At 40.7% G+C, this 144,179-nt stretch overlaps 4 protein-coding genes across 10 annotated transcripts; 3 read left to right on the top strand and 1 right to left on the bottom strand.

Moving 5' to 3' along the window:
* Positions 1 to 25,147: 25,147 nt before the first annotated feature.
* LOC114099210 (mitotic-spindle organizing protein 1) lies at positions 25,148 to 25,740 on the bottom strand. The gene has a single exon (XM_027943473.2). It carries the CDS (start codon positions 25,731 to 25,733, stop codon positions 25,488 to 25,490), a length of 246 nt encoding a protein of 81 aa, XP_027799274.1. The 5' UTR covers positions 25,734 to 25,740; the 3' UTR covers positions 25,148 to 25,487.
* A 9,746-nt stretch (positions 25,741 to 35,486) lies between these two features.
* Positions 35,487 to 82,904, top strand: Tcaf1 (TRPM8 channel associated factor 1). Of its 6 annotated transcripts, none has more exons than XM_071611322.1 (9): positions 35,487 to 35,585; positions 61,800 to 62,433; positions 72,469 to 73,463; positions 73,745 to 73,842; positions 74,872 to 75,085; positions 75,386 to 75,625; positions 76,440 to 76,777; positions 78,167 to 78,417; positions 81,067 to 82,904. In XM_071611322.1, the coding sequence occupies exons 2-9, from the start codon at positions 61,814 to 61,816 to the stop codon at positions 81,074 to 81,076; spliced, it is 2,766 nt and encodes a 921-aa protein (XP_071467423.1). In that variant the 5' UTR covers positions 35,487 to 35,585; positions 61,800 to 61,813; the 3' UTR covers positions 81,077 to 82,904. The 6 variants fall into 6 exon arrangements, with proteins under 6 accessions (XP_071467423.1, XP_071467417.1, XP_071467429.1 ...); XM_071611316.1 differs by lacking the exon at positions 35,487 to 35,585 and adding an exon at positions 54,139 to 54,297; XM_071611328.1 differs by lacking the exon at positions 35,487 to 35,585 and adding an exon at positions 55,914 to 56,082 and having other exon boundaries at positions 78,167 to 78,443.
* Positions 82,905 to 97,555: 14,651 nt separating this feature from the next.
* LOC114099170 (TRPM8 channel-associated factor 2) lies at positions 97,556 to 119,581 on the top strand. Of its 2 annotated transcripts, none has more exons than XM_071611341.1 (8): positions 97,556 to 98,415; positions 100,542 to 101,178; positions 111,633 to 112,624; positions 112,895 to 112,992; positions 113,985 to 114,198; positions 114,540 to 114,779; positions 115,616 to 115,953; positions 118,508 to 119,581. In XM_071611341.1, the coding sequence occupies exons 2-8, from the start codon at positions 100,556 to 100,558 to the stop codon at positions 118,760 to 118,762; spliced, it is 2,760 nt and encodes a 919-aa protein (XP_071467442.1). In that variant the 5' UTR covers positions 97,556 to 98,415; positions 100,542 to 100,555; the 3' UTR covers positions 118,763 to 119,581. The 2 variants fall into 2 exon arrangements, with proteins under 2 accessions (XP_071467442.1, XP_071467448.1); XM_071611347.1 differs by having other exon boundaries at positions 100,545 to 101,178.
* Positions 119,582 to 127,652: 8,071 nt separating this feature from the next.
* Positions 127,653 to 142,319, top strand: LOC139702886 (TRPM8 channel-associated factor 2-like). The gene is made up of 5 exons (XM_071605440.1): positions 127,653 to 127,758; positions 127,839 to 128,472; positions 135,703 to 135,782; positions 138,684 to 138,859; positions 141,966 to 142,319. The coding sequence occupies exons 2-5, from the start codon at positions 127,850 to 127,852 to the stop codon at positions 142,317 to 142,319; spliced, it is 1,233 nt and encodes a 410-aa protein (XP_071461541.1). The 5' UTR covers positions 127,653 to 127,758; positions 127,839 to 127,849.
* The last annotated feature ends 1,860 nt before the right edge of the window (positions 142,320 to 144,179 follow it).

Consider the following 144,179-nt stretch of genomic DNA (forward strand, 5'->3'; position numbering starts at 1 on the left):
CTCTTCCTGCTTAGAATTTATTTAGCTATTCTGGGTCTCTTATTTTTCCAGATGAATGCTTTTTCTATTTTTATGAGTAATGCCATTGGGATTTTGATCGGAATCACATTGAATCTGTATAGTATTTTTGGTAATATGGTCATTTTAATAATATTAATTCTGCCTATCCATGAGCAAGGTAGATCTTTCCATCTTCCAAGATCATTTTCTATTTCTCTCTTTTGGGTTCTGTAGTTTTCATTGTATAGATCTTTTACCTCTTTTGTTAAGTTGATTCCCAAGTATTTTATTTTATTTTTTTGAGGGTATTGTGAATGGGATAGTTTTTCCTCATTTCCCTTTCAGAGGATTTGTCACTGATATACAGAAATGCCTTTGATTTATGAGTGTTGATTTTATATCCTGCCACTTTGCTGAATTCATTTACTAGTTCTAGAAGTTTCCTGGTGGAGTTTTTTTGATCTTCTAGGTATAGAATCATATCATCAGCAGATAGGGATAGTTTAAGTTCTTCTTTTCCTATAGTTATTCCTTTAATTTCTTTCGTCTGTCTGATTGGTCTGGCCAGTGTTTCAAGAACTATGTTGAATAGAAGTGGTGAGAGAGGGCATCCCTGTCTTGTTCCAGATTTTAGAGGGAATGCCTTCAGTTTTTCTCCGTTTAGAATGATGTTGGCCTGAGACTTAGCATAGATAGCCTTTACAATGCTGAGATAAGTTTCTGATATCCCTAGTTTTTCTAGTGTTTTGAACATAAAGGGGTGCTGTATTTTGTAAAATGCTTTTTCTGCATCTATCAAGATGATCATATGGTTCTTATCTTTAAGTCTATTGATGTGATGAATTACATTTATTGATTTCCATATGTTGAACCAACCTTGCATCCCTGGGATGAATCCCACTTGATCATGGGCACAATCTTTTTGATATGTTTTTGTATTCAATTTGCCAGAATTTTATTGAGGATTTTTGCATCTATATTCATTAGAGATATTGGTCTAAAGCTTTCTTTCTTTGATGTGTCTTTGTCTGGTTTTGGAATCAGGGTGATATTGGCCTCCTAGAATGAATTTGGAAGTTCTCCCTCTTTTTCTATTTCCTGAAATTAATTGAAGAGTATTGGTATTAGTTATTCTTTAAAGTTCTTGTAAAACTCAGCTGTATATCTGTCCAGTCCTGGGTTTTTCTTGATTGGTAATCTTTTGATGGCTTCTTCTATTTCTTCACTTGATATTGGTCTGTTTAAGTTGTGTATATCTTCCTGACTCAATCTGGGCAGGTCATATGACTCTAGGAATTTATCGATGCCTTCACTATCTTCTATTTTATTGGAGTATAAGGTTTTAAAGTAATTTCTAATTATCTTCTGTATTCTGTAGCATCTGTTGTGATATTGCCTTTTTCATCCTGTATGCTAATAATTTGGGTTCTCTCTCTTCTTCTCTTCGTTAGCATGGCTAAAGGTCTGTCAAAACAGACAGATCTGCCAGATCTTAAACTATACTACAGAGCAATAGTAACAAAAACAGCATGGTACTGGCACCAAAACAGGCTGTTTAGACCAATGGTACAAAATAGAGGACACAGAGACTAACCCACAAAGTTACAACTATCTCATATTAGACAAAGGTGCCAAAAACATGCACTAGAGAAAGGATAGCATCTTCCACAAATGGTGCTGGAAAACTAGAAATCCATATGCAACAAAATGAAAATTTTTGTCTCTCACGATGCACAAAAGTTAACTCAAAATGGATCAAGGATCTAGGAATTAAACCAGAGACTTTGCGTCTAATAGAAGAAAAAGTAAGCCCTAATCTTCATCATGTGGGGCTAGGCTCCAACTTCCTTAGTAAGATGCCTATAGCACAAGAATTAAAACCAAGAATCAACAAATGGGATGGATTCAAAATAAAAAGTTTTTTTCTCAACAAAAGAAATAATCTGTGAGGTGAACAGGGAGCCTACATCTGGGAACAAATTTTTACCCCTCACACATCAGATAGAGCTCTAATCTTTAGGGTATACAAAGAGCTCAACAAGATAAGTACCAAAAAAAAAATAACAATAATCCAATCAATAAATGGGCCAAGGACCTGAACAGACACTTCTAAGAAGAGGATATATAATCAATCAACAAATACATGAAAACATGCTCCTCATGTCTAGCAATCAGAGAAATGCAAATCAAAACTACTCTAAGATACCATCTCACTCCAGTAAGAATGGCAGCCATTATGAAGACAAACAACAACAAGTGTTGGAGAGGATGTGGAGGAAAAAGGAACACTCATACACTGCTGGTGGGACTGCAAACTAGTGCAGCCAATTTGGAAAGCAGTATGGAGATTCTTTGAAAAGCTGGGAATGGAACCACCATTTGACCCAGCTATTCCTCTTCTTGGACTATACCCAAAGGACCTAAAAACAGCATACTACAGAGACACAGCCACATCAATGTTTATAACAGCATAATTCACAATAGCTAAACTGTGGAGCCAACCTAGATGTTCTTCAGCGGATGAATGGATAAAAAAATATACATATGGCATTTATACACAATGGAATATTACTCAGCAATAAAAAAGAATAATATTATGGCATTTGCAGGGAAATGGATGGCATTAGAGAAGATTATGCTAAGTGAAGTTAGCCAATCCCCCAAAACACAAATGTTGGATGTTTTATCTGATATAAGGGAGGTGACTCAAAGTGTGGTAGGGAGGGAGAGCAGGGGAGGAAGATTACCTCTAGATAGGGAATAGGGGTGGGAGGGAAAGGGAGAGAGAAGGGGAATAGCAGGATGGTGGAAGGAAACAGTCATCATTATACAAAATACATGTATGAAGATGTGAATTTGGTGTCAACATACCTTATATACAAACAGAGATATGATAAATTGTGGTATAAAGGTGTATTAAGAATTGTAATGCAAAAAAAATCAATAAGAGAGCTCATGTATAATGGCATAATTTGGAATGAACATACTTTATATACAGAGTTATGAAATATTGTGCTGTGAATGGATAATTATGAATGTAATGCACTCCACTATTGTCATGTGTGAAAGAAATAAATTTTTAAAAAAATTTAAAAAAAGAAGAGACATGGGGAAGAAAGTACTTTGATAACTTCAAAGGAAAAATCCAAGTATTATTAACATTATTTCTCCTCTTTCACCTTCCTTATCCTTTAATATTTCCTCAATTTCTTTTGCATTACTTTGGCCTTTCATAAAAGGTAAGACCCACTCACAAGCCTCAAACACTAGGCTTACAAAGGTTGATTAGGGCATGAAGTGTGGTATGAAGATAATGGAAGAAATCCTTAGTGTGGAGACTTGAGAATTTCTCATGCACAACTGACAAACCTATCCTGATTACCCCAAATCCATAGTAAAACTGTATTTATCTTTCAGTGACTTTGGCAGTTTTCCTAACTGAAGCCTACCCTGCAGCCCTGCCCAAATGCAGATTACAGCTAGTGGAATTTCCCTCCAGGGATGTGAAGTCTAACAGTAGCACTGAAAACCCACAAAGCAAAACAATCCTTTCTTAGATTAACCATGTCATCAATACTTTATACATTAACTTGTATTTTGTGTGCTGATACTGTTTGAAAGGGAAGGAGCTTATGATTTTTTTTAGAAATTAGAAAGTTGTGCCACTATTAGTTTTTAATTGACTATATATATGGGGTAGGTGTGATATTTGTACATGTACATGGCACCCATCACAAATAACATAAAATTAATTTCAGACTGAGTATTGTGAAGTATTGACTAAAACTTAGCTTTTCCAGGGGTAGTAATAACCTTTGATAACATCCCTATAAGGATAAGACGTGACCTCCATCCTCTGCTTATTACCTTTGAGTGCTTATTACAGCCCTCAAAGCCATTATATCCACATTTAGTAGATCCTGAACAAAAACATTTTAATCAGGCCTGATGAGATTACTCTTCTCAGAACGTTGACTCACACAATTACTGCCTGAGGCTGCATTCACCAAACACTATTTTATATTTTAAATGAGTCTTCAAATGTGAAAACACATTTTGTTTCCGATGAAAACACCAAAAACATTTTAAAATGTAGGTGAGGTTACAAATCAATTACTATTAGCCATAGGATAGAAATTGAATACGGAGGTAAGTTCTATAACACAGTGCTTAACTCCGTTGAACACACTCCTATGACATAAAAATACTCCCACATCCCACACAATTCAGCCCACCACATAACATCATGTGCATGTTATGTCATCTGCTTTCTGGTTGCCAGGAGACTGTAACTGATGCCTGTCACATCAAGTTGGGTGGGGAGCACTGAAGCCAAGTTCTTTTCTCCAGTGGTGCTAATGAGTCATACAGTTGCCAGTCTTGATGTTAACCCAAAGAACCAGCAATAGTCAGCTAGCCTCCCTAGTATTCCAAGATATTTCCCAAGAAGCCTATTCTAGTATAACCCTATAGAGAGGACTGAGGCAACAGCCTAACTAGATCACCCAAGTTTAGGTAGAAATAAAGGAGTGACCAGCATGTAGATATTGGTGGTCCCCTTGTATTCCTACTAGCTGTGTCACCCGATCAGAGATGCCAACTAACTTCATATCCTATCTGCAAAGCTCAGTTGTTTGCCTTCAAAGCACAACGTGAGGTTTAACTTAGCATGAATCCATGGACAACTAGTGTCCATGAACAGCCTCAAAGCTCATCACAAAGATGCTTCTAAGGCTGCGAAATACTCTCCTCCACCCACGTCAGAGAATTGTAGGGGCTACATCTCGTGATACTCAAGTCTAGCAGCAGCACCACTCAGCCAAAACCCACAAATGACACTGCCTAGGCAGGGAGATTTCCACCTCCTCCCATTTCAGAAGAGGGTAGGAACTAAATTTTCTTGATCCATGAAGGCAAATAGTTTCTGAAATTGGAAAAGGCCTACCCCTACAGCTTCACCCTGACAGGCTGTCAGTGTTCAATCATGCAGTTCTAAGGAGCAAAGCCTCTTGTCCCGTCCACATGGAGCAGCAGTTTTCTGAACTGAAGCTTAGCCCGCAGTCCTGCCCAGATGCAGATTGTGACCAGTGGGAATTGCCCACCAGGGCATCCTGCCACTCCCTGTGTCCAGTCATAACTCTACCTAGTCAGTAGCTCCACTGGGTAGCAGAACAAGGGCAGCATCTCAAATTACTAGAGAACTCACAATAAGTTATTCCTACCTAGGATCATAACAAGTTGGGCCTTCTAGAACTAAGTAATGAGGCCCACTCCTGACAAAGAACATTTGTAAAACCCAGAGAGGTGACATTTCCTCAAATGCACAGATATCAATGAAAGGATAAAAAAAATACAGATTCTTTTTTTTTTTAACTGATCTTGGATGACATCTGTAATTGTTAAGCCATTTGATATATAGTATCTCAACTCTGATGTTTCTTTGTTGATTTTTTTTTAATCTGGACGATCTATTGGTGAGAAAGGATGTTGAAGTCACCCACTATTATTGATTTTAACCTCATTTCTTTACATCTAGTAGTGCTTGTTTTGTAAGAGTGCCTACTCTTGTGTTTGGATGTTGTTTTTGTCAGCTTTTCAACACTGTGACCAAAAGACCAACAAGAAAATCTAGAGGAAGAAAAGTTTATTTGGGAGCTCATGGTTTTAGAAGCCTCAGTCTATAGGTGGCTGACTCCACTGATCTGGTCCCAAGATGGGGCAGAACATCATGGCAGATGAGTGTGGTGGAGTAAAGCAGCTCTGGAGATCACAACAGGAAGGAGAGAGAGAGAGAGAGAGAGATTCCACACACCAAGTACAAAGCATACACCCCAAAGGTATGCCCCCAATGACCCACTTCCTCCAGCCACAGCACACCACACCTCCAGCCTACAGTTACCACCGAGGTAGTCCCTATCAGGAGATTAATGCACTGGTTAGCTTAAAACTCTCCTAACACTATCATTTTAATCCAAATTTTCTTGCATTGCCTCACATATGAACTTTAGGGGGACACCTCATATCTAAACCATAACATTATAAATTTATCATTACTGTATCTTCTTGGTGAACTGTTCTCATGATCAATATGTAGCGACCTTCTTTATCACTTCTAACTGATGTTGCTTAAAATCTATTTTGTGGTTATAAGTGTAGCTACTCCTTATTGCTTCAGGGTTCTGTTTACTTAAAATATCGTTTTCCCTCCTTTTGCTTTCACTCTGTGTACATCTTTGCAGGTGAGGTAAGTTTTTTGCAGGCAGCTATTGCTGGATCTTGTTTTTTAGTTCAATTTGCTAATATGTGTTTTTAATTAGATGATTCAGAACATTTACTTTCAAGGTTCTTATTGAAAGGTACAGAATTTTTCTTGTTATTTTGTTGATTTTTCTTCATGTTGTTTTGAATATTCATATCTTCATGTCTTATTCATCTTGGATGTTTTATGGTTTAATACTATTAATATTTTGATTCTTTCCTATTTCTCATTTTTGTCTATTTTTCCAGTGAGATTAATTCTTTCCCATGATCTTATGATTGTGTTAATATTTTTTCCCTTTTGAATATACATTTCCCTTAAATATCTTCTGTAATGTTTGTCTAGAGATAATAGATTCCTTATATTTTTGCTTATCTTGGAAATTCTTTATTTCATCTTTGATCCTGAAGGCTAATATTGCTGGGTATAAAAATCTTGGCCAGAAGTTATTTCCCTTTGGAATCTGAAATACATAATCCCATGCCTTCCTGGATTTTAGAGGGTTTGCTTAGAAATCTGTTGTTTTGATGAGTTTGCCTAAATATTACTTGATGCTTAACTCTTGCAGCTTTTACTATTCTTTGTTTTGTATGTTAAGGAATTTTTCTATCATGGAGAAATTCTTTTGTGGTTATGTCTATTTGAGGTTGCAAATGCCTCCTATAACTGGATGTATATGTCTTTCAAACCAAGGAGAGGAAAATAATAATATAGAATAAAATAAAATGTCAAAGAATAATAAAAAGAAAATTAAAGAAAAAAGTAGCAGGAAAAAAGTTGAAAAAGGAGAAGTGGGGAAAAAAGTTAAAGACAGAAAAAAAACTTTAAAAAAAAGAGACAAAAACAAACACAAAACAGAAATGAAAAAAAAGAAAAAATAAAAACATATTACTAAAAAATAAAAATTTCCACCAGGTGTTTGAATGAGAAAGAGTGGAAATTCGCAGCCTGTGCTGGTCGGAGCTGCTCTCCAGGCCTCCTTAGGTTGTGCATACCTGAACAGAGCAAAGGCTGGAGGTTATTCACCTCTTCTTTTATTCATGGTGCTCATTAAGTGACTACCAGGAGTGACTGCTGGCTGGAGTCCATTAGCATACCTCTCAGCTGCCTTGTATACTGGGACAAGCTGAAGCAGAACGCAGAGCTCCCCAGAAACAAATTCTCTCCTGAGCTATTTGGGTTGCACACTCCAAGAGCTGTGTTAATGAGACACCAACGTTGCTGCATTAGAGCTAACACAGAGCAGGAAACTCACCAAAGCTTCTCTCCAGAGCTGTGCACTCAGATGGTGGAGGTAACACTAACTCTATGTCATGTTCCCACACACCCCTGAGAATGGAGGGGGCTATGGACTCTCAGACATCTGTGCTGGGAAGTGATGCTCTCCCCTCCTCTACCTCCACCAATGGAGGATGACTGCTCCCTCTATCACACTGGCATGCCATTGGTGCTGGGGCGTTCTGCTTCACTCTCTTCCAATAACCAATGTCTCTGGTTCTTCCAGGTCTGGGTCTGTCTGCTGTTGAACTCAAATATTCTCCATGGTCCCCCACCTCAGTGAGCAGCTGCATTCCAGTTTGAAGTCTATATCATGGAGATGCAAGTGAGCGCACGCTGCCTCTAGTTTTGTCATCTTCAAAAGCAAACTAACCTTGTGTTTACCAAAAAGACAAAAAACTGAAAGAGCAGGAATGTAAAACAATATCCCACATAAATAAAAACCATTTTTTATGTGAGAGCAGGGGTGGCTATATTTACATAAGATCAAATAGACTTTAAGTCAAAAACTGTAAAAAGAGAAAAAAGAAGAACCTTATATAATTATTCAGGGGTCAATTCATCAAGGTAATATAACAACTATAACTATATGTTATATATTTGATATATATGTATATATCCAACATCGACACACATAAGTATATTAAATGCATATTAAAAGATCTGAAGGAAGAGGTTATAATCCAATAAGAGTAGGGACCTCAGTATCCCATGTTAAACCAGGGATAAATCATCCCAGAAAGCATATTAGTAAGGAAGCATTGGACTTGACAATGCTTTGGACCAAAATGCACCTATCAGACATAGATCATTTCAACAGCCACAGGGTATGCATTCTTCTCAAGCATACACAGAACATTCTGTATGATGGTATCCAGGCCAGGAAAGATGCAAGGTAAAACGTTACACAGTAATGATGATCATTGTCCAAAGCTTAAGCACTACCCTATATATGTCTGCTACCCAAATATGATTAAATATATAAATAAAAGACAAAAAAAATTAAGTAGCAGATATAGTAACAACAAGACTTATCTTACGGAAAGAATGGGAATCAGAATACCTGATATGAATCCTGTTATTGAAGTTACCAAATATGTGATTTGGGTTAAAGAGTTAATCTTTTATACACAAAATTAGATAATATTGCATAACTCACATGTATATTTAACCTCAAATATATATAACTTAAAAGGTACTGGAGTGTTGGTAGCAAGACTATAGTAGTACTGGTGTTAGCTGTAATACAACCTCTACCCTGTGGGTACAGAAAGTAACAAGTCCACCTCCACAAGTCCAGACATTAAGAAGTGTCAGGAAAGCCTTTAATGGATTGGAAATCCAGGGGTAGCTTGTATGAGCTGCACTTCTGGGAACACTGGATCTTGAGAATTAGGTCCCTCTGTCCTTGGTGGGAGAGGGATGGAAGTGCTAATTTTATCCTGCATATTTTAATTTTCTACTATTCTGTTTACTTATTCTTCTTGCTCTTTTTATTTTTTTTATTTTTCTAAGATCGTAGCTTTTGCGTATGTTCTCATTAAAAAGATAGAGTAAGAAAATAGTGGCTTCAGCTTTATAGCAGAAAATAATAAAACCCAATCTGTTAACCTTTGTTGAATACACAGCTGATCTGCATCCAAAGTAGGCATTTCACTTTCCATTACTTTGGCAAACATCTCTGAAGTGTCATCATTGCTGGAAGCCAGGATTTCAGTGAGAATATCGCACTTTTCTGTACTTTAAAAGTAAGTGAAGGAAAAGAAGCAGAAGAGATCCTTGTCACATCTCTAGTTTATCTGCTGTCTGAAGAAGCAAGACCATGATTCATTGTGCTCCTCTTGCATACCTGAATATTACTGCCACATCCCTGTCTCTTTAGAAATGCCTGACAGTATCACCCCAGAAAAAAGTGCAAGGGCCAAAGCCCAACAGCTCTTGCTTTGAATCCACCCCTCTTCTGCTTCCTGAGCCGTGGAGCAAGCTATTCAGTGTCTTCGAGCTTCATATCCTTTCATCTATAAAATACAAATAGCATTGTCCTCCTGAAGGGGTTGCTGGTGAAATCAAATGCATTGAAGATCTGATTGAGCCAGGTCAGCTGCTGATCCTCTAGTGATGGTGCTTGGTTGACCTTTAACCTCACATTCTTGATCACTTTCAGGATCTTATTCCTTCACTGATTGCCCCCTCTTTATCATTCTTTTGACTCCTGTTTCCTTATTATAAAAATATAGAGAGATTTATTTTAGAGAGAGAAAACTTTCATATACCAATATATTCGAAATCTCTCATTCTCTCATATCCAGAGGTCATGATTGATATACACCCGCTGGGTTTATCTTCTCATAACATGCATTCTGTAGGACATGGAAATCTGGTTTCCACCTTCTGTGACCTACAGAAATTGCAGTCTTTTTTTTTCAAAGAAACATAAATTCATTTAGGAGAACAAATACATTTTCAAGGGAGAACACAGGCCATTTCAAGAATGAAACACTTTAGAGTAAAGCGAGGAATACACATTAAAGGAAGAAGTGGACCATCTCCAGAGGGGAGAGGCAGCTCAGAAATCAAGTGACTCTTAAGGGTCACTTGTGGCTTTCTGGAAATCACGTAGAGACTTTTATTCGCTTGTTTATTATTTACCTCTTTTTGCCAATTTGTGTTTTTTTCTTAAAATTATCGATTCTATGATACTTTTCTAACGTGAGTTTCTCCAAACCAATTTCCTCCGTATTCTTGGATAATTATCTCCTGTTGTATGGCTATAGGCATTTTCTAAGGTTCTGTGCTTAGGACGTGCACTCTTCCTTCTCTGAGAAGTATCAGTCTACATATTCAATGTCAATTCTACCTGGACCTCTTAGGTTTCTAGCTAAACATGTCTTAGTGTATTGACTCAACCCATCCCTCTACAACCTGTGTTCCCTCCTGACTCCTGTATTTTTATCAACGGATCTAAAATTTCCCACTCTCCCCAGTGTCGTGTTTAATTTTTCCTCTGTCACCCTCCATAGAGTACATCGACTTCCTTCACTCTTCTGTGGTACATATTGCACCTTCTCCCTTAGCCCTTCTCCATACTGGTAAGTTCTAGCACGTGTTTGTCACCTCCTGACCGATGAAGTGCAACTACCCCCCAGAAGAATCTCACTGATTTGGCCTGTGCCCACTCCAAAATGCCCTACGCTCTACCCCTAGACTGATTATCCTAAAATATAATCATACCACTTTCATGTTCGAACTTATCTTGGGATGTCTAACTGCTGAAAAATTAAGTACAACCTGGGAAGGGGAGTGTCCAAATTCCTGTTAAAATGGCCTTTTATGAATGTGGTTTGTCCCCTAGGAGCTCATGGCTGGAGGTTTGGTCATTAACATGGCAGGATTAAGTGATGGAGCCTTTAAGACATGGGGCCTCCTGAAAGGTCATGAGGTCATGGGGACCCTGCACTCAGGAGTGACTAATGCTGTCTCACAGAGCAAGTCAACTCTCAAGAGTTGCAAAGACCACACTCTCAGCTCCTTCTGCATGCAGCCAGTTCCCTTTCTGCTCGTCTACCATGTGGTGATGCAGCCAGAGGGGTCCTCCCCACAAGTCCCACAGATGGGACCACCCAATTTTGGACTTCTAGTCACCCAAAACTTTGAGCTAAATAAATATCTTGATTCATAAAATGCCCAGGCTCCAGTATTTTGTTATAGCAACAGAAAGCACATTAATAAAAATCATTCTCTTTTATTTTATTAATTGTAGCATTTATCATGCGTGTGTTTTAGAGCAAAACATTTTGTTGAAATGTACTGCCTATACTTAAATACCTTCCATCAGTATATCTGCTAATTATCTTAATACATCAAAGTGCATTTATCATTGGTTTGATTTTAAAATAACTTCAATCTTAGATAATTAATATTCCTGTTGTATACTTCACTGAGTCCCCTTCTAAGATTCATGGTAGATAAAGTAGAAACGGTTTCTGCATTTTAAAACGCAAATGAAGGCGGAAACATGTGTGTTGGCAGGGATTTTTAACACATTTGCCATTAATAACATCTCCACATTAGCTTGGACTCAGCTTTCAGATAAGTAGAGCCAAGGTCATGGTCTGTCTTCAGGGTAGAGAAGAAAATAAATGCTCGACAGTGTGCTGCATAGCCAAAAGGCTGGAATCAAAAACCTGAAGTCCTCTCAGCAATGGCTTCATGGGATCTAATTATCAACATCAGTGAAAGACAACATCAAAAGGCAGACATTTGAAGACATTTGTTACATTTTTCTCTGTACAAATGAGCTTTCAAAACCTATTAGCGGAGAGCTGGGAACTCAGCTCCTGTTCAAAAGCCCGTGTAGGACATCAGACACACATGTGAGTCAGTCCTGTTTGACCTTCTGCCTGTTCAGGCCTGTGTTTGTATTCTTTCCTCAGCATCCATCATAACTCCACTGTTTTATCTTTCTGCTGGTAACTCCTTATTTTTCTTTAATAGCTAATATACCTTTCTTGCATATACTTTGTGTTGAATTATTATTATGCTGAATATTTTAGTTAGCTTTTCATCATTGTGATCAAAATATCTGACAATACCAACTTAAAGGAGAAAAACATCATTTGGGGCTCATGGTTCCAGCCCACGGTTGGTTGGCCCCAAGGCAGTAACATCACAGTGGATGGGCACGGTGGAGGGAAGCTATTCAGCTCATAGAGGCCAGGAAACAGAGGAATCACACATGGGTCAGAAGGTGGCCACAGCTATGATTAGATTGCCAAGAGCATGTCCCCCGTGCCTATTTCTTTCAGCATGCCCCATATGTGTATAGATTCCACCTCCTCCCAGAGGTCCCTTCAAATTAATCACCAGTGAATGAGGTTAGAGCCCTCATGATCCAATACTCCCCCAAAGCCCCATCTCTGTATATCGTTGCACTGGGGATGAAATCTCAGGCATATAAGCTTTTAGGGGACATTCCAAATCTAAACCATAACACTGAACAAACCTCAAACCTCCTTTACCTATATATGTTTCAATTTTCGTTGTCTATTCAAAGAATGTGGTCTGTTCCGAACATAACACTAAAAAATAACATAACTCTGTGGTTCATCCCTTTAGACAAGAGCATCAGGAAGCAAAGTCTTCTCACACCCACATCTTATGAATTGTGGTGCATATAGAGCAATAATGTGACCATAGTAAATAAAACACAATATAGGATATCACAAGAAAGGTGACATGGAAATATCCCATTACAAATTATTATTCCATTACAACTTAATAACAGAGCATTAATGCTTTTCAATGCTTGAAATTCTGCTATTATGTACTTTCCCCTTAATGTTGAGATTCTTTATTAATTTTTTGTTAATTTTTCAGAGTAATCAGTCTAGGTGGTATTTTTAAGATATAAATTACCTGATCTTATCATGACCCTTTATATCAGATGATACAAGAATAGAATACTGAGACACTTACAAATATAAGAGGGAGACACAATGACCCCGAGACTATAGGGGAAGTTGGTTCAGGGCAACGGATGACAAAGACCAAGGCCCCATTGTCAAAATATCATTTTTGTCAACACTGATTAAAAGCATCTCCAAGTGCCTTCTCCCATGGTCCAGTTATTAATAGCTACAGCCAACAGAACCACAATTTCTTCTATGACAAAAAAAAAGTTTTCCAATATAAAACTTTTCATGTAACTTAATACAGATAATTTAAAAATTTAATTTTATTCAGTTATGATTTTTGTTTAAATTTTTATAAAGTCTATCCATTTAGCCTATTGGGCTCAACTTTGTCAGTTGGGACAAGTGGAAGTTGAAGTCATAAATAAGGAAACAGAGCACAGGAAGGCAAATGTTTCTTTTATGCCAGTCAAAATAACTGGAAGGGGAGGGACAAATCCATGTTTGTAGTTGAAAGCTTCATTGTTCTCTCTCAGCAACTGGTAGAAGGGGCCTGCAGGAACTGTGAGGATGCAGGATACTAGGCCTCCTGCTGTCCAGTGAATGACAGTCTCAACAGAAGAACATGTTATTCTCAAGTGCACCTAGAACATTCACCCAAGCAGAATATATTCTACACCATAAAATAAACCTTGACAAGTTTAAGACATCCAAAGTATGTTCTTTGACAATAGGAAAGCTGAAGTACAAATTACTAACAGAACATGATACATAAAATATCCAGATGTTGGAAAAGTGAGTAACCTGCTCCTACATAATGCATAAGTCACAGAGGAAATTTAAAAAGACGTTTAAAAATGTGTTGAATTGAATGAAAAGGAAAATAAATATGTCTGCATTCTAGAGAACATGAAAACGGTCCTTAGGGGGAAGTTGAGAGCATTATATTAACCTACATTAGAAAAGAAGACAGGTCCCAAATCAGTAATTGTACCTTCTAACTGAGGATATAAGACAAAGAGCAAATTAAATCCAAACAAGCAGAAGGAAGGAAGAACAATTTAACCAAACAAAGAAGAACAAGGAACATAACAGAAGAACAGAGAACATTAGCAAACTGATTTTATGAAGCACTCATTACTGTGACATGAAAAGCCAAAATTACGTTGTAAGAAGAAAAATTCTAAACCAGAATCCTGAGTGAATACAGATACAAAACTCTTAACAAAATGTTGATGAATTAAATTGTGGATTATATTAAAAAAGTGGAGTTTATCTGGGGAATGTGAAGCTAAATGAACATTTGAAAATTAATCAATTTAATCCCTAATACATATTTTAAAATCATGAGTGGCTCAATGGATGCATAGAAAATACTTAACATTATTCAACATGCATTCATAATAAATATTCTCCTTCAATAATTTATTAGGGGAACTTTGTCAACTAACAAGTATCATCTATAATTTATCGACTATTGAGTGATTTTCCCTGATTAGGCCACATTTAGGCCAATATGTTAGTGCAAACCTGCACAACTTAAGAAGGATGTTAAAACTATACAGGCCCCATAGAAGATGGCCCAAATAGTACAACATTTGGGAATCATGCCAATGAGCAAAAATCAAAAGAGCACTGTGTCTGATTAGCTGAACCTCCGTGCAACTGTGACTTTGGCAAAGTGTCAACCACATGTATATCCATGATTTCTCATCACTAAGCCTTGACCAGTAATGATTCTGTCAAGTAAAAAATCCTTCCCTCCTAAATCTCTTTAAGTGTAATAAGTCTACGTATAAACCAATGAAACAGAAAAGAGAGGCCAATAATAAACCCACATATATACAGCCGACCAACCTTTTACAAAGACACCAGGAATATACAATGGAGAAAGGGTAGTCTCTACAATAAATGATATTGAAAAACTGGAAAACCACATGCAGGGAAGATGAAATCTGATCCTTACCTTACACCATGCATGAAAAGCAACACTATGTTCACATTCCATCTTCATACTCAACGAATCTTACTCAGCCTCGTGTTCATGCTACAACACAAATAAACCTGGAAGACATTACACTAAGAAAAGGAGGCCAGTGGATAAAGTGGCATATGGTATCAGGGAATCTGAGTGATAAGAGGGCAGATCCCAAGAGAATCTAGGTTAGGAGGATGGATCACAAATACCTGGAACTTCAGACTAATGAGCAGAGTGATCATACAAGTTTGTACTTACACAGAGGTAGAGACTACAACTTGATGCCTGAGGGGCATCCTATGTTCATTTCTTCTTATTTTCTCTCCCTTCAACTGCCAGTCTTTGTTTGTTAATAGTCTTCCTACACTGACTTCCAATGCATTTTTTCCAATTACCTTCCTGGGTAAACCCACATCAGCTATTATTTTTCAACTTTGTTGATAAACATGCTATTTCCTAAATAGCCAAGGTATGTATCTATTTAATAAAGGTTTTGTGCTTCTTTTGTGAGAGAGAGAGAGAGAGAGAGAGAGAGAGAAAGAAGAGGCCAGAACCAAAAAACACTGCATAATCTCACATATATGTAGCATCTTCAAAAACACTGAGACTCATGTAAAAGTACAGAATGGTGACTACCAGGCACTGGATGTGAGGAAAGGGGGAGGTAGTGGTCACAAGCACAGACTTTCCATTCTAAGATAAATAAATTCTTCAGGCCTTGATAGCATGGTGACTCTTGTTAACAATAAGATATTGTGTGCTTGAACTTTGCTAAGAGTGAATCTCAAGTATTCGCATCACCAAATAAAAGGAAGCTAAGTAAGATGATAGATATGTAATTGCCTGATTGTGATAAGTATTTCACAATATGTACATATATCAAAACATCATAAATTGGCATGGTGGCATACACCTGTAATTCTAGTGGCTCTGAAAGCTGAGGCAAGAGGATTGCAAGTTCAAAGCCAGCTTCAGCAACTTAGCGAGGTCCTAAGCAAATTAGCAAGTCTCTGTCTCAAAATAAAAAAAAAAATAAAGGACTGCAGATGGCTCAGTGGGTAAGCACCCCTAGGTTCAATCCCTGATACCAAAAAAAAAAAAAAAAAAGCAAAGGAAAAATTATGTTTCACATCTCAACTATGTAGCATTTTTATTTATCAGTCAAACTTCAAAAAAGCTGTGGAAAAAAGAAAGAAGGGAGAGAAGAAGGAAGGAAGACTTGTCATGAGTTGGTTCTTGCTAAAACTGTGATGTACCTATGGAGATTCACTATTAGTCCATTTCTTTTGTAAACTCAATTTTATACTAGGAGTGTTCTTTGAAGTTTTATCAAGAGCTAATCATTTTAATGTAAAAAATAATGAGGCAGCTTTACATTATTCTCTATATAATAATGACATTAAGTGGATTCCATGGGCCAAAGTTGAGAAACTGCTCTAATCTGTGACTGACACATGGTTGGGTTTCTTCCAGAGTCAGATAAAGTTCTAAAGTTTCTAAAGGGTAACTTCGAGAAGAGAATTTTTCACTGTTACACACGTCTTATCAAAATTCACTCCAATGTATCATTTTATGATTAGAAATCTACCCAAGTCTTTTACCTTCATATGGTAGAGAAAATAGATAAATCAAGATATGTTTGATTTACAAAAAGACATTACTGTTCATAGATGTTCTAAACTGACACACTGACATACTTTGATGTCAGTATCACAATCCGTAGTGACTAACTATCCTAAAAACCTATGGAGAATAAAAGAGAGGCACATCAACCATTGAAGACCTAGCATCCCCAATGGACTTGAGTTTAAAACTTCAAAAAATGTCTTTATGACTATTAAATAATAAATCAGATCTTTATTCTCTAATATTTTTCAATATCCAACTTTTCAAAACAAGTTTCTTCTTACTGACTTTGTAGGTTAGAATTTCAGCTTTACTTGCCTTAATCAACAACTCTCCCCCTTTCTATAGGTCCAGAATGTCTTCCGTAGACACCTACTAATTAGGAATGCCTATGGTCTCAAAGTGGGCCACAAGAATTTAATTTATCTGTACTGGCTGAGAAAATTCCATAATGACAAAAAAATATACAAGAGTAGGATTTTAACACATTCACAACCAGACACGTGGTGTTCATTTCTACATGCCTAATACCAGAACTCAACATTTCTGCTTCTTTGGAATTCAGATTTGCAAAACCCTTTAAGTGGAGACCCAAGCAAATCGGGGAGCTGTTGAGAACAAAGGGATCACAAGATGGGTGGTAGAGGAAAGTCCTAAACAGTGACCACGTGAACAGCAGCAGAAATGAGGATAGAGCATCTTTACACTTTACCTCCTCCATAAGTCATGTGTATATCTGTATTTTTGATTAATTTTTTTTATTTCAGCTCCTTTCTTTTTTTTATTTAGGACTGCTTATGAGGGTGTGTGGTCCAGATGTGTCCACATGTTACAGGATATCCAGGAAGGATTTCAACATTCCAGAGGAGGAATGGCATCCAGTCTTGGAGATGTGATGGACGGATCTCTGAGACCCTTGGAGAAGACAGCTAGTGCTATCCACTAGTGGTTCATTTTAGAAGAGAGATATTTAAACAGAAGTTCTTAAGGTAGCAAAAGGCAAATATGTAGATTTGAAGTAGACAAAGGGATAAAATGTAAATGACATCTGGATGATATTTTTTTTCTGCTCAGCTTCTGCATGTCCCTTTATGTTTGAGCCATCTACTCTTAGGAGATCCTGGAATGTTCTTAGTGGCCCTTGCCACAGGGGCACAGGCTGGAGACCCAGTCTCTGACACTCAGGTGTTTTCCTGACAGAATTTGGCAAGAAGGCTAGTGATGCAGATGGAGAGTGTGGTCACTAGTGTAATTCATTTCTCTCTCTTGTTTTTCCCCCCTTTCCCCTCACTTCCTCTTATATGTAATTTTGTATAACAATGAGGGTCTCCTTCCTTTACCATGCAATACAGTAGATGGGGTAGAGAGAGAAGATGGGAGGGAAGGGGAGGGGGAGGGAGGGGGATAGTAGAGGATAGGAAGGGCAGCAGAATACAACATACACTAGTATGGCAGTATGTAAAAAAGTGGATGTGTAACCGATGTGATTCTGCAATCTGTAGATGGGGTAAAAATGGGAGTTCATAATCCACTTGAATCAAATGTATGAAATATGATGTGTCAAGAGCTTTGTAATGTTTTGAACAACCAATAATAATAATAAAAAGAAATCAGAAAAAAAAAAAAGAGAGAGAGAGTGTGGTCACTAGATGCAAGGCTGCCACTAGAGGCAGTATGGAGCTCAGTTTCCAGAATCAGTGTTCTAACCTGGAGGAAGATCTAGGGCACTCAGGACCACCATCATGCACTGCACTGTCTGGGCCCAGAAGAGACTACATGGAGGTGTTCCTGGCATCTTTCAATACCTGTCAACTCCAAGCCTGATTCTAAGATATTAGGTGGGCTACTTAGAATCCCTTAATAAAAGTATTTTCTGTGTAAATTAGCCAAATTTTGCATCTGTTGCTTACAACTGTGAATATTGGATGATAGTTATGATTCGTGGAAACTTGGAAAATAAAGAAGCAGTAGAATAATCATTTCTTTTTTTTCTTTTCCCTCTTAGGTTTTGCTTCATAACAGAAGGAAGAAAAAAACATGTTTCATTTTGTGTGTGTGTTTGTTCATTTGAGTTTTTTTTTTTTTTTCCCTTTGAAAAGCTTAGACAGGGCTATAACAACAAGGAGAATACCGCCAAAGATTGATTGCAGACATTGACCCATCATGAAACTTCCAGGCATCGGCCTCAGCTCCTCTGTGGTCGTGTGCTGGTTTGCACCAGCTTTGTCCTGCAAAAGAATGACTCATCACAGATAAACAAGGCAAGGACTTTCAGGCTGTCAGCAATTGCCTCTCTGGACAGTTTCCAAAACTAGTCCTCTGTCCTTGTCAATCATAGCCTAAGCACTTAGCACTAATTTAATTTATGTATTCAGGGTGCCTTTCTAGAAAGCTACCTTTATTCTCTGGGAACATCCTTGATACGTCCCCTTCTCTCTCAATCCCATGGGTCTTCTTGCCTCACCTCCTGATCCCAAAAAGAAGCATGGATTAGTGGAGGCATGTAAAGCAGCTGCCTCGTTCTTTCCTGTCCTAGAAGCCTTTGGGTTTTCTTCCTGTTGCTTTTTTAGAAAAATGAGATGCAATTAATTCCTTTCCTTTCATCATACGGCTTTTCTTCTGACATGATGAAAAAAAACTCCTTGGCGTTTAATAATAGTACATCTCAAAAGTATTTTGTAACCAATGACTTTTGAAGATTCTTTGTAATATCACTTCTATAAGATCTACCTAAAATTTTGGGTCTTTCAGTAATCACACATTTTAACCTAATATTCAGATGCAATTTTAAAATAAGCCCATTCAACTTTATTTCCTTAGTTTATCCCAAAACAGAAATTCCTAAAGTGTCTGTGTGTATACACTTATATATGTATGTATGTATGTATGTATGCATGTATGTATGTATGCATGTATGTATGTATGTATGTATATCTTATATCAATGATCTACCACAATTATAGCCATAACAGGCAAACTGCTATGTCCACTTGATGGGCATCAGGGATGTTCTTCCTAAAATATGGACCTGTGATCTAAAATATGAGCAGTCATCAATTTGATGTATGTGGGATGGGACTCTGGGGAGTGAAGGAGTAATGAAGAGCTTGATTTCTGGGAAAGGGTACTAGTGCCTCTTTAAGGCCATGTTGTGAGAGACATTACTGAAGTGTGCACTACCACATGAGCCTGGATAGGAAGATTAAATCAGAACTTGTAAACTGTTTAGTTTCTAATAACCAAAAAGGAAGGGTCATAGTGCCAGCCTGGAAGACGGACTCTTGGGTGCAGGAGTGAATGTGGGTATCCCCAAGTAGAAGGTGTGATGGTCTATGAGGACAGTGGACAGATTGAACTATGGTGTGGAAAGAAGTACAAGAAATTTAAAAATGAAATTGATGTTGATTTGCATCCTTGAAGACGTTTGTGAATTCCCTTATTGAGTTCCTGGATTTTATCTTAGATGGTTATGTGTACTCTTCCTCACCCCAGTTGTTTGGCCTCATCTCCTATCACCCTCCTTGTACTCCCTAGGTCTTGCTATTTTGGGTTGTGGCTGGCATCTTTCACCTCATGATCTTTGCACTGGCTGTTCTCTGTACTGGTACCGTCTTCCACAGAAACCCATGTGGTTTGTTCTACATCTCTTTCAAAATTTTGGCCAAACATGATCATCTCAGTGCAACAAATTCCAATTCTCCTAATTTCAATTACTATTTTCTATAGATTTTTATCATCTATCACACCTTAGAATGACATACACTTTAATCAATATTGTGCTTATCTGTCTCTTCCCAACAAAATGCAAGCGCCATGAGAAAAAGATTTTAGTTTGCTTTACTTACTGATCTAACCTTAGTCCCCAGAAAGTGCATAACCTACATAAGTGCACAATAAGTGTTCATGAAGGAATGAAGGAATGAAGAAATAATTTCTTGGAAATGAAACCTGTTGAATATTAAAAAACTTTCTTCACTGTTGTCTCTCATCTGAACTGTGTTTGCTAGACATGTTTGCTTCCATATTCCAGATTTCATACATGTCAGAGATGAGTGCCTCACTCATACATTGCTAGTGGGACTGCAAATTGGTGCTGCCAATCTGGAGAGCAGTATGGAGATTCCTTGGAAAACTTTGAATGGAACTACCATTTGATCCAGCTATCCCACTCCTCGGTTTATATCCAAGGGACTTAAAAACAGCTTACTACAGGGATACAGCCACATCAATGTTTGTAGCAGCACAATTCACAATAGCTAAATTGTGGGACCAACCCAGATGCCCTTCAGTAGATGAATGAATAGGGAAAATGTGGTATATATATACAATGGAATATTACTCAGCATTGAAAGAGAACAAAATCATGCATTTGCAGGTAAATGGATGGAGTTAGAGAATATTATGCTAAGTAAGCCAATCCCCCAAAAACAAATGCCGAATGTTTTCTCTGATATGAGGATGCTAACTCATAATAGGGATGGGGGTGGGGAGAATGGGAGGAATAGAGGAACTTTCGATAGAGCAAAGGGGAGGAAGGAAAAGGGAAGGGGTATGGGGGTAAGAAAGACAGTGGAATGAGATGGTCATCATTACCCAAAGTACATGTATGAAGACACTAATGGTGTGAATCTACTTTGTGTACAACCAGAGATGTGAAAAATTGTGCTCTATATGTGTAATATGAATTGAATTGCATTCTGCCGTCATATTAACAAATTAAAATAAACAAATAATTTCAAAATTACAAAATATGTTTTAAAAAAAGATGAGTGTCTACAGTTTCTGAACTGGGAAAAAAATCAAATTTTGTGGCATCTTTCACTTCAATCCACATATTAAGGGACTTAGTAATAAAGAACATCTTAAACCTTAAAAAGTAAGTTGAGGTCAAACTTCAAGTTCATTCATAAGTACCCTCATGAGATCACATTTTAAACGTGCCCGTGCTGTACACAGCAGAGTGGCAGCTGCAGCATCTTCAGTCACCAAAGAAGAGGGTTGCCTTGTAGCACCTTTGAAAGATGAATCAGACTGAAATCTAGAGTAAATATGGAACAAATAACTAATCTGTTGCTTATAAATGCTTATTTTTAACTTTTAACCTGATGTGTATTAGTAGCTTGAGGATTAATTTTACCTCTATATTTTCCTTCACTACTCAGAACTTTTTTAAAAAATGAGCTGGTTTGCATACAATAGGATATATGGCTCTGGGTCTGACGTGGTATAGACCCACGTTATCTCCACCTCTGAAAAATTCAGTTTCAGAGACTCCCTTAGTGCCCTAGGCTCATGTCAAGTCAATAGATTCCATAGACAGACACTTTCTAGGTTTTATCACAATAGATGTCTTCCTAGTCTTATTGTTTATAGAAGTGGACACTGTGATGTATATATTCTCTTTCTTAGTGAAAAAAAAAAGGAATACAAGATTTTAAAGAATCATTTATGTTGTTTTATAGGAACAAATTTGTTCTTCTTCATTGTCATGGAAAATTTTATTTTAGAAACATACCATATATTATTTGTCTTTTTCCTGTTGATGGCTATATAAATAAAGCAGCTATAAACATTCTTGTTTGACTATTTTAGTAGGCATATGCTTTATTATTTTGTGTAAATATTAAGAGTAGAATTGCTGGTTCCTAGAACATATGTGTGTTGTCCGTGTACACAAATATGCATTTAGAAATGAGACATAAGTTGATTTATAAGAACCTGCTAAACTACATCCATCAGACTTGAGCAATTTAACTCCCCCACTAGGAGTACACACAGGTTATTACAGTTGTTCTATGTACTAGAAACACATGATGTTGGCTGTCTTTTCATATTCTAGTAAGTGGAAGTTGCATTTCATTGTGATGTTAATTTGCATTTCCTAGATAACTAATGGCGTTGAATATCTTTTCTTGTGTGTTCTTGGTCATTTTCCCATCTTCTCTCAGAAAATGTTTTTAAGCTTTCTATTTTTAAATTTTCATTGATTTTTCTCCTTTTCCATTTATTTGTTAGTGTTTTATCTATTTTCTAGATATGCTTTCATTTGATGATCAGAAATAAATAGGCATAGATAAATACATACATAATAAATATCTCTCTTCCACCATAAATTGCTATTTCTTTTAACAATATATTGTAATCGGCAGAAATTTTACATTTTAATTGTCAATTTAGTAGTTTCTCTTTTGTAATTAGCATTTCAAGTATCCCTTTAAAAAGTCTTGATTACCCCCAAAATCTTAAAGATATCCTCCCATGTTTTCTTACAGAAATGTCATAACTTTAGCTTTGCATTTAGATCTATGATCAAATATCAATTATTTCTTGGATATGGTATCAAAAAACTATTTGTTTAAAAGAATTTGCTTTCCCATTAAATTGCTTTGAAAACTGTATAAAATTTATTGTTCAAATTAATATACAAGTGTCTATACACCTTAAAAGCACTGTCTTTTTTCATTATGGTAACTTTACAGAAAGATTAAAAAGCAAATAGTATAAATCCTCTTAATTTGTAATTCTCTTTTCAAGTGACTTTTGACTGTTAAAAACTCTTGTAAAATACTTGAGGCCAGAAAAGAAACACCTAAAAGCCTTGGCATTTAAAACACCAACCCTTGGCATCTGCAAGGGATTAGACCCACCATCTACCAAAATCTACTGATGCTCAAGTCCCTTGTACAAAATGACATGGTAATTACACATAACCTATGCATGTCCTCTTGTGCACTTTAAATCATCTCTAGATCACTTATAATATCTAATAAAATATAAATGTTATAGTTGTTATGACATTGTTTAGGGGAAAAAATCTGAAGAGATGAATTTTTTTCTATTTTTTATTGGTGTATTATGATTATACATAACAGTGGGATTCATGGTACCATATTTATACATGCACATAATTTGACCAATATCATTCCATAGTACTTCTACTTTTCCTTCACTGGTATCTATTCTATTATTATTATTATTATTTTTTACTACCAATATGGTTTTATTTTTGTCATTGTCAACATGTACAGCATTGGAATTGTATCATTTTATTTTATTTCTTAAATATTACTGAAGTATGCATTAAAAAGATACTAATACATTTAAAGCCAGCAGCAGTGACACACACCTAATCCCAACTATCTGGGAGGCTGAGGCAAGAAGATCACAAGTTCAAGGTCAGCCTGAACAATATCACCAGACCCAGTCTCAAATAAATATATATAAATAAAAAGGGTTGGGGATGTGATTTAGTGGAATGCATCAGGGTTCAATCCCCATTATCACCAAAAAACATTTAAGAAATATGACACATAAGAAGGCCTCTGTAAACATAATCCTTTCTCAATATTTTTTCTTATTTTGCTTCATAAGTAAATAACTGAATCTATATTATCAACTCTTATGGCCTAGAACTGCATACACATTTTGGAGTTGAGAATAAATGTTCTCTTTGATTTATAAATAACATGCAGTATTTGTAGTGTTTAGTTTCATTCAAATGCTTATCACAAATTCTTATTGTCTCCCAACTTGTTCTGCTAATAGACCTTTTCAGTTTACTGGTAAAGATGCCATGAATTAAAAGTCATAATGGTCAAATAAATATATAAAAAAAAAAGCAGAGAAAGTGGCTACCTAAATATCACTAAATCTTATAAAAACCACTTCAGCTTGTATGAACAATAAAAAACATTAGTGAAGAATGAATACCATTCATTTAAAAGGTATCTAACAAAAATCTAAAATTTAGTCAACAATGAAATTAAATTCATATTAGCCTTGCAAAAAAATTCCACTGAGATTCTGTTACAGAAACAGAACCAATAACATCCTAAATTTTCTAAAATTTATTTTTGAATTATCATTTTGATGAGTTAAAACTTTAAGGGTAAATAATGACACACAAAATGATTTTAGAAAGGCAAACTTATAATTCCTGATACACATTTCATTAGTTTTTGTTTAATGACTAGAAATCCTTATTTCTTCAGAAAATATTACATATTCATTGAAACACACCACTTATCTAGTGATTTATTATATATCTACATCATATTTATTAGATAAGAATTCCAATTACTTTTATGTAATAAAAGTAAAAAGGAATTTTGCATGTTGGCTATGTTTCACTTTATACATTATTTTTAGGCCTTTATAGGATATAAAACTTAGAAAAACATTCAACTAATATTCTTATTTGATGTAAATGACTCAAACTACAAACAATACTAAGCTAAGCACTGTTATTACTTTTAAAATCTAAGTTTCTAGAAGTTTTATTTTTCAGTAAATACAAAATGATCTAATTCACACTATTAACTGCCCAAAACCTGTTTAAAAAAACTAAATATTCTTTGTTAAAGAGAAGATTACAAGAAATGTTTTCTATGTTCTCATTTTAAAAAACAAGATTCTGGTATACACGGGGAATTTAAATACAAATTCTTACATGGTGGCTAAAATCTTGTCAACTTTCAGCCTGATACAACATAAATCAACAGTTATTATGCATAAACAATTCAAAATTAAAGTTTATAATGGAAATGTTAACAAGTCATAACTACGACACATCAATCCTGATGGGTTCCACTATACTTCCACCAGGCACAGCAGATGTACACATCTGATAGACAGACTGCTTAGAAAATTAAAGCTATCAGAGCTATAAATAAGGAATACATAAATATAAACATAGCAATGCCAAAACATTAGGGCCATTAAAAAAAAAAAAAGATGCGATGCAAACATATTTGATAGTTCTCTCTGTAAGCCACTTTCCACTGATTTATAAAGCTATGGTTTTATAATTCTTTTTAAAAGGAAAATTTTTCTACACTGCTGCATGCAGTAATTTCACTGTACATTCTTGACTAAAATGCAATCTTCAAATCCTCTTGAGGAATTTGACATATCTCATCAGGATCTCTCCAGAAAGTCAGCTTGTCATATTTTCAGCAGCCTTTAGTGCTTCAGTAGCCTTGCGGAGTTCCTTAATAACAGATGATAAAGCTTCTGGGTTAATTCCTTGTTCACAAAGCCGTACACAAATAGACAGTGTTTCCATATCTAAGCCAGTATTCAAAATTCTTGAAATCTCAAGCAGAACATCCATGGTCTCCCTCACCGCATTCAGATTCGCCGCCGCGGTGGCCGACGACCCGGCGCCACTGCCACTCGCCATGGCGGAGGCTGAGGGAGGCCTCTATTATTATTTTTAATTAGTGGATTATACATACATATATGTATACACACACACACACACACACACATGATTCTTTGTGGTATAATCATACATGGATATAGTGCAATTCTGTAGATTTTATTCCCTAGTATTTCTTCAACCCCCTCTTCCCTCCTGCTCCATTGCTGTTTTTATTTTCAATACCATGGATTGAACTCAGGGACACTTGACCACTGAGCCTCATCCCCAGCCCTATTTTGTATTTTATTTAGAGACAGGGTCTCACTGAGTTGCTTGGCACCTTGCCGTTGCTGAGGCTGGCTTTGAACTCGCGATCCTCCTGCCTCAGCCTTCCAAGCCGCTGGGATTACAGGTTTGTACCACCATGCCCTGGGATTCCTTTTTTCTACTCTGTTGGTGTATCACTCTCTCTTTTCCACGTAAGAGAAAAAACAGTCATACTTTAACTTTTTGAGTCTGAGTGCTACGGTTTGAATGTGAGATGACCCCCAAAAGCTCATGTGTAAGACAATGCAAGAACACTCAGAGGTGACATGATTGGGTTATAGAGCCTTAACCCAATCAGTGAATTATCCCCTGATGGGATTTACTGAGTGATATCTTCAGGCAGGTAGGTATAGGGGAGGAGGTGGGCATTCGGGGTGTGATTTGGGGGTATATATTTTGTACCTGGCAGGTGAGTCCCTCTCTGCTTCCTGATCATCAGATGAGATGCTTCCCTCACCACACTCTTCTGCCCTCATGTTCTGCCTCACCTCGTGCCCCAGGAATGGAGCCAGCTCTCTATGGACTGAGACCTGTGAAATCATGAGTCCCCAAACAAACTTTTCCTCCTCTGAAATTGTTCCTGTCAGGTCTTTTAGTCACAGCAATGAAAGAAAAAAAAAAACTGGCTAAAACACTGGTTTATTTCCCTTAGCATAATGTTCTTCAATTCCATCCATTTGTCCAAAAATGAAGTAAATTTTATTCTTCTTTATGGTTGAATAAAACTCCATTGTGTACATATACCACATTTTCTTTATTTGTTGATCTGTTAACAGACACTTAGGCTGGATCTATAACTTGGCTATTGTAAAATGCAAGTATCACTATAGTATGCTGATGTTTGTTCTTTTGGATAAACACTGAGAAGTGGGATTGCAGGATCATATTGTATGGTTGTTCCATTCCTAGCCTTTTGAGAAATCTGTGTACTGCTTTCCAAAGTGCTGTACTAATTTGCACTCCTACAATAATATATAATATACCTTTTCCCCGCATTCTTTTCAAAATTTATTTGTATTCTTGACAACTGCCATTCTAACTGGAGTAAGATGAAATCACAGTAAGTTTTGATTTGCATTTTCCTGATTACTAAATATGTTGAACATTTTTTCATATATTTATTGGCCATTTGTATTTATTCTTTTCAAAAATGTCTGTTTACATTATTTGCCCATTTATGGATTGGGTTATATGATTTTCTGCTGTAAAATGTTTTGTGTTCTTCGTATATTTTGGATATTAAACTCCTGTCGGAAGAGTAGCTAGCAAAGATTTTCTGCCTTTTTGTAGGCTCCGTCTTCACACTCTTTGCTTCTTTTGTCATTAAGCCTTTTAATTTGAAGCCACCCTACTTATTGATTCTTGGTTTTATATCTAGAGCTTTAGGGAGGGCTCTTATTATGGAAATCGACACCTGTGACAATATGTTGGAGTGTTGACCTTATGTTTTCTTCTAGCAGTTGCATAGTTTGGGTCAAATTTCTAATTTCCAAATATTTTCAATCTGCATAATTTGAAATCTATGGGTTATGAAAGCCGGAAGATATAGAAATGACCGCACTGCAAAAGAGCAGAAGCTGTGCCTGTTCTTATCAATCAGTCCAGAAAAAAAGCTCTTACTTAATTCATGAGCCACTGGATGCAGTACTTAGAGCATCTTGCCTTTGTAGTGGTGAATAATTAGCCCTAGACCACATGCTGCTTTGGTCTTGCCTAACACATCTGAAAAGCAAGACCCCAAAGAATCAAACTAATTCTAAGTATTTGAACTACATCTCAGAACACAGTTCATGACTATGTAGAGGAATTAAAAAATATCCAGCACTCAAAACAACAAAATTCATCATGGCAATACTGAGGAGCAGGAAAATACAACCAACTTTAAGAAGAAATAAAGGGAAAGCTAATAAACATAATGGAACACACAGAATAATACTACGAGCTCTGTTTTAACCCACAGAGAGTGTTTCTAAAGCATCACTTTGCTAAGCTTGTGTCTTGAGTATCCACTAAAAAATAAGAATAAATTAATGTTAAAAAATTAAAATTAATGCTTTAAATGTGGGGTACTTCTGTTATGATGTTTTAAAAATGTCATAAACTTGCACACATCACTTGTTCATTTTGTAGCCTTAAATAAACAACTCAATCTCTATAAACTTTATTTTATTCATATATAAAATATAGATAAGGTTCTTCCTCATCAGATTATGTGAGGAAAAACAACTCTCTCCCCCAGCCCAGTGCCTAAATCTACAAGATGGTCAACAAAGAGTATTAGTTTTACAAGATTTATTTTGATCTGTAGCACTCATCACCTGATATTTATGTCATACTATTAATTTTTAAATTTTTATTTTCTGTCTCTTCTCAAAGAGCAGGGACTTTTGTTTGCTCAGTGATAAATTCCTATTACCTAGAACTGTGCCTGGTCCATGGTGTACAAAAATTATGTTTTCAAGTGGATGAGGAATAAACAGTTCTGAAACTTCTGAAACTTTTTCTTTTTATTTTTCTTCTTCTTTTTTTTGTTAAGATGTGTGGCTATGTTGCTCAGGCTGACAACCCTCCTGCCTCAGCCTCCTGAGAAGCTGAAATGGCATGCATGTACCACTGGCCCGGGGCACAGTTCTGTGTCTCTATTGTGGTGGTTACATAAGTCTACACACATGATAAAACAACACAAAAACTATGCATCCATAAATACAAATGAAAGCATACAAAACTGTTGAAATCTGAATAAGCTCTGTGGATCGTACCAATGTCTGTTTAGTATTTGTGATAATTCAGTAAAATAAAACCAAACCATTGAGGAAAAGTAGAAGAAGGGTACACAGAACATCCCAATATATTTTGATACTTCCTGTGAATCCATAATTATTTCAAAATAAAAGTTATTAAAAATCGTTTAGTTAATTAGTAAGGTACTATTTGCATTCGTTTTTAAAAATAGAAATTTAAAAGAGATATTAATATTTGATAGTATTAAGAGTAGTTTCTTTGGGTCTTACAAAGAGAGATTTTTTTTTTTAATCTTTCCCCCTTTCTGTTTAAATTCTTAATAGAAAAACAATTTAACATTAGGCCATAATTTTTGGTTCGTTCTTTTATTTTTCCTATAGCTACTCATCCAGACTCCGACCACAGGAAGAGGCCTTCAAACAATCCTGGACATTTAAAGGCATCGACTCTCCTTCCATCCCAGCCCCCTAAACCAAGCCCCTAACTTGCTAAGGTGGAAGAATGTCCATGGAGCACAGTGAACCACATACAAGCATTAGATACAAGCATCCCCTCTTGAAAAAAAACCTTTCTAAACTGCTTGCCTCGCTTCTGCTTTTGTCATAGTCTGTTTGCTGCCTCGCTCAGCATTTGAAGCTCATTGAATCAGATTTGGTTTGTTTTTTAGCTACTTTGCCTAAAGGAAATATTTTCTCCTCCCCCAACCATCTGAAACAGTGAGTTGCTCCGTGGGCATGTCACAGCCTGGGTTCCTAATGCTGTTGCAAAACCCAGGCCTATGACTAATTATTTCCATTCTTGTAAGGAAGCTCTGATTTTAAATTATATTTATGTATTTTAATGCAAAACAACCTCCTTCCTTTTCCTTTGTACTTCTTTACCTGGTGGCCACTTGATGATAATTTTCATCAGCCAGTTGAGACTAGCAACTTCAAAGGATGTGTCTCTGACAGTATTTTGGCAAGAAGGCTGTCAAAACTAATGCCTAAAAAAGAATTTGGGTTGGGGGAGAGCACATTTTAAAGACACCAAAAGATTACAAGACATTTTTGAAATTTCTCTTCACAGGTGTATGAATTTCCATAGAAGCCCCACAAGCTGTGTCTATAAACCTCATTGAATCAAGAGCAGTTCCTCTGCAAGCTCCCCCGCTTCTGACCTCCTCCAATGAGATTCAGGAACATTGCAGGTTTAGCTTCACAGGTGGCAGGATGAGGGGCCGAGGAACAGTCCTTGGGTGGGGCCCGTGTGGTCACATTACTGAGAATGTGTGGAATGCCAGGAGGTAGGTACACCCAGGGTTCGGGGTTTTCTTTGGGTGCCACAGTGGTTAGTGATTTTCTTGATTCCTTTTTCTGTTTTCCTCATCTGGGAATTTCACGGTCCTGTCCTATTTGTTTTCTTTTGCTGTGTTGAAAAGATATCCTCTCTTCATTTCCCCTCAGCAAAGCAGAGAGCCCAAGAAGAAAAAGGGTTGCTCGGCATCACACTGGAGATAATGACAGAGCGCCCAGATAATGACACATCTCTTCCAACGTGTTCCTTCCATTACATAAGCCCTAGAACTGAGCACACTAACCCACAGCTCCCATGCTGGGGGACAGGAGGCCATAGCCCCCCACCTAGCATTTGCTCTTGGCACACATACCTGGGTACAGACTCAACAACTGATGGCTGAGGACATGGTCCTGTCTTGCAGATCTGTTCTTCCCCTCCCACCTTCTCCTGACCCTCTCTGCTTTTACTTTTGAACAACAAAATTGCATTTTGTTATTTGATTTTCCAACAACCTACTATTTCAACAAATAATTGTAGTGTATGAGCGTGTGTGTGTGTATGTGTGTGTGTGTGTGTGTGATTTTGTTTTTATACAGAATAAAAGGATTTCACTGATTTGACTACCACACAGTTTTGTACAAGTCTGATAAAATAAACTCTGTACATTAATGCATATGTTAAATGTGATCTGTAGGAAATCAACAACAGTGCATTGTTTCTACATATAACTTAGGGAAAAATGACACTGCATAGCAAAGAAAAGTTCTAATAATCAAACTAAGAAGAGTAATAGAACACAAATAGGCCAAGGTAGTGGCATTGGTGTTACCATTGCCACCACATTTGGAAAAAGTGTGTTCATGGGCCTCTAAATTAAAAGAGAACTGGAGACTGTGTTATAGGAGAGAGAATGAGATTTTTTTTTCCTAAAGAAATACCTTCTGGTCAACTGCTGGGCACACACTACCTTAATCAAGCACTGAGCATGATTATCATTAGGACTGGGATAAGGGAAGGTCAGACCTCAGAGGGGATGGCTGGACCCCAGGGAAAGACTGTTTTGATGGGGTTTTCTGTTAACAGCAGGATAGACTATCAGTGTCAGAATTCAGTTGGCTTAATAAAAACAAAGCATTTTTGTTTTATGTATGGGATGTTTTCAACTGAGAATGATGCATATGACATAAGATAACAGAAAGATGTTTTCAAATTCACCTACAGTAGAAGTCACAAAGGAGTAGCTCAGGCACTAGGTTTGGTTCCCAGAAGTGTGTTTAGGGTGCTTGGATAATGGTCTAATCCTTTTAATTTTAAAATGTTTAATAAATCAGGTTTTACACAAGGATCCAGACTCCCAGCTTCTCTTGAATAATCTGAAAATAGAACAAGGGCCTGCATTCTCATGCACAATAGTCTAGGGCTCCCTTTAGAAGAGTTTGTGTTTGTCATACTTTGCATGACCTCCTAACATCACACCAGGCCTACGTCTCTCATTTACAGTGCTCTCTGGCCTTTGTAGCATTGGGTTCATGATCCTGTCCTAAGTGTTCCACTGTACATATTCCCCTGGGTGGGCAGGGGGGAATTCCCGTGGTGTGGCAACTTGAATTAGAAAAATAAATGCAGAGTCACAAGGACACCTGAAAGACCTTTAAATCTCCCCCCCCCAAAAAAAAAAAAAAAGTTAAAGGATGAGGCACCGTATGGCTCTTGAGCCATTACCATCGAGGTCCTCCTTAACAAGGGCTACTAGTCTTCAATTCTAGGTGACATAGGAAAAGCAGGTGCTTAGCTGGAGCTCACCAGACATTGTGAATTTCAAGACTGTCTCCTGGTGGCAAACTCTGAAGGGCCTCCCCCCTCACAACACTGTCTCAGCTTGTTTAAAACACTATTTAGCAGTTCTTGGTTTTACTAAGACCTGACTCCTTCAGGATGCTTGGCAAGAGCAGCTACATAATTTGTGAATCTGGTGCCAAATGACAATGCAGAGCCTCTCATGCAAAATATATGAGAAATTTTCCAGATGGCAACAGCAGAGCATTAAACCAAGCATAGGACTTCCTGATTATCAGGCCTCCTAAGCACAGGGGGCTTCCTGAGTGTAGTGCTCTGTGTAACACCTATGAGGTTGCCCTGACACTTTGCTTTCTGCATTGATAAACTCACCGAGGCAAGGAATGATAAGTCTTAGCTACCAAACTGAGATGTGGGGGAGAGGATGCAAAATAAGCAGCATTGAAAAACTTAGTTACACAGCTGAAGAAACTTCTCTCCCATATTTTCGAGAGTGGGTACTGGTTTATATTTCCAAAACTATAGACAAAACTTGGGACTACAATTTGCATAAAACTGAAAAGAGATTTGCAGGCCACATAGGCCAAGTCGACAAGGGCAGGTTCTATTCAGCACCAACTCTCTTCTCACCCATCCTAGCTTCCAGTCTAGCAAGGGGGAAGGCATCCAGTAGGCCTCTGATTCTCCCTCTATTCCTCTCCCCACCCCTTCCACCTCCATGTCATGGTAGCATTCTACAAAGTGCATCTATCTGGGGGCACCAAACCCAGAGCCCCCCATCCCAGTCTAACAGGCAGCGAAGGGATTCTGAGGGACAACTGCAGTTCCCCTCCCTGTACCTCTTTTACTCTTTACCTCCTGGTGCCCTGGGTCCTCTCCTCACTCTCCTGTGAGTCTAAGCTTCCTCACAACTACTCTGCCAGCCTCTTGGGGAGGGGGGGCAGAATGGAAGCTTGCCTCTCAGAGGTTTTTGGAAGAGAACTAGTGGCTACCAGCACAAAGCGGGTTTCTGACTACCATGGGGAGAGGCTCCCGGTGCCTGGCGTGTTTGTGCAGCTGAACAGGGTTTCGGAGGGGCCTCTGAAGGCAAAAGAGTGTTTGGGGACTGTGGGCTGCTTCCAAAGGACCAGAGTTCCTTGCAACTGAGCTCTCTCTTCCTCATTCTCTCTGCGGAGACAGCTGCATTTCTCTGTTGCCATACCCCTCCTCCTGGCAGATGCTGACAGCCAGCAGGACATGCCTGAGTGTCGCCCTCCCTTCCCAGATACACACACGCACAGAGCCCACCATTTTTAGCTGGTGTTGTTTTTGCTGTGCAGTTGATCAGAGTTTGACAACTAACACATCTCTTCGGATCTGCTGTATCAAGAAAGGACCACGGAGATGCAGTCAGCGGAAAGGGTTCGCACAGGTCGAGATGCAACAGGACCTTGAAATTCAGGTGCCAGGGCTCTTTCAAAACAAAATCCCTTGCCACGGGGAGACAGTCCTCTGGGCGCCTCCTGTGTGTGTGTGTGTGTGTGTGTGTGTGTGTGTTCGTTCCAGGCGTACCCCACCCCCTCCAGCACCAAGCTGTAGGAGAGGTTCAGGCCAAGCCAGCGCAGCTTTTCCACCCTCCTCCTCCAGACTCCCCCGGCCCAGCCCAGCCCCCTCCGCTCCTCTGACGTCACCTACACGCTCTCTGCCGACTGGCTTTGCGCCAGGGAGCCAAGGAGTGGAGCAGGGAGCCCGCGCCAGACTCCCGGCTTAGTCGTGACTGCCCTAGGAGTTAGGCACGACCTTTCTCACACATTATCTTTTGTGTTAACAATCCTGAAAAGCGGTGGACTTTTCAGTGGCTAGTAAGCGGCGGTAAGAGGATAAGGCAAGTTTACTGGTTTTCTACCCACTACGCTTTCTACCTCTAAGGAACTTAATTAACTGGAGGAAGAGAGAAGAGTGAGCTGAATGCCCCAAAGAACATGAGCATCAAAAGGGATGAAGGACTTGGAGTTGAGGGATGCAGACCAGAACAGGGAGAATCCACACTCTCTCAGGAGAGAGTGGGAAGGGTTTACTGTTGGGAGGGGGCCAGCAGCAGAGGTGAAAGGACCCACAAGGCAGGAGAAGTGTCTTGCTTTGTAAACTGAAGTCACTGGCCATTTGTAATGCAAAGACTCATGGAAAGAGTCCCCAAGGATCCCTTCATCTCTGTGGTCATAATGGACATTCACATAGTTGGCCATGTGCCAGGTACCACTTTAAGGGCTTTACCTGCATTGACTTATCCCAATTGTGATCCTGTGAGATAGAGATGATCACCAGACCCACTGTCACAGATGAGGACAGAGCTAGAAATCAATCAACCCTCTGTGGTAGACACAAAAATGACCCTGAAAAGGACCAGACACTAACTCCCAGAACCTGGGAATGTGCAGTGGTACCTAGCAAGAACTCATGGTTTGTGAACATGAGTCTACAGATAAAATTAAGATGCATAGGTGACTGACTGAGGGATGGGAGGTTATCCTGGATCACTTAGAGAGGCCCAGTGTAATCACAAGTGTTCTGTAATAGAGAGTGTCTGGAGACTCCAAAGAAGTGTGGCAATGAACACCAAAGTCCAAGTGATGAGATTGTTGCCAGAGAATTGAAGGCAGAGGCTTGGAAGATGGAAAGGTTGAAGAAAATGAATTCTCTTCCACATCCTCCTAAAAGAATGTAACTCTGCCTACACCTCGGTAATAAGCCAGGGAGACCTGTGCCAGACTTCTGACTTTCAGCACTGTAGGATAATAAATTTATGTTGTGTTAAAGCCACTAAGTGTGTGATAATTTACTATAGTAGCTACAGAAACATATGTCCTCCCCAGCTTGCAAGTAGGGCCGGGGGAAGCTTCAGAGTCCAGGATTTTGCTTTTGATGTGTTTTTGTCTGTTACACCTTATTAACACCTGACTACTTTGCTAAACCTATAAAACAAGGCCTGTGCTATTTTAGAACAAATCAGTGGTTGTGAACATGGTCAATAGCAGATTTTTTCACTATTAGCCCCACCCCTTATATAAGCACACAGAGAATATTTTCTTTCTTTTTAAAAAAAAAACCAAAAAACACGTTTACTTATTTATGTATCTTGTGGCTCAGTGATAGTGTGCTCGCCTGGCATGCATGAGGCACTGGGTTCGGTCCTCAGCACCACATAAAAACAAAATAATGTGAGAATATTCTCTTATATGAATGGAATCATACTCTCCGTTTTACTGCAATTTGAGATTTTAAATTAAAAATCCCTAGCATCCATATATTTAAATAGTAGTAAAATAGCTGCATATTAGTTCATGTAAAGACGATCATTGCTTAGTTGTTCATAAATAGTCTTATGGGCTTAAAAAAAAAAAAAAAAAAAAGTTTTAACAAACTGGCCCACTGTTCGCCCAGGGCAGGCGCCTGGGTCTCCAACCCCGGTTTGGGGGCCGCATCTTGGGGTAGAAACTGACACAAAGCGGGGCCTCGGCTGGGTCTGGGGGTGGGGTTGGGGTGGGCTTCGGGGCCTAGCTCCACCCACACCCGGTGGAGGCCAATCAGCTCCCGAGGACGCCCCCCTCCTCGCTCCCCCTTCCAAGCCTGCGACATTCCACGTCCCCCAGCTAGCGTCCACCCTTCTCGCTGGAGGATCTCCTTTCCTTTCGGAACAACTGCTGCCTCCTCCCAGCTCGTCCTTTCTGCCGGATCCCGCTCTGCAGGGAATAAATAGCAGGGCAGAGGGTGAGTGGGGCAGCGTGGGTGTGGACCAGGAGAGGCCTGCAGTGGCCACAGGCCCAGGGCTGTGTACCCCTTCGGGGAGAGGGAGAGAGGGGTTGAGGCGGCGAATGCCCGGGAGAGGTGTGGACTGGTGTGGGGGCTCCGTGTGCATGCCCCAGGGTGGCAGAGGTGTTCCACAGAGGTCTTTCCTTCCTCTCTGGGCCTTCTTAGAATTTTCTCTGCAGCTCAAAACCCGTTTCCTGCTCGCTCCATTGTTATTCCCTCTGCTTGCCCGGAGGCGGAGGACCCCCTATTTTCGAGTTATTTGGTTTGTGTTCCAAAAGGAGCTTTTGAGATTTGTTCAAAGGACCCTTGAAAGTGATGTTGTCTCACGCGCCGGAGGCTCGATATTGAATTCCTCTGGGCTAGCTGGTCTCTGCTTAACCCCCCAAGGTTAAAGTCCTCAGCTCCCCAGTGCTGCAGGGGCCCAGGGCTCTGGGTTTGTTTGTACTGGAGGAGGGAGGTGGGGGGGGGGGGGGTGGCGAGCGTGGGTGCGGGGATTGCGGAAAATGTTAGCCTGGAATGCACTGGGCCTAACGCAGCCAGTGCTGGATCCCACAGTTCCTAGAAAAACAGCCCCCAGCTGGCCGCTGAGTTGGCCCAACCTGAAAAGGAGGGAGAAGGCCTTAAGCACAGTGTAGGGGGAAAATCTTTGCCAATTGGATAATCATGGAAACTTTCCTGGAAGAAGTAGAGCTCTAACTAGACATAAAGAACAGAATGTCTCTGCCTAGCTGACCAGCCAACCATCTGTCCATCCTTTCATCCTCCAAACTGTTTATTTGTACATTAATTGCATTTCAATAATTTGCTTTCTTTTTTGTTTCGCTTCACTTTATAAAAAAAAAAAAAATGTTTGGGTATAAAGAATGCACAATAACTAAAAGCAATCTAAAGGATAATAAATGAATACTGACAATCTTCTAGGCTAAGAAATAGTGCAACACAGTACCTTAGATGCCATATTGGGGGGTGGGGGAGCTCTTCTCTCCCCCTGCCTTCTTGGAGACATGGCATCTGTCATGATTTTCGTCTTAATCATTCCCTTATATTCTTTATAGCTTTACCACATTTATGTGTGTGTTCCAAAAGCATATAAGTGTTGGTTTCCCCATTTTTAGCTTTCATATTAAGGAATATCACCCTGTACATACATATTCTTCAGTCTGTAAGACTCACCCTGTTGACGCTTCTTCCAGTTTCATTGTTCATGGTTTAATAGACTCTAATTTGTCCATTCTTCTGCTGGGGGACATTTGGGTTGTTTCTAGTTTGGGAGAAGTATTAGCTATCTATAACTAGGTGGCAAATTACCCCAACACCTAGCAGCTTAAAGCCAAAAAATCCAAACCAAACCAAACAAACCCTATTATCTCCCTGTTATCTCGGACTCTGTGGGTGGGGAATCCAAGGTGGCTGAGTTGGGAGTCTCTGACTCAAGGTCTCTCATAGGCTGCAGTCAAGGAATCAAGGTGTTGGCTGGAGCTACAGCCCTCTCAAGGATAGGAGTGGGCCAGGGGACCTCCTTCCAGCTGACTCACTGGACTGCAGCAAGGCTTTCCGCCCACCTGACTCTGGCTGTACACATTAGTTCTTTGTCACTTGGGCCTCTGCATAAAGGTCAGCCACTTTCCCAACGTAAAGGGGGCTTCCGTAGAGAAAGGAAGAAAGAAGAATCTTTTTGTCATTTAACCTCAAAAATAGCGTACATAATTTTTGCTATTTTCTATCCATTAGACATAAATGACTAGATCCAGCCCACTAAGGGAAGGGATTTCACAAGGGCATGAAAACCTGGAAGAAGGGCTGGGAGGGCCTTTTCAAATGCTGCCCACTGCAGGGTATATTAACAGAAAATGGATCTTCTAACACATTGCAGGAGCTTCTCTAGAGTACACACCTCCGAGTAGAGTCGCTGGGTTATTAGATTTGTGTATGTTCAACCTCATCAGGTTATTTACAAGCTGTTTCCAAAGTGCTGAACCAGTTTGCATTCCCTTTAGCAATGCATGGAGTTCTTGTTGCTCCACATACTTGTCATAACCTGGTCTTGTCAAATTTCATTTTTACCCAATCAGACAGAGAGGGCATAGCATTTCACCTGCTTTCAGTTAGCATTGCCCAATAACTAATGAGACTACTATCTTTTTATATGTTGATTAGGTATTGTGCTTTCTGTGAGTGAAATTCTAGTTCCTGTCCTGTGCTCCTTTTCATATTGGGTTGTGTGTCTTTCTCTTGGAGTGCTTTCATTATATAATCTGCATGCTAATCAATCCTTTGTAGCAATATATGCTGCCAATGCCTGCTTTCAGTTTGCTTCTGAGGTTTTCTTTCTTTCTCTGTATCTCTGACTCTCTCAATGAAAATAATCTTTGAATTTTTATTTCAAGATACTTTTATTGATATTGCAGTCAACAATTAGTCTTATTCCACTTGGAAACAGATTTTTTACATTTTTAAAAATTTTGTATGGATAATTAGTTGTCCCAGCACTGATGTTCTGCATTAATTAAGTTTTCCATATATGCACAAACTTGTTTTAAGCTCTTTACTCTTTTTATCTAACTCAGGAACAATACTATATAATTTTTAAATACTATAGTTTTTATAATGAGTCCTCAAATCTGATAGGAAAATGTGCTCCCATCTGTTTAGTCTCCTACTTTAACAGTGTTTTAACTGTTCTTGGACCTTTGACCTGCCATATAAATATTTAAATAAACTTGTCATGTTCTCCAAAACTAAAAAGTAGGCAAACAAGCAAGCCTGTTGGGATCTTGATTGATAGTACATTAACTTTGTGACTTAGTCTGGTTTTGTGTTGCTGTTAGAATAGTGATACTGGGTAACTTATAAGGAATAGAAATTTTTGGTTTAGTTCTAGGAGGATGAGATATCTAAGATCAAGGGAACTGCATCTGGCAAGTCCTTTATTGTGTCATCATCTCATAGTGGAAGGGAAAAGAAAGGGTGACAGAGAGTAAAAGGTCTCTGAACACCTTATTTTATAACAAACCAACTCTCAAAATAATGGTATTAATTCATTCATTATATTCCATAGCCCAATTACCTTTCATTAGGTCCATTTCTCAAAACTTCAGTATCAGGGATTAAATTTTCATCACATGGTTTTGGGGTAATACATTCAAATATCCTGGTACATGAGGCTGCTTATTTAAGTTATCTCTAACAGTTTGTGCTACTATTCCCTATATTTCTTTTGCTTAATTTTTGTTGAATTTACTTTTAAGTACATTGTATCTTTTACTGCTATTGTAAATGTTTTCTTTCATACAAGTTATATTCTGTAGCTTATTCTTGTTAGCCCATGCAAATCCAGTTGCTGTTTTTATATGCTATTATTTGTCAATTGAATTTGATAGAATGAATTAATTTAAATTTACCTGTAGAGTCTTTCAGATTGGCTATATAGTCATTTCATTGGAAAATAATGACAATTTTGTTTCTTCCTGTCTAATTGTTATACCTTTAATTTCTTTTCCTTGTCTTATTGCATTGGCTAGGCCTTCCAAAATAATGTTGAATAAAAGAAGAAAAGGACATCTTGTTTTGTCTTTAAAATAATAAAGAGAAAGACTTTATTATATCAGCTTTAAACCATGCATTGTTTTGTATATAATATTGTTCCCACAATAAGGAAGGTTATTTCGTCTTCTTTTTATTTATTTGAATTAGGTATATATGACAGCAGAATGCATTTTGATTCATTGTACACAATTGGAGCACAACTTTACATTTCTATGGTTGTACATGATGTAGAGTCACACCATATGTGCAGTCGTACATGTAATGGTTCATCTCATTGCACCATCCTTCTATTTCTTCTTTTGATGAGCACTTTTATTATAAGTGGATGATTCATCACATGCTTTTTCTATAGCTATTGAAAGTATCATATAATTTTTTGCTTTAAATATATTGATGTAAATCATAGTTTTAAAGCTATAATATTAAATTCATTTTGTATTTCAAAAATAAAGCTAATTTGAGATATATATCAACTATATATATATATATATGTATATATAGTAGACATATATCTCATATATATACATATATAAACTTTATATATACATATATAAAGACAAACATTATATATTTCCATCTACTAGTGTGAATTGATATTGATTTGTAATTATCCCTTTTTATACTATCCTTGTCTGGTTTTGGTATTATCACAAAAAATGGGTAGTGTTTTTTCTTTTTGTTACTTTATGGAAGAATTTGTGTAAGATTAAAGTTTTTTTTTAATAAATTATTTAGCCTAAATAACTAATATTGTATTCAGATAATTATGATATCAATTCCATTGAATTTATTGAAACTGACCTTTTTGCCTAGTCAGTTTTCTTTATTTGCTTGAAAAAAATGTGTTCTCTAATTTTATAGTGTTCAATGTGTACCTTTAGAATAAGTGTGTGAATTATGAATCTGATTTTACATATCCTTACCAAAATTATATCTGCTTGAATTGTGAATTATAGAAATTGTTAAGTTTTCCATATATGATCATGAATTTGGCAACTTGTCATTGTAGATCTATATCTTTTTATTTATATATTGAAGTTATTTTATTACTGAATTGTGATAAGTTTAATGCAGAATGTAAGGATCCTACATTAGGAGTACCTAGTAATACTTTTTGTTTTATAATCTTAGTTTATAAAAACATAAAATCAAGTCTTGATTTCCATTTTCATAATTTACCTGTCTTTCATCCTTTGATATTAAATCATTTTGAATGTTTGCTTTAAATATATATGTAGTAATTTAATTTTAAATTAAATTAATTTAATTTTAAATTTAAATCCTGGGTTTAAACATACATACTTATTTAAATACTTTTAAATAAACATATATAATAAATATGTAACAAATAAATATTTACTATTTATCTGATAGTTTATAACTTACTGAACAATTTAGTTTATTATATTTATTATAATTAATGATACACTATATTTCCACCATGTTATTCTTTGCTTTTTATTTTCCTTTCCATTTTTGTCTTATTCTTCTCCTCCTTTTCTTTTTCCTTTTTTGTTTTCCCATTTTTTTCTTCCTCTTATTTGAAAATTAGAGGTGTTGAATATAATGTTTTAGGAATTTTCTTGGTTTATTACACATTTGACAGATTCAAGATATTCTTAGCTTTAACATGTTTAGCTACATTTAATTTAGCACATTTAAATTAAATAGTATTGATTGTCAGTACATGTCACATGTTTACTATTATTATTACTGAATAAAAGCAGTGTTCAGTTTATCAATATACTTGCTTAAAGAATTTACTTCTAATAAAATATTTAGTTATAACTTATATAAAGTTCACTATATGCATATACTGTGAGGTCAGGGTACCAAAGGTTTTCAGTACCGCAGAAGACTCCTTTCCCTATCCCAGTCAATTCTCATTCTTAAAGATAAGCTTGTTCAGAAGTCTATCATCGCATATTGGTGTCATCTTGATCTTCACATAAATTGTATCATACAGAAGTATTCTTTGTGCTTGATTTGTTTCTTATAACATAGGTATATGAGAATCATCCATTCAGTAGCACATACCATTATGATATTCTTTTTTTTTTTTTACTTAGTAGTAGTAATATATTGTGTAAGTACATCATAAACATTTGTCCATTCTACTGTTGGTGGACATTTCCCCCCCCCTTTTTTTTCTTTTGCTTTGGATACTTAAAAGATAGCAGACTTGAATATATTTTTTAGTAGGTAAAAATACTCATTTCTTACCTTTTAATTGAACATACATCTAATCAACCTGAATAGATCATTGCAGCTTTGCAAAATGGCTATAGCAGTTTACCCTTCCATCAGAAATATATGTTAGTTCTAGTAGCTCTAGATCCTTGTCACCATTCAATGTTGTTGTCACAGTTGTTTTTAGCCATACAGGATGTCTCTAGGTAGCTTATGGTTTTACTCCATAAGTAATCAGTGCATTGCTCTGATTACTAATTATATTAAACATCTTTTCATTTTTTATTGGCCATTTGAATATCATCTTTTCTAAAGTGCTTGTTCATATTTTTCTAATTAATTTTGCGAGGCCATTTAGCTGTATTCTGGATATGCATATGCATTCTTTGTTGTATTGGTGAGTTGCACATAACCTCTTACTATCTGTGGCTTGCCTTTTCACTTGAAAATGATGTCTTCTAATAAAAGAACTTTTAAGTGTACTTCATTTTAATAATATCTAATTTTTATAGTTAACACATGTGTACTTAACAATTGTTCTACTAATGAATTTTTTCTCTCCCTTAATCACAAAAAATTTACTCTATGCTTAACTGTTTTATCATTTTCATTTTGACCTACAATTCATCTCATATTACCGTGTGTGGGCATGCATGTGTGCGTGTGTGTGTATGGTATGGCATGAGGTGTGGGTCAGGGTTCATTTTTCCACATAGATATGTAATCAGTAAAGAACTATTGAAAAAAACATCTGGACACCGTTGGATTATATTATTGTAAAACAGGCAACTGTACACATGTGAGTATATTTTAGACTCTATTCATATATATATATATATATATATATATATATATATATATATATATATAATTGAACTTGAATATTTTCTTGCTTATATGTTGATTAGGATTTTTGAATCTATGTTATTGAGTGGTACTAGACTCCTATATTTTGTTCTTGAAGTGCACTTACCAGATTTGGTATCAGAGTTATGCTGAGAATTATTTTTGCAAATAATATTTAATAGAATTACATTTTTCTAAATGTTTAGGAAAACTTATCACAGAAACCCTTATAGATCTAAAGTTCTTTTGGGAGAAATGTTTTTAATTTTGATTTTTGACTTAATTACCACAATGGATAAGATTATATTTTCTATTTCTTCTTGTGTCATTCTAGATAAATTAGGATTTGAAGGAATTTGAAAATTCACATAGATTTTGTCAGATTTATGGTTATTCATATTGTTACTTTGTTATTTTTAATGTGATTTTTGGACTATAATAGTATTACCGTTTTATTTCTGATCATCTTATATATTTTCTCATCCCTTCTCTCTCTATTGATCAATCTTACTTTGGCTAATTAAAAACAATCTTTAGTTTTTTTGTGAATTTCTCCACCTTTTTGTTAATTTGATTCCTGCTTGTGTTTATTATCTCCTGCCATCTACCTCCTTTAGCTTTAATTTGTTATTTTTTTTCCTAATACCTTAAGGTACAAGTTTAGATATTTTTCTTTCAACCTTTCTTCTTTTACTAATGTATACATTTAAAGCTATAATTTCTCTCTAGTAGTTGATTTTGCTGCCTCCCACAAATTTTTATACATTGCATTTTAATGATTACTGAGTTAAAAACATTTCCTAATCTCCATTTTTTTTCTTCTCTGAGGGTTGTGTTCTTTAATTTCAAATCATGGTAATTTTCTAATTTATTTTTGATTACTGATTTCTATTTTAATCCCAATTATTATCAGAGAATATTATTATACATAATATATTCTATATGCTGAGTTTTTGAGACTTGCTTTATGCTCAATATAAAGGTACTTTTTTTAATGTTTAACATGTACTTAAAATCATGTATATTCTCACTTGTTGGGGATATATCTATACTATACAAGTTAATAAGGTCAAATTTGTTATTTATGATATTCAAATCATGTGTCTCCTTACTGATTTTTATGCACTTGTTTAAGAAGATTATTCAGAAACAGGGATGAGAGGTGGGAGGGAAAGGGAGAGAGAAGGGAAATTGCATGGAAATGGAAGGAGACCCTCAGAGTTATACAAAAGTACATACAAGAGGAAGTGAGGGGAAAGGGAAAAATAATACAAGGGGGACAAATGAATGTCAGTAGAGGGGGCAGAGAGAGAAGAGGCGAGGGGAGGGGAGGGGAGGGGGGATAGTAGAGGATAGGAAAGGCAGCAGAACACAACAGACACTAGTATGGCAATATGTAAATCAATGGATGTGTAACTGATGTGATTCTGCAATCTGTATATGGGGTAAAAATGGGAGCTCATAACCCACTTGAATCAAAGTGTGAAATATGATATATCAAGAATTATGTAATGTTTTGAACAGCCAACAATAAAAAATTTAAAAAAAAAAGAAGATTATTCAGAAAGATGCACTTAAATCTTCAACTGTTGATTCAGGGCTTGTGACAGGGCCATACATAATGGCAGATAGAACATGGCAGAGGAGACCTGCTCACCTCAGAGCCAGGATGAAAAAGAGAAAAAGATGAGTGGACCAGGCTCCCAGCATCCTCTTCCAGGGCACATCCCAGTGACCAGAAGACCTCCCACTAGGCCCCGCCTCTTAGTGTCCACAGCCTCCTAACAGCCCCCTCTGAGGAATGAGCATTTAACAAATGTGCCTTTGATGTCGAAGATCCAAACTGTAGGAGCTTCTGTGTGCACTCACATCTAAAGTATCTCTCTTTTAAATACTTTGTCTTCTAATTGGATTTGTAATTCATTTACATTTTAAAAGATTATTGATTAGTGTTTTGGTTTAGGCTGCCATATCAAAAGTGCCCTAGACAGGGTGTCTTAAACAACAGACTTTATTCCTAGCAGTTCTAGAGGCTGGGAGTTCTAAAATAAAGATGCCAGCAATGTCCTGTGGTGAGGGCTGGCTTCATAGACAGCCCCTTTCTCACTGTGTCTCCAAATGGCCCAGAGAAGCAGCTTCCGTCTCTTTCTCTTCTTATGAGGACACTGCTGTAATCATGGGTGCTCATAGTCATGACCTAATTTTTTTTTTTTTTAAAGACACACACACACAGAGAGAGAGAGAGAGAGAGAGAGAGAGAATTTTTTAATATTTATTTTTTAGTTATTGGCGGACACAACATCTTTGTTTGTATGTGGTGCTGAGGATCGAACCCGGGCCGCACGCATGCCAGGCAAGAGCGCTACCACTTGAGCCACATCCCCAGCCCCATCATGACCTAATTTTAATGTAAACACATCACAAAGGTTCTACTTGGTAGCATTCGCTGAAGAGGTTAGGGTTTCAACATAGGAATTTTGGAAGGATGCATATATGCAGTCCATAACAATTGGGTTAAAGTCTTCCAAGTTGTACATTCTTTTCTTTTCTTGCTTTCTTTCGAATTAGATACTTTTAAAATTTTCCCTTCTATATTATTTATGAATTATTAAAATTTTGTTACTTTTAATAATTACTATACATATTCTAATCTGCCTTGCTGACTTACTACAATCTACCTTTATCATTACTTTTACCTATTCTAAAATAACAAAAAACATTAAAATAGTTTATCTCTATTAACCCCCACCTTGCAGTTGTGCTATTGTTGAATATTTCATTTTTTCATGTTTTATATTTCACAAGACATTGTATTTGTTGACTTGAACAGCCAATATTCACTTACGTTTGTTTATTTATTTACTCTTTCCAGGGTACTCTATTCCTTCCTGTAGTTCTGTGCTCCTATCTGGAATAATATTACAAAATTCTGAAAAATTCCTTTCATTAGTTCTTACACTGTGTTTGCCACTCAACAATTCCCTTAGTTTTGTGTATCTAAATTTGTTTTTACTTTGTCTTTATTTTTGAGTGATACTTTGTTATGCAAAGATGTCTTGGTTATCAGATGATGATGATGCTGATGATGATGATTTTGGAATTCCATCATGTTCTTGCTTTCATCATTTCCTTTGAAAAGTCAGCTATATTTTGTTTCTTTGAATGGAAAGTATCCTTTATCTTTGACTATTATTAAGTCTTATCTATAAATTCACCAGTTTGTCTGTAAAATGCCTGAGCATAGATTTCTCTGTATTGGTTCTGTTTGAAGACTGTTTTTTCAATGTGTGGTTTTCATCTCTTTTTGGCAATGTTCAGTCATTCATTGTTAACATATTTCTTCTGTTTGATTTCTACTTTGCCTTATAAAATTTTGATGATGCATATGTCATAACTTCACCATTTCTCATAATTATTATGTTCTTTCTACATTTTTAATCTTCTAAGCATCATATTTTCTTCCCTCTGTGTTATTTTCATATATTTTTTCTCTTTTTTGTTGTTGTTTATGAGGGTTTATTTTATTTTGAGTTTCTATGAATTCTTTTTTAAAAATTTGTTCTAATTAGTTATACATAATAGTAGAATGTATTTTGACACATTGTACACAAATGGAGCACAACTTTTCCTTCCTCTGGCAGTACATGGTACAGAGTCACACCAGTATGTAATCATACATGTAATAATGTCCATTTCATTCCACCATCCTTCCCATTCCCTCACCCCTCCCCTCACTCCTCTCTAAACAATTCAAAGTTCCTATATTCTTCCCCATCCAGCCCCATTATAGATTAGCATCCACTAACAAAAAAAAAAAATATTTTGCCTTTGGTTTTCTGGGTTTGACTTATTTTGCTTAGCATGATATTTTCCACCTCCATCCATTTAGCTGCAAATTCCATAATTTCATTCTTCTTTAAGGCAATAACATTCCATTGTGTATATGTATCACATTTTCTTTATCCATTTATCTGTTGAAGGTCATCTAGATTGGTTCCATAGTTTAGCTATTGTGAATTGAGCTGCTCTAAATATTGATATCACTGCATGACTGTAGTATGGTGATTTTAAGTCCTAATGATCTTTGTTATACTTTGCCAATTATTGGATTTTTGTGTCTCAAATACTGTTAATGCCATCTATTAAATTATAAATCTCAATCTTTTTATTTTTTGAATTTACATTTTACTCTTTTATAGTTTAGTTCCATGCTGAAATTCTCCAATCTTGTTTTTATAATTTTCTTTGAATATATTATTCACAGCTTTTTTTTAAATTTCCTGGTTTAAGAATTCAAATATCTGAACCATTGGTTATTCTATTTTTATTGTCTGTTGTTTCTCTTAGGTTTTGGCAATTTATCCTGCTTTTTAACCTCCCTTTTAATTTTTGGTTTAATTCTAGATGTAGTGGAGAACAACTATAAGAATTCTGGTAGATGTTATTGTTTTTCAAGAAGATTGGGAATGAATGGGTGTAGATAAAGTACCAACAGATAATTTCCATACTACCAAAGGTTAGTTTTAGGTTTTGATAGGATTGATTCACTTCAGGTTTACCCTTTCTCCAAAAGTATAATCCTTACTCTTAAGGAGTGGTTCTCTTAAAAAAAAAGGAGAAGAAGAAGATGAATTATTTTTTAATTAGTTATACATGATAACAGAATGCATTTTGATTCATTGTACACAAATGGAGTACAACTTTTCATTTCTCTTGTTGTGCATGATGTAGAGTTACACCGAATCTGCAGTCATACATGTGCCTACAGTAATGATGTTAATCTCATTCCATCAGTTTTCCTACCCCCTCCCTCCAGCCCCTTTACCCAAAGTTCCTCCATTCTTCCCACGCACCCCTCCTTCACTATGGGACAGCATCCACTTCTCAGAGAGAACATTCTGCCTCTTTTGGAGGAGATTGGCTTACTTTACTTAGCATGACATTCTCTAACTCTGTACATTTACCTGCAAGTGCCATAATTTTATTCTCTTTTAATGCTGAGTAATATCCTATTGTGTTTATGTACCACAGTTTCTTTATACATTCATCTGTTGAAGGGCATCTAGGATGGTTCCACAGTATAGCTATTGTGAATTGTGCTGCTATGAATATTGAGGTGGCTGTGTCACTACAGTATGCTGATTTTAAGTCCTTTGGGTACAGACCAAGGAATGGGATAGCTGGATCAAATGGTAGTTCCATTCTAAGTTTTCTAAGGAATCTAGATACTGCTTTCCATAGTGGTTGAACGAATTTGCAGTGCCACCAGCAATGTATGGGTATACCTTTTTCTCTACATCCTCATCAACACCTATCATTGCTTGTATTCTTGATAACTACCATTCTGACTGGAGTGAGATGATATCTTAGAGTAGTTTTGATTTGCATTTCTCTAATTACTAGAGAATTTGAACATTTTTTCCATATATTTGTTGATCAATTGTATATCTTCTTCTGAGAAGTGTCTGTTCAATTTTTTGTTTATTTTTTGGTGTTTTTTTTTTTTTTTTTTTTTTTTTGTCCTTTGTATGTCCTGGAGATTAGTGCTTTTCTTTGTTCTCCCACTCTGTGGACACTCTCTTCACATTATTGATAGTTTCCTTTGTTGAGAAGAACTTTCTAGTTTGAAACCATCCCATTTATTGATTCTTGATTTTGAGGGGCTTCATCTACAAAGCAATCCTAGATTAATCTGAGTGCTGGGGGGGTCAATGATGAGGCAAATTTTATCCTAGTACACCTATGCTAGGAAGGAAATTCCCTTCTTAAGGACATTGAGAAACATAGGGCCATAAATCCTAACTATACAATGATTCCAGGATACCCTATCAGGAGTTAGCCTCATTGATCTTCCCTTCTTAGCATAGTTCTTAATTGGCTCCCTTTGTCTCTGTCTCTTTATTCTCAGGGTTAGTACACCTGTTGTTTTCTGCAGGTTATTTAATTATTCATTAAATGAAATTTAAATAAACCCCACGACCCTACTATGTTATTGGTTTATATTCCACTCCCCATTATTATTGTCTAAAAAATAGAGAATATCCAAAAGGAAAAAAACACAAGGAAGGTGGAGCTCATGTCCTTCATTTTCTGTCCCTCGAGGATTGTATCTCTTCCAGTCCTCTTCCAAAGACCTCAGTTGATTTCTTATCAGAGTATTGCTTATTTATCAGTTACTTTCTGTATTTTTTCCAGCTGTTATTACTGTTGTTCCAAAGAGATTCTGTAAATACCAGAACTGGAAGTCTCTCAGCATTTTGTTTTATACCTCAAATCATTTTCCTTTTTCTTTTTTAAAATTATATTGGTTCTCCTTAGTTATACATAATAGTAGAGTCCATTTTGGTAAAATTACACAAGCATGAATATATTTTATTCTAATGAGGACCCCATTCTTGTACTGGCAGATGTCATAAAGTCATTCTTCTTTATCACTGGGTAATATTCCATTATATCTATATATCTCTCACAATTTCTTTATCCACTCATCTGTGGATGGGCATGCAAATAGCTTAACTATTGTAAATTGTGCTGCTATAAACATTGATGTGGCTATGTCACTGTAGTATTCTGATTTTAAATCCTTTGAATGTATGCTAAGGAGTGGGAAAATTGGGTCAAATGGTGGTTGCACTCTTAATTTTTTGAGGATTCTCCATACTGCTTTCCAGAAGGATTGTACCAATTTGCAGCCCATCAACAATGTACCACATTCTCTTTTCCCCATATCCTTGCCAATATCTGTTGTTACTTGAATTCTTTACAACTGCCACTGTGACTGGAGTGAGATGAAATCTCAGTGAAGTTTTAATTTGTATTCCTCTACTTGCTAGAGATATTGAACATTTTTTTTCAATACATTTGTTGATCATTCATATTTCTTCTTTTGAGAAGTGTCTGTTCAGTTCCTTTGCCCATTTATTGATTTGGTTATTTGTTTTTTGGAGGGTTATTTTGGTTTTGGTCTTTTTGTTTTGTTTTTTTGTTTTTGATGGTTATAAGCTTTTTTAGTTATTTATATATCCTGGGTATTAACACCTTATCTGAGAAGCAAGGTGGCAAAGATTTTCTCCCATTCTGTAGGCTCTCTCTTCATGCTCTTAATTGCTTCATTTTCTGTGAAGAAGCTTTTTAGTTTGATACCATCTCATGTATTGATTTTTTATTTTATTTCTTTTGCTTTAAAAGTCTTGTTCAAGAAGTCAGTTCCTGTACCAATATGTTGAAGTATTGGTTGGCCCTACCTTTCTTCTAATCAGTGCAGGGTATCTTAGGTATCTTAGGTCTTTGATCCCCTTAGAGCTGAGTTTTGTGCAGGGTGAGAGATAGGTGTTAACTTTCATTCTATTACATATGGATTTCCAATTTTCCTAGCACCGTTTGTTGAAGAGGCTATCTTTTCTTCAGTGTTTTTGGTGCCTTTGTCTAGTATGAGGTAACTGTATGTGGGTTTGTATGTGAGTCTTGTTCCATTGGTCTTCTTGCCTAATTTTTTCCTTTTTCTTAATGTACATCTTTTATCTGGGAGTGGTGATGCACACCTCTAATCCCAGCTACTCTGGAGGCTGAGACAGGAGGACTGTAAATTCCAGGCTAGGCTGGGCAATTTAGCAAGACCCTTTTTCAAAATACAAAATAAAAAAGGCTCAGTGTGTAACTCAGTAGTAGTACATCCTTGGGTTCAATCCCCAGTACCCACTCCCCAAAAAAATCTTTTAGAATTTTTTTATGTAGATCTTTTGATAAATTCTCAGCATTTGTCAGTTTGAAAATGGCACTTCTTAAGACAGTAGTTGAATATCATTTGCAGGATGTAGAATTCTATATTGTTTATTTCCTCACTGTATGTTGAAAATATTTTCTTTCTTTCTTTCTTTCTTTTTTTTTTTTCTACTCAGAAGACAGGAGTTTAAACATCAGTTATTTACATGATCTGTTCCAGTGTTTTTCTCCTTTGGAATACTTTTATTTATTTTTCCCCTTTAAAATCCTCTGTTCTTCATTTTTCTATGATATATCTAAATGAGTATTTTTCTTTGTATTTATCTTGTTTGAATTCATTAGGTTTCCAGGGCCAGAGGACTGGAGTCATTTAACATCTCTGGAAAATATGTTAACAATTTTTTCCAATAATAACTCATCTGTAATTTTTCTATTTTATCCATTTGGAGATCAGATCAAGTGTATGTCAGCTCTTCTTACTCTACTCTCCATATCTTCTATACTTATTAACATTTTCTATCTTTTTTATAGATTTTTGCCTGAATTGTGATTAATTTTCTCTGTTTTAGATCCAGTTCAATAATTTTTCTTCAATTTTATTTAATCTTCCATCTCTTCAATGAATTTTTATTTTGAACTATTCTCTTTCAGCTATTATATTTTTCATTTCCAGTTCTGTTTGGGTTGCTTTAAAAATATACTTATTTTCTGTTAAAGTTACCAAGCTTCTCTTTCATTTTTAAAATTTTTAACATACTATGGTTATTTTGTATTTTATGTCCATTAATTCTAATATCTGAAGTCTGCCAGAGTCTGATATTTCTGGTGTGTTATGGCTGTCTTTCATGGTACTTTGTTTCCTTGATTGTTATGTGATTTTTGTGCTCTTTTGTGTGTGGAATTTTTTTTTCTCTAGAAATTCTTTATAGATGCATTGAAGTTAAGTTTTCCAGAAATGATCTGCATTTACTTCTACCAACCAGAAACACTGCCAAAATGTGACCACTTCAAATTATATTATTTGCTTAGGGCTCTTCAACCCACAGAAGCAGCATGAACTCAATTGCAAATCTATGTGGTTAAATCTTGTGGTTAGTTACTGATTCTCAGGGATTCCCCCCCCCCACACACACACACACACACTCTCCAGTAGGGTTAAAACAAGCAGGTTGCATTGATTTCTTCTGTGTTAGGCAATTGTTTTTCTCATTTACTTTTACCCTATAGAAGTACCCCTATGGTGTCTGAGCTTTGTCAGGGGTCACCTTTTAAATTAAACCCTTTATATGGGAGTACGTTTCAATATTCTAGACTGGAAACTTCACATAGTCACTCCTCATACATTCTCTAGGGTTTTGCAGAAAAATCATGGTGAAAGACAGCTTTTCTGCTTGCTTCCCTCTATATTTCCTGGTTTTAGTTTTGTTTTCAGTTTTGTGGATTACTTGTTTTCATGTCATTTCATTGATGCATTAATAATATTTTGTATATACAGCTTCATCAGTAGTTTGATTCAAGATATCTAATCAACTAAATTTCTAGAATCAAAATGCTATGTTGACATCTTATTAACATATGACACTTACATGGAAACATATATCGGTATAGCATAAATATATAGCTTTATGAATTTTTTATGAATTTAATACATCCTTGGACCAATATTTAAATTCACTGAGAAAACACCAACAATATTAAAAAAGCTCTCTTGGGCCAGTCACTAGTTTTCCAAGGGTCAATATTATTGTGAGTTTTAATTTCAATGGTTAGTTTTCTGTGTTTTTTTTTTTTTTTAATTTAAGTAACTATAATCCTTCTGTATGTAATCTGTTTCTAGTTTCTTTCGTTCTCTAACACATTGGTGAGATTCAACCATATTGTGTACAATGTAATTAATTTATTTATTCTCATTGCTGTACAGTATTTCATTAAATATATCAGAATTTATTTAAACATTCTACTGCTGATTCTACCAAGATGACAGAGACCAGGGTGGCACCTGGAATGAAGAAACAAGAACAGTAATATTTAGTGGCTTCCAGTTGTAAACTGTTTGGATGGTGCTGGTGAGAAAATTCTAGTATGAATCTTTTAGCTAACATTTCCATTGGGTATAGACCTAAGAGTGGTAAATAGACTTTAATTTAAAAATACACATGTAACATTTTTTAAAGGCAAAGTGTCTAAGGAAAAAAATTACAGGTCAATTCCTCAATGTACAAGTTGAACTAATTCTTTTTAAAGAACAGCATAATGTTTCATAGGGTGAATTTTTAATAAATTGTTCATTCATTCTTATCTCAATATCTATTTCAATGCTTTCAGGGTTTCATGGCAGACTACCTTAGGGCCACTCAGAAGAGAAACCTAGAAGAAAATCAAACTCAAGGAAAAGTAGAAATAAAAATGACAAGGGAGTTAAAGACAGAGCTAATAGTATGGCATTTGATCAGAGAGAGTAGGTAGAATCAACTCATGTTTTGAGGAAAGCATTGGGAATTATAGAAAGTAAACAAAAACTTATGGGGTAAAATCAAAAGAAAAGAGCATATAGAAAACTTGCAACACAGGAAACTTGAGATTTGATCAGTTTTTTTTTTTTTTTTTTTTTTTGTCAAGCTGTTGAGAAATGATCCTAGGGACTTCCTTTCTTCCCCTCATTTGCCTTTCCTGTCCATCCATCCAGTGGGCATTATGGAGCACCTGATTGTGACCTAGTGAAATGGAGAATTGAAAGAATAAAGCACAGTTTGGAGCCTATGCATCCTCTACTTTGGGGAATTGCAATGAAACCCTTAAATACTACAAGAAGTATTCTGTCCCCTTCACTACTGAATCCACCCTCTCCTGGAAGGTAGTGTGGGTGCTGTTTTATAATAGGGGAACAAATCTTTACAATGGTGCCCTCCTACAGCCAATTTGGGCTGGAGACACCTTCTCCTTGGGTACTTAGCAAATAGGGACAAGGGCAAATAGAGGGATGGTGAAGCTGGGGAATTCATGGGGGCCACACAAGTGTCCTCCCGGCCTTTGGGACCAGCCATAAAAAGGCTCAGGTGGCTTTCTCCAGGTTATATTCTTGAGCTCACCAAGCTAGACACAAATGAGATTCAAGACAAGACCTAGTCAGGCATGAAGCCAGGTCATGGCTCCAAGGTCAGACGTTGAATCACACCCTTGGTTAAAATGGGTCAGAACTAGGACCAGTCCAAGAAACTCCCACATAGAAAGAAATTCTATTTAGAGCAAAGTCAACCAACTATTTATGATTTTTATTTAGTTTTTTAGTTGATTAAATTACAAAATAGTATATGTAACTATCAAAATGATAATAAGGTATATGAAGAAAAATACTTCAAACTAAACCATCTACAAGGAATACTTCAGATAAATACTTATAAATAATCCATTTATTATCTAAAGTAACTGATTCTAATACTTTGGTATGTAATTTAAAATATTAGAATATATTTTAGTATTAGAATCTACATAATTTTTGTCTTTATACAAGCATATAAAATAATTTAAAATTGTATAAAAATGCATACTCTTACTATAACATTAAGTTAAGTATAATGATATATAAGTATGTAACATTTTATATTTAATATACATATATACGCATATATATATATATATATATATATATATATATATATATATGTAATGGGAAAGAACACACACCTAACATATATATGTATATATTTGTACATTTATACATATATACTTACATAAATATATGAGTACATATGTATATGTGTATGTATAACGTGTATATGTGCATTCTTCTATGAACCTTTATTTCTTTTTCCTTATAGTACATATGTATATGTGAATGTATAACGTGTATGTGTGCATGTGTATGTATACATACGTATACACGTGTATACATACACATGCACACATACACGTTATACATACACATATACATATATATGCATATAATTAATCCTTCCTTGGAAATAGTTTATTATTCTATATAAAGATCTATTCTCACCGATTTTTTTTTTTTTTTTTTTTTTTGGTTAGAAATTTCCCCACTGCACTGCTAAGGCGGGTGCCAGAGTCTCTATAGAGGGTTTGGGACCGCATATTGGGGCAGAAACACACAAAGCAGGACCTTTGCATCCAGGGGTTGCAGGCCAAGCTCCGCCCCTAGCGTGCGGCTGCCAATCAGCTCCCGGGACGGCCCTCTCCTCTCCCCGTCTGCGGCGCTGCCCGCCTCCCCGCTGCAGGCCTCCCACCACTCTTTCCACCGCTAATTTTCGAGTCCCCGGGCCGTCTGCCCCCTCTCCTGGCCCCATCCGCTACGGAAAACGCCCTCCCTCCTCTCAAATAGTCGGGTGTGGAAATTGCTGGACCAACGGTGAGTCTTGTGCAAAGATGGTTTCTGGAACGGGAGCAGGCCCGAGCGCACCCATCGAATTAGGGGCAGCTCGGGGCGCAGGTCACGGCGGCCCTGGTGGGAGAGAGGCACCGGGCCGAGTCCCGGGCGCAGCGGCCGGGCGCCCGCGGAGCTGCGAGGGTGGGCGGGTTCCAGGACCGGGAGCGCCGGGCCCAGCAGGCAGGGGTCTTTCAAGAAGGGTGCCTTGAGGCTTTCCACCTGTGCTCTTCCTGCTCTTTTCTGCCATTCTGGCTCTTAGTTATTTCGTGCTGAACTTCTTTCCTCCCGGACCCAACCACCAAGAGACTAATACATCTCGCCCCTTTTTAGACATCTTCTTTTTTTCATTTTAAAGCTGCGTACAGAAAATAATATATCAGATGCCAACATTTTTACCACATTTCTTCAGCACTCCGCCCTCCCCTCCCTAAATAAGCAGTTAAAACCCTTTTTCTAACCCTTTTTCCGGCGCCAGCCTCAGAGGTTAAGTTGGATTGTATCTTTCCAGGGTACATTTTTGTCCTTTGTTATTTTTATGTAATGTCTGCACCTTTATTCTGAATTTAGTATTTCTTTCATGAAACTCATCGCGAGGTTTTAACCTGCCCTACTATTAGTCCTGACATTTCAGATCCGGAAGGGACTTGGCATGTCCACAGCCCTTCTCATTTAGCTGAGAAACCTGAAGCCTGGAGAAGGTAAAGGACAAGCCTACTGAATTGAAGCCCTAAAATAAATCTATAATATAGATCTTAGTTTTATCCCCATTTTGCAGAGAATCAAACTGAGGCACAATGGAATTAGGTAGCTTGTTCAGTCACACAGCTGGTGGCACTGAGATTTGAATCCAGTCCATCATCTGACATTCTGAGTATCTAACCATTATACAATCCCATATTTCACATGCTAGAGCTGGCACCTGTAACAGAGGTGAAGTCACCACATAGACAGGTGTGGTCTGCCAGAACAAGCAATTCAAAGAGGGGAGAGCAACTGTCAAATGATTTATCAGAGAGGAAAGAACTGTACATTAATATGTTTTAGCTACCCATTGTTTGACAAACGGATTTTGACAATAGGTATTTTTTATGCGTTACGAAAGTAATGCATGTAACAATACAATCAATGCAGAATTATGTAAAAAGTTGCCTTTCTCCTATTTCTCAGGCTAAAAATTATTAACTGGTAAACATGTATCCTTCCCCTCCATAATACGAATATATACATAGTTTCATTTTTCCCATTGTAAAATCGAAAGCGTATTTAACAATTTGTACATTTGTATTTTTCCTTTTCCAATGTGTCAAGGTGCATTCCCCCAATACTAGATTTAAACTCTTAGTAAGAATTGTAGTTCGTAGAGCGTAGGTCCCATAATTTGTCCATCTTTTTTCCTAATAAATAGAAATAAACTAGAGAAGTTTGTCTTTAATAAAAACGGCCGTCCTCGCTCCTAGGATGGGACCGCTGGGCGTCCCTAATCTGCCGCAATGCCGAGCCGCCAGGCCCGGCGACACAAAGAAGCGCTGTCCCCTGCCAAGCGCCGCCCCCTTGGTCTCCCACTCCTGCCGGGGAGGAAGTGGGGAGGAGGAGACTCGTCGGGAGCCGCTCCTCCCCTCCCACTCCGATCTCCTGGATCAGGATCCCAGCTCACGGATCGTTCGTGCGGTCAGTGCTCTGCAGGGAAGCCCCTTCCCCTCCGAACCTGAGTCCCTCTAAGCGCCAGGCCCTGCCCCCTCCCAGCTGTGGAAACTGCAGGGTGACCTGGTGAGTGGGCCCATCGGAAAGCCTCGCGGGCCGGGGAAGGGGCTGGTGGCGGTGGCCTCCGCCCGGGTGATGAAGGCGGACGAGGCCGGAGGACCGGGGGCCGCGCTGGGGTAGCTGGCCGACCTACAGAGGCGCGCGGGGGCCCGGGTGTGCCCTAGTCGGGACGGAGGCTCCCGGCGCTGAGGGTCCCTGTTTCTGGGGGCGATTTTCCCTGCTCTCGGCTGTGCACCCCGTGCCGCAGTGCCCCGCTCCGCGGGTTCTGACATTGATGTTGGCGTGCGCCTGCTTTGTGTGGTCGACTTCAGACAGGCCTGGCACGGAACGGGCTTTACGCGTTGAGAATACCTGGAGAATGCCGAAGGCCAGGGTGGAGGCAGGGCTTGCTCAGGACCACACAGGTAGCTGGTGATGGAGCATCATCCTGCCCTACTGCGCTTTGACCTTTGCAAACAAGGTCTCTAAGACTGAGATCTTTCACCCGCTTGAAATGTCCCCTGGAGACTGGTGTGTGGGAGGGTGGGGCGGAGGAGGGGATCCTGGTGAGATACCCCACCTCATGCACAGACTGCGGTGTCCCCTGCCTGGAGAATTCTCTGCCAACCCAGCGCTACCCTCCTCCCCGGCTGGCCGCCCCCCACCCCCGCCCCCGCCCCAGGCCCCCTCTGCTCCACTTCTGACGTCACCCACTCGCTCTGTGCAGACTGGCTCTGGGCCTGGGAGCTAAGGAGGGGAGAGGGGAGCCGGCACCGGACTCCAAGCTTATTACTGACAGCCTTTGGGAGATCTGGAGGACCTTTCTCACACATTGTTCCTTTGAAAGAAATCCTGTGAGGCTAGCAGACCAACGCGTAGGAAAAATGGAGAGAGATGGAGACCAGCAGGGAGAGAGCGGGGGAGGGAGAGATTGCGCGCTAGCGAGTGCGCGGGGGCGGGGGAGGGGGCGGGGGCAAAAAAAAAAAATAGGAAAGGAGGAAAGAAAGAAAAGGGTCTTCTTGCTGTGAGCAAGGGCTCCTCGATTATGTAGCTCTCCTGAAAGTCACCCAGCGGAAATGAGCAAATATGAGTGAAAGACAGGGAGTAAGGGAAATAGAAAAAAGAGAAGTTTTGAAGATTTACTACTATGGTAGTGGGGAAGGATTGAATGAGGAGGCCCACTAGAGAGGTTTCAGAGATACTAACAAAGGAATGGGGGGGGGGGGTGCGTTTTTGATTTTTAAGCAGCATGGTAAGTATATGCAATTTTACTTAATTTTAAAATTTTTAAATTATTATTATTTGAACTTCTCTATCCTTCCATGAACATTCCATATTTTATATGCATGAATTAAACAAAAAGAAATTTCAAGTTAAAATTAAATAAGATTTAGCTCCAATTCTGGCTTAGTCGAAGTTCATGGACAGTGAAAAAGATATAAGGTTTATAAGGAAAAAGAAATAAAGGTTTATAGAAGAAAATGGCATGAAGAAGAAAAAGAATTGTGTGTGTGTGTGCTGTTAATGAGTTTTGAAGTTCAAGCTGTTTACTGAAGAAGTGGTCCTGTGATTGCCCTTACCTTCAAATCCATCATTCAATCACCCATCCACAGAACACCTGTTCATTCTCCTGGAGAATTCAAAGAATAAACTGCGTTTTATGACCTCAGACACTGTGCATATCAGTATCTAAAATCAACTACAGTAAAGGGCTTAGCCCCATCTTCCCTTCCATACATTTCTCACAGGGAAAACCCTGTTTGCATCCTGTGGAGTACTTTATGGTAGGAGTAGAAAATCTGTTCTCTCCCTGAGTTACAGGTTTGCCTGGGTGTCTTTTGCTTTGGACAGCGGCTTCAATTGTAGCAAGCTAGAAGGGGCAAAAGTGGACCCAGAGGAGAGAAAGCAGAAGCTAGGTCACTCCCCCTGGGAGAACAAACAAGAATTCAGGCACAAAGACAGAGCGTTTGGTTCAAAACCAAATGTTATGTTCACTGATAGCTGGTTAAAGTAAGAACAAAACTGGCTACAGAGTTCAAGGAACCCTCAGAGAAGAGGAAATCAGAGATACATGTGGGCAGATGGACAACCAGACAGGAGGCAAAAGAAGACTTTTAGGGCCAGTAAGATAGGATCACTTGATCAATCTACCTAATCTTTTACATACTTAGTCATTTAATATATGTTTACTTGCTTGGTTGAACTTATATTATCTCAGTATTCTTTGTACTTGTAATAATAACATATACAGCATTTCAAAAGATTCAGACTTGTATAAAGATGAAAAAAACTATTCACTTTTTCCCTTCCTAATGTGGTCAAGGGTAGCACATTCAAATGTGGCCACCATAAATTTTCTCTGTATGTAAAAACCCAACACTCAAGGAATGCTTCTATCCTCTTGGTCCACTTCATTTCCACTTGGTTCTTCATTTTTCTGTCTATATTTGTAGTTTCATGTGGCAGTAGCACCTTGAGCATTTGTCTTCAATGCTGTCAATTTCTGTAAAAACTTTCTAGAAGAGGAATCACTATGTTGAAGAATAGGTTCGCCTTTGAGTACAAGTTGCCACTGTCAGTCACTTTCAAGAGTGCCGACATTCTTGGTCATTGCTCAGATAGCTATAGTGTCCCCAGATCCCTTCCACCAGTATACATTGTTAGTAGCCCTCATCTTCTTCACCTTCTTTTCTGTGTCTCCTTCTCTTTCTCCTAGTTTTTTTTTTTAAATCTATCTAATTATTTATTGACAATCTCAAGGATAATATGCAGTATATCTTTCATTGCTTGATTAGTGATATTGAGCACTGCTTCATAGACGGGGTCATTTAAATTTTGTCCTCTAGGCACACATTCACTTAGAAAGGTGGTATTTCTGTAGATAGAAGGATGTGGGAGAGGGGACGGGAAGGAAGGAGAATGGAAAGAGAATCTGAAATGGAAGCAGGCCCTGTCCAGGGGCGCCAGACAGTCTGGAAGCTACAGGAGCAGGGACAGGAGATAAAGCTGGAAAACTTAAGGAGTTGCCAGCTGCGGTGGCCTCCCAGACCAGGAGAAGGGAGTCAGATTTTCCCCTGTGGACACCAGAGAAGTCCTGTGGTTTTTCCTTCAGGTCAATGATATGATTAGATGGGGTTTAAAAGAATGAAGTAGGAACAGATCCTAGTGAAGTAGAAGCTGGATTGGTTTATTCCAGACGTGAATCAGTGAGGACCTGAACTAGGCTAATGGCAGTATGCTCAGAAAGGACGTTGATAGGATATTGACCTGCTGGATTTGAGAAGGACAGGAAGAAGGGACATTCTGTGCTCTGTGGTTTACTCTCCTGATCATTTGTGGGCCCAGGATGGGCAGGGAAGGGGAAAGCTTCTTATTAACCCTGTGTTGATTGGCCATATCTTCACAGTAGTTCTTTGAGATAGGAAGGTAGTTGATGCTTGTGAAACTTAGAACAGCTATTGTTGAGGGAAATAATAAATTTGACTTCTTTAGTGTTGAAGACCAGTGATAAATGGCTATGGAGTGCATTCATTCTGGGTCTTGAACTTATTAGTCACCTTGAGACCAAGGCCGTTTTATCCATGGCTGTGGAAGACACTGTGCCCAGGCCAAGGACTTGTTGAGGACCCATCAAGACACTTGGGAAATAAACATGAGAATCATTAGCACCAGCGTTAACATTAGTCTTAATATGAACTGAAACCCAGGAAAACTATAAGATCAGAATCAATAAAAATTTGTTGTTTGTAAAACCTAACATTATTTTTTTACTTTACAAAAATCCCCTATTATTCATATACTTGAATGATTTACTCTTAACCAAGTGGTCTATATATATGGAAATGTTATGGGAAAGGGTGTCTGACCTTTGTTTTTCCTTTAATCCTCAGGAAAACCTTATGTGATTATGGGATCATTCCTACATAATGAATGCAGAGACTATGTCTGAGTTCTGTTGCTGGGGTCTCACAGTTGATAATACATGAAACATAAATCCAGACAGCCTTAACTCCTGAGCTTGTCATCATTTTGCACATTACCTTGAAAGTCACTGTTACGGTTTAAATGGGTCCTTCAGTGTTGGTGTGTTGTAATCTTAATTGCCAGTGGCTCTGCCCTTGGGAGTAGATCAATGCCATTATCAAGGTAGTGGGTCATGGAATTGTCCCGGCAGTGGGTCTCTGATAAAACGATGATTTCAATCCCCTTCCTCACATGTGTTCTCTGCCCTTCTGCCTTCCAGCATGGGATAATGCGGCATGAAGGCCCTCTCCAGATGTGGGCCTCTCAATCTTGCACTTCCCAACCTCTATGATTCTAAGAAACAGATCGTTGTTCTTTATAAATTTTCAGCCTCAGGTGTTCTGTTATAGGTGCACAAAATGGATCAAGACAGGCAGCATATTCTCTGATAAGAGAATAAAGAGTAGAATAAAGATGAAAACAAAAGACAAACAAACAAAAAATACCTTAGGACTCACATATACCAAGAGGAGATAAAGGAGAGAAAGTTAAGTGGTCTCAGGGCTTGAAGATAAAAAAAGAGGCTGCCTGGGCCACGCTTAGGGTGTGGTGAGCCTCATGGATAGGAAGAGCCGCCGTGTGCACTGCCACTGAGTGGTCAGTGAAGACATGAAGCCCGAGGTGTCCTGATAATGGAGGCATCTGGTTTTGGAGGTCAGTCTCAATCAAGTGCATGCAGCAGAAGTCAGACTGTGGACCATCCTGGAGGCAGAGCTCATGGTGAAGAAGCCGAGGACACTATGTTCACATCCACAGACACTTACTTCCCTCAGCTGTGTCCCAGTGCAAGTAAAAATCTGTCGTCATTTCAGAACGTGTTGTTCCTGGCTGTCTGGGGCTTGCATTGAAGCCCCAGAGGGCTTCTGCTTCCCGCTGATGCAGCCTGAGACTTTGCCCAATGAACAGCTTTCTCTAGGAGCCCAGACTGTTCATACTTCAGTTATAACTTCACCGAGCTGAGATTAATAAAATCAGGGTGGGGGCCAAGAAAGCAGAATGGGCATCTGGGGACAGCATGTGGCACCAGGGTATTAGTCCCAGAGGCTGCCATATCAGATGACAACAAATAGGCTGGCTTAAAGTGAAAGGATTTTATTCACTCACACTTACGAGTTCAGATCCAGGGTCAGCAGTGTGGGTTCCTTTTAGGTCTGGGTTTTGCCCGCAGTCCTTGTTATTCCATGCCTTGTAGACACATCACTCCACCCTACGCCTCCCTCTCCTCAGCATCCTTCCCTGTTATCTTCATCAGTCTGTGACCAAATTTCCTCTTTGTATAATATCGGTTATTGGACAAGGCCCACCTTAATCCAGTATGACCTCATCTTACTGTGGTTATGTGATTACACCTGCAGAAGCCTATTTCCAAATAAAGTCACATCCATAGATACAAAGAAGTAGGATCTCAAAATACCTCTTTGAGGAACACAATTCCACCTTCATCCCTCCTTTGTTGTTGTTGTTATTGTTGTTTTGTTTTATGGTAGAAAAGTGTCAGACTCTCCAATCCTGACCATGAGAGTCTAAAGAGGACGGGACACAGGGGTTCCCCTGGACAGCAGACACTCAGAGCTCGAGTCCCTTGGTGGTTGGAATAGACTCATCCTCAGGGTTGGGAGAATTGCCCCAGTTAGTAGAAGAGAGAACGCTCTGCTGGTTTTTGTTTGTTTGCGTGTTTGCCCATTCTCCACCAAGCTGAGCCTTTGTTTTCTTCTCTGCAGAAACCAACAGAGCCATGGCGACTCCCTCTGCTGCCTTTGAGGCCCTTATGAATGGAGTCACAAGTTGGGATCTCCCTGAAGATGCCGTCCCATGTGAACTGCTGCTTATTGGAGAGGCCTCCTTTCCCGTGATGGTGAATGACATGGGCCAGGTCCTCATTGCTGCCTCCTCCTATGGTCGAGGCCGCCTCGTGGTCCTGTCCCATGAGGACTACTTGGTGGAAGCCCAGCTCACCCCCTTTCTCCTCAACGCTGTGGGGTGGCTTTGCTCTTCCCCTGGGGCTCCCGTTGGTGTGCACCCATCACTGGCACCTTTGCTCAAAATCCTCGAGGGCTCTGGAGTGGAGGCAAAGATTGAGCCAGAGGTGAATGACTCCCTGGGAGTTTACTGTATCGATGCCTACAACGAAACCATGACTGAAAAGCTGGTCCAGTTCATGAAGAGAGGAGGGGGCTTGCTCATGGGAGGCCAAGCCTGGGATTGGGCCAACCAGGGCGATGATGAAAGGGTTCTGTTCACGTTCCCTGGGAACCTGGTGACCAGCGTGGCTGGGGTATACTTCACTGACAATAAAGGGGACACAAGTTTCTTTAAAGTCTCCAAGAAGATGCCCAAGATCCCAGTCTTAGTGAGGTGAGTACCTTACCCCAGAGTGGAGTTGGCCTCAAGTTAAGAAGCAGATGTGGCTCTTATCTTCTGGGTGCCTCCAGCCTCATGGAAGAAAATCGGGTTACTCAGATGTGGATCCACATCGCCACATCCACCAACCCCAGCTCAGTTTTTAAAACAGTCCTTATCATGGGAGGGACAAGGTCCTCAATGCTTCTACCTTCCCAGGCCAGACCACTTAGATGTTTGATGGGAGGAACTCTGTATTGGCCAATATATCCCCCAGGGTCCAGGTTACCAGCCCCTGGAGTCCTCCATAAATTTATGGAGGACTTAACCCAGGAAGGCTCATGGGAGAAGGTGTCCTTCAGTGGAAATGTGAGGAAAAGGAAAATGGGAAGGACCCTATAGGCCAAAGTCTAGAGAGCAGTAGGAAGGATGGAAATGGGAAGTCAGATGTGCTTAGGATGGAAATAGGAAGTGAGGATTCAGAAGTGAGGACAGAAAAAATGATGGTACAGTATGCTAAGTGTTGAACTTAGGAAGGAATTTTACCTCTGAGGGCGAAGGCCCAGGTAATGGAGAATGCAGGTGGGGGTGCAGTGTGGAGAACACCGCCCAGCCTGTGCTGCTCACAGACGGTGCTGAACACATTACAGATTCACTGGTGCTCACACACTCACACACATTTACCTCAGATGTAAAATTAGATGGATGAATAAGGAGGATTAAAAGCACGAGTCATCCCAGGTTTAGAAAAAATACACTGCGCAACACCTATAGTACGTTAAAATTCTCTGCATCCTCAGAACAAAGCACATGGATATTTTCCACAGTCATCCTTTTTAACTTCCAGATTACAAGGAGATTTCAGAGTTTTAAAAATTGAGCATCTCAAAGATAAATGTGATTCCCTACGTAGTTTGAAAATAATATCTGAGCAGGTATTTATGAATTTATTTAGGATCTGCACACCCTTGGAGGGCATTGCTAGTTAGAAGTTAGATGTATAGTGAATAGAGAGTAAATTAGTAAAACCGAAAGTTATTAGTTGAAAAAAATCAGCAAACGTGATTAACCTCTAGATTATCTAACACAACAAAAAAGACATAATAACACAAATTATGAATTTCAGGGATGGAGAATAAAACATTAGTACAGATTGTACAGTCATTAAAAGGATAATAAAGTTTACTACAACTTTATGCCAATAAATTTGACAACTAAGATAAAATGGACAGATTTCCTGACAGACACAAATTACCAAAATTGGCACAAGAGCAAATATAAAATACGTAAGTTGAATTATAATTAAATATCCCAACACTAAGTGCAGTGTGGCATCCTAGATTGGATTCTAGAAGACATTAGTGGAAAAACAGGTGAAATTTATATAAATTCTGGAGTTTAGTTAGTAGTATTTGACCAGTGTTAACCTCTTAGCAGCATACCATGGCTATATAATAGGAACATTACAGAAAACTGTGTCAAAGGCACATAAAAGCTCTCTTGTACTATATTTGCAAATTTTCAATTTTTTAAATTTCAAAAATAAAAATTTTATTTAAAACCAGCAACAACATGAATAAAACCCAATAGTTTTACAAATTATTTTACCAAACATTCAAGAAACAAATAATAGCAATGCTACATATAAACTCTTCCAAAAAAATTGAAGAGGAAGAAAATTTTCCAAAAATTGATTTATTAAACTAGCACTTCTATGATACTAAAACCATAGAAAGACATTTTAAGAAAAAGAAACAAAACTTCAGAACAATATCCCTCTTGAATATGGATGCAAGTTCTTAATAATACCATAGATAGAATATAACAATATATGAAAATGATAATAGATCATAACCAAGTACATCTATATTGCACATAGATAGCTGGTTTAATATTAAAAAAAATTAATTTACCATATTAATAGAAAAAAAAGAAAACCATGTCATTTCAATTAATGTATCAAAAAATTGACAAAATTTAATACAGAATCATAATGTAATTTCAACTAAAAAAGGAACTTCAATCTGTTAAGTGGCATCTAGGTAAAGGCATTCTTAATGGTGAAATACTGCATTCTTTCCCCCTAGAATGAGGGAAGGCAAGGAAGGATACCTGCTCTCATCCTTCTCTTCAACATTTCACTAAAAGTAGTAGCCAATGCAATAAGGCAAGAAAAAGAAGGTACACAGACTGGAAAATAAGAAATGTGCATGTGTGTGTGTGTGTGTGTGTGTGTGAGTGTGTGTGTGTGTGAGAGAGAGAGAGAGAGAGAGTATTTTGTTTTACTTCACACTGCAATCGTTGCTCCTTATCTATGAGGCTTACATTCCAAGATCCCCAGTGGATTCATAAAACCAGATAGTACTAAGTTGTATTTATACAATGCTTTTTCCTATACATAAATACCTTTAATAAAGTTTAATGTATAGGCACAATAAAAGAATAATAACAGTTAATAATGAAATAAGGAAGCATAAAATACATAGTAAAAAGTTATGTGAATGATGTCTCTCTCATAATATCTTGTTGTACTGTATTCACATTTCTTCTTGTGATGATTTGAGATAATACAGTGCCTTTGTGATGAGATGAAGTAAGGTGAGTGACGAGGGTACTGGTACATAGTATTACCATGTAAGGGTCACTTGAACGCACAGAAGTATTGCAACAGTCAATCTGATAACCAAGATGGCTAGTAAGAGGCTATTGGTGGGTATAGCAGGAATACACCAGACAAAGATGATTCATAACCCACAGAGAGCAGAATGGTTTGAAATTTTATCATGCTACTCATAATGGTGCACAATTTAATACTTTTGAATTATTTATTTCTAAAGTTTTCCATTTAATATTTTTGGACTGCAGTTACCTGCAGGTAAGTGAAAGTGTAGAAAGCAAAATCATGGATGGGGTTGGGGATACTGTAGATTTCCTAGAACACTGAGTGAAAGAAACGGGAAAAATTTGACCTGTCCTGTTAGAAAACAAATTACAGCAGTGCACATACCTGTAATCCCAGCAATTCAGGAGGCTCAGGCAGGAAGATTGCATGTTTGAGTCCAGCCTGAGCAACTTAGACCTAACTCAAAATAAAAAGTTAAAAATGGCTGCATCTGTATCTCAGTTGTAATGGCTTTGGGTTCTATTTACATTACTGCAAAAGAAAAAAAAGGAACAAAATTAAAAAGAGACCAAAAAACAAAAACTATTTTGGGAATTTAGAAGATTTGTAAGTGACAAGATTCACTTGAACATAAGTTCAGCAAAGGATTTTCTAGAGTGGAGTTATTTTATCCCTAGAAGTATTTGCATAAAATGTGATCATGGGTATAAAAAGTTATTTTAAAAAAGTACAGAAAAACTGCTATGCCACACAGAAAATCAATTACATTTTATACTAGCAACTAACAATTGGTAATTGATCTTAAAATACATCATCATTTAAAATAGAACCCAAAACTATGAGGCACTAAGGGTTAATTTTAACAAAACCTGTAAATTGAAAGCTACGAAATATTACCAAGAGAAATTAAATGAAACAAGGAAGTTGTGAAATGCACTGTGCTAATGGATCAGAACACTCAATATTCTTGAAGTCAGTTTTTCCAAAATGACCTATATTCTCAATGCAGTTCCAGTCTTTCTTTTTTTTCCTGTTTCTAAGCGAAAGCATGCAGTATTCAAATTAAAATTAAAATACAAATGAAAAGGAACTAAAACAACCAAACTTACTTTGCAAATGAAGAACAAAGATGATCTATGCTACCTGATTTCAAAACTTCTATTAAGTTGAAGTAATCAAAACACTATGATATTGGCATAAGAGTAAGAAACACGCTGGATAGTTCAGAGATGAATTTTTAAATTCATGATCAATTTTTTTTGATGAGGTGACCAAGGTAATTCAATGAGGAAAGGATAGTCTTTTCAACATATTGTTCTGAAAAAACTGGACAGTGTTAGAAGGGAACAAAACTAATTCTGACCCTTACCCCTCTCCATGCAAAACAAATACCTAGAAATAGATCTAGACCTGAATGCAAAAACAAAAATTCATAAACTTCCTAAACGACAGCATAGAAGAAAGTATCTGCCCCTGAGTAGGTAAGACAACATAAGACAAAAATGTACATGGCCACAAAAGGAATGTGGACTTGCATTCAGTGTACATAGAGAACTCTTAATCCCAATAATAATAAGACAGTTAAAGAAAAAAGCAAAATACTTAACTTCCTTCACAAAAGATGATAGAGGAGAAACCAAAGCCCATGAAGTGTTTCTCAAAAACAGAGGTCATTAGGAAAATGTAAATTTAAATCACAGTGAAATATCACACACCTCTAACATCAAAAAATAGCTAAAATTAAAGATTCACTGTACCAAGTATTGACAAGAATGTGGAGCAGCTGGCATTTTTATATATAGCCACTGGGGACATCAAATGACACAATGACTTTGGAAAATGACTTAACAATTTTTTACAAAGTTCAGGGGCATTTAGCACTCAACTCAGCCAACTCATCCCTGAGTGTCCATGAGTGATGAAACATGTCCATGCCAAAACTTATACATCAACATCCATGACAGCAGGTCCCAAACAGGAGGCTACCTAAATTTCCATCATCAGAAGAATGGATAAGTAAATTATGGAATATCCACAGAAGAGCAACCTACTCAGCAGTAAAGGGGCGAATGACTGATAAGACTCAACAATCTGTACGGGTTCTTAAAAAACTGTCCTCAGTGAAAGTAGCTGAGCTCAGAGAGTACAGGTTTATGGTTATATGCATGTGAAATCCCAATCAATCCATATGTATAGAAGGTGCATTAGGCTGGATTGAACGTAACAGGGCAAATAGTACATTTTGGGGGTGATGGAAATTGTGTGTGTTCAAAATGGCGTTAAAACACTGATGAACATTCAGATCATTTCTTGGCTTTTGTGGAAAATGAACAATGCAATGAGCTTTAGAGTGCAGCTATCTCTACAAGTTGCTGATTCCATTTGCTTTTGGCGGATGCCCAGCAGAAGGATTGCTGGGTCATGTGTTAGTTCTATTTTTAATTTTTCAAGGAACCTCCAAGTTGTTTTCTGTCAAGGCGGTACCAAGTTACATTCCCACCAACAGCATACACAAATTCCTCTTACTCCATACCCGATAACTCTTGTTATCTCTTGACTTTTTGATGATAGCTACTCCAGCAAGTACAAGGAGACATATCATTGTGGTTTCAGTTTCCATTTCCTTGGCGATTAGTGATGTTGACCAGCTTTTCAGAAATGCGTTGACTATTTGTTTTGGGGTTGTTTTTTTTTTTTTTTTTTTACATTTATATTTGTCTAAAAATGCCAATTCAGGTGCTTTGCCCATGTTTCAGTGTGGTTATTTTATTTTTGATATTGAGTTGTGTGACTTCATTATATATTCTGGATATTAACCCCTTGCAGATATATGATCTACACATATTTTCTCCATAAACATTGGTGACTTTTCACTCTGTTGATTGTGTCTTTGGCTATGGGGAAACATGTTCGTTGGAGGTACCCTCATTTGCTTATTTTTTGCTTTTACTGCCTGAGTTTTTGGTGTGATACTTAAAAAGTCGTTGATCAGGCTGTCTTCAAGTAGCTTTTCCCCTGTTTTATTTCAGAAATTTTATAGTTTCAGGCTAGGTCTTGAACCTGTTTTGAGTTAATTTTTGTGTGTTGTATGTATGGTTTTTCCTTCCTTTTTTTTTCTTTCTTTTTCTTTTTTTGTTATTGTTGTTTGTTTGTTTGAGATGAGGGTCTCACTGTGTTGCCCAGACTGGTCTCAAATCCCTGGGCTTAAGTGATCCTTCCACTGAAACCTCCAGATTAGCTGGAACTACAGGCATGTGCCTTCATGCCTGCCTTCTTTTTTCTATTAATATATGGTCGTCATCATTCTTGACAACACGTTGAAGTTTTCCTCATTTTTTACTATAGCCACATAGTGTTGAACTCCACGTATATACCACACTTTATTCAGCCAGTCTCTAATAAGTGGGCATTTAAGTTGTTTTCAACATTTTGCTGTTATAAATAGTGTTGAAGTTAACAACTCTGCATATGTTTTTGTACTCTGTAGGCGCTATACTTTTGGGGTCATTATTTTAGTGGTAGAGTAAATGTATGTATACTTCGTTAGAAATTTCCAGTCTTCTCCATTCAGGTTTGTGCCATTTGGAATTCCCATCAGCCATGTGAGGACATGCCTGTACCTCCACAGATGCCCAATAGCACGGCTGTCTGACTTGTGTTTTTGCTAATTTTGATGGCCAGGAAAGAGTATTCCAATATAGTTTTAATTTGCATTATTTTAAAAAAATATATTTATTTATTTTTAGTTGGGCACAATACCTTAATTTTATTTATTTTTTTTAATGTGGTGCTGAGGATCGAACCCAGGGCCTCACATCTGCTAGGCGTGTGCTCTACCCCTGAGCCACCACCTAGCCCTAATTTGCATTATTCGTATAAGGAGTAATTTTACTGGTTATCTTTTGGGGGGTCTAAAGGCCACTTATTGTTTGTTATTTGTGAACTGCCTGTTCATTTTGATCATTTTTCTTGTTGAGTTCTTGGTGTTCTCTCCATTTTATGACTTTTTTTTTTTTTTTGCATACTAAGAATATTATCCCTGTATTTGCGATTTGTATCACATTTGATTTTTTAAATGTTTCATATTTTTGCCAAAAATGTTTATCTATAACTAGTTGATCTTATCAATCTTTTTACTGTTACATCTGATTTTGAGTCATAGTTAGCAAGCTTCCCCACAGCCATATTATTTTTAAAATTACCTATTTTCTTCTAGCAACTTGTATGTTTTTATTTTTAAAATTCACATTTGGTGTGTGGCATTTGGTTTCAACTGGCATTTTTACTACTTTTGTTTGACTTTTTTTTTTTTTTTTTTCTAGTTCGCTTTGTTTTTCTCATCTGTCTCTACTAACTTACCGTGGGTGTCCAGGCCTTGATCAGCGGTTTCCAGCATTAGTGATCAATCTTACTCCATCCCTGCCACTGCAGGTTTTTGTAGCCAACTTATTCCTCTATTGTACTCATTTTTGTTTTTCTGGACTTACAACCTAAGCTCAAATCATGTTTTTGTCAAAGTTTCCTATGTGGTATTTTTAGTATCCTCGTGTGCTCAGATAGAAGTCTTATGTAGTTGAAATGTTTATGTATTTGTGGGTCGTTTGTCTTCCTTTGTGGGATCCTTTAAGGTTTTTTCTTTACATGTGGAGTTCACAAGTTTCCTGTAACTGGTGGGATGCTTTCGCTTCCCCTGCTCTGCATTCCGTCAGTGACTTTCCAGTCTGTTTGCAGTCTAAGGAAATGCTCCTCATTTTGTGCGGGTTTCTTCTTGTTTCTCTCTGTTCTTTCTGTTTGAAATTCCTGCCAGCTAGATGCTGGATCTTCTGATGTGGACTTCTTAACTCTTTTCAGATAATCATCTTTTTTTTTTTTTTACATGACAGCAGAGTATAATTTGAAATATTATACATGCATTGAATAAGTACGGCTTGTTTCAATTAGGATTCCACTACTGTGGTTGTACTTGATGTGGAGTTACACTGATCGTGTATTTATATGTGAAGATAGGAAAGACATGCCTGATTCATTTCACTGTCTTTCCTCTTACCAGCCATCCTCCCTTCCCTTCATTTCCCTTTGTCTAGTCCAGTGAACTTCTAACCTCCCCTCCCTTGTTGTGGGTTAGCATCCACATATCAGAGAGAACATTCTGCCTTTGGTTTTGGGGGACTGGCTTATTTTACTTAGCATGATAATCTCCAGTTCCATCTATTTACTGACAAATGCTATAATTTCATTCCTATTTATGGCTGAGTAATATTCCATTGTTTATATATACCATATTTTCTTTCTGATAATCATCTTTTTGGCCTATAGAACTGCTCTCTGAAGATTCACTTTACTCAACTTTCTCCTTTACTTATTCACGGTAGTTAACTAGGCCAAGACTTATCTTCTTCCCCTGTGTTAAAACGGAGATTATTGATTTGGTAGTTCATTTTTATTATAATTAGAAACTTTTTATACCAGCCTGTCACTTTTTTATGTAACATATCTTCTTAAAATTCACCAATGATAAACCACGCATCTTTAGAGCCTCCCTCTCCCGGATCACTGTTTCCTTGGAGGTTGATTTTCTGTCATCAGTTTGGTGCTTCTGTTTCATGCTTTTAGTTGTCAACAAGTGTTTGAGGATTATTTCCTATTTAAGTTTTGAATAGAATTGAAAGTCTAGATTGACCATCATTGGTTTTTGCAGTGCATTTCCTCCCTCAGTGCAAATGATCGTCCTGGTCATTTCCTGTTCTTGGTCTCCTCTTTCACACACATGCAGCTCCAGATTCTTCTGTTCTCAAGAATCTCTGATCCATCGGATTCCATCCACTTTATATGCTCCATCAGTACCCCACTGTGAGAAAGAGAAAACCCCATTGAAACTTTTTAAACCATAGAGTTATTGTTTAGCTCCCCCTGTATGTAAGCATGGCTACGGCAGTCAACAGACCCGTGTCTCCGAGGGTGTCCCCTGGCTCAGCACTGAACCTCAGATAGTGCTCTCTTGTCTAGATGAAATTCCAGGGACGTGGGGTCTGAGTCTTAGCTTTGCAGGTTCAGTATTTCTCATCTTGTCCTGATGGCTAGTGGAGAGATTCTGATGCTCATACATTAATCTAGACCACAAAACCCCAGCTTTTCACTGACTTCATTTATTAAAAAAATTAATTGCGTGAAATTTATAAATAGAAGTCCTCATGAGATTAAGACATTTTCCATTTAATTTTGTATACATATTTAAAGTACTATTTTTTTTAAAGTCTCATTTTTTTATATAATTATCAAATTAAGGATAGACTGTCTAGGTGTTGCTTGAGAAAAATAAATGTCAAAGAACCAGAATATTCTATTTGGCCTAGCTAATGACTTCTACTGTCATTAGGCATGTGGACATGGGAAGCAAGATTATAGTCATAGGATATTTGGTCAGCCTGGAATCAGAGCAAGAAGAACTAGTTGACGATTTCAATGGCTAGTGTTTCAAGGAGAGGGAGTGTCATCTCCAAATTGTAGGGTGATACCTTTATCTTCTGGAAAGGATTCTCCCATCAGTTAGAGCTCTGCCCTCCACAGAAAGAACAGCACAAACACTGTGAATATGTTGTCGACTGACCTCTGTTTTTTGATGTTTCCTAAAAGCTGCCTTCTGCCAATTGGCATAGCTCTACCTAACACAATGCCAGAACCAGCTCTGGGATCTTATGCTTACAGAGGTCACTCTATCCCTGATAATCCCACTAAGTGCCCAGGTCTCCATCTCCCACTTTGGGCTTATGGGTATCCTGAGCCACTGAAAGTAAACCCATGGTGCTAAGCAAAACCCTCTAGAATGTGTCACTGCTGTTGGGCAGGCAATGATGGGGTGCCATTCCAGGTGAAGACCATCAAGTCCTCATGGGTCAGGTGACAGAGGGGCTCACTGGAGTTAAGGCCAGTGAACTCTCCTGTTCCACCATTTGAGATAGTAATGATTCTTCACAGGCAACACGAGTTTGGCTTTCTGTAGACTTTATCTGGAGAACAGTGTATAAAATATATAAAGAAGACTCCTTATAAGACTAGAAACACGATTTCCCATTAGTTTTGTATATGACATATAAAGTGCTGAAATAAACATGAACTTCAATCTAGAATATTTAAGGTAGAGTATTCAGTAAGCATCTCAGGATTTCCTTTGCAATGTTCCTGTAGAGAACTTGTGCTCTAAATTTGTGCAGAGCAGAATTCATGCCAAGTCGTTCTGTCCTCCCTCTAACACATCTCCACACCCAGGGAGGTGAGATCTGCCCACTCTGTTCTCCTAACTCTCCTGCAGGACCTAAAGTATCAATATGAGCAAAGGCAACAGGTCTCCAGCCCTGCTGTGCTCAGGCGCTGCTCGGAAGCCTTGTGCAGGGCCTTCCTCTAATCCAGAGTGCGTGTGTCTTTTGCAGTTGTGAAGATGACCTCTCCGAGGACAGAGACGAGCTCCTGCATGGGATTTCAGAGCTGGACATCAGCAACTCCGACTGCTTCCCATCCCAGCTGCTAGTGCACGGGGCCTTAGCCTTTCCCCTGGGGTTAGATTCCTACCATGGCTGTGTGATAGCAGCTGCCCGCTATGGCCGGGGCCGGGTGGTTGTGACTGGCCATAAGGTGTTATTCACAGTGGGGAAACTGGGCCCCTTTCTGCTCAATGCTGTCCGCTGGCTGGATGGGGGCCGCAGAGGCAAGATCGTGGTGCAGACAGAGCTGAGAACGCTGAGCGGCCTGCTTGCAGTGGGGGGCATAGACACCAGCATTGAGCCCAATCTCACCAGTGACGCGAGTGTCTATTGCTTTGAGCCTGTGAGTGAAGTGGGGGTCAAGGAGCTGCAGGAGTTTGTAGCAGAGGGCGGCGGGCTGTTTGTTGGAGCCCAAGCCTGGTGGTGGGCCTTCAAGAACCCAGGGGTGTCCCCTTTGGCTCGATTCCCTGGAAACCTCCTCCTCAACCCCTTTGGCATCAGCATCACAAGCCAAAGCCTCAATCCAGGGCCCTTCCGTACCCCTAAAGCAGGGATAAGGACCTATCACTTCCGTTCCACCCTGGCTGAGTTCCAGGTTATAATGGGCAGAAAGAGAGGGAATGTGGAGAAGGGCTGGCTGGCCAAGCTGGGCCCAGACGGTGCAGCCTTCCTCCAGATCCCTGCAGAAGAGATCCCTGCCTACATGTCCGTGCACCGACTCCTGAGGAAGCTGCTCAGTCGCTATCGGCTCCCCGTAGCCACCCGAGAGAACCCCGTTATCAATGACTGCTGCAGGGGGGCCATGCTTTCCCTGGCCACTGGCCTGGCCCACTCTGGAAGCGACCTCTCTCTGTTAGTCCCGGAAATTGAAGACATGTACAGCAGCCCCTATCTGCGCCCTTCCGAGTCTCCCATCACCGTGGAGGTCAACTGTACCAATCCAGGTATGGAATGAGCGTGGGAGCAACTTGGGAACTGCTGGGATTGGGGCATGTGATTGCAGCACTTCATTTTTGGGGTCTGACTTCTGCAGATGATTGTCTCTATCCTTTGCCATTTACTTTGGAGAAGACAGGGGCTGAGGCTTGCAGTGCTGTTTGGAAGAGATCGGTCAGGGTAGCACAGAAGGGAAAGGGTGGGCAGAGCTCTTGAAGGATCTGTGGAGTGCCAGGTCGGGTGGAGTCATGGAGGAGGGATAAAGTATGCCCTTCTGTGCTTTTGGCAGGCACCCGATACTGCTGGATGAGCACCGGGCTTTACATACCTGGAAGGCAAATCATAGAAGTCTCATTGCCGGAATCTGCTGCCTCTGCAGATCTGAAGGTGAGGCCACGCCCTGCCCACCACATAACATGCAACCAAGACTCTTGCCTTCCCCACTAGTATTTTATTTGATCCTCATAAAACCCTACTGGCAATACAAGTCGCGGATCTATACCCACATTATAAGGATAAGCCAACTGCATTGCAGACAACATATAGATTGAAACGTTTCAGAGCTCAGGACTCAAAGCCAACTGCTGGTTCTTAAGTATTGTCCTTTTGACTTGTGTCAGAGAGGGAGGAATAGAGGCATCAAACGGAAGTTAACCTACCCCTCCACAGGGATTGAATAAATCTCAGTTCACTTTCTATGCCCATATATTTCTCTGGTTGTAGCACAAGCGCCCTCTCACCCTGGCTTCTTCCCCATAACACCAAAGGTGGTATCTCGATTGCTGGAGTCCGTGGTCTGCTTTTTCACTTCCACATGCAGATACCCCATCTTGCTCTACCTCCCCAGACGACCATTGGCTGGTGGAGCCTAGTCTATGCCCTTCCTATCCTGGCACTTGTTTGGCATAAACCAGGGAAACAATCCCGTGATCACCAGGTACAGGAGTCATTTCACCTTCCCAGGAAGGGGGGCCTTGGAGAGAGGGGCAGGACTGAACCAACCCTCCACTTCATCAGCGGGATCCCACTGAAAAACACAGGGTCCCCTCCACTCATCAGTGCCAGGTCCACCACCGCAGAATCTGCAACCTAGGACTCTCTTAAAAGACACTAAGGGACCATTGGTGGAGTCAGCGCTCCTTGGAATTTACCTTACTGGTTACACCTGCTGCTCCTTATGTTAATGATTCTGCACGACCCACTGTAGAGATATTGGAATCCCTCACAAGAATAATTCACCCATAATTAGTCCATATGACCTGCGGAGGGCTGTGATTTCATGGGCTCTCTGACAACTCATTGATGGTACGTGGGGTCGTGGCCCTATGACCTTCCTGAGCCTCCGCCTCCTGTACTCTCTCCTGTCACCCACCCATGCCCTGTGGTGACTCTGTTGGGGGGATTTCTCTGCTTCAGATCCAGATTGGCTGCCACACGGATGACCTGACCAGGGCCAGCAAGCTGTTCCGAGGCCCCCTGGTGATTAACCGGTGCTGCTTGGACAAACCCACAAAGTCTATCACCTGCCTCTGGGGTGGCCTCCTCTATATCATTGTGCCTCAGAGCAGCAAACTGGGTTCTGTGCCCATCACCGTTAAGGGAGCTGTGCATGCTCCCTACTACAAGCTGGGTGAGTGGAAGCTGTGGGGTGCATCCTGAGGGAGGTGGAGGCCTGGGACAAGGAGGGGCTTGAGGGCTGTTTGATGTAGGAGAGAGAGACACAGCCTGGTGGGAAGGAGGGTGGCCTCCTTAGATTCTGCTCTGGGGCCAGGAGATAAACACCACACCATATCCATGGGGACTTTACAGGATAAAGAGGAGGGATGTATTGCTCATGGTCTTGTCGTTCCCCTCCTGGGGTCTGAGTTGGATGTTTTGACTTAAGGTATTTGGGAAAGCATGTTCCAAGCCCCCCTGGCCTCTCTTCTAGGGGAGACATCCCAGGAGGAGTGGAAGAGGCGTATCCAGGAGAATCCAGGTCCCTGGGGAGAGCTGGCCACGGACAACATTATCCTGACGGTGCCAACTGCAAATCTACGTGCTCTGGAGAACCCTGAGCCACTGCTCCGCCTCTGGGATGAGGTGATGCAGGCGGTGGCACGACTGGGAGCCGAACCCTTCCCCTTACGTCTGCCTCAGAGGATTGTTGCTGACGTGCAGATCTCAGTTGGTGGGTGCCCTGATCCCTCTGCACACAGACACAAAGTGCCTTTCTTTCCATAGCCATGCAGCAGGCAGCCAGGAGGGTACACACGCTTTGCTAGCAAGACATGTAGACATACTTCCTGCTATTTAAATAGATAGGGAAAAGGTTATGTAAGAAATAAATAGCCATGTCCATCAGCATGTCAAGAGATGTCATCAGAGATATCAAGGGATGCTACCTGATCCTTCACAAGTGTCCAAATGGAGACATCAAGAAGTGGGTAGAGACAGCAGAGGACCTTGAATTAGCTCAGAGTCACTGAGAGACACTGAATGAAGACTCCTTTGCCTATGGGTGACGGAGCCCAGAAAGTGGAACAGGGAATGTCTAGACCTCAAAGAACCGAAGAAATTTCTCTAGACCCTCATTTTCTTGGGATGAATAAATCACCAGTGTAAAGTAGTGTCAATGTGGGCCACCCTGTATCTGATAATGGGAGGGGAAACCACCTTCAAAGAGTTCTGAATTATAAAAAAAAAAAAAAAAAAAAAAAATGAGACACATGGGTAAGGCATCCTCATAAAAACAGAAAACTGCAATGGTGGCACGAATGGCTCCCTACAACCCACGCCCCCTCCTGTGGCCCTGCAAGTCAGAATGCAATGAGAGCATTCGCACAGAGCGAGGCCTTGAGAAGGAGAGCCTGGAAGGTCTGGGCTTGGAGTGGCCTCCTGAGCAGTAGGGTGTGGGAGGTAGCCTGGGGCTACTGATTCTTGTGAAGTTTCACCAGGTGGATAGGAGGACCCTAACCCTTCCTCTCCCCTCCTGTATTTCCCAGGCTGGATGCATGCTGGGTACCCCATCATGTGCCATCTGGAGTCCGTGCAGGAGCTCATCAATGAGAAGCTCATCAGAACCAAGGGGCTGTGGGGCCCCGTGCACGAGCTGGGCCGCAACCAGCAGCGGCAGGAGTGGGAATTCCCACCGCACACCACCGAGGCCACCTGCAACCTGTGGTGTGTTTATGTGCATGAAACAGTCCTGGGCATTCCTCGAGGCCGTGCCAATATTGCCCTGTGGCCCCCAGTTCGGGAGAAGCGTGTCCGAATCTACCTGGGCAAGGGACCCAATGTGAAAAACTGGAATGCATGGACTGCACTGGAGACGTATTTACAGGTATAGACAGGAGGTCGGGGGGAGCAATGGGAGGGAGCCTCTCGCTGTGAGGACCAACAGGGCCAAGTGTTAGATGATCTTCTAGCCACCCAGGAGACCCCCACTGCATCTGTCTCCCACACTCAGCCGAGGGAGACGCAGACAAGACCAAATGTAAAGGCCCTATTGGGTGAAGCCTCTTAGGGCCTCACTTTGCATGACCCTAGAGTGGACTTAGTAGCCTCAGCTGCACCCCAAGAGAGGTGAGAAATCTTAAAACCCTTGGAGGCAAACACAGTACTATAAAAATATACTCTCTTTCTCTCTGGTCTTAAAGGCAGACAGACCCTCAATCGAAGCCAAACTTTCTACCAAACAGCTAGCACCAAACCACCCCATTCACGTACTACTCCAGGTTATGAACACCTGTCTTCCCCTCTCCTCATTATGACCTGGCTGTGCCTCAGACCCCACCTCAATAGGCAATCCACGCTGCAAACCTCACTGGTTACGGAGGTCAGCTTTGCCTCTGAATGCTCCATGCCCTAGACCGCTGCCCCCAGTGCCTGGATCAGTTCCTGGCTCGCAGTGGGGCGTGGCATCGCCTTGGGTCAGGCCAGGCCTGCTCTATTCTGGTTCTTCCACCTGCTCAAGTTCCTCTCTGCTCGTTCTCACTGCCAGGGCAATGGTGTGAAATCATCAGGGAGGCTCTATTTTCACTTTATTGTTAGGTGCAGGAGCAAACGTTCCTCGTCCATGAAGTAAAGTTAAGTCAGTCTAGGGAACTGACCAAGGGCCTGTGTGCTCAGAAACTCTGAAATCCTGGCTAGCATGGACTCTAGGCATGGCCTTGGGATGGCTGCCTATTTCTAAAACTATGACTTCTTAGTTCTGGCTGACTAGACTACGTGTGGTCTCCCACTTCTACCTGAGTCACTCCCCCTGCCCCCAAAGGCCATTTTGGTAGCCTTGTGAGCTGACATAGACCTGTGATTATTGAGGATTGCAGCATAGGGGTGGGAGTTTCCCAATTGCTGGAGTTTCACCTTGTAACTAGGAAAGATATCAAGGATGGGTCCACTTGGGTCGGTTTTAAGGCCCTGTATAACATCCCATCGTTATTTTCATGATCTTATGAGTCAGGTGAATAATGATATTGGTAGAAAACATCAATTTTAATTATTGCAGCGATCACCACAGCCATGTCTGCCTGCTGTCTGCCCCAAGGCCCTTCTTAAGATCAGAAAGTGGGAGAACAGTACATGAGGGCAGTGTGCAGAACAGGAGGGAAGGCCAGGGGTGGACCTGAAGCCCGTGCTCAGGGAGTTAAGCACATTACACTTGTGTTGTTTGCGGGGCCCTCTTTCTATAGGTTAGACGTCTCACCTGGTTTCCTCTTTCTCTTTCTAGCTCCAGGAAGCCTTTGGCTGGGAGCCATTCATCCGTCTCTTCACAGAGTACAGGAACCAGACCAACCTGCCCACAGACAATGTCGACAAAATGAATCTCTGGGTCAAGATGTTCTCCCACCAAGTGCAGAAGAACCTGGCTCCATTCTTTGAGGCCTGGGCCTGGCCCATCCAGAAGGAAGTGGCTACCAGCCTGGCCTATCTGCCTGAATGGAAGGAAAATATTATGAAATTATACCTCCTCACACAGATGTAAGGAGTGCCCATCGAGGTGGCAGGTAGAGAGGTTTGGGGAGGTAGGCAGAGGTGGGGGTTCAGTCCTCTACCTCTGTCTGCTAGGGTTCTGGCCTTGTCCTCTTAGCTCACTGCCGTATCTCATTACTGACTTCTGTCTCTAGGAAGTGGGTTAAGAACACAGCAAAAGTGAAGTCAGAATGTCTCGAACAAGGCCTCCTGTCCATGATTCTGCTCCTCTGCTCTCAGTTGTCAGATTCCCTCCTGACTGCTATCAGCCCGGTCCTGAGAGCTTGGGCACCAGTTTCTAGACTGGCCCTTGGTATATGGCCATAACCCATCGATAGTGGCTCTTACTTTGACATCCTGCGGACTCTCTCTGGGCTTTTATTTTTTTATTAGTTGTTCTAAAAATCTGGTGATAGAAGGTTACTGCACAAATCCACCATGACAGCTAGACAGCTCTCTGACGACTCATGTATTTTGTGTCCTGCATAGTTGTCAAAGCACTTTAAACGCAGTCTGGTATAGCAGGAAGAGCCATAGCTAGGGTTTGCTCTTGGGAAAGTCATTTGACCCTGCATTCCCATTTCCCTGTGTATGAAATGGGGATAAAAGTCCCTGCCTCACAGGGGTTGTCATGAAGATTTGCAGTGATAATTGTGAAGTCTTGTAATCTATATAATGCATGCCATTTAAGGGACTTGTGTGCAGAATAGTGAGTTCACTGCTTCCCATTCTCTGCCCATAGCTTAGTGGTTACAATCATCATTCCAACTAGTAGACTCCTTGTGTTCAAATTCTAGATCTTCCATCTGTTGTCCCTGGCAGTTTTCTTACCTTCTCTGTGACTCAGTTTCCTCCCATAAAATGGGACCTATTTCACAGAATTATTGTGAGGATTCAGTTTTCCCTGACTCTAAAAGTCATTAGAACAGTACCTGGCAGCTAGTAGGTTTAGAGAGAACGTCAATTGCCATTGTTATTATATAATTAGCTCACTGATTATTTTATAATTATTTTAGGAATAGACTTCAGTTTAGATGAAGTTTGTAAATACAGTCATAATTTTTAACAGATGCATAAAAATATAAAAATTATAGTATTAATGACGTATCCTGCATGGTTGCAATATATGTATGTAGTGTGCATTTAAATGAGGTGAACGTATCTGTTGCCTCAAATGTCTATCATTCCTTCATGGTCATTCAAAATCCTTTCCTCTGGCATTTTAAGATATTCGGAATGTAATTATTACCTATTCTATCTTATTCTATGTTTTATACACCAACCTCTGAAAGGCTTGTGGTACATTGATTTATGAATCCCAAGGAAGGACTCTCAATTCACAATGGTGTCTTTTAAAACTACTAACAGTGAAGTCTTTTTACTCAGTTCTATTTTTCAGGAAAAGAAAGGAACCAAAGGAATTTTAAAAAGGAGTCAAATCCCCTTTTTTGATTAAATCAAAAGTGAATGTCTTGAAAACAAAACAATTCCATGATGGTGTTTGTCCTTAGTAAACAGTAGGCATCAGCCTCCGGTGGAGTTCATATGTCCCCGGTGGCACTAACTAGACAGTCACTGTGGAGTTACCTACCACACATGCCTACAAAACATCACTTTGGACCAAGACAACTAGATAGAGCTTATTTAGCTCACATTTATTTTAATGGACCCTTCCATTGACTTAGTTGGTAAATGGGTGGCTGTGTAGAAAATAAGATTTGACCTACACCCTGCTTTCCTCTGGATTTCATTCCACTTCTCCCTCCTAGAATTACTTCTCCTTATTCCATGAATATCCATGGTCCAGGTCCTTCAAACCTGAATATTCATTCTACATTTTAAATAACTGCTGTCGACTGTCAGGTGTTGACTGTGTGCCAGGTACTGTACTACTAGTTCTTTTTTACAGATTGTTTCACTTAATCCTCACCATAATTTTATGAGATGGAAACTATTATCACTCCCATCTGATGAATGAGAGAACTGAATATTATGGAGATTCAGTAAATTATCTAAAGCTATACTGCTAACAAGTGGTAGAACTGGGATTCGAACCCAGGCATTCTGATTACAGAATGGGGGGTTCATAACTACAGTGCTGAAGGGCCAAATGAGTGAGTAAATAAAGAAGCCAACCAGCCAACAGAGGGAGTTCTGTCCCTACTTACTAGAGCTTTGGCTCCTGTACTCCTCATCTAATTTTATAAGAACAGAGGTTCCTTTGTTGATCCCCAATGCCAGCACAAAGGAAGGACTTAAGGTAGCCTCCTCCCGAGGCACTTTCCAGGGGGCTGGGTGAGTGTTGTGGACCCAGCAAGTCTTTTAGGTTCAAGGTTTTTCAAGTTTCAGTCACTGTCCCCTGGGTCCCCGGAGAGCAGACTCTAGTTTATTGGATTTTGAGTGATGGGCTATTTTGATAACATGCCTTACTCCCAAAAGTCTCCCACACTGCATATTCTCAGTGAGAAAATTAGATGCCCAGTCTTGTAGAATAAAATTGTATCTGTCCTTGCCCTCTTTAAGTTTAGTGGTAAAGCCCCGGGGATCTTTTAAAAATACAGAGTTATCCATGTTACTCCCCTGTCTGAAGCCTCCAATGGGACTTGCAACTTAAGATGATGGACTGAACATGTCAGTTTACCTCCCCTCCTTCCCCAGGCCCCACTGAAATTGAAGTCAAGAGATGGGAAGAAAGAACCGGCACATCTCGGCAAAGACAAAGGCATTTGGTGATACGTGAAGATGATCTCAACACCTTTCTGGAAGAGAAAAAGTGGAAGCAGCTTGATGAGAGCGAAGGTACCTTTCAGACAGAATAGAAGCTGATCTGAGCAACATGACCCCAAAGAGACTCGAGCATCAAAGGAGTCCCTCAACTAAAGAACTGTACCCGCTGTATAACTGACCCCCCTCCCCACCCCCACCCCCTATCCCCCAGCCCCGTGCACAGAACACAGGCGCCTGCTGTCAGTGCCAGTTAAAGATTCCTTGTTGTTGTTGTTGTCATTGTTGTTTGTATAAAGAAATTGAATAAACTGCCTGAGGAGAGGTAAGAGTCGGTGCTCCAAATAAAATCGCTCTTTTTGTGGAAACAGGTGCCCCCCCACCCCCTGCCAGCCTAAATCAGCTAATTTTCTTCGGAAAGTTGAGACCGCTACCCAAGAGCCCAGGGCTTCCATGCAGAGAAGCAGCCAGAGAAACAGACCTGTCCACATGACAGCAGAGGAAACCCACCGACGCCTACCAAAGTCAGTAGTTAATATTGATTCTGGGATGTGAACTTTTAGCTAGGAAATCCCACACACAGAGGGCAGGAGGCAAGAGCAGGGACGAAACATAAGAAAAATAACCATGTAGAATTAGAGGTGTTGAATGTATTATGAACTCCGGAGGGAAAGAATAACTGAAAGTCCTCACCCTATCTTCAGAGAGATTAGAGGTGCATTTGTAAAATGGTAACGGGACACTGCGAAGAAAGGGAAAGCTGTGGATAACAAAAGCCCCTTGAAAGCAAAATAAGACTGAAAAGTCCTCTGTGGACAGGCTGGAAAGTGAAGTTGAGGGTCTCCCCAGATGTAGAGCAAAAAGAAAGAGAAAATATGAAGGAAGGAAAGAGACCTAGACAATCAATATCAACCACTAGCCATTCCTAGAAGGGAGAACACAGAGAAAGAATTGAAGAGTAGAAAAACAGGTTGAGGAACCCCAGTTCTATCTACACCTAGACAGCCTTCCAGAATTTTGGATTATTAAGAAATGTGTCCAAGGAGAAAAAAACTAAAATTAGTTCAACTAAAATCGGATGAGAAATAGACTGACAGCAGAGTTTTCATCAGGGACCCTGAATGCAAGAAGTCATGGGAACAATGTTTTCACACAACTTCTGGAAAACATTGGTTTTGGGAATTCCGTAGAAGGCAGGCGGTCAAGAAGAACACCAACATGAAGACGTGTTCTGGCATGCAAGTTTCAAAGTCTACCTTCTTTTACCCTCCCTGAGGAAGTACCTTGAGGAAGTTTCCCAGAAAAAAATGATGAAACCCAGGAAAGAAGATGAAATAGGACCTCATATGGACCTCACCCCAAGATGTCTCACTCTAGAGTGATGTTCATCTGGAAGGACGTCTAGAGTGATGGTCACCTGGAAGGATGTCTCACTCTAGAGTGACGTTCATCTAGAAGGACGTCTCTCTCTAGAATGATGGTCACCTGGAAGGATGTCTCACTCTAGAGTGATGGTCATCTGGAAGGACGTCTCTCTGAGTGACAGTTGTCCAGCAGACCCTTTTTGGGGGAGAGTGCATAGTCTTTGTCTCCATGGAGAATGTGCATTCAGGGCCATAGGTAGTATCATTGAGAAGCTGGAATGTTTGAGAAGAAACACAGTCTTTAGTCAACAAAAAAGAAAGTTGAATCGAAAATGTCAAGAAATTCCAGTCCAATTATGAAGCAAAATAAAATGGGGCATGATTTTGGTTACTCAGAGTGTGGAAGAAGACTTGAGTTGACATTGACGGTAGGTATGTTTCCTTTCCAGTGATCCAGGCACCATGACATTAGGGGTGTGGCGAAAAGACAGCCTGGCTGCTACTTGGCTCTCAGTATAAAGTATTTTCGTACCCCAAATCTTGGAGATGCCATTTATTGTCTTCAGTGTTCTGATCAACTATCTGACAAAGTCGTAAAAATGGCTGAAGTGTTTTTATTCAGAACTAAAGCTAAATGTAATGCTGACAAATTAGGGTAAAAGAAACCAGAAAGAGGTCGAGAATTAGCTGAGGAAAGAAAAGTAGAAAGGACGTTTAGGGCTACTTATATGTTCAAAGTGGGGGTAAAAAGATAAGGTATTCAATTAATAGAACAAAAAATAGACAATTAGTGCATCGATCAAAGCTATAAATTAAACCAACAAAAGTATTAAAAACAACATATCTATCAAACATTTGGAGAAGTATGGGCAAAGGAAAAGTACAGAGAGTGTAAGCTAAATCCTTATCTTTTGTAATGGGGAATTATCAAAGATTGTCTAAAGTTAATCAAGAAATTATTGTTCAAACAATATTTAAAGTAGAAAGTTAGTTACCAGAAGATCCAAAAAAATATTGTTAAAAGTATCTAGGGAACTGGACTAGGGTTTAAGGGGTCGGGTGGGAAACTGTGATTTTCATTTTAAGTCCTTCTGTACTATTTAATTTTTTACCTTGTGCATGTATTACTTTGAAACATTTTTAATAAAGTCAAATAAAAATCCTTCTGTGGCTTCACATTGGCTAAGATACAATCAATCAAAGCAAACCTTTAACATAGCTTACAAGGCCCTCAACCATATGGATCCCCCTGATATCTTCAGGCTCATTGTCACATGTCCCCATTACTCTGCAGTTCTAGCCACACAAATATATGCCAACAAATCAAGCACACTTTGCTTTCCCTTGTTTCTACAGGTGGTCCACGGAAAACAAGCCTTCTGCTGGGCTCACCATGACTAGTGATTAAGCTTGCTGTCCAGCAGGTTTGCAATATTCATTAAATGAAAGAATGCTCAAGGAGGCATTGGATGAAGATTGCCAGCTAGTGTTCTTTTCAAGGCTGTGAAGTCCATCCCTATTCTGGGAAATACTTCAAGAAGAACCACATAGGGCTGGAACCTTTTCTGCACTCTTATTCACTCGACAGCTTTAACAAATGTTAGTCCTACATAAGACCAGCTGGTGGTGTCAGAGGATTTCCGTCCATCTGTCATCCCTTTCCTAGGTCCCTTGTCACTTTCCCTGTACATCATCATCTGGTTCACCTATTTTCTTCCTGAACTCGAGAGAAACAGGCTACCAAGTTTCTGTGCCCTACTGTCCCTACTACTTTAGTAGCTGTTCCTTCTCCATCCTTCCAACATTTCTGTCTTAAAATAAATATTTACATAGAAGACCTCCCCCACCACACACCTGAGTTAGCATCTGTCTTGTGATCCATGTATCAGGATCTGGGACCGAGATTTACCCTCACAAATGAGAGTCATTCCCAGGTTGTTCCTGTCACAGCAAAAACCAAAATTCTTTTTTATCTTCCACCACACCAGTAAGTCTGCATTCCTGTGAAAGGAAACTGAAATATGCCATTAGCTTTTTTTTCCCCTATTGTCTCACTCCCAAGATCAACTGAAGCTCACAGCCAACCTTCAACAGGAGCATTTGTAACAAACCCTTTCTCTCCACTCTCCATAGGATCAACCTCTAATATACTTGGTGGATAAATTCCCTATTGGCTTCCATTTTGAAAAGGGTTTCTTCCTTCTATCTCCCACATGGTCAGGATCAATCTTCCAAGTACAGTAGAGAATGGGTAGTGGAAAATTCTCAACTTCCTAAGGATATTTCTTCTAACCACAAACGCACACAAAATACTACATCTAAATTGAGAGAATATAGAAATGGTATTTATGTCTTTGGATTCTGGCACATTTCAGTGCTGTATAGAAGAAGAATTTCTTTGAGAGGAGACCTAGGGCAGTTTGAGTAACTCAATATCCTACCTCAGGTTGGGTCATTGGTTTCCTAACTGCTCATTCAATAGAGAAATGCTGAATAAATGAATGGATAAATAAATAAGAGGATTAAAAATCAACCAACAAAAAAAAAGCCATGTTTTGACCAGCAATGACAGTGTCAGGAACCAAGGTTAATATTAATACAAGTCTGGGCACCCAAGGGCCATTAAAGTTACATCTGTTCATAGAAACTTAAATATACATGATTATTTAAGAAATATGAACATGTAGGCACTAAAAATCATTAATTGTCTGAATTTTGACATAATGCTCATTTTCACAAACTATCCAAATTCTTTGTTGTAGTTTAAAGTCTGAAACAGTGCCCAAAGGGTGGGAGGGAGGAGGGTGAAATGATCAAAAATGTAATACACAAAATCTTTCAAGGGGTCCAGAGGAGGCCCCACTACATGGAAAAACGACCCCTCCCCTTCCTGAATGAAACTCATATTTTTTTTACAATCTCGTATGAAACTCGTAGATTGGGCCCCAGCACGCACAGTGGGCTGAACCTATGCCTGGGCCTGCTGTCTGTAGGGTGTGTGCTTTCAACAGGAGCCAAGAACCTGGAGCGAGGTCCTAACTTTCTTTACTCTTCACCAAAGTAAATAGAGGTTGGAGTGGTAACTCCAGCACTTTTTTAAAACATAGGGTTTCTCCTTTTATTCTAGCTGTCTTTGTAGCCTTAGAGACAAAGAATAATAAACCTTAATTAAGGCCTTTATCATTTACTCACAAGAAAACCGACACAAAGATATCGTGTTTGTGGCTTGCTCTCAATACCTAGAGCAGACTTAAATCCTAGGTCCTCATGGGAACCACAATAATCTATAAAAAGATAAGCAGCTGACTCACATCTATAGTGCAAGAAGGGCCTTTGGCATAAAGCCTAATGGATCCCCAGTAGTGGAAACAGAAGGGCCTTTTAATGTGGAGGGAGAATACTCTCAGAATTGCTGAATAAATGAATGGATAAATAAATAAGAGGAGAATAGAAGTGATTGCAGAACCACCATCCAGAACCTGTAAGAACACATCTGTAGTTGGACGAGTTGGATCTACTACTCATTGCAGACAGGAAAAATGCACTCTGTAACTGGGGGCATCTCTGCCAAAGGGTGTTAAAGGGAACCTACTATAGGTTTGGAGATTTAGGTAAACAATTTGGGGCAGAGTCTCAGGAAGCCAGGCTTTATTCTGGATTAGATACTGTCAAGAAACAGGGGCGATTCTATAATGGTTGAGATCTCAGTACATCTTATCCATCTATCCAGGGTACTGAAAGTTGAAGAATATGACAATGACAACCCCCAAAGCAGTGTGGTCTGAGAAGAGGGAGGGAGGAAGAAGACAAAAGATAACTTTAATTGTTAGAGTCTGTAAACAAGTCAGGATGGCGCCTGGCATTTTGCCAGAGAAATGTTAGAGTTCGTAAACAAGTCTGGATGGTGCCTGGCAAAATGCCAGAGGGAGTGGTTTGAGAAGTAACAAAAGTGAGCCATTAAGTGTGGAGATTCCTGATTGGTTGACTGCTGTATCTAGTTTATGCTAATTAGATAAGCTGTGTGGAATGTATAAATACTGCTCCTGTCCTGCAATAAACGGCTCCTACTCCTGCTGTATCAACATACACAAGTTGTTCGTCACCCCCCGGTTATTTTGCTGCAGCCGGACTGTGGCATTTAATCATTTTCCAATACATCGTTTCCCAGTGACAAGAAAATCCCTGGGAAGGAAGCAAACCTCACCCAGTGACAAGACAATCCCTGGGAAAAGGACAAGCATTAATCTTTTCCCAATAAATCCCTTCCCAGTGACAGTGCAATAGACCCTGGAGGGAAAGAGATACACACTGAATGCTGAACTCTGGACCCTCCATCCTTGCCCAGGGGGAAGAATAAATATCATTGCCCAGTTAAAAACAAGTTTCAAATTCTCACAACCTGTTTCCTGAGTGCCCCAACTGATATTTCTCTTAAAATCTTCAATGGTTAAATCACTTCTCAGTGTAACCTAACCTATGTAAGCACAGATTCCTCCTGTAACCAGTGGCCATTTCTACCCAGAAAGTGAGACCCTCCGATGCCTGACTGATTAACTCCACTGCTGAATAAAAGGCATAGCTGATCCATGAAGTCTGCTCCCATCCTAGTTATTTGTGGTTTCATCATGGTGCTGAAACCTTTTGGGTTATTTTTGCTTACAAAAATGACCATGATCTTATAATGTGTGTCTATGTGCTAGAGATTGAACCCAAGTCCTTGCATATGCTAGTATGTGCTTGCACCTGATTTATTTTTTTTTTAAGTAGTAGATACTGGCTATAGAGAAGAGAGGAGTATGTTTGTGGGTTGCACAGTAAACTTGTTTGTGTCTCACTTTATGATCTTAGAGTCACTATTCTTTTTTTTTTACAGGCTTCAGAATTTCCTTTTTTAAAAAAATTATTTTATTTATATATGACAGCAGAATGTATTACAATTCTTATTACACATATTGAGCACAATTTTTCATATCTCTGGTTGTATACAAAATATATTCACACCAATTCATGTCTTCATACCTGTACTTTGGATAATAATGACCATCACATTCCACCATCATTAAATACGCCATGCCCCTTCCCTTCCCCTCTGACCCCTCTGCCTTATGTAGAGTTCATCTCTTCCTCCCATGCCCCCCCGTCCCTATCCCACTATGAATCAGCCTGCTCATATCAAAGAAAACATTTGTCATTTGGTTTTGTGGGATTGGCTAACTTCACTTAGCATTATCTTCTCTAACTACATCCAAACCTGCAAATGCCATGATTTTATTCTCTTTTATTGCTGAATAATATTCCATTGTGTATATATGCCACAGTTTTTATCCATTCATCTATTTCATAGTGACTATTGTGATGTTGGTGTTCTATGAAATCATTTAAGTACAATAGGAAAACATGGCCTACTTGTGAGTGACAGACAAATTCTTGTATGTTAGGGATTGCCTTTTTTTATTTCTCAATACAAAAGATTTGAGGAAGAGCTGGCTCCTCTTAGAATGATTCACATCTACATTCTTCTTGCCATAGCACAAGAGACACACTGACAAACCATACATACATCACAAGATCTGCAGTGGGTATTCTGGGAAAGGATGCTTCCATTTGACAGAAGACTTGGGGTAAACCAAAATGAAATTGAGGCTGTAAGTCAATATTTATGGGCCACTTGCTTATTGTGTAAGACATCCCCATTTCTCAAACAGATTCCTTCAGCCATTCCAAGGAGGAACAGGAAGAAGTTAGTAGGCCAGCAGCCTGCTTGTACGTAGGAAGAATAGCTACATCTGTAGTGTCCATGTGAGTTCACTTGCTAACTTCTGTATAAACCACACAGAAGGAGTCAAAATTTAAAATAAAACTGAAAGATGCCTTTCCATTGCAGTATAATGTTTTGGTTAAAGAAGTAGCAGAAAACATCTTCCTGGTGCTAAACCTACCTCATGGAATTTATAATCTCTATGTAATGGGAAATTAATCTAGTAAAGGTCTATAGCCTCATCAAGACTCATCTTTTAACACAAAACTAGATGGAGCCACTAAAGAAATTGTATTCCCAAGTTAAATTAAAATGCTTCTTATCTGCGTCTTTTAGGAAACATTTACAGAAATGTTTCTTAAACATTCTTAAACATTCATCTTTGGCTTCTGTAACATGCATATCCCACAACCTGAACATCCTCTTCCAATCTAGCAATTGGGCCACCTATAAATCTACATTATGTGGACTTACTGCACACCCACTATAAGCTACTCACTGTTTAAGGTCTAGAAATACAAGATAAACAAAGATCTTGTCCTACAGTGCTTATGTTGCACTCTGAACCTAAAAATGAACAAGTGAGATTGGTAAGTGCTGTGAAGAAAAATTAGGTAAGGATGGGGAAGAGTGTGTTTGGGGTGAGTGGCTACAGAATGAGCACATCTGCTATTTTATGTAATGAGATCCTGGAAAGCCTCTCTGATAAGGTGATACATTCATAAAAGGAATAATAGAGCAAACCACGCAGACCATCTAAAGCAAAGGGAGATACAAATGTGTGGGGCATGTTCAAAATGTGCCAAGGCAGACATGTGTGAATTTCATCCCTACAGAAGAGCTGCTTTCCTAGATGTATAGATTGATCACAGATTTCTGGCTTGACCTTATGACAGAAATCAGTGATGGTTATGGTTTAAATCGTAAGTGTTCCCCAGCAGTGTTTGTGTTGAAAGTTTGGTCCCTGGATGATGGCACTGATGACAGGTGGTGGGGGCTGATAAGAGGTCGTAAAGGGTAATGAAGGGGATATTGGAACCCCAGAGTCTGGATCCTCCTTTTCTCTCCCTCTCTCTGCTTCCTGGGATGAGCAGCTCTCTCCCCCATGTGTCCCCCACCATGATGTTCTGCCTCACCCAGGGCCCAAAGCAGTGGAGCCACCTGACCATGGACTAAAGCTTCTGAAACTGTGAGCCAAAATAAATGTTTCCTCCTCTTAAACTGACGTATCTCAAGTGTATTTTTCACAGTGACAGAGCTAACACACTGACCTAGAGGAAAGTCACAAATTCTGAAGATTGAAACTTCAAAAATCAAGGCACATCTCTTAGTAAATCCTCTCTAAAATTCCTCTAGGACTAAGGAGCAAGATGGGCTGGTTTTAATACTGCTATGTCCTCTACCAAAAGGACTAAACAAAAACATGACTCTAAACTTTTATATACAAAATTCTGGTTCTTTATCAATGGCCTGATGGATCCAATAAGAAGTAGAGTGTAGAACCAAGTTAATATGGAGAGAACTTATCTACAAACAACTGAATTAAATTTGCACAGCAATGAAAGTTTCAGTCTTACATATTGAGTCTACTGGGACAGATGTTTAGAGTACTAGGAAATCAGACTCAGTTATTCTCTTTCTCATCCATATCCATCTCTCACCCCACTAACCTGAATGATACCCATTTGTCCTCAGTTAAAATTAGAGAAGCTTTGGATCACAGGTCTCAAAATATAATTGAAGGCCTTGAGAAGGAACTACCTTGAAGTCACAGGAACTTTGGAATAAATCAATAATTGTTTATATTTGTAGAGAAAAAACAAAGCAATGATAGGTGCTGGTTCTGTAGGTCCAGGAACTCTGACTTACTTTTCCCCTGAAGGAGTTTTCTCACAGGGTTTGATCATCCACAGCCCCCCGATTCTCATAGCCTATCTTCTCTGGTATCTGTATATCTGCAACCCATGTGTGATTGTGCATGAAGACATATACATCACACTGGTGCAGGTGCAATTTAGGTCTGTGGTGCAATTAGAGTCTGATATTTCAGAACCTGAGAAAGAACCTCCGTGCTCAGTCTTAAACTAACTTAGTTTCCCTGGCTGCCCAACAGTTGAAACCTTCAGAATGAAACCAGACTTTATGTCCAACTTGAGATTGGAGAAAGAGTTTAGAAATATAAGATCTACTTCCTTTTCCCTCCAGTAATGGAGGAAGAAGATCTCAGTATAGTTCTCACTGCGTGGTGACAATGTGCTCCAAGACAACCTCTGTAGCTGGAATAATTCTGGCTCCCACACAGATTTTCTATACATGTGTGATATAAACATAACAAAATGGGGGCCCATGGGCTGGGGATGTGGCTCAAGCTGTAGCACGCTCGCCTGGCATTTGTGCGGCCCAGGTTCGATCCTCAGCACCACATACAAACAAAGCTGTTGTGTCCGCCGAAAACTAAAAAATAAATATTAAAAATTCTCTCTCTCTCTCTCTCTCTCTCTCTCTCTCTCTCTCTCTCTCTCCCTCTTTAAAAAAAAATGGGGCCCAGGTTAGTTTCACAAGTACATCAAAGGAAAATATGAAAGCTTTTGTGACTCTGAATTAGGGTTAGCCACCTGTCAAGTAAAAAACTCCAGTGTCATTGCTTTCAATGATACAGCAGACAGGAACTTGCCTTTGCAGATAGCCTATGCTATAATTTCAATAAAGGTATCATAAATCTACCAAAGGACAAAACACATAACAGTGTTTTATGAGTACCCTCAAGTTAATGACTCTGCTCTCAACTTCCACTACAACACAATTTTAATAAGTTCACTTGAACACTTTAATGTTAAGGTTATAATTATAACAGTACTTGTGTTATTCTGGGTCTTCCAAGAGGCAGAAGCCCAGAGAGGATCAGAAGTGCAAGTGTGGAAACATTGAGGAGGGGCCAGGGGAGGCTGGGACTGCAGAGCAGGTTTAACCCTTGGGATGCAGAGACAGGACAAGGGAACAGCCTACAGCACAGTGCAGGCCTTTCAAGGTCCTTTCAAGGTCACTGGGGAGTTCTTGAGCCCAATTTACCCATTAGAAGAGTCCCGTGTCACCAAGGATTGGGCCTGCCTTATGATCCCTGTCACTCTAAATCACTCAAGAAACTGAGAAACCATTGGGCAGCATGGCGTTGGAGCCAAGGATTCCAGAACACACCAGCTGGGGCTGCCTGGCACTTCTATACCCTGCAGTTGGAAACCTGAGATCAGCCTTTTCAAGGCCACCCCAGCACTCATTCTCAAAACAGCTGTAGACACCTGTTCTGGATCATCCTAAATAGTGAGTTGGTAAACCTTCCCAGTGACCCAGAACAGTGACTGTACAACAGTGGTGGATTCATCCATCTCCATTCCTAAATTAGAGTATGTCTAATCCTTTCCAGGCTATCAAGGGCAAGAATATTCATGACTACTTTAGCTGAAATCATGACTAAAAATAATTGGAGAAAGTGGCCAAGGACTATTAATTCTAGCCCACAATTAGAAAGCATATGTATAAAGTAACCCCTGCATTTGGTTTAGTGATAAATGGGAATTACTGCAAGGATTGGCCTCTATTTGACAAATGTGGACCGTGCAACTAGTGAAAATAGCAATTCTAATTTTTGCCTCTTGTGTATTCTGGGAAAGTAAGTATAATGTTGTTGTTTATATTTATTTATTTTATATAATGTAGAAAGAGACAGTTCTTATGGTTTGGATGTGAGGTGTTCCCTAAAAAGCTCATGTTAGACAAAGCAAGAACGTTCATAGGTGAAACAATTAAACTGTGAGAACTATAACCTAATCAGTGAATCAATCCATTGCATCATTTAAGAGTTTGAATAGATTACTGGGTGGTAAATGTAGGCATGTGGGTCATGGCTGGAAAAATGGGATTATATTTCATCCCTCACCCTTTTCTGACTCTCCCCTCTGCCTCACCTGGGGTCCAAAACAAGAAAGCCAGCTGACAGCGGACTGAGACATTGGAAACCATGAGCCCCTAATAAGGTTTTCCTTCTCTCAGTTGTTCTTGTCAGGTATTTTGGTCAGAGACAAGTTGGCTAACACACAGCCAAGGCAGTACAAAGGGCCTAGGCAAGACTGCTTGACTCACCTTACCCATATCTACCCTAGGAACCGGAAATGGATTCATTTCCCCCTGAACCTTTTGAGGGAGGCATAGATTATCTGAACAAAAATGAGATTTGGTAAGATAGGACAACAGGGGTAGGGAACAGATGTTGTGGGAGCAACCACAGTGTGTGCTACATGGTGTTTCTTAAAATGCCTTCAGATTGTAGAAGACAATCAAACTCTGATAGGACAGCCAAAGTCCCTCAAAACCTGGGTACTTAGAGTGAGCATTGCTCAAGTTCCTATTAAACAAATATGAGCAAATTTCAGTGTTAAAGAACATTCTGTCCTTTTCAAAGGAAGCTTTTCCATCTTGTCTCCAGGCTTTGAAATTATATGTGACCTCATCTTGTGATGCTCTGCCCCCCGCCCACAAACACCTAGATGTTTTTCAGGGCTGTTTTTGTGCCGCCTACTCTGCAAGTTCTTCCCTGATCTCTTGATCAGAAATGAGTGCATCTTCCTTTCCACTTACTCACACTTGACACTTGACCTGATGCTGAGATAAACAGACCCAATGGTCACTTTCACATCAGCTCTCCTCTCCAGATGTCTTGACTTATGGACTTCAGATTTCTCTAGATTTATCAACTGTAGTATCATTGCTGTCTGCCAGAGTGCCTCAAAGAATGTGTGTCCAGTGAGAATATATTGACTTTTGTCGAATAGATGGTTTTCCCCCAGGTGGAAGGAAGGGTCTAGGCTTTGGCACCTTGAGTGAACAATGCCACGTAAGCCAGAAGCCATACCAGTCACCGTCTTTCATCCCCTAGTTCTTAATGGACCTTTATTCTGCTCTTACTTTGTGGTTCCATTCCTCCGGCATCTGTATCCCTGACTGACAGCGCCTTGGTTGATGTGAGACCACTTTTGCACTCTCACTCTGCAAAAAGCACTTTTTTTCTAAGGTGAAAGCTGTGCAAGGGCCTTTCTTCTTTTAGAGCAATTAAAATACTCTCCAGAGTCTTAAGAACAAATGTAGCACATTACTATAGGGGTGAGGCTGATGGAGGTAGAGACTGGTTAGAAGTTAAGAATGCCGGCACGTAGAAGAGGCTGAGCTCAGCTTTGGACACGGAGCGTTACTGAGCCACTCCTCTCCCACCTCAGTTCCTGAAGATCAGTTCTTTTCTGGCATGAAGCCTAAGAACTCAAATAACTTCACTGCACATTAGGCTCCTGCCCCGGAACATTCTGAAATCTGACAGGTCTCCTCCGAGTTGTGTCTGCTATGTAAGTTTCTCCTTGCTCACTCTTGAAAGTTGAATGCATTGGGCTCTTTGCCAAACAGATTTCCACTAGTGCATCCGTCAGTTATTTACTCACTAATTCAACAAAAATCTTTGGGACACTCACTGCAGACTTATTTATTCAGCATATATTTACACATTTCTTAAGAAACTAAAGCCCTCTACATGCCAGAAACAAAGCAGGGAAAAACAATCCAACAAATGGCAGACTCTGCCCTCCTGGCACCGCAGACTGATGAGAGAAGCAGAGTGATCAGACGATTGTACTGGTTGATGTACAACAGCAACAGGATGTGAACCAAAAAGCAGAGGTACTTAGTGTGGACAGGAGGATACTCTGAAGGGTGGGAAATTCTCTCCTGAAGAAGTGATGACTGGCTAAAGGGGAAAAAAAGGGTAATTTTCTAGAAGGAAAGCTCACTTTGATGGGAGTGAGTGTGGTGCATTCCATAAACTTAAGGAAAATCCACGGGGTCACCAGGCATTGTGGTGAATGCCTGTGATCCCAGCAGTTTGGGAGTGGGTAAGTGTCCCTGGGTTCAAACCCCAGTAGAAGAAAAAAAAGTAAGTAAGAAAGAAAGAAAATCCATGGGGCTGGAGGACTGGGAGACAAGAGGAACCGCAATGTCACTGAGGGCTGGAGGCCTGAGCAGGAGCCATCGTGTGGAGGGTGTGTTCCCAGGTCAGAATGCTAAGTTGATGGGAAGACATTACATGGTTTAGGCCAGAGCTGACATGCACAGCTCTGAATTTTGGAATGAACACCAACTGCAGTATCCATAATGTGTTAAAATGACAGGAAGGGGCACAGGAGCTCAGGGGCCATTTTAGTAGGAGAGATGCTGGTGGTTTGACAGGGTGCGGGGTGGGGGGTGAAGATGGAGAGAATGGATGAGAGGTTTTGCAGAAATTGATAGCTGAACTTTGTGGCTGTAATTTCATACTAAGAACTGACTGGGGAATGGACAGCCAGACAGCCAGAGAGAGGACAGGACATGGGACTGCCTGGGTGTGGACTGAGCCTTCAGTGTGCTGCTGCTTGATAAAAATTTGGGTATTTAACTAGTGATATTATTCACTTCTACAAGGTAATCATGAAAAATTCTCAAGACATTTTTATAACTCTTCAGTAACCAAAATTGTATATGATCTTTATTCCCAGAAACATTTTTGTGTTGTTCTCACTGTTTCTTTGTATGGTAGAAATAATATAATTAAGAACTACCCAAGATGAAAAGAAAATAATGCTCATCTACATTCTCAAACATCCCTGAATCACTTATCAGAGGTAACCATGGTTACCAAGTACTCCTGGATGCCTTGAAGATGTCTCCATGCAACACACACACACACACACACACACACACGCTCACACTCATACACATACACACATAGGAACATGCATACTCACACACACACACACACACACATACATATACACATATTTGCATATAAGATCTTTATGTACAAAAGATAATATTATGCACACTAACATCTATTAAACATTATACTTGTAAACATTTCCGTATTAGTACTTAGAGGTCTAGTTAAAACAGTTGAAACAGGTTCCCATTGCATGGTCTACCCTTAGCTTGTCGAGACATTAAACTTAGTAATTTTGAATTGTTTTTCTATTTCAAATAATTTTGCATTAAACATTTTTTGATCTATAGCATCTATACTTCTATGTAGAATAAATTTGTAAAAGTAAGATTGCTGGGTTAGAGACAAAACAGAAGGCTATATAGATAGATGCATAGAGCTATATAGATAGATTTGCATTTGATAAACATCCCAGTTTATCTTCCGTAAACCTTAAATTTTTTCAAAAAGTCCTGCCCATTTACTGACTTTGTTTTTAAGGTAAAAATATATTTGGGTAACTCACTTTCAGAATAAGGCCATATTTTTCTTTATGTATTGCCACATTGAATTAGTAAATAAGTAGAACCTAAAAGGACAAATAATATTGAGGACGACTAGAGGCAGGTAAGGTGTTGCTGAAGGAAGCAGGCTAGCTTCCAGGACCATGCCTTTAGGATTCATATTTTATCCCTGGTGAAAGGAGCTCTCTCTAGCTTCCTGGCTGTGGTGTCCTGAGCTGCCTTGTGCTGCCAGGATCTCCTGCCATGATGTTTTGCCTCAGTTTTGCCCAGAGCAAATGCAGTCAGCCCACTGGCCCTCCAAAACAATGAGCCAAAACAACCTTTCCTCCTCTAAATTGTTTTTGTGGGATATATTGTTCACAGCCACACAAAGCTGCCTAAAGCAGGTGAATGCAAAAAAGAATGGGCTGTGTATGTACAGATTCAAGAAAGAGCGCTTAACCAAAGCATATTGTTAGCGCAGAAACCGAATCGGGAATACATAAAAAATAAAACTACAAAAATGCAGGCAACTGAACAGAAGGTCTTGAAAGGGGAGCTATCTAGTTATACAGAGAAGGGACAAGAGGTCCTGGTGCAGACGCTAGGTAGACACGCTGGCGGGACAGAAGAGATTTTGAATGAGGACGCCCCTACATGTTAAAATTCAGTGGGGTTGTTTGTGGGGAGATGACTGTTTTTAAATTTCCTTTCTCTCTCTCTCTCTCTCTCTCTCTCTCTCTCTCTCTCTCTCTCTCTCATTAATTTTTGGTACGCAGGGATGCTTAACCACTGAGCCACACCCCAGCCCTTTTTTGGTATTTTATTTAGACACGGGGTCTCGCTAAATTGCTGTAGCTGGCTTTGAACTTGAGATCCTCCTTACTCAGCCTCAGGAGCCGCTTTTCAATAGCTCCTGTAAGGAGACACACGGTCTTGTAAAGAGGCAGCATGGTCTTCTTTTAACAACAAAAAGCTTTATAAACAGCACGGGAGCCCCCAAAGGGAACTAGAGAAAACGAGATCCAAAGTCCTGTTGTCTATAATCATTCTCAATTCATACCTTCCTTCCTGTATGTCTGCTCTCCCCCTCTAAAAACAAAATCAAACAAAGCACAGTAAAAATAAAAAGAGTGCATCCGCGGTGCACAGCGGTGCAAGAGCAGGATCGCGGCAAATCGCCCAGTTCCCTTCCTTCTTAACTCTCAACTTCCGACCCCTCCCAGGTGGAGATTCAAGCACCGACTCTCCAGTGCTTTAGCGTTATTTCTCCAATCATAGCTGTGTCTGTTTCGGTGACGTCACAGTCTTGTTTCCTTCCTAGCAACACAATCTCTGGGCACGGTTTCTGGGTAAACTTGGAAACCCCAAACGCCAGTTCTAGCTCCCGGTGAGGAGCTCCCTGGGGCTGCACTGCCGGAGGCTGACCACCAGAGGGCAGTCCCCGCCCAGGGGCCTTGGGCGAGGGTGACGTCGCTCTCGGGCGCAGCCTCCCAGGTTCCAGGGAAGGGAATCAGGTTCTACGCTGGCCGCGGTGGACGCGCGACAGGACTCTGTTGTTAAGGGACTGTTCGCCCTGAATGTGGTCGGTTGGAGACTCGGAGTTTACTTTTCTCACAAATTTGACAGCATATTTACGCCCTGTCCCAAGTGAGGCCGACCGCGGGCAGCGAGAGCAACCGCAAGGCGGAGATTCGGTTCCGGTGCGGTGACGATCCCGCCCTAGGGATCAAAACGACCCCACCCCAGGTGAGACCTGCCATCATAACAACCCGCTTCTGGAAAAGCCTGGCTCCTGGACAGCCGACCCCACCCCAGGATAACCCCACCCCAGGATAACCCCGCCTCTGCACAGCCCCTGGAACAGCGCTGCATATGGACAGTCCCGCCTCTGGACAGACCCGCCTCTGGGTAGACCCGCCTCTGGGTAGACCCGCCTCTGGACAGACCCGCCTCTGGACAGACCCGCCTCTGGACAGACCCGCCTCTGGGTAGACCCGCCTCTGGACAGACCCGCCTCTGGGTAGACCCGCCTCTGGACAGACCCGCCTCTGGACAGACCTGCCTCTGGGTAGACGCGCCTCTGGGTCGCCAGCCCCCAGGATAGCCCCGCCTCTAAATAGCCCCGCCTTTGGACTGCCTACCCCCTCCCCTACGGCTCCGCCCCTGGATGGCCACTCCTCTGGACAGTACCGCCTTTGGGTAGACCCGCCCCTAGGAAGTCCCCGCCTCTGGACAGCCCGCCCCTGAAGCAGCCTCTCCACTGGTTAGCCCCACCTCTGAATAGCCCCACCTGTGGGTAGACCCGCCTCTAGATAGCCCCGCCTCTGGACTGCCCAACTTCTGGAGAGCCCAGCCACGGGATGGCCCCGCAGCTGGACGGGCCCGCCGCTGGACAGCTCCGCCTCTGGATAGGTCATTTCTGGACAGATACCCCTCTGGACAGTACCGCCTCTGAACAGCCCGCAAAGGGACAGCCTGCACTGCTAAAGGCTGACCATCAGAGGGCTCAATCTCTGGATGGCCCACCACCGGGACATCCCCGCCTCTGGACAGCCCCTCTCCCCCATCACAGACCACCTCTAGGATAGGCCCGCCTCTGGACGCCCCGCCTCTGGACGCCCCGCCTAGCACAGCCCGCCTCCAGGATAGCCTCGTCTCTGGCTAATCACGCCTCAGGATAGCCCGCCTGAGACTGCCCCGCCTCTGGACAGCCCCCCAACACAGCCCCGCCCCAGAACAGCCACGCCTTTGGACAGCCCTGCCCCGGGACAGCCCCACGTCTGAACAGATGGACCCTGGAACAGCCCTGGCCCAGGACAGCCCCGCCTCTGGAAAGCCCCGCTGCGCCTCGGCAGCTGCAGTCTACCCCGACTCGGGCGAAGAAGTGTGAGTATTTCAGTCCATCTGTCTCCTAGAGTGCAGGCGGGTGGCCGAGCCGCTGGGGGACACGGGAAGGGTGCGCCCCAAGGAGCCAGAAGGAGCCGGACACCATTCCAAGTGGGCGAAATGTCTCTTCTCTTAGGTCTAGGTTTTCCATATACTTTCGTTAATCTGCTGCTATTTGCCAATTGTATCAAAATATATTTCAGTATTCTCTGAACTTAACGACAAACGTGTGCGTGTTACCTGCGGTGCCGGCCGTGCTTGCGCATGTGCAAGCACATTTAAGTGGAGTCTCCGGGTTTGCGTTTCAGGACCGATTACTCATCTGGGGTTTTTGTGTTTTCCTGTCAGACTAGGGAGAAATGAAAGACTGCTTGTTTTCGCAGTTAGTTAACAGGATCTTGAACTCCAATTTCTTGATCTCACGCTGCTGCCCTTTCCCACTCCTAAACTCTAAGCTGAGATCACCCAATGCTCTTACTATCCTGGAAACAATACTATGAAAGAGGAGGTAGATGGGAAAGGGAATGAGGGAGAGATTTCCACAGGAAATGCAGGGCACACTCAGGGATGCCAAACCTACTAGAGAATTTCTGAAAGACAGTGACAGGGGGAAAAAGTCTCATAAACAATGGAGTGCCAGACCTGGAGGACTTAAAATCCAGGGTGAGACACAGCAAGCTTCACCTCGTGGGCAGTGGATGCCATGTGAGAGTTCTTATTGGATTTTAAGGAAGAATATTGTAGACTGAAATGCAACCTGGGGACTAGAACCAGGTTTAGTCTACACATGAATGTAAACCAAAGGGCTTGACATTGGAGAAGATTGGCAGAAGGAACTGGTTGGAGACAGAGGGCTCAAGTTGTTTGACCCCTGATTTAGGTTCTTTCCTCAAAGCAACACCTGATGCAAGGACTGGCCTGCTGGTGGTTTATTTGGGAAGACAGCCCCGAAAGCCCCAGTGACGAAATGGGGAAAATGATACCCGGAAGGAGGGAACCCAGTAAGGGCTTGTGGCTGAGCTCTTGCCACTGTTCAGAGGAGCTCAGTCCCTCCAGGGCCATCTGAGGGGATGCTGTGAGATGCACCTCAAAAGACTCTAGGAATGTATCCATGGCTCCCTCCACTGGGTGAAGGTACCTAGAATGTCCATAACCACATGTGGGACTAACCTGTGCATCTGAGTGTACAGGAAAGTCCCCATGGTGAGCCCCTAGGTGGGGTGAGGGAAACAGCAGGGACACCCAAAGCACCAACTGCATTGCCCATGTTGCTTGGGGAAGCTAAAAGGGCAAAGCAGGATGAGCATTGAGTTTTCTCAGTATTCACTGTGCATACCATATGTGTGCACATCTTCAGAAACTGTCCTCCAAAGGATGTGATTCTCATTTTACAGGTGGAAAACCAAGCCCAAATAACTTACCAGAAGGCACTGCTCTGAAGGGAACAATGTAATGAGTTCAGTGTTAAGCACACCAAATTATAAAGACCTCCAGAAACTCCAGAATACCAAACAGGGACCTCCCCAGGCAGATAAGATATAGCAACAGGCATTTCCAGCTCACATAGTCAAAGCTGTCCGAACCAATGCAGTTTCTGGCAAGTGATGTGGCTTTTCTGTCCAAGGAAATCAAAATGAATCGACCAGTGCACACCAGCTTAACCCTGGCCTTGACCTGAGGGCATAGGAAGGAGAAGGAGCTGGATCTGGTCCTCCCTGCCCTGGTTCTCCAGCTACCCTGGTGCTTCTTCACTGATCAGGGGCCAGGCCTGTAATGCTCAGCCCCTGCCACCTTGTGGGTTTTCCCTTTAACACCACCTTCTCATCAGTGTCCTTCCTGCCATCCAATCTGAAATATCCTCCAGTCCCTCCATATCTCACTGCCAGGCTTTACTTTCATGACAGGGATTATTTGATGCTGCATTATATGTCTCTTTGCCTTCCTGTTTATTCATTGTCCTGTTGGGGTCCTTTTCTGTTTTGTCCCTGGATTTACTCCTAGTGTGAGAACATGCATGGCCCACAGTGGGGAACCAGTACAAGTTGCCAGGTGAATGAATTTAGTTCTTTGCTTCACTCCTTCCTCCATCTGTTCTGACCAACCTGAGACTTTGCTTTTCTCTGCAGCAGCTGGTAGAACCATGGCACCAACTCCTGATGCTGCTTTCGAGACCCTCATGAATGGAGTGACCAGCTGGGATATCCCCAAAGGCCCCATCCCCAGTGAGCTCCTTCTTATTGGAGAGGCCGCCTTCCCAGTGATGGTGAATGACAGAGGCCAGGTTCTCATCGCTGCCTCCTCCTATGGCCAAGGCCGCCTCGTGGTCATGTCCCATGAAGGCTACCTGTTACATGCGGGCTTGGCTCCATTTCTCCTCAATGCAGTGGGCTGGCTCCGTTCCTCCCCTGGGGCTCCTATTGGAGTGCACCCCTCCCTGGGTTCACTAGTAAACCTCCTGAAGGGCTCCGGGGTTGAGGCCCAGATTGAGCCAGAGCCTAGAGAGGCCCTGGGTGTTTACTGCACCAGTGCCTACAGTAATGGCTTGACCGCGAGGCTGGTCCAGTTTGTGAAACAGGGAGGGGGCTTGCTGATCGGGGGCCAGGCCTGGTATTGGGCCAGTCAGCATGGCCGTGACAAGGTGCTGTCCAGCTTCCCCGGGAACCAGGTGACAAGCATGGCTGGAGTGTACTTCACTGACATCCATGGGGACAGAAGCCACTTCAAGGTCTCCAAGAAGGTGCCCAAGATCCCGCTGCATGTCAGGTAAGTGTGCCTTTCCTAGTTAAAGAGTGTAATCATGCTTAACAATAGGCTCGATCTCCTCACCTCCAGTGACCTTCCATTTCAAGACCAGTGGTTTTCCACCTAGGTTTGGAACCACCACAAATCAAAAAGAGCACAGTCAAATGCACCAAGACACAAGAGGGGTTGATCCTCACCACCAGTCCCCCCTGTGACCAAAGCAGTATCCGCTTAATAGAAAAGCTTGTCTTAGAGTCCATCTCCGTGTGCCGTGCCTAGTACATACAGAGTGCTTATCAATTTCTCTTAAGTCATGGAATCAACTGTGGTTTGCAGAGCTCTTTATTATGGGCCAGGCCTCATTCTTTTTTTTTAATTTTTATTTTTTTTTAATACATGACAGCAGAATGCACAACAATTCTTATTACACATATATACCATGATTTTTCATATCTCTGTTTGTATATAAAGTTAAGTTGACACCCAGTTTGTTTCTTCATGCATGTACTTTGGATAATGATGTCCATCACATGTATAGTAGAGGTCTAGCAGAGATCAAAACAGTCAAACCATGCTGTTATGAAGCTTTATTCCACTGAAGAATTGGACAATTAGGGAACCAAATAGAAAGCTTTTTATAAGAACCACAAGGTAAAATAAAGTTGGGGGCTGGGATTGTGGCTTAGCAGTAGAGTGCTCGCCTAGCACGGGGCGGGACCCGGGTTTGATTCTCAGCACCACATAAAAAAAAATAAAAGGCATTGTGTTGTGTCCATCTACAAAAGAGATATTCTCTCTCTCTCTCAATAAATAAATAAATAAATAAATAAATAAATAAACTTGGGCACAGAGCTAGCCTGATGTGACAAGGAGGTGGGTACAGGCTATTATTATCTGGAGTCTATGGGGAATGCAAATGAGTCAGCTAAGCCAGGGTTTGATGGTACCTAATCAGAAGGAGGGAGTATAAGGAGCAAGGGTAAAAACCTAATCCTAAGCTAGTTTGGTGCATTCCAGGAAGATCAAGGAAGCCAGAATAATTAGAGCTGAGTGAATAAAGCCTGCATCAACAGGAGGTGAGGCTATCTGAGAACTGTTTGTCCACAGCTAGAACCACAGATTTTCATAGGGTGATGGAGAGGCAGTTTGGAATTCATATAGAGGAATGATTTGATGTGACTGTTATTTCCAAAGGAACCCTCTTCCTGAATGTGAACAGACTATAGGAAGCAAAGGTTGAAGTAGGAGATGGATCAAGGGGCCCCTGAAATAGACCCTGTGAGAGGTGGTGGTGACCAGTTAGGTTGTAGCAATTAAACTACTGGGAAGTGGTTCATTTGTTGGGTACATTTCAAAGGTAAGACACATAAGTCTTGGCTGGTGGACTGAATAAGGAGAAAGAGGGTTAAAGAGCAGTTGAAATGTCTGGCCAGAGTAACTTAGAGGCAGGCGGGTATTGCCAAATGGGACATTACAAGAAGACAGATTACAGGAGATTGGGTGTTTGATTTTGGATATTTTGTGTTCAAGATATTAGAGACTGTGTTTTTCCATGTATAACAAAAGTCTGACTACAGTGAATTAACCACGAAGGAGTATTTTTCTCATGCCACTTGAAGTCTATGGAGGTAGGTAGTCCAGACCTGTGGCAGAGCCTCTCTGGTGTCTCCCGTTCATTCTCTCTCTGTCTTTCCTGTCATGGAGTGTTGCTTTTATCCTGATAGGCACGAGATGGCCAGTACTCGCTCAGTCACTAGAATTACACCCAAGCAATAATAAGCCAGACTGGGTGCACCTGCTGGGCCTGTCTTCTTTAGAAAATCCTATTTTCTGGAAGCCCTAACCATTTATTGTCCTGCCCAAGGAGGGATCAGATAACAGCACTGAGGTGTGAGCTGACTGAGAAATTAAAAGTCTGAAATAATTAGTAAGATATAAAAGACAAAAAAAAAAAAAAAAAAAAAAACCACAGGAAAAAAGTTTCACAGTGGGGCCTGATGAGTGGATTGGACCTGATGGGTCGGATCTCTAACAAAGGAAAGAAGCGACCCCATCCATGCTTTATTAATAGTGAAACACATCGAAGGGGGATTTATTGTGAGAAATTTTGCAAGATAAACAGGAAGCCAGAGGCTGTGGGGACTGGCCTGATTGGAGACCTGTCACTTGTGCAGTGTTCTTCCTTCTCCAGGCAGCTGGCGCCCCAGGCTGTTTGGACACACTGGCATGGCTTTCACTCAAGGGCAGCAGGCATCTGAACTCAAAGCTATGGGAACCCATAGGTTTCAAGTTAGCATGGACTTTGCCCATTAACACAGCAAGTGGCCCTGTCTTTCAGCACCTTTGCACTGAGAGAAACCCCACAGGGGAATCTAGCTGTCCAAGGCTGTGGAGTTCAAAGCAATGATTCATTTGTCCCTTGGATAATTTATGTTCTAGTGGCCCAAACTAGATCCTGTGACCAACACCAGATCACCTGACCAGCCATAGCTACTAAGGATACTGAGGCTTTGAATGCTTTTAAATGGCATCCTTTAAATAATCAAGATTTTGCTACTAAGAAGAGATGTATTAATATTGCATTTGGAACTAGCAGTGTCCTGGAGTCTCAGCCCCAGCCCTGCCACCCTGGGAATTTGTTTCCTTCTGGGTGGGGGGATGGGGTGGAGAAGTGATGTGATTACCAGGGACATTAGAGTGGATTTGATTTGCTCCAACTTGTTGTTGATTCTAACAAGAAGAAAGAAACAAATTAAATCAGATCAGCATAATTCCTCTTAATTGCTCTAAGGGACTCTCCTTTTCAAAAAACTAAACCTGTTTCTCTTCATCTTCACCTCATTATATATCTCTGTTACTGGATCTGTGGTATGTTTGTGAACTTTTTAAGTTCTTAACTCTGGCAAACTTCAAACAGAGTCAAAAGTACAGAACAGTGCACTGAATCCCATTACCCAACCCCAACAATAGTCTACTCAGTGTCAAGGTCATTTTATCTACAGCCCCACCTCTGTCCACCTCACGTTATCTTGAAGCAAACAGGAGATATGTATCACACTATCTGTAATTCTCTATGTATCTAAAAGGAAATGAATTCTGACAAACATAACCATAAGACACCATTATGAAACCTGCAAGAACAGTCCCTTAATGTCACCATTCATTTCAAAATGTGTTGGCATTGGTATTAAAATAAAGCCCAAGTATTTTGATTCCTTGATAGAACTTTAATGTCTCTTATAAAACTATGACTTTCCTTTCCAACTTTTATTTTTTTTTTTTTTAAGACACCAGGTAGTCTATCCTGAGCAGTTTCCTTCAGTCTGAATTTTACTGATAGCATCTCTGTGGTGGTGTTTGATATATCCCCTTTCCCTCTCCATTCCTACAAATTAGAAGTGAGCTCTAAATTCCACCAGAGGATTGACAAAGCCTAAGGCCCAGTCCCCTGTTTTGGGAAATAATGGGTTTGGTTTTTTAACAGAGCCATGTCCATTCATTTCCAAATTGTCTGTGGTTGCTTTCAAGCTACAGTGGCCAACTTGAGTCATTGTGGCAAGAGCTCATGACCTCAGAAACCTAAAGTACTTCTCTGGCCCTTTAAGAAAAAGTCCCCCTCACACCCAGCTCCCGATGCAGAGGTTGAGCCCATGTTGTGGCCTGACCCTCTGTAGCTGGCATGTGTACATCCACTGGGTGGAACATGATGTCTGGTTTTTCTCCCTCACTGCTATGTTAGCAGTCATTAGTGATCCTTGCTTAGACCTAGATCTCTTAGTTCATTAGGGAAAATAAAGTGGTGAATTTAAACTTCTAGTATTCCCTTTATGTAATATTCAGAATGGTTCTATTAGATCAAACTAATTCATTAATAATTCGCTTACCCTGAGCTATAGTTTGCCTAGAAAAGATAACTGCCTAATTATTATGCTTTCTCATTTTGAAACCAGTTCTCAGAATATCAAATTGATTCCCTCATATCTTTCAAAGGTCACCAATGTGTTGTTTCCTACTATGTTGAAATTGTGTTTGAAACACAATGTGTTTAATTTCTTATCTTTATTTATGCTAAAATTGTCCTATGTCTGGTCACAGTGAGGCAATTCAAATGAACTCCTGAGTGGTCTTGACCTCGCCTTAATAAACTTTCTTGCTTTTTGGTATATTAAGAGGCTCCAGTCTTGTCTTACGCATTTCTTTGTCTAGGCCCAGGATCAAACATTTCTCTGAATATCTTTGTTTCTTTGAGTAGGAAATGGTATTTAGAAACTGCAATCTAGATTGTAGGGATGTTCATTGCTTCTGAGTCCATCATTGTTTCTAAGAAATTTTTTTTAAGGTAAATACATCAAGTGCTCATATGGATACTTCTCATTCTAATTCAGGGCTAAAGGATTTTTATTATTTCAGCAATATTGCATTTGTTTCCCCCCTTTTTTTTCTCCATAGCGACAAATCCCACTTCTGTAATACCAACATGATGATACATTTGCTTTATCCCACAATGTAGTTACAACATTTGAATAACACTACTACTAACAATGATTTGAATAACACTACTCCTACTACTACTAATATGATTACGGAAACAGAGATTATTTTCAGTGCTTTTTGCCTTATGTTATATTGTATTAGGTATATATAAAGTCAAATTACCATCCTTTAAAGTCCCTTAGAATAGTCCCTCTCTTTGTGGTTATACTACTAGATGGATATAAATGTCAATTCATTTTCTATTGTTTTTGAAATTGTTTTTGTAATTTGTATTATAAATATCGAAAATAATTATGGATCCAAAAAATATCTTGATTTTCTGTCCCTGTATTCTGTCCCTGTCCCCTTCATACAATTCTCTTCTTCCGGTTCTCCCCAATTTTATGGATGAATACTTCATTATTTTTTACTTATAAGTACACACATTAATACACTACCCTTTTTGGATAAGATAATAGCATGCTCTGTACCTTTTCCTCCACCTTACTTTTTCAATCAACATTATTGTGTGGATTGGCTCCATAATAGTATATAGAAATACACCAAGTATTCTACTATACTACACTGTATGGATATAATATTGTTTCTTCCTAAATTCCTTATTGGCAGACATTTTCCAGTATGCTTTTCATTTTTCCAGGTTTCTTTTTTGTTATTACAAATATACTGCAATGAATACTCTGTAGATAAATCTTCATGTTTTTGCCACATCACTGGAAGTGGGATTGCTGAGTGACACGGGAAGAGCATGTGTAATTTGCTGGGCGTTGCCAGGTCCCCTTGTTGCAGGTTGGGTCTCTAGGAGGCCAACTCAGACACAAGAGATGAGGGTGCAGAAAATTTATTAGGGAATGCTTTCAGTAGAGGAGGTGGAGGAAAGAAAAAGATTGTGCAGGAGGAAAATGGGAGCTGTGAGGCAAGTTTTTCTGAACACATGTTGATATTTTCACTAGTAAATGAAGCACTAGAAGAAACACAAGTGTCTATAATAGATTCTTTAATAATGTATGGTATATCCTACAGTTACAGCATATGTTTGAACACATAATATTGTTTTCAAAACCTCTTAAAAGAAAAGGAAAATATTCATGATACAATAGGCAAAATTAAGATATGAATCTCTGTTAAAATGGTGATAAATTCATTAAAACATTGTATATATAGGTTGCAAAACAAAACACTTAAAGAAAATATAATAAAATATGGACACATGCTTGATGATAATAAGTTGAAAATGATTATTTCAAACATTTTTGTTCTCCCCAAATTTTATAAATTGAAAAGCAGACATTTTTTTTACATTACTTCTTTGCCTTCCTACAACTTTCAAACTATAGGAAAATGCTCTCCAGGTCACATTAGGATATCTTTCTTTGACCCAATATCATTTGTGTTGTTTTCATTGTTTGTGCAACAAAAAGAAAACAGAAATGAATTTTCACAACACTTCAGTTTTCCCTTCTTTCTAGTACCTGGCATCCATTCTCTCATTCCTCTAAAATATATGACTGCCTGTGACATCCACACACTCTTCTGGGAACTGGGAGTGTTTAATTTAGGTCGTACTCGTGTGACTGACAGAAGAGTGGTGACTGCTCAGGTGACAGTGTATAAAACTAATTTTCCACATTGCTGGTTTTTGTTATTTGTTAATTATTTTATTAAAAATCCCAATATGACATTAAAGGAACTGGAACATTCTAAATCATCTATCTTTATGTATCATTTTAACTAGTTATGATTTCATACTTGTACTTTATATTCCGTTTAAGAACAATTTTGCTTTTACAAATAATCTTTTTAATGAGAATTTTTAGTTATAACATAAGTTACACCAACTTATGTAACTATTTCCTTTTTGTTGAATATTTATATGTTTTCAGTGGGTGCTATTTTAAGGGAAGAAGGCTATAAATGATGCACCATCCCTATACATCCTTAAAGTATTTAGATCTCTTTCTTTTATCATTTGGATTTGTGGTGTCCCACAAACTCTCCTGTGTTTGTGCAAGGATGTTCATGGTTGAAATTATTAGATTTTGAGAGCTGTAACCTAGTGAATGGTTAATCCATTTGATGGACTAATGATTTGAATGGACTCGCTGGGTGGTGATCATAGGCAGGTAGGGTGTGGCTGGAGAAAGTAGGTTCCTGGGGGTATTCCTTGGGGGTTTATATTTCCCTGGTGCCTTTCTTGCTCACTCTGCTTTCTGGCTACCATGAGCTGAGAAGCTTATCTCCACCACGCCCTTCCGCCATGATGTTCTGTCCTTACCGCAGGCCCAGAACAATGGAGTCACCTATCCATGGAAGGAACATCTCTAACTATGAGCCAAAGTAAACTTTAACTCCTTTAAATAGTTCTTGTCAGATATTTTGGTTACAGCCACAAAAAGCTAGCCAACACATTGCCTTAATGCAAAAACCCAATAGGTAACATTAGATTTCCTGTTTAATAAACTATCACGATATTTGGAATAGAGTTATTCAAAAGAAAGAAATAAAGACAGACCACTGGTAGTTCAATATCAAAGAAATCGGTTTGTGAATTTCTCTTCCTATTTTGGATGTTCTCTCAGATTTTTAAAGACAAATTTATTCTGCTTATTCAGTTTCAACTCAAGTACCCTCCTCAGAGGAATCTCCACCAACAGCCCAATTAAAACTAGGACAATCTTTCCAGTTTTTCTTGCCCACATTTCTCCATCTATTCCCTAGAATTTCATTCTCACAAGCTGTAAATACTTCACCTGTTCACTTGCTAATGCCTGTCTAGCCAACCGAAATATATAGTTCCTGCTATGCACAGAACTTGCTGGTTGTATTCATTGCTTTATTCTCAGTGCTTGGTGTGTGAAGCAATAGAGATGAACATATATTTGCAAATAAATCAGTGAGAAATATATGAATGATTGCATATCCCAAACCACTATAACAGAAAGGGCGGCCTGTTGTCCTAGCATTAACCCTGAATTAATTAACTCTGGGTTGTGGCATGTGGTGCCATACGGCTGAGTTTCAAACAACATCAGGAGCTGACCAATGGAGCAGGACTCTAAACTCCCAAACTGTCCCTATTTCTCCCCCATAAGGAAGTCTCTATGGAGGTTTTTAGTGGACTTTTCTGCAAGTAGTCTTGGTCATAGGCCTCTGGACTGACCCAGCAGGTTCCTTAACTTCAAATCCATCTTGAAAGGCCCTGAACTCCTTAAGGGAGTTGTTCTCTGCACACCCCAGCTTTGTCTACCAAGGGCAGGGACCAACTAGAGATCCTCTCCCATCTTATCCCCAAGGGCATGACCTGTTTGCATACCTGAGGCAAATCCTGGAATGAGTTGACTTTCATATTCACAGGCAGATACTGGCTGCTTTGACACCAAGACAGGGGTGGAGGGTGGTGGGGAAGTTAACCTCATATCATCAACAGCTCTTATGTTTACACGTGGTGTAATCTACTACGTCTGCAGCATATTGGAAGCTGCTCGTTTAAAAGTAAATGTGTATGAACCTCTTGAAAATTGTATAGTATCTATCCTCACCAAGTCCTAATTCAATAGGGAGGTCTTTGTCCAAGGATTTCCAGGTTAAGAGAAGCACAGTTCTGTTTTCATAGTTCTGTTTTCAATGTGATTCATAGCTCCCAGGTAGAGATTGTGTGAGATGAGGCACATTCTGTCCACCAAGTCTGATAAATCAATGAAACATACATAGAACATAGAAGGTATTTATGTTGATGCTATACTTGGCTAAGCCCTGGCCAAGGACTGTATTAGCTTCCTAGGGCTGCTATATGTGACAAAGAACCAGTGGCTTAACCCTAGAAATGTGTCATCTCATAGGTTCTGGAAACAGAAACCCAAGGACCTGGCGTCACCAGGGTTGGTCCCTTCCGAGTGCCTTGAGGAAGAATCTATTCCATGCCTCCCTCCCAGAATGTGATGTGGGGCTGGCAGTCTTTGGCCTTTCTGGGCTTGTGGGAGCATCACTCTGATCTCTGCCTTCGTCTTCACAGTGTTTTCCTTATGTGCCTGTTTGTACCCAGGTCTTCCTCTTTAAAAGAACACTAGTTATATTGTATTAGGGACCCACTCTATTTTGCTGTGACTTTATTCTAACTTTACTATGATCCTGTTTCCAGTAAGTTCTCATTCTGAGGTACTGGAGGATTAGGGTTTCAACCAATGAATTTGGAGAGAACTGGGGGGTTAGGGTTTCAACCAATGAATTGAACCTATAGCAATAGAATTAAGGTCTCTGTTTATCATGTGTAAAGTTCCTAATCATCAGGTAAATGTTCCTTACATATTTATGTATGCTAAATAATCACTAGCACATTAAAGATTTACTGTGTATTAGGGACTACCTTAGCCAAATTACAAGTGTTTATTTAATATTCTCAGGACTAAATGAGTCAATGGAGACTCTGAAAGTACTTTTCATAGGGCTTTTCTGTCAAGAGAGGATGCAGGATCACACCCTGACCTGTCAAAATCCAGAGCCCAAGCTGGGACTCTCTCACTGGATAATAGTGGCTGGATGTGTTTCCAACCCAAGGGTGTGAACCTCTGGGTGATTAATGTTTAACTGCTGCTTGCCATGTTAGGAGTTTTCTACCATTTGTTGAGATTTGCAGGGGCCTGTCAGGAGCCAAAAGAACTCTTGGAGTAGAATGTTTTATTATCAAGTCTGGTAGCTTAGTGTCATTACCCCCAAAATTAGAATTGAGTCTCATGGGGGGAGGCAGAAGCAAAACTGATGCCTGTATCCTTACAACATCTGCATGATTAAAAATGGAATGTCAAAAGTAAGATATGATCCTTTACATTTTCATGCTGAAAAGAAATTAAGGAGAAACTATCTGTACAAGAGGTATTTTTAAAAGAAATGTTTTACTTTTTAAATGAGTAAAATATTTCCTTTAAAAATGACATTTGATTTTATTATGAAATTGATGTATTGATTTTTTAAAAAATCAAGACAACAAAGTTTTTAAAGATGATTAAGATGACCTATAACCCACTAGGCAAGATGACCACTGAAGATGTTTGATAACTATCATTTGGATACCATTTCTATGTCTGTTTTTATGGTTTTTAGAATTGTTTTTTCAGGAGTTTACTTATTTAGTGAATAGTATCCTGGAATCTAGTTTTTACTTCCCATTAAGCCAATATCATCGAAAATATTTTAATTATCATGCAGTCTGCTGTGTTTGGTTAACCATAATATATTGAACCAATCTCCTATGGTTTGACATTTACTGTATACACAAATTCATTTTAAAGAAAAAACTCTTGAAATACAAAACTTCTTTGAATTCATTACATTTGACCACATTTAGTAAAAAGTCATGAATACTACCATCAGATTTAAATAGACTTTTTAAATGGATGTTTATATAAATCAAACCTCGGAGGTGTTCCAATCTCCACTTAGTCTCATGGAGAGAGCAATTTGTTGTGTTGTATAGCTCCGCTTTGCAGAAAATAAGCCCTAGGAAATTCATAAGCAGGACGGCCTTCTCTAAACAGACTAGTTTTCCAAAATTTTATGTCTAATAATTTTAAAAGATATAAAATACAAGTCAGAATATTCAATACTTTAGCAGACCAAATTGCAAGAATTCCCAGGGGTGTTCATTTGGAGAATATGAATATTAAGATATGCAAATAAGGCCACCAACTCCCTCTCCACTGTTTCATCAAATCTATGACAGCACCAACTGAAACAAGCACCAGCATTTTATGTATGACTAAGGAAGAACAAGCACTGTCAATTAAGCAGTGATATGCCATCAGTTGTAACAAGTGAAAGAGTATGTCTAGAAATTGATGAAACAAATTGCATTCCATGCTAACATCCTCAATGCTGTTGGTAAGAAGGAGAATCTGAAGGAGCCATGTGCTCTTTCTCTGTTCAGGGAGCTCTTGTTGGTGGTTCTTTAACAGACTGTGTCTCTCTGTCTCCCGTGTCTCCCCCAGGTGTGGGCAGCAGCTCAGGCAGGACCAGCAGCAGCTCCTGGAAGGGATCTCGGAGTTGGACATCCAGACAGGGGGAGTCCCCTCCCAGCTGTTGGTGCACGGGGCCCTGGCCTTCCCTCTGGGACTGGATGCCTCCCTCAACTGCTTCCTTGCAGCTGCCCACTATGGCCGTGGCCGGGTGGTTGTGGCTGCCCATGAGGGCATGCTCTGCGCTCCCAAGATGGAGCTCTTCCTGCTCAATGCTGTGCGCTGGCTGGCCAGAGACCAGAAGGGCAAAATTGGGGTGAACTCAAGTCTAAAAGATCTGCATGCCCTACTGTTGAAGCACGGCCTGCAGTGCAGGTTGGAGTCCCATCTGACCAGTGACTTATGTGTGTACTGCTGCAAGGCTTACAGTGACAGAGAGGCCAAGGAGCTCCAGGAGTTTGTGGCCGAGGGTGGGGGACTGCTGATCGGAGGTCAGGCCTGGTGGTGGGCCTCCCAGAACCCAGGCCGCTCTGCCTTGGCTGCTTTCCCTGGCAATGTCATCCTCAACTGCTTTGGCCTCAGTATCCTGCCTCGGACTCTCAGCCCAGGCTGTTTCCCTGTCCCCACTCCTGAGATGAGGAGCTACCACTTCCGTAAGGCAATGTCCGAGTTCCGGACTGTGTTGAACCACGGTACTGAGAACCTGGAAAAGAGTCACTTGGCAAAGCTGGGAGTAGATGGGGCAGCCTTCCTCCAGATTCCTGCCCAGGGGGTTCCTACTTATGCCTCCTTACACCGGCTCCTGAGGAAGACGCTGCAACAGGCAGGCCTCCCAGCTGTGAGCAAGGAAAAGCCGGTTGCCCGTGACTCCTGTGAGGCCACCATGCTCTGTCTGGCCACAGAGTTGGCACACTCTGGGACCGACTGCTCCCAACTGGCTCAGGGCCTCGGCACGCAGACCTGCCCCTCCAGGATGCAGGCTTCAGCAGACCCCATCACTGTGGAGATCAATGGGACTAACCCAGGTATGGCGTGGACAGAGAGTGCCAGGGCATCCTAGACCAGGGGCAGGTGGGCTGGGCTCGCTTCACAGGACCTTGCAGGTCCTGAACCTCAGGAAAGCTGGCTCTATGCTTTATCAGGTACTTGCAAGAAGACAGGAGTTGGGGTTTTCATGAAGCCTTAGGAGAGGTGAATCATCCTGGGAGAACTGGACCTGTAGAGCGGCTGGGAGGCTGCAGGTAGAGATGGAGTCCTGTGGAACAAACAACTCAGCCTTCTCTTTCACTTGTCAGGCAATGAGGACTCCTGGGTGAGCACCGGGCTCTACCTCCTGGAAGGACAAAATGCAGAAATCTCCCTGCCTGCAGCTACAGCCTGTGCTGGCCTGAAGGTAGGGACCCCCACATCAGCACCTCCCCAACTGCCTCCTCCTCACCCTCTGTCCTTCCTGGAACTGCACAGGGAAGGACTATTTTGCCCCTTTTAGATTTCACAGATGAAACAGCCAAATTTAAGGGAGCCTACATGAGTGACTGAGGTCCCTACTGTAATATCAAGTCTGGAGCTCACCACTAAGCCTTCTGCTTTCTACACACACGTGATTAATTTACTGGAAAATGAGGATGTGAAGGAGGAGAAGCACCTATATCACATTGCCACTCACCCATTTCCCAGATAATACAGGCCTCTCAATTTTACCTCTCTACCTTGACAACCAGAAGAATTGGCCTGATCCAGTCATCCAGAAATATAGGCCCTATATTCCAAGTTTAAATTCTGCCTCTCATCTGAGTCACTTCCCACCACAGTGAGGGTCTCTTTTTTGTCAGTGTCCTCTCTGGAGTTCACTTCCATCAATCCTAAGAAAAGCAACCAAGGCCTCCAGACAAAACAAGAAGCAGAGCTCTGCACAAAAAGGAGAGGAACAATCCTTTGCACCCGACCCCCAACCCCAGGCCAGATTTCTCCACTTCCAATTGAACCTCCTCTCTGCTCCCAAGGGACAGAGTAGGATCCCAGGGTTCATTCCCGCATCAGAATCTCCATGCTGCTTAGGCTTGGTGTGACACCCAGGACCCTGCCTGGTAATAGGACACCAAAAGCCCCTTCTCCACTCAGCCTTGGGGTTATTATGTCTGATGCCTCACATACTAAGGTCTGATGGAAATCTACTATGGAACCTGAAAAATGTATCATGGTTATCTTTTAGTTCCTATGACTTTGGAGTGATAACAATTTCATAGTTTTCCATGCATCACTCATGGAAAAGGGAAGTCAGAGTTTTGTGTCTAACAGCCTCTGTCCACACAGCCCCATGGGCAGCCCCATACCTGGGTCATAGGAACTCTAGTTCCCCTACACATGGTGGAATTGCCTGTCCAGGTTCAGATTGGCTGCCACACGGATGACCTGAGCAAGGCTAAGAAGCTCTCCCGAGCCCCTGTGGTGACTCACCAGTGCTGTATGGACAGGACCCAACGGTCAGTCTCCTGCCTCTGGGGTGGCCTCCTCTATGTCATCGTTCCCAAGGGCAGTCAACTTGGCCCTGTGTCTGTCACCATCAAGGGGGCTGTGCCTGCCCCTTACTACAAGTTGGGTAAGTGGACTGGGAATTTGGGGAAGAATGGTCGCTGCGGGTCCCATGGTGACTATGGGCAGGTTGCTAGAGGGGCAAGGGAGAAAGGTCAGTGGAGAAGGAGGGAGAACTATTAGAGGTAAACCTGGAGACTGTAGATACCTCCCACCTGTGTGTCCATGGAGACTTCAGGGCAGAAACAGAGAGGGTCTGGAAGCTCATCCTTCCCCTTCATGAAGGCTGTTGGCCTTCACGACAGTGGTTCATTATCTCAGTGTTTTTCTCTGGGAGTTCGAGTTGTATTTTTCACCTCAAAGGGAAGTTGGGGTGGAGGGTGGCAGGTACATGTTATGTGTTCCCAGATAAGACATCCCTGGAGGAGTGGAGGAGCTGTATCCAGGAGAACCCGGCTCCCTGGGGAGAGCTGGCCACAGACAACATCATCCTGACAGTGCCCACTGCAAACCTCCAGGCCCTGGAGGACCCCGCGCCTGCGCTCCACCTCTGGGATAAGATGATGCAGTCTATATCCCGGCTGGCGGCCCAGCCTTTCCCTTTCCGTAGACCTGAGAGGATTGTTGCTGATGTGCAGATCTCAGCTGGTGAGTGTCCTGGGAGAAAGTGCCAAGTCAGTGGACATCATTTGTTTGTTATTTTGTCTCTAATCCCCAAGATGTGTAAAGCATAAATCGACTAGTAAACTAAAAGGGACGAACACATAAAAGACACAGACCTTGATGGGGATGAAAAATGTTGACTTTAAAAAAAGTGAAATGGACATCTTACAAGGTGAGATAACACAGATTGGTAGAACAACATCAGAAACTTAGAGCTAGGAGTTCCCAGATGTCGGTGAGGGTCATTTCAAGGAGAACATGCACAATGATCTTTTTCTTTCAAACCTAAGTGAGAATTCATATGAAGAGGGGAAATGAGTGAAGGGGTTTGTATTACATATTGAATGGTTTAGAGCAAAGAGGACCAGAAGGAGAAATTAGACATTCTGTTTCCCACATGGAGAGAATTTATTTGGATTTCAATATTTTTATCTTTTAAAAAGGATGACACTATTTCTGTCATAGAGTAAGAATCTGGACACCAGTTTTTTTACCGGGAGGAAGAAAAGCCAACACTGAATTAGCCTCCAGGATCTCAGATCCAGCCAGACACAGGACATGATGTTATATACTTTCACAAAAAAATGAAGCATTGAATTCCACCAAGGACAATTGTATAAAATATATCCCTACTACTCAGGACCAGAGCTAGGAGAAGGGCAAAGTTGAGGGTGGGAGAGGCTGGGAAGGGGAGCACACACTTTAGCAAAGCTATCTAATTCCCAACCAGCACCAAAAAGTTCCAGAGTGTGCAGAAGTGAAGAGAGGAGGGTTGCATGGACCTCACTTTCATGCTCCGTCTCTTTCTTCTATATTCCCAGGCTGGATGCACTCAGGGTACCCCATCATGTGCCACCTGGAATCTGTGAAGGAGCTCATTGATGAGACAGTCATGAGAAGATCAGGTCTGTGGGGACCCATCCACGAGCTGGGCCACAACCAGCAAAGACATGGATGGGAGTTCCCTCCACACACCACTGAGGCCACCTGCAACCTCTGGTCAGTCTACGTGCATGAGACAGTCCTGGGGATCCCCAGGGCTCAGGCCCACCCTGCTCTGAACCCCGCAGAACGAGAGAAGAGAATCAAGGCATATGTGGGAAAGGGAGCTCCGCTGAGTGACTGGAATGTGTGGACAGCTCTGGAAACATATCTACAGGTACTGAGCAGAAATTCAGGGATTTGGAGCTTCCTGACTCCTCAGACTTATAGCTTCCAGGCTCCCAGGAGCTCTCCAACTCCTCATGACCCCACCTATCCTGTACCCTGTGTGGTGAGAGAATGACCTCTGTTGTCGTGCATAAGAGAAAAGGAAATGTATCCTGGTAGAGTCAGAAGCCTATTTATCTCCATTATACAGCATCTTGGTTAATAGCAGAAGCTCTGGGTTAGACTTTCCTGAGATTGGATCACAGCTCTTCTACCCACGTGTTCAGTCCATGGTCCCCTAACAGATGTTCATCAAGGTGTTTGTTGTGCTGTGCTGGTTTTCCTCTCAGTTGTATGGGTCCAGTGAGTGTCCATCCCTTAGACAGCAGGGGCTCTTGACAGGGTACCTACCTGCATCACAAGGAGGCTTTGGAGGAGAAAGAGATGCTAACAAGCTTCTCAGTCTTCCTTCACCCCACTGGAGCCAAAATCATTTTTAAATATATAAATAACCAGTCAAATCGGTAGGAGAAGAGCAAAGTCACTGAGCAAATCTGTTTTCTATGGCATAAGCAGAGGTCCCTGTCCCCCATCCCCAAACCCTGCTTTTAGCTTTGATGTTTTCAAGCTGTCAGAGCCACTGCCAATACCAGATCTCTTATGAGGTAACTGCAGCCCTATAGGCAGATGCTGTATGGCCCACTCTTCACAGAGGCACACACCAAATTAAGGAATTTAAGCAGCCTATTCAGCAGCACCACTTAAGTGATGGACCAGGAATGTAATCAGGAGTTAATGCAAACCCCAGGCTCTTGTCCTTCCTTAGCCTCTCTAACTTTGATTCTCATTCACTAATTTTCTGAAGAGTGAATATGAGGCGGTCCCTCTTCATCCATTGCTGCCATTTCATACAGCCCGCCCAAGGGCCACAGGACAGCAGGCCTTCATGGTAGGCTGTCACTGAAGTGGAAGTTAAAACCCGAATTCTGCTCTGCCCACCTACCACTGGCTGTGGAGTGCTGAACCTCAGTTCACAAAAGCTCTGGAGAGACCTGCTTCCACCTTGGAGCCTGAGGGTTGGTGTCGGGACGGGCAGGTGCTTCTCTTCCCCACCTGCTGGAGGTCCCCGTGTCACTCCCGCTGTGGACGCCGCTGCTCAGGTCCTCATGGTTTTCCTCTCAGTGTGGCTCAGTAGCCTCCTCCTAAGTTGCTCCAGCATCTTGCCTGAATCCCCAACCATCCCCCTCCATGCTTCTCCCTAAATAGGGTCAATATTCCATCTTTAAAACTCTTAAAATATTCCTTTTATGTACAGGAGAAAGGTGAGGGTGCTTAGTGGGGCACAGAGGCCCTTAACCTTGGGACATTTGCCAGCACCTGCAGCTGCACCTCCTGATTTTCTTTCAGCCTGTATCTTTCAGTGCACCAAGCTGCTCACAGTTGCAAGCACATCTCTCTGCTTCAGGCCTCTGGGCCTCCCTTGTTTCTGTCCTGCAGCCAGAACGTGCTTGAACATCTTGCCTGTTGCCTGTCAAGCCACCTGTCAGAATTCAACTGTGTTGTCCCCTTCTCCTACTCAGCTGCCTCTCGGAAAGACAGCCCTTTAGGGATGTGCCTCCTTGAATGTCCATCTTTCCCACTGATCTGTGCCCTCTAGTGGGACATGAGCTCTCTACCACTTTTTCCTGTCACAGTGTCTGGCACACCATAGATACCTCAAGAGAGTTATATGTTTAATCCTGTTGTATTGATTGATGCATTAATTAATAAGCCACAGGCAGGAGGACTGTCAGGCCAGTGCAGCAAGAACAGAGGAACAATCGTGAGGCCACAGTAGAGAGACTGTGAGAGAGGCCCCACTCGAGGGTCATCTATCCTTGGGCTTGTACACTCCAGATTCAGAGAATTCCCATCCATCAAATGGGGATGGCACTGGGAAACACCCAGATCCCTGCTAATTCCAAATTTCTGTCATCTTCACCCCTCTATAAGATAGGAGTCACTCTCATTTGGAGCCCCTTGCAAAATGCCTAAATATTTCCTTATGTGTCCCAAAGACAGTGTTGCACACAGTACTATGGTACCTGGCGATAGTCACAGTCCTGAGGTGGCTAATTAAAAAAATAAGGATAATCACCATGTCCGAAACGTGTTGGAGGTCACCTGCTTTTGGGGTCCCAGTCCTCCCTCTAACTGTGTAGGATGTAATAGTCTCCCTCATCTCAGTCTAGATCCAATCTATCCTGATATTAAGACCTGGGATATTAAATTCTTTATCAAAAATAATGACAGTAACTGTAGCTTATTGAATATTTACCACTTTACACATACTAAGTTTCCCCTGAGCCCCTCCACTAGGTTCTTGGGGTACAGTTTCTTGGCTGAGAGCCAGAATGAGCCCCCAAGGCTGAGTTTCTGTGTGGGGGCAGAGTGGGGAGGGGAAGCAATAGGAGGGACACTGACAATGAAGGGGACCAATGGCTGTAAGTGAGATGGACCTGTCAGCCCCCGAGCTGCAGTTCCTTGGTGAACCTGACCCCACCCTGCCCTTCTTTCTCTTCCAGCTCCAAGAGGCCTTTGGGTGGGAGCCCTTCACCCAGCTCTTTGCTGAGTACCAGACCTTCTCTGGCCTCCCCAAAGACAACGTGAGCAAGATGAATCTGTGGGTGAAGAAGTTCTCTGAAACAGTGCAGAAGAACCTGGTTCCTTTCTTTGAGGCCTGGGGCTGGCCTGTCCAGAGGGAAGTGGCTGATAGCCTGTCCTCCCTGCCCTGTTGGCAGGAAAACCCCATGAGCATATACAGTGGCACCAGGAGGTAAAGGGCATGTAGCAGCCAGGAGGGACACGAGGAACTGTCACTTCACCAACTCCAGAACCACCATGTGGCTGGAATCTCCCAGTATCTTATAGAGTGTCCTGCTTCCCAGCCTGCCTTCCAGATGGTGGTCTGGGTCCGAAGCCAAAACTGAACCAGCTTCCTCAGGAATGTACCTGTGTTTTTGGTTTTTCTATTCTTTGGTTTGTTTTTTTCCTCATATTTCCATGCTCAGCAGCAGCCTCACTTAACCATCAGCTCCAGCAGAGGGTTCCCCCTTGTATCCTGAGGCATCTGTTTTCCACCAGTAGTTCTAAAGACCAGGGGTTCCCATGAGAACCTGATATCGTGCCTTCAAACCTGCTGTCCCCAACCAAGGCCCCAATTCTTTGTGCTTTGAGAAGCTTTCTGATAGCAAGAGAGACAGGTGATGGTGTGCTGAGAGCCCTTAGCTACTTGGTTCAATGCCTTCCTACTGGCTCCTCCTGGATAATTGTGGCCATGTTTATGCACAGTCACATTCTGCAAATGTAGGGGTGGACTTTGCTTTCTTGCAGTCACACAGTGGTCTGTCAATCCAGTTTAGTGTGGGCATTCTGAGCACTGAATCACACATTGGTGTTGACCCCCCTGAGGTTAGCCTTCCGTTCTTGTCGAAAGACATTTAGAGAATATCAAAGTTGCTCCCAGACATGGTCTCAGTAAGGATTATTGCTGTTATCTGAACCCAGCCTACACTTATTTCTCCCACCTCTGGACGGATTCTCAGGTATAACTAACCCAAAGAAAAATGGCGTCCATTCAAATAAATGGTACAGAGCTATTGGTGTTTGGTCTTTTGAGTTAGTTAATCTTGTGATACTTTTTATTTTCTACCAAAGACAAATTTCACATTAGCAATCTCTGCCACATTCCCTTTTGTTCTTAGCATAAAACAGGTGTCTGACTCCTCTGATTACCCAGGAATCAAGGCACTGTCTTGATGGTGAAGCCCACAGACATAGTTGTCTTCACTCTGAAACAAGATGCCTGGGGATAGCAGAACAAATACTCAGTTACCCACAACCCAGCACCCTCAGAGCTTTCCTTAATGTCAATTTGACCTATCCTAACTCTTTGGTTAGGAAGGCTTCTAATTAGAGATTTGCCTCCAGGATTAATGGATGTTTGGTTTGCCTACCCATTTTCTCAAGCATGTTTTTGTTTGTTTCATAAATCATTTCGTAAGCTCTGCTGAGAGCAGAGGAGAACTAACCCAGAGAAAGTCTCCTCTGAATCCCCTCAGCTCACTTCCTCAGGTCTAGGATACCTTCCCTGCATTTCCCTAGGGTCCTCTGCCCAGTGCTTTGCATATGAAAGGTGCTCATGAAAGAACAGTAGTGACCCCTGACACATGGCCAGTGTTGTGGTTTGGGTGTGAGGTATCTCCCCAAATCTCACAGGTGAGAAAATGCAAAAAGAGTCAGAGAGGAAATAATTGGATTATAGGCATCTTAACCCAATCAGTGAATTGATCCCCTGAGGGGGATTAACCAAGTGGTAACTGAGGTGGGTAGAATGTGGCTGGAGGAGGTGGACACTGGGACGTGGATTTGGAGTATGTATTTTGAATCTGGCAAGTGGAATGTCTCTCTGCTTCCTGATCATCATGTGAGCCAGTTCCCTCTGCCAAACTCTGCCACCATGAGGTTCTGCCTCACCTTGAGCCCCAAGGAATGGAGCCAGCTGTCCATGGACTGAGGCCTCTGAAAACATGAGCCTCCAAATTAAAGTTTCCTCTTCTGAAATTGTTATGGTCAGGTCTTTTAGTCACAGCAGGAAAAAAAAAAAAAAAAAAAGCTGACTAAAACAAGGAGTGAATGTGTCCCCAGCCCTGTGTGAAGTGTTTTCAACACATTATCACATGTGCTCTTCCAACAGAACCCCCCTAGTTTTCTAGATCAGAAAACTCATACTTAGGGATATTAAATAACTTCTCTGAAGCTCCAGAGGCAATAAGCAGAGAGCCAGGGCTTGTCTGAAGCCCACAGCAGTGAAAACTTACAGAAATTACCCTACAGAACTTTGGTTTCTTGTGGTTTTCTCTCTCATAATTCACTTCATTACTTTGTCACAAGCTCCTTCAGTTTTTCTTTGGGATCACCATCCTCAATACAAAGAGTCCCCTTGGTTTGGAAGGGCCAACCCACACGGGAAGTAGGAGTGGGCACAGTACCCAGGTCTAGCTCATGTAGTCATGCATATCTTCTGACCTGGATTAGTCCAGGGGATGGAAAGGTGGTTCACGTCAGAAAATGAAGTGCTTGCAGTGGATTTTTATTAGAAATACTTGGAAGCCCACATTTCCACCAGTACTAGGGAATCAGAAAAGTGTAAGAAAATTGCCAGGTGTCACTAATTAATACAGTTAGGTGAAGGCAAACTCGAGGGATCATTATTCGACTTTTAAACATATGTTTGAAAATTTGACAATGAAATTGTGTGGTGTAAGCATATAATTTGAAATTATAGAAGTTAAAAAAGTGTGAAAGTAAAAATTTAGAAATAATCACTCAGGAAGTGTTGTACCAAAGAGAGGCGAATGGAGGAGATAGTGGGAAAGGAGTTAGGGAAGACTGCTGTTGTTCTTTGTTTTTAAGCTTTTCATTAATATTTTATTATTATTTTCCATCTGCCATATATACATATTAACACTTTTTAAACAAAATGAGTTTCAACTATGTCATGTTTTCAACCCAGTGTATGTGCTGATGTGGTCTTGCATGGTCTTATCCTGAATATTTTCCACATTGTCTGTCTTCTTGCTCTTCTCTCCTCCCCTCTCCTAGCCATGATGTGCATCTTCCTGTGATGTTTCCATGCCTCTTCTTCTACAGAGACTTCTCCCTTCCCCTGGTCTTTCCTCATCTCTTCCTGGCCTTCCCTCCACAAATGGGTGGAGAACTTCTGGGCTTCCTCTCTGGTAGAACAACAGCAAGTCAACTAAACACATATTAATTTTTAGAATTATATTTTAAGATATAAGGAACCATAGTATGTAATTTATGTTTATCATTGGAAATTGAAACACCTTCATTTTTTTCTGTTAAGTATTCAATGTTTTTTAAGGAGACTTTAAACATGAGTGGTCTGAAATCTTTTTGAAATGTCATTCATCTCAACTTATTTTATGTTAGCTAAATGTCAGTAAAAAAAAATCAGTTTAAAAATCAGTTCTGTTTACTGTTGCGTTTAATGAATAAAATCCTGAAAGAAGGACATGTATCCTTTGGGCCACATACAAAGAAAACCATGTTCAACATCCTTAGCAATCAGGGTGATGCAAAAACTAATCTACACTGAGATCGCAGCTCACTCCAGTTAGAGTGAATGCAAATAAAAATAAATGTTGGGAAGGAAGTGGAGGGAAAGGTATGTTACATTACATTGTTGTTGGAACTACTAATCAGTACAACCATTCTGGAAAGTAGAATGGAGATTCCTCAACAGACTGGGAATGGAAACACCAAATGTCCCAATTATATCACTCTTATCCAAAAATAAAATAAAATCAGCATACTATAGTGATAAATGTATACCAATATTTATAGCAGCACAATTCACATAACCAATTTACGGAATAAGACTGGCTCTCCATTAGCAGTCGAATGGATTTAAAAATATGGCATATGTACACAATACATTTTTATTCAACCACAAAGAAAAATGATTTGTGCCATTTGCTGGTAAGTGGATGAAACAGGAGAATCTCATGCTAAGTAAAATAAGCCAGACTCAGAAAGTCAGAAGTTGAATGTTTTCTCTCACATGTGGAAGCTAGAGAAAGAGAGTCCAGGGAGCCAGAGGGAGGTGTTTTGCCTCTTCATGAAAGTGTGTTTTCCCCTTCATAAAAATGGAAGATAAACCTGTCGAGTAAGGGAAGGGAATCAGGAGAGAGAGGGAGGGATGGGGAAGTCCTGGGAAACAAAGTCTACCAAATTATTCTATGTCCATGTATGACTATACCACAATGAATCTGCTTATTTATAATTATAATGTACTCATTGAAGGAATAATAATATTAATAATAATAATAAAAGATCAGAGGCAGGGAGAAAGGGAAGGTACTGGAAAATGAGACTGATCTAATTATATTTTATGCATGTATGAATATGGCATAATGAAAACCACTATCATGTAAAATTATAATTCACCAAATCAGAAAGAAAGAAAGAAAGAAAGAAAGAAAGAAAGAAAGAAAGAAAGAAAGAAAGAAAGAAAGAAAAAGAAAAGAAAGATAGATAGATTAAAGCGCCACTAGGAGGCGCTAAGCTGGGCTGAGAAACTTCCTAATGGACCTAAAGGCACTGTGAGCTGGCAGTCACAACTGAGAAAGGATTGTAAATCCAAATCCAAACCTGTATTCTTAAGGTTTTCTTTTGGTGGGGGCAGATCTTAGCCTAGAGGCCATCCATCTAGCCATGCCCTCATGCTTCATGCTCCATACAGCCCAGGATTTCCCTCACACCAGCCAGTGTGCAATTTCGCTTTCCCACTGCATAGAGACTTCAGAAGAGCAGGGACCAGATGTTTATTATTCACAGCTGCATGCACAGCCCCAAGCACGGAACTGTCTCCTGTTAGTCTTGCTGTGGGTATTACTTACACTAACACATTCCTAACAAGACTGAAGAGTAATGGAAAAGACCAGAAGAGGAATACTGAGTGCTGTACCTATTCACTGTGTTAAAAAGGCCTCAATTATTATCCTTACTTAGGAAGATGCTTTCACTCTCCCACAAACTTCAGTGGAATGAGAACCATTCTCTGTATCTTCTGAATATAGGCTGCAATGTGAGGGTAATTTTTCCATCAATTCTTGTTTCCCCTTTTATCAGGACCCTAATTTCCAGAGTTTCTTCTGTGTTTTGAGAAATAACTGATTATTTATCTAAATTTTTCAGGCCCTAATTTTTCTGGGCTTCATCTGTCCTATATTTCTATGTCAATTCCTCTCTACTAATTAACATTTCTAGCCAAAGTGAAATAGCCAAAGTGAACTCTGATGTAAATACTTTATTTTGAATGGACATTTTCCTTCTTCTGCCATATTATTATATTCTGTAACAGATATTTATCCCACCATAAGAATCATGCCAATGTTTTCTCTCATATGAAAGTGGAATGGAATCTTCTGGGGAAGGAAAAGGGGACGGGGGATGGGGAGTAGCAGAGGGTTAAGAAAGGGCCATCAGGAGGTTGGATACAATCAAAGTTCATTTTATGCAGGCACGAAATCTTTACAATGAAAATTATTATTCTGTACAATTAATATACATGAATAATTCTAATTTTAAAAGCCATAGGAGAGAATGAGGGCAAATTCAGTGGGACTACAACATGTATAAGAGGGTGGTGGGAAATCACACCACAAACACAAGCTACCATCATGTGGTGGAGAGCCTTGGATGCTGATGTGAATATACCGTAATTGTTCACATCAGTACTTGCTTTCTTCCTGTATATTAAGTTTATTTTTTTATAGTAGAGTGTATTTTGACATGTTATATGGAGTATAACTTATCCGAAATAGGATCCCATTCTTGTAGTTGCACATGATGTGGAGTTTCACTGGTTGTATGCTCATAAAACATAGGAAAGTTATGTCCAACTCATCCTGTCCTTCACATCAGTATTTTCATAGTTTGAAAAATTAAAATCATTACTTTTATAGTTACAAAGAGAATCATGACAAATTAAGAAAAAAAAAAAAACATTCAAATCTTTTTATAGGACTTCCCAAGTGTAAAGCAAGACAGCTGAGATGCCTATAAATAGCAATGTCACACAGGTACCTCAGCCCTGATCTGTCTCCTTTTCTATAGAGCAGAACAAAAAGATGCTATTACCCTACGTTCAAATTTTGTTCACTCACTGAACACAGATTCCGATGATGAGATTTTTTTATTTTGTTTTGGCCCTTTGAACTATTTTAACCAGGAGCTTGTAAATAGAAACCTAGGAAGCATCTCTGATGTTCTTATTCTGCAAGCAAAATTCCCCAGACATGTCTGAGCATTAGCAGCCAGTGCCTTGGGAAGCAGTCAGTCCAAGCATGAGACGGGACTGGGTTTTCCATGGAAGGGCAGCTACTTTTCAGCTGATGCTATTTGCTTACAAGCATCTCATGGTGTCCACGTTCTCAGAAGGCTCATCTCACACACTTGTCCCTGTTAGAAGGTCTTTGGAACCACGCCTGGCTTCCATTTGACAAGTCCTGTTGTATGAGTATTTCCTGGTTCTGTTGGAAAATGGTTTGATTTCCACAGGAGAACTACATTTTCTACACCACTCTTTGATCTGATTCACTTTTTGTTTGGGAAAGCCATGAAAACTGTTTTTTTCATAAAAAATTACAATGCACTTCTATGAACTCCTGAAAGTGATGAAAGGAGAGGACATTATTTTAAATGTTAAGTAGAGAGTGAGAAATCTGGGATTGTAAAACAATGTTTCGAATTGAAGTGGTAAGCTAAATCTGTAGAGCTCATCTCTGGACAGCCCACCCCAGGGCCAGCCTACACTGCCAACATCTGGCCCCATCCCTGGATAGACACCCTGCAGGACAGCCGCGCCTCTGCACAGCTCCCTCCCCAGACACCTCCCAGCACCGCCCCGCTCTGAGATAGACTCGCTGGCCTCTTGAAAGTCCGCCCCCGGGGCAGCCCCATTTCTGCTTAGCCACTCCCCAGCGGTGGGCGAGCCGCCTGGGAAAGCGCCAGCTCTGTACTGCACCGCCCCGGGATCAGCAGGGGGCTCGGGGAACAGCCCCGCCCAGAAGAGCCACGCCCAGGGATAGCCCCGCCCCGGGACAGCCCTACCTCTGAACCCTGGACCCTAGAGAAGCCCCAGCCCGGCCCAGCCCGGCCCTGCCTTTGGAAAGCCGCTCTGAGCTTCAGCAGCGACAGTCCATCCAGACCCGGGCCGCCAAAGTGTAAGTATTTCAGTCCAACTACCTCACAGCTGGCTAAGCGCTTGGGGGACACTTGAGGGTGGCCCCCAGGTGCCAGAGGATGCCTCACACTGGTCCCATTGTCTGGATGTCTCTTAGATCTAGGTGTTTCCTTTCCTTCCGTTAATTTGTCCTCTCTTTGAATTTGAGGTGCATGATATGTGCTGCAAGTGGTGAGAGACACATGCTCCAGTGCATCTAGATGTAGAACCCCTGGCTTGGCGCCCAGCACAGATTATTCATTGGAGCTTGCATTTTTTTTCCCCCTGGTCAAACTAGGGAGAAATGACAGACTTCTTGTCTTCGCAGAGGGAGTCAGCCCCATGTGGAACTCCAGGTTCTGCATCTCTCCCTACTGTCCTTTTCCACTCCTAAACCCTGAGCTAAGAACACCAATGCACCCACTCTCCTGGAAGCAATTCTGTGAAAGAGCAGGTAGATGGGAAGCAGGGCAGGAGGAGATTTCCACAGGAGATGCAGGGCACACTCAGGGATGCCAAATCTACTAGACAGTCCCTTAAAGAATATGACAGGGAAAAAAAAATCTAGTCAACAATGGAGTGCCAGACCTGGAGGCCTTGAAAGCCAGGGTAAACACAGCCAGTTTCACCCTGTTGTCAATGGATACCATGTGAGAGTTCTTATGACTTCTTAAGGAAGAATATTGTCGATTGGACCGCAACCTGGGATTAGAACCAGGTTTAGTCTAGAAATGAACGTAAACTAAAGGGCTTGATGTTTGAGAGACAAGACAGAAAGAAGGAGCTGGGACTGCAGGTGGAAGCAGGAGGGAGGAAGGGAGACAAGGGCTCAAGTGTTAGGCACCCCATGGGGTGCTTTCCTCAAAGCAACACCTAATGCAAGGCCTGCCTGCAGGTGGTTTATTTGGGAAGAGAGCCCAGAAAACCCCAGTGAGGTCATGGGAAAAGTGATACAAGGAAGGAGGGAATCCAGCAGGGGTTTGTGGCTGAGCTCTTTCCCATTGAGCACCAGGACTTAGTACTTCCAGGGTCCCTTTGAGGGACTCTATGAGATAACTTGCAGGACAGATGCTAGATATGGACCCTTGGCTCCCTCCAATGGGTGGAGGTACCTGGGAAGTCCACTTACCACATGTGGGACTGCCCTATGCATCTGAGTGCACAGGAAAGTCCCCTACAGTGAACGCCCCCATTCTGAGTGAGGAGAGGGAAATAGCAGGGACACCAAGAGTACCAACTGCATTGCCCATGTTGCTCGGGGAAACTAGAGAGGGCAGAAGCAGGATGAGCATTGAGTTTTCTCAGTATTCACTGTGCATACCATATGTGTGCACATCTTCAGAAACTGTCCTCCAAAGGATGTGATTCTCATTTTACAGGTGGAAAACCAAGCCCAAATAACTTACCAGAAGGCACTGCTCTGAAGGGAACAATGTAATGAGTTCAGTGTTAAGCACACCAAATTATAAAGACCTCCAGAAACTCCAGAATACCAAACAGGGACCTCCCCAGGCAGATAAGATATAGCAACAGGCATTTCCAGCTCACATAGTCAAAGCTGTCCGAACCAATGCAGTTTCTGGCAAGTGATGTGGCTTTTCTGTCCAAGGAAATCAAAATGAATCGACCAATGCACACCAGCTTAACCCTGGCCTTGACCTGAGGGCATAGGAAGGAGCTGGATCTGGTCCTCCCTGCCCTGGTTCTCCAGCTACCCTGGTGCTTCTTCACTGATCAGGGGCCAGGCCTGTAATGCTCAGCCCCTGCCACCTTGTGGGTTTTCCCTTTAATACCACCTTCTCATCAGTGTCCTTCCTGCCATCCAATCTGAAATATCCTCCAGTCCCTCCATATCTCACTGCCAGGCTTTACTTTCATGACAGGGATTATTTGTTGCTGCATTATATGTCTCTTTGCCTTCCTGTTTATTCATTGTCCTGTTGGGGTCCTTTTCTGTTTTGTCCCTGGATTTACTCCTAGTGTGAGAACATGCGTGGCCCACAGTGGGGAACCAGTACAAGTTGCCAGGTGAATGAATTTAGTTCTTTGCTTCACTCCTTCCTCCATCTGTTCTGACCAACCTGAGACTTTGCTTTTCTCTGCAGCAGCTGGTAGAACCATGGCACCAACTCCTGATGCTGCTTTCGAGACCCTCATGAATGGAGTGACCAGCTGGGATATCCCCAAAGGCCCCATCCCCAGTGACCTCCTTCTTATTGGAGAGGCTGCCTTCCCAGTGATGGTGAATGACAGAGGCCAGGTTCTCATCGCTGCCTCCTCCTATGGCCAAGGCCGCCTCGTGGTCATGTCCCATGAAGGCTACCTGTTACATGCGGGCTTGGCTCCATTTCTCCTCAATGCAGTGGGCTGGCTCCGTTCCTCCCCTGGGGCTCCTATTGGAGTGCACCCCTCCCTGGGTTCACTAGTAAACCTCCTGAAGGGCTCCGGGGTTGAGGCCCAGATTGAGCCAGAGCCTAGAGAGGCCCTGGGTGTTTACTGCACCAGTGCCTACAGTAATGGCTTGACTGCGAGGCTGGTCCAGTTTGTGAAACAGGGAGGGGGCTTGCTGATCGGGGGCCAGGCCTGGTATTGGGCCGGTCAGCATGGCCGTGACAAGGTGTTGTCCAGCTTCCCCGGGAACCAGGTGACAAGCATGGCTGGAGTGTACTTCACTGACATCCATGGGCTCAGAAGCCACTTCAAGGTCTCCAAGAAGGTGCCCAAGATCCCGCTGCATGTCGGGTGTGTGTTCCCTAGATAAGGAGTGTAATCATGTTAAAAAATAGGCTCGATCTTCTCACCTCCAGTGAGCTTCCATTTCAAGACCAGTGGTTTTCCACATAGGTTTGGAATCACCACAAATCAAAAAGAGCACAGTCAAAATGCACCAAGACACAAGAGGGGTTGGTCCTCACCACCAGTCCCCCCTGTGACCAAAGCCGTACCCATTTAATAGAAAAGCTTGTCTTAGAGTCCCTCTCCATGTGTAGGGCCTGGCACATAGAGAGTGCTTATCAATTTCTCTTAAATCAAGGAATCAGCTGTGGTTTGCAGGGCTCTTTATCATGGATCACGCCCCATTCTTTATAGTAGAGATCTAGCAGAGATCAAAACAGTCTCTGTATCTTCTGAATACAGTCTGCATTGTGAGGGTGGTTTTTCCATTAATTCTTATTTCCCCTTTCATCAGGACCCTAGTTCAGAGAAAACAATGAGCTATTTTCCAGAGTTTCTTCTGTGTTTTTGAGAAATAATTTATTATTTTTCTGGGCTTCATCTGCCCTGTATTCTATGTCAATCCTGTCTACTAACTGACATTTCTAGCCAAAGTGAACTCTGATGTACATACTTTATTCTGAATGAACATTTTCCCTGTTCAGTCATACTATTAGATTCTGCAACAGATATTTGTCCTACCATAAGAATCATTCCAAGGTTTTCTCTCATATGAAAGTGGAATGGAATCTGTTGGAGAAGAAAAAGAGGACCAGGGGGAGTGGAGGGTTAAAAAATGGTGCTCAGGAAGTTGGATATGATTGAAGTTTGTTTTATGCATCCATGAAATTGACACAATGAAAATGGTTATTCTGTACAATTAATATGCACAAATAATTATAATTTAAAAGCAATAGGAGAGAATTGGACTGGAGCAAGTATAAGAGAGTGGTGGGAAATCACACCACAAACACAAGGTACCATCATGCTGTGGAGAGCCCTGGATACTGCTGTGAATACACCATAATTGTTCATATCAGTACTTCATTTATTTATTTATTTATTCATTCTAATTTGTTATATATGACAGCAGAATACATTTCATTTCATAGTACACATATTGAGATCAATTTTTCATGTCTTTGGTGGTACACAAAGTAGAGTCACACCATTTTTGTCTTCATCATGGACTTAGGGTAATGATGTCCCTCTCATTCCACCATCTTTCCAACCCTCTTGCCCCCTCTCCATTTCCTTCCTCCCCTTTACCCTGTCTAAAGTTCTCCATTCTTCCCATGCTCCCCCTGCATCCCCATTATGGATCAGCATCCTCATATCAGAGAAAACATTCGGCATTTGGTTTTTTGGGATTAGCCTTCTTCACTTAGCATAATACTTTCCAACTCCATCTATTTACCTGCAAATGTCATGATTTTCTGCTCATTTACTAATGTTGAGTAATATTCCATTGTGTATATATGCCACATCTTCTTTATCCATTCATCTGTTGAAGGGCAACTAGGTTGATTCCATAGTTTAGCTATTGTGAACTGTGCTGCTATAAACATTAATGTGGCTATGTCCCTGTAGTATGCTGTTTTTAAGTCTTTGGGGTATAAATGGAGGAGAGGGATAGCTGGGTCAATGGTGGTTCCGTTCCACCTTTTCCAAGGAATCTCCATACGACTTTCCCTAATGGTCACACCAATTTGCAGTCCCCCCAGCAATTTATGAGCGTACCTTTCTCTCCACATTCTCGTTAACATTTATTGTTGTTTGTTTTCTTAATAGCTGCCATTTTGAATGGAGTGAGATGAAACCTTAGAGTAGTTTTGATTTGCATTTCTCTAATTGCTAAAGATGTTGAACATTTGTTTCATATACTTGTTGATTGATTATATATCATCTTCTGAGAAGTGTCTGTTCAGTTCTTTGGTCCATTTATAGATTGAGGTTTTTGGTTTTTTTTTTTTTTTGGTGTTTAGCTTTTTGAGTTCTTTATATATCTGATGTGCATGTAGTAAAAATTTGCACCCATTCTGTAGGCTCGCTATTCACCTCATTGATTGTTTCTTTTGCTGAGAAGAAGCTTTTGAGTTTGAATCCATCTCATTTATTGATTCTTGATTTTATTTCTTGTGCAATAGGAGTCTTATTAAGGAAGTCAGGTTCTAATTCAACATGAAGATTTGGGCCTACTTTTTTTTCTATTAGGTGCAGTGTCTCTGGTTTAAATCCTAGGTCCTTGATGCACTTTGAGTTTTGTGCATGGTGAGAGATAGGGGTTTAATTTTATTTTGTTCTATATGGAATTCCAGTTTTCCCAGCACTATTTATTGAGGAGGCTATCCTTTCTCCAATATATGTTTTTGGTAGCTTTGTCTAATATGAGATAATTGTATTATGTAGGTTAGTCTCTGTGTCCTCTATTCTGTACCACTGGTCATCAAGTCTACTCTGGTGTCAATACCATGCTGTTTTGTTACTATTGCTCTGTAGTATAGTTTAAGATCTGGTACTGTGGTACCACCTGCTTCACTCTTCTTGCTAAGGATTGCTTTAGCTATTCTAGGTCTCTTATTTTTCCAGATGAATTTCATGATTGCTTTTTCTATTTCTATGAAGAATGTCATTGGGATTTTAACTGGAATTGCATTAAATCTGTATAGTGCTTTTGGTAGTATGGTCATTTTAACAATATTAATTCTTCCTATCCAAGAACAAGGGAAGGTCTTTCCATCTTCTGAGGTCTTCTTGAATTTCTTTCTTTAGTGTTCTGTAGTTTTCATTGTAGATGTCTTTCACCTTTTTCATTGATTCCCAAGTTGTTTTTTTTTTTTTTTTTTTTTTGAGGCTATTGTAAATGGGATAGTTTTCGTAGTTTCTCTTTCAGAGGATTTGTCACTGATGTACAGAAATACCTTTGATTTATGGATGATGATTTTATATCCTGCTACTTTGCTGAATTCATTTATTAGTTCTAGAAATTTTCTGGTGGAACTTTTGGGATCTTCTGGATATAGAATCATATCATCAGCAAATAGCAATAATTTGAATTCTTCTTTTCCTATCCATATCTCTTTAATTTCTTTTGTCTGTCTAATTGCTCTGGCTAGAGTTTCAAGAACTATGTTAAATAGAAGTGTTGAAAGAGGGCATCTCGGTCTTGTAACAGTTTTGAGAGAGAATGCTTTCAATTTTCTCCATTTAGAATGATGTTGGCCTGTGGCTTAGCATAAATAGCTTTTACAGTGTTGAGATATGTTTCTGTTTTCCCTAGTTTTTCAAGGGTTTTGAACATGAAGGGGTGTTGTATTTTGTCAAATGCTTTTTCTGCATCTATTGAGATGATCATATTATTCTTATCTTTATGTCTATTGATGTGACAAATTACATTTATTGATTTCCATATGTTGAACCAATCTTGCATCCCTGGGCTGAACCCCACTTGATCGTGGTGCACTGTCTTTTTGTATTCAATTTGCCAGAATTTTATTGAGAATTTTTGCATCTATGTCTATTAGAGACATTGGTCTGAAGTTTTCTCTTTTTTTTTTTTGATGTGTTTTTGTCTGGTTTTGGATTCAGGGTGATATTGGCTTCATAGAATGAGTTTGAAAATGTTCCCTCTTTTTTATTTTATGAAATAATTTGAGGAGTATTGGTATTAGTTTTTCTTTGAAGGTTTTGTAGAACTCAGCTGTGCATCTATCTGATCCTGGGCTTTTCTTGGTTGATAGGCTTCTGACGGCATCTTCTATTTCAGTGCTTGAAATTGATTTGTTTAACTTGTGTATACCATACTGATTCAGTTTGGGCAAATCATATGACCCAAGAAATTTGTTGATGACTTCAACATTTCCTATTTTATTGGAGTACAAATATTCCAAATAATTTCTAATTATCTTCTGTATTTCTATAGTGATATTTCCTTTTTCATCAAAGATATTAGTAATTTGATTTTTCTCTCTCCTTCTCTTCATGGGCATGGCTAAGGTTTTATCAGTTTTATTTATTTTTTCAAAGACACAACTTTTTATTTTCTCAGTTTTCCAATTGTTTCTTTTGTTGATGTATGGTTCCCTTGAGCAGTATGAAATTACATTGATTTCAGCTCTGATTTTAATCATTTCCTATTTTCTACTGCTTTTGCTGTTGATTTGTTCTTCTTTTTCTAGGGCTTTGAGATGTAATGTTAGATCATTTATTTGTGACTTTTTTCTTCTTTTAAAGAATGAACTTCATGCAATGAACTTTCCTCTTAGTACTTCCCTCATAGTGTCCCAGAAATTTCAATATGTTGCATCAGTGTTCTCATTTACAGCTAAGAATTTTTAAATCTTCTCTTTGATGTCTTTTACAAGACATTGTTCATTCAGTAGCATATTATTTAGTCTCCAGGTGTTGGAGTAGCTTTTATTTTTTATTTTATCATTGATTTCTAATTTTGTTCCATTATGATCTGATAGAATGCAGGGTAGTCTCTCTACTTTTTTTTGTATTTTCTAACGGTTGCTTTGTGGCACAATATATTGTCTATTTTAGAGAAGGATCCATGTACTGCTGGAAAGAAAGTGTATCCACTCATTGACGGATGAAATATTCTATAAATGTCAGTTAAGTCTAAGTTATTGACTGTATTATTGAGTTCTAGAGTTTCTTTGTTCAGCTTCTGTTTGGAAGATCTATCCAGTGGTGAAAGAGGGTGTTAAAGTCACCCAGAATTACTGTGCTGTGGTCTGTTTGACTCTGGAACCTGAGTAGAGTTTGTTTGATGAACGTAGATGCTTTATTGTTTGGAGAATATATTTTTATAATTTTATGTCTTATTGATGTAGGGTTCCCTTGAGCAGTTTGAAATGTCCTTCTTTGTCCCTTTTGATTAACTTAGGCTTGAGGTCTGTTATCTGATATGAGGATGTAGACCCCTGCTTGTTTCCGCAGTCCATGTGAGTGATATGTTTTTTCCCAACTTTTCACCTTCTGTCTGTGAATGTCTTTTCCTATGAGATGAGTCTCTTGGAGGCTGCATATTGTTGGGTCTTTTTTTATCCAAATTGCCAGTCTATGTCTTTTGATTGGTGAGTTTAGGCCTTTAACATTCAGGGTTATTATTGAGACATGATTTGTATTCCTGGTCATATTTGTTTATTTTTGGTATTGAACTTGACTTGGTTTCTCCTTTAATTGGTATTTCCTTTAGTGTAATGCCTCCCTTTGCTGATTTTAAGTGTTGTTTTTTATTTTCTCCTAATGGAATACTTTGCTAAGGATGTTCTGTAGTGCAGGCTTTCTAGTTGTAAAGTGTTTTAACTTTCGTTTATCATGGAAGTTTTTTATTTCATCATCAAATCTAAAGCTTATTTTTTCTGGATATAAGATTATTGTTTGACATCCATTTTCTTTCAGAGCTTGGTATATGTTATTCCAGGATCTTCTCGCTTTCAGGGTCTGGGTTGAAAAACCTGCAGATATCCTAATTGGTTTCCCCCTATATGTAATTTGATTCCTTTCTCTCATGATTTTAAAAGTCTTTTCTTTTTCTGTATGCTATGCATTTTCATTACAATGTGACTTGGTGTGGATCTGTTGTGGTTTTCTACCTTTAGGGTCCTGTAAGCCTGTTGTATTTGGTTTTCCAATTCATTCTTCATGTTTGGAAAATTTTCTGATATTATTTCATTGAATAAATTGTTCATTCCTCTGGTTTGGAACTCAATGTCTTCCTCTCTCCGAATAGCTCTTAAATTTGATCTGTTTATGTTATCCCATTATTCTTGAATGTTCTGCTCATGGTTTCTTACCATCTTCACTGTGTGGTCAACATTCTTTACAAGATTATACATTTCATCTATCTTATCTGAAGTCCTGTCTTCCAAGTGATCTAATCTGTTGGTGATGCTTTCTTTTGAGCTTTTAATTTGGTTTATTGTTTCTTTCATGTCAATGATTTCTGTTTGGTTTTTGTTCAAAACCTCTATCTCCCTACTGAAGTAATCATTTGCTTTCTGTATTTGCTTATGCAGCTCTTTATCAAAATGATCTTTTGCTGCCTGTATGTTCTTTCTTAAATCATCCTGTAATTCACAGGACATTTTAATTATGTACATCCTAAATTCCTTCTCTGTTATTTCTTCTGTTGTGCTGGCCATGGATTCTAATAATGTAATATCTTGGTTTATTTGGGGCACTTTCTTCCCTTGGTTTTTCATGTTGTTTGTGTGTCTTCCCTTCTAGCACTGCAGATCCAAGGTGTTACAGTTTTTACCTGATAGGCTTAGAGTGTCCCTGCAGGTTGCCAATACCTCTTCTTTAAGGGGGAGAACAATGTGAACAGATCCCTATACAGAAGTATACAACCGCAAACCAAATACCTGCTATTAAGACATTTACGGTTTTGTCACAATAGACAGAAATGGTAAGTTCAATTATTACCTACAATATAAACAGTAAGTTTGCAAAAGGCTCTACAGTTTCTGATGGTGGACAAAGAACCAGGGGTGAGGTATAGGATGAGATGTTGAGGGGCAGGAGATGAGGATATAGAGTTATTAGATCTTAGCGTGAAAGAGGACTCTAAAGAAGTTGGTTAGTAGCAGGAGAAGAGAAAGTAAGTGATTTTGGAGAGACAAGTAAGTGGGAGGACAATAGAGTACAAAAAAATTACACATAAATATTAAGAAAAATTAAAAATGTAAAAATAGGAGACAAAAGAATATACAATACCACTGTAATATACTATTCAGACATCCCAGTCCTCAGTAGCCTAATTCAGGAAAAGTACTTGGTTTCACAAATGTTGGGGATGTGAGGGCGGGAGGAGATAGATAGATAGAGAGAAAAATCTCAAAGGAAGATATAAGGATTGTTTTTTGGAGTTCAGTATCTTTCCTGCTTCCCCTCTGTTCCAATAGGTGGGGTTGTCTGTTGTTTGCTGGTATCTTCACCCTCAAGATGGTGAAAATTATTGGTGGGAGGTTTGGTCTTGTGGGCAGAGCTCCTGGAGGTGAGGTATAGCACTTGCTGGTCCCCAATGGGAGACTGCACCCCAAGGGTCTCCTTTGGAGCCCACTTATGTGATGTGGATGCCTGATCTTATCTCCTCATATTGCCTGTCACCTCAGAATTCCTGGTCTCTAGTTGAGTCTCTAAACTGTATCTCACTCCCTCCCTCCCTCCCTTTCTACTTCCCAATCAGGAACCTTTCTGTCGGGAGGTCTTGTGGGCTGTGCTCTGTGACCTGTGCACCTGTTGCAGAGAGCTGTTTTATATTGGGCAGCTCAGGACCCAGTTTTATGAGCTAGAGACCAGCCGTGGAGCCACAGGCACTGTGCAAGGTGAGTGGCTGCAGCACAGGGGGAAGTTGGGGACCTTCAGAACCTTAATAATGCTTCTAAGCCCCAGCTGATGTTCCACGCTGGGAGTTGTCCCAACTAAAGATGGCAATAAAGGTATCCCAAGATGGAGGTGGCTGCTTTCAGAAATAATGGGGTGTCTGGTCGGGTGGGGTTGGCCGTGGTGTTAAGCGGTGTGTTCAGAGATGCAGCTCTGTGGTGTGCCGTGTTGGCTGGCGGTTGTCCCCAGGTGCAGGCTACCACATGTAGGGGACTATGGCAGTGGTTGCAGTGTCCCAAGATGGAGACAACTAGGAGATCCCCACTTTGGTAGATGCAGGTCCATGTGGGAGTGGTGGCTGGAGTTCTTGACCCCTTGGACAGCCAGGAGTCCTATGCAGGTGCTAATGCCGGTAGTCCTCCTCAGGCACCCAGAGGTCCTGTGTGGACAAGGGGCCAGGAGTCCTGCATGATGCTAAGGCCTGGAGACCTGTGTGGCATGGTGGCTGTGATTCCTGAGCAGCTCTCGGGGGTCATCTACTTGAATCCCAGGTCTGGGAGCAAAACAGAATGCAGCCTCCTTCCAGCTCACCATGTTGAATCAGTACTTCATTCTTCATTTTTTTCTGTATATTAACTTTATTTGTCTTACAGTAGAGTGTACTTTAATATATTTTACATGCATGGAGTATAACTTCCAATTCTTGTGGTTGTACATGATATGGGTTTCACTGGTTGTACATTCATATGTGAACATAGGAAAAGTTATCTCTGATTGATTCACATCAGTTCTTACATAGTTAAAAAAATAAAGTCAGTACTTTTATAGCTGCAAAAGAAAATTATGCCAAATTAAGAACAAATACAATCAAATCTTTTTGTAAGAATTCCCAACTGTAAAGCAAGACAGCTGAGATACCTATTAATAGCAACGTCACACAGGTACCTCAGCTCTGATCTGTCTCCTTTTCTGTAGAGGAGAACAAAATGATGCTACTAGCCTATGTTCAAATTTTGTCCACTCATTGAACACAGATTCCTATGATGAGAAGATATTTATTTTTATTTTGGCCCCTTGGACTATTTTAACCAGGAGCTTGTAAATAGAAACCTAAAATGCATCTCTGATATGCTTATTCTTCTGCAAGCAAAAGTCCCTCAACATGTCTGAGCATTGGTAGTCAGTGCAACAACAGTTAGTCAGTCCAAGCATGAGGTGTGGCTGGGGTTTCCAAGAAAGGGCAGCAACTTTTCAGTTGATGCTGTTTCTTTACTGGCATCTCATGATGTCAACATTCTCAGACTGCTCTTCTGGTTTTGTTTTTTTTTTTAGAGAGAGAGAGAGAGAACTTTTTAATATTTATTTTTTTTAGTTTTCGGTGGACACAACATCTTTATTTTATTTTTATGTGGTGCTGAGGATTGAACCCAGTGCCCCGTGCATGCCAGGCGAGCGCGTTACCGCTTGAGCCACATCCCCAGTCCCCTCAGACTGCTCTTCTCACACACTTGCCCCTGTTATAAGGTTTTTAGTACCATGCCTGGCTTCAATTTTGAAAAGTCCTGTTGGACAAATATTTCCTGGTTCTATAGGAGGATGATTTGGTTTCCCTAGGAGAACTCCAGAACTCTTTGTACTGATTCACCCTTTATTTGGGAAAGCCATGAGAATTTACTTCATAAAAAATTAAAATGTCACTTCGATTAAACTCCTAAGGATGATGAAAGAAGAGGACATTATGTTGAATGTTTTAAGTAAAGAGTGGGAAATTTGGGATTGTTAAAAAAAAAAGTTTAGAATTGAAATTGTAAGCTGTCTGTCATGCCAGAGATCTAAGGAACACAAGGGAGTGAGAAGTGCCACAGAGAGAAAAAGGCCTTGCCTTGGAGAGTAACCAAGAGGTCACCCCAAGGATACAGCTGCCCAGTGACCACTTGGACTGTCACACTACATCATATCAAGGGGACTGTAAGCCAAAGCTAGCCCAAAGGATGAGCCATTTCCACCCTAGACATCAGTCAGAAGGACCCCTATTTTTTCTAAATTTTCCACAAATTTATAAACACTGAATTTATTGTCCTTTTGCCAAGAACAACCCATCCTTTCTAGTGAGGGTTGTAGGTGTAAGGGAGATTTAAACAATAATGACAGCAAAAAACTACTACCTGTTATTCCCAATCTCGTAAGACCCCCAAGACATTAACTCTGTTACTGAAATAACAATACTTAGGCAGAGATGGAAATTAGTCCAGCACAATTGGCCTCATTACAGGAAACAATGCCATGCAAGCACATTCACAATAATTAAAAAAGAGGTGTCCACACTTAGAAATGGCATTCAGGGAAACCCAAGCTTTCCTGGGCCGGCGGAGACTGGAATCTAAGGTGCTGTGTGTTTCAGTCACATAAAGACAAGTTGGCTACATAAGATGACCGTACTCTCTTTACTACTACCATGCAGTCTGCCCTGGCCACACTACTTGTATTTTTATCTTGAATAACTCATAATTTGATCAAGTAGTTGAAATTTATGGCCATTGAAAATCATTCAGAATTGAATTAGTTAAGTTATATATGGGAGGAGTTGGTGAACTATCAAAACAGGATTGTTATAGCAAAAGAAAGAAAGAAAGAAAGAAAGAAAGAAAGAAAGAAAGAAAGAAAGAAAGAAAGAAAGAAAGAAAGAAAGAAAGAAAGAAAGAAAGAGAAAGAAAGAAAGAAAGAAAGAAAGAAAGAAAGAAAGGTACCGTGCAATTATATCTCCCATTGAAAGCAAACACCTAGCCATCTATCTCCCAGAGTGCGTTGGCTCCCAAGGATGCCTCTGCCGGTCAGGGAATCATCAGTGAACTATTTGCCAACAAGAGTGTGAAGTGCTTTTTCTTTATTTGTGCTCACAACAGTCCTACAAGGTGAGCACTACTACTGTCCTCACTTTTCAGAGGAGAAAACAAGAGATATGGAGCTGATAAGTAATGAGCTCATTCCAGCTCTGGAAGTTGGCACCTGGACTCTTGGCACCAGCCTGCTCTGCAGTGTCTCTGTCATGGCCTGCAACTCTACTTGCTCTGAACTCTGTGTACAGCTACTGGATCAGAGTGACCAGATCCAACCTGCTAAAAACCAACCAGGTTACTTCTAGTTACCCCAAATACAGGTCATTTCCAAGGCTCACATACCTTGGACTACGTCACTGATTTCCGATACCAAGACCCTGTCCCACCTGCAATGGAGGATTTCAACGATCCCATCTTTCAAACCAAGAGATTGGAGGCCTCCTGGAGGAAGCTGGCCTAAAGCTCAGGGCTTTTACCTTTTTTCAGGATCCCCAACTCCATCATCAGGTCTGAGGGCACTGGACCAGGAAACACACCCTTTATTCTCCAGCCGGTTTATTTGCCTCTTGAACATCAGTGCCATAACAAATATTTGCCTTTTAATGCTACCTCAAAGTTCAGTTTTAATTTTCATAAATAGAGAATTTATTCATTCCTCTTCATTGTTTTCTTTTTTCCTCTCTGACTGTATATTTTTAAATAGCTTGTCTTTGAGCCCACTTATTCTACCTCCAAGCTGATAGTAACTCTATTGATGCTGCACTTCCAGGGGTTGGGGGAAGAAAGAGATGAGCAGTCCTGTGGCCTTGAACAACACCACAATGGGGTGGGGATGTCACACCCTAAGCCCACAGCCCACCAAGACCAGTGCAGCCTTGGGTAAGACCAATGCCCATAACCCAAGGGCTGCTTACTAATCAAATGGTCTCATGGCCCAAGACTATTATGCAACCAGCTATGGGTGATGCTGGCCAGAATAATGGTCAGATAGACTGGTGCCATTCCAGAGGCTTTGTCTATAGACACTGGCCCAAGGCAGGGGAATTAGGATCTGCTCAGCACTAGATTTCATCATTGAGTCCTAAGGTTTACTATTCTGTCCTATCCTGATAATGCAGTCTTTTTCCATGTTATGATGCCCAAGGTTGGGGAGTGTGGTAAATACAGTCCCTGGCCCACTGAGGCTGATGCTAATCTGAGTCACACCCAAGTCTCATGGCTACAAATGCCTGTACAGTCTCAGGGGTGCCCTCAGGTTCATGCCATGGCCACTGGTGATGTACGCTGAAACATAAGTTTGTCCCACCTGGGCACAGGCCTCCACATGGTGCTGGGGTAGGTATGAGGACTCCATCTGCATGCATCTGCCTGAGACATCTGTGAAGAAGACATTGGAGAAGGGGTGGTGGAGGCAGTCCCTTGGAGTGGGCCTGTGGTATGCCACTCCTCAACTCTGCATAGGTCTCTGCAGCTGTGAGACTCGGGTATGACTCAGCTTAATGTCAGCCAAGGGACAAGAGTGCTGGCCTGAACATGAGTCTGTCCCATCAGGGCACAGGTCTCTGCCTGGTACCTCAGGGGTAGGTTTAGAGGGGCCTTCTGTCTGGCCTCGCTCTAGGGGTCTTTAGTTTCTGCTTGTCGCTGGGTCTCATTGCGTTGAGTTTCTATGCCAACTTCTATGCTAGCTTCCATGCTCTGCTCCCCAGGGGATAGAGTCTTGCTTTCCTCCTCTGCTGCCTGAGGCTGGGGGAGGCGTGGCAGAACCACTCCCTTGGCCAACCATCCAACAGAGTTCCAGAGGCTCCATCTGAGGGTACAGCCTCAAGGTAGGGGTTATGAAACTCTGAGCAGCATCTGATTTCACAGTGCCTCCTATATAAGGTCTAAAGCTTGGACTTAATTCCCTCTCCTTCCCCGCAAGCAGGATGCATCTCTCTCCATGCTGAGCCTACTTGCAGTAGGGGTGAAAGGTGACATGGGCAACTCTTTCCTTCCTGGCTTTTTCAATGTGTCTTTTCTTAATACAGCTATTCATGTAGCAGAATACCTTCACGAGACCTAAGGAGGTGCTATGATCTCTCACCTGTCTTTTTAGCTCTTGTGAAGGAGATAATCTGTGGGGAGATAATCACTGCAGGACCTGACTCAGCCACCATTTTGCTCCCCCAGGCTGGGCCCTTGGATACAATGATGAATAAAGTTGGCAGGAGTGCCTTCTACTAGTGACTTAGAATTTTAGTAATGAGTGTTGGGAAAAGACAAAGAACGGGAGAAAGAGAGTGAAATTCTACAAGAAATGACCTGACAGAGGCTAGAAATCACAGGTCATGTTTCCACTTTTCAAGTAGAACTGAATGTGGAGAGAGGGTAAGACTGAAAAGAACTCAACAAGGCAAATCCCTCAGGCCTCCACTATCAGACTGAAAGAAGAATTTGTATTTTACCTGTGGTGAAGTCTTGAAGGTTTCTTATCAAAGGAGTCAATGTGAGACTCAGAGATTCTAGATTGGTTTGGTCCAAACGCAAAGCTTTGCAGTCCCGAATGAACTTGGTGGCAATAGGAATGGGAAGTAATGTGACAGATACTTGATAGAGTCTGATGACCAAGAGGAGAGAGGAACAGGCAATCATGATTTTAAGGCTGTGGTGCCCGTTTTCATTCTGAGAAACCAGGAAGAATGTACAAGCATAGAAATTTGCTCTTGATAGTTTCGTGCCGGGTTCTGAACAAACTGTTAACATGTGTAAACTCCTTCAGTCTTCACATCAGAATCCTTAGAGGCTGACCTTATCTTCCCTACACAGACAGGAAAGGAAGCTTAAGTATTTGATCAAAGAGTAACTTTTGAGAAGGCAGAGATGTACTCAATTTCCCACAAACAAAGCTTGGGCTGATAGCTGTGGTGCTCCATATGCTAATGAAAATGAAGCATCTCTGTCCATTAGAGAGGTCCAGGCTAGGACAAATAATGGGATCACTACAACTGTTATAAATGAAGGACGACTATGATTGCAATTTCTGAGGTACAACGTGGGACTGGAATAGAGGAGAGCTGAGCCTGTGGAAGACAGAGCCACGGAGAATATCTGGGTTGGCAGAGGTAGGAAGGGAGAGGAAGGGATGTCTAAGTGATGAAAACAAATCAAGAGTGTGGCGCTCCTTAGAAATCATGTTCATGAGCCTGAGAAATCAACAGGGAGGTAACTACTATAACTAGGAAATTACCAGAGAGGGATACTCTGCTTTTATCCCTTTAGTTTTCTGTCATTGATTCACCAGGCTGGGTCTTTGCTTTCCTCTGCAGCCGCTGATAGAACCATGACAACAACTCTTGATGCTGCTTCAAGGCCCTTGTGAAGTGTGGCAAGTGTCCTCTTGGAGAGGCCGCCTTCCCAGTGATGGTGAATGACAGGGGCCAGGTTCTCATCGCTGCCTCCTCCTATGGCCAAGGCCGCCTCGTGGTCATGTCCCATGAAGGCTACCTGTTACATGCGGGCTTGGCTCCATGTCTCCTCAATGCAGTGGGCTGGCTCCGTTCCTCCCCTGGGGCTCCTATTGGAGTGCACCCCTCCCTGGGTTCACTAGTAAACCTCCTGAAGGGCTCCGGGGTTGAGGCCCAGATTGAGCCCTTACAACTGTCCTACGATTCAAATCCCAAGAAGCTGATATTGAGTTCTTCCTCATTTAGTACCGCTGTGTAGAAAAACATTCCTTATCCTTTAACACAGACAAACAGTATTTGATGGAGTGTCTCTGTCCTAGTTTACTTAACTATGGAAATTTGGATTACGGCTAATGTTTGCTGTCACTTAAAATTTCACAATGAATATTTATGTATCATTGCATACAGTTTGCTGGCATGCAGTCTAAGAAGGTGAAAACTACTTTCAAAACATTCATCTTTGAAATGTTGATGGATACTGACAAATTGCCATTTTTAAAAGCCTTTACTCATTTGCGCTCATAACAAAAATATGTTCTCAAACTATTGCCAGTACTAGGTATCACTGAATTTGCACTTGATGTTATTGTCAGTGTGTAATGTGAAAAATGTTATTTTTAGTTTGTGTTTCTGTGATTACAAATGGAGAGAATGTTTTTATATATTTATGATAGTTCATAGTTCTTCTTTGAAATGTTTATTTATGCCCTTTTTCTACTTAGTTTTTATCTTTTTCTTATTGATCATCAAGTGCTCTTTCTATATTACAGATATTACTTGTTTGTCTAGTTTTACATGTTGCAAATATCTCCTTGCACCATTTGTTCTTTACCTTTGTTTTAATCTGATAGATGTAAATAGCTTTACATTTGTTGGGGTCAAGTCTGTCAGTCTTTTTCCTTCAAATCATCCTTTATTGTTTAGAAAATATTTTTCCTTTACAAATTTGTTAAAATGTTTTCTTATGTTTTTTTTTTCTAGTGCTTTTATGATTACATGTTTTTACATTTAGATCTTTTCTGTTATATCATATATTATTTCTAAATATATAACAATTATGTCAGCAACATTTATTGAAGTCATGATTGTACTCATTGATATTAAAGGTTACTTTCTCAAACAATTATCTTCCATATGTATATGAATTTGTTTTTCAGTCTGCTCCTCTGAATGATTAACCTATTTGTTTAATTGTGCACCAATCATACAGGTTTTGTTACTGCAGCTTTGAAGTGAGTTTTGATCTGTGAAAATAAATTCTTCTTCATATTTCTGTATTATACCTAAACATTTTCAAATTTTTTCTAGGACTGAGAGTGTGGCTCAGTGGGAGAGTGCTTACCTAGCATGTAGGAGGCTCTGAGTTTGAACCCCAGCACCACACACACAGCTAAAATTGCCAAGTATGCTTGACTGCTTGAGTTTTTAGATTAGACTAAACAATCAATGTATTGAGTTTCTTTAAAATACATTGGGATTTTCAGCAGGATTATACTCAACTTAGAGGTTATTTGAGGATAATTAGCATCTTGAAATAATCTATTCAGCTAAAACAACATACATATTTTCATTTATTCAAATATTCTTTTGTATTCTTTGTCAATTTTTAAAGATTTTGCCAGAAAGTGTTTAGCCAATACTTAACAGAATTATTCTTGACATTTTTATATTTTTATCATTATAAATCATAAAATTGTCGATTTTATAATTATCTCTGTCTGATTAATAGGCCAATTATTGAATTTTGTGTTTATTTAGAATTCAAACACTCTGTTGAATTCTTTCATTATTTATAATCATTGTCTCAACTAATTATCTTAAATTTTCTAGTAGATACAATTTTATTAGCAAATGATATGGTATCTTTGCTCCTTCCGTTATAATTTCTAATTTTTTTCATTAGCTAAGTCATCCTTTAAAATGGGACTGGTATCAGTGATAGAGGGCATCGTTGCCTTTTTCCTGAGGCAATAGGAATTCTAATGTTTTGATGTTACATATACAAACGAATTCATTTTATACAGATAAGCAATTTCACTTATGACTTATTTTTGTTTTATATTTTAGAAATCAGAATAAATTTTGTCATGTTTTCTTGATAGCTATAGAAATGAGAAAA

The sequence above is a fragment of the Marmota flaviventris genome, chromosome 1 (genome assembly GCF_047511675.1).
Source record: "Marmota flaviventris isolate mMarFla1 chromosome 1, mMarFla1.hap1, whole genome shotgun sequence".
In the NCBI taxonomy this organism is placed as follows: domain Eukaryota; kingdom Metazoa; phylum Chordata; class Mammalia; order Rodentia; family Sciuridae; genus Marmota; species Marmota flaviventris.

Bases quoted from the DNA above. Each gene is read 5' to 3' on its own strand.
- LOC114099210 (XM_027943473.2), bottom strand. From the start codon at position 25,733: ATGGCGAGTGGCAGTGGCGCCGGGTCGTCGGCCACCGCGGCGGCGAAT.
- Tcaf1 (XM_071611322.1), top strand. From the start codon at position 61,814: ATGGCGACTCCCTCTGCTGCCTTTGAGGCCCTTATGAATGGAGTCACA. The intron at 62,434-72,468 runs GTGAGTACCTTA...TGTCTTTTGCAG, and splicing joins AAGATCCCAGTCTTAGTGAG to TTGTGAAGATGACCTCTCCG. The intron at 75,086-75,385 runs GTGAGTGGAAGC...CCTCTCTTCTAG, and splicing joins TGCTCCCTACTACAAGCTGG to GGGAGACATCCCAGGAGGAG.
- LOC114099170 (XM_071611341.1), top strand. From the start codon at position 100,556: ATGGCACCAACTCCTGATGCTGCTTTCGAGACCCTCATGAATGGAGTG. The intron at 112,625-112,894 runs GTATGGCGTGGA...TTCACTTGTCAG, and splicing joins GATCAATGGGACTAACCCAG to GCAATGAGGACTCCTGGGTG. The intron at 115,954-118,507 runs GTACTGAGCAGA...TTTCTCTTCCAG, and splicing joins CTCTGGAAACATATCTACAG to CTCCAAGAGGCCTTTGGGTG.
- LOC139702886 (XM_071605440.1), top strand. From the start codon at position 127,850: ATGGCACCAACTCCTGATGCTGCTTTCGAGACCCTCATGAATGGAGTG. The intron at 135,783-138,683 runs GTGAGTGGCTGC...TGCTCACAACAG, and splicing joins AGCCACAGGCACTGTGCAAG to TCCTACAAGGTGAGCACTAC. The intron at 138,860-141,965 runs GTACAGCTACTG...TGCTGCTTCAAG, and splicing joins CTACTTGCTCTGAACTCTGT to GCCCTTGTGAAGTGTGGCAA.